Genomic DNA, 144,179 nt, shown 5'->3' on the forward strand with positions numbered 1-144,179 from the left:
TTAATATAATTAATTTTGTAATTATAATTTTTTATAATATTATTTTCTTATGCTTATTTTTTAAATTAATTTTATATTTAAATATATAAATTTTAAAAATTGACTAAATATAAAATATTTAATTATATATAACTAATAATAATATATAACTATTATTTATTCAAATTAAACTCTTACGATTTTAAGTAACTTTAGATTTAACGAGTTTACAACTGAACAACGATTTTACGTAAATTCTCGATTTTGACAATCTTGGTGAGCATATCTTGAGTTAACCCAAACCCCAAGTCAAACCAAAATATTAATTTGGGTAAGTTAATTTGGTTTGGGTTAAGTATACCTAAATTATCCAAATTAATTAAATTTAAGTCTCTCTTATCAATCTAATATAAACTAACCATCTTACAACTCTAATATATTCTCTTAATTTTTACTACGTTAATCTCCACTACAGTCAAATTAAAAATAATTAAAAATTTTAAAAATTATTAATAATATATTTATTAATTATAGTATAACCAAACATAACTAACATTATCATTATTATTCTAAAATTCTTTATGAATTGACTTATTTCTAAAAAATAACAGAGTTTTCAAAACTTTATTTAATATGAATAATTTAAATATTATTTAATTAATCCATATTAATCTCATCTATTATTTCTTCAACTATTTTAGTAATTACAATATCAAAATAATTTAAAAAAAAACAAAATTATGTTAAACAGATAAAAAAAAAAGTGCATACAATAATGTCAAAGACATATTAGACGAAGCGAAAAACAAATTAAGCGAACCGAAAATGTTAAATGTGTCACAAGTGTGTTAAACGGGACAAAACGTGTTAAACATGTCAAAAACGTGTTAAATTTATCAAACATGTCAAAATGTGCCAAAAACGTGTTAAATATATTAAAATGTGTTAAATGTACTAAAACTTGTTAAGCATGCCAAAAATGTGTGAAACGTGTCAAAAACGTAAAAAAAAAACTGTCAAAAACGTGTCAAAACGTGTTAAACATTTTTAAAACGTATTAAAAGTGCCCAAAACGTGTTAACCATATCAAAAACGTGTTAACCGTGCCAAAAACGTGTTAAACATGTTAAAACGTGCCAAAAATGTGTTAAACATGTCAAGAATGTGTTAAAACGAGTTACATACTTATTAAACTAAAAACGTATTAAGCGAATAAAACAGGTCAAAGGAATCAAATATTAATTAAAAGAGTTAAAAACGTGTTGAATAAGTAAAAAACGTATTAAATTAGGTCAAACAGATCTAATAACTGTTAAACGGATTAAATAAAAAACGTATGTTACAAACTAAGGGTTACCACGAATTTAATTTGAGTTGAATATGAGTTGGTTTACTCAATTTGCACACCCCTAGTTCCGATTATAGGGAAACATTGCATTGGAGAACTCCGATAGACCCAATTCTTTCGATCCGTCCTCGTCTTTTACGCCTGCATCTTTCATAAGCCGATATCTATAACAAATGCATTTCAACAATTTTCCCTTTGTTTCTATAACCAAAAAAAATTATATATGGTTAAAATTTTGAGTATTGGGATTTTTTTCTTCAATTTTAGAAATGATTTAAAAATTAAACAAAAATTCTTTTAAATTTCTAGTAATTCTTTAATTTTTAGATTTATACAATTAATTTACTGTATTTTAACCATTCTAATGTTCTTATCAATTTTGAATGACTTCAAAGTTCAATTATCATTTTAATTCTTTTTGTATTTTTTTAAGAGAAAATAACATTAATTAACAAAAGTTTTATAGATTTTTTTTAAAAAAAAATAGATCTGAAGATAATTTTTCTATTATAATTTATAAATTAGTCTTAAGAAATTTACAAAACTAGTCTTCAATCTAAATTTAAAGTCATTGAAATAATTTTCTAGGAGTTGTTATTATTATTATTATAAACTTAAATAAAACATAATATTGTTTTGTAAAAATTAAACAACCTTTATTCCTCTCATGAGCATCCAAACATCATGTTATAAAAAAAGGCCCACATAAGTTTCTTCTTAAAGTTCTTTGCAAAATCAAACCAAATCAGTACAAATATTAATGTAAGCGAAACACGACGAAAACCACTTTTCTAAGCAGCCAAACTTTTAGAGGCGATTTCAAACACATTCTCCGATAGACCATTGGCCGACATGATCATCTCTAACTGTCCCTGTCAATTACAAAAAATAAAAGATTTTAGATTTTCGTCCATTCAAATCAAACGACCATTCGATTAGTTATTATATTAGTTATTATTACCTTAGCATGTTTTTGACGGTTTTCATCATAACGCTTCCATCTGGAGAAAGCTGACACCATTCTAGAGGCAACCTATGGAGGACAGACAGTTAAGAAGATGTTTCATTATTAGAAAAGGTCATATAAAGAGAATATAAGAAATTGATTTCAGTTTTTTGTTTTTAGGGTTCATACCTGTGGATTCAATTTATCCAACTGCACGACAACTTCTCCCAAGAACTTGTATCCTGAACCATCCTTAGCGTGTAGGTTAACCGGAGAACCACAAAATCCACCAATAAGTGAGTAAACCTGCACCAACAAAGTTAACCAGACAAGCGATTGATCGTATTAGAAATACTAAGAAGGACAATGGAGTATATAATCGGTGGCAGTCTTTCGTGAGATTCTGTACCTTGTTTGGATTGCAAAGATCAAATGCCGGATGGTTTAGAAGATTGCGTACATTCTCAACATTATTGGGAATGTCCGACATTGCTTGGAGAGCAAACCATTTGTTCACAACCTGCAAGTGGAAAAACAAAAACTAGTGATATGATTTCTCTCTTTTTAAAACATTTGACAGTTTGAGCCTTCATAACCGAACCATTTTAAAAAAAAAAGTGCCAACTTTTTTGGATCCGAGGAGTCCAAAAGTGATAGATGCCATCTAGATCCATACTTTTGTTTGATGTGGGGTTATTTGAAAAAAATCTAGGTTATGAAATCAAAATCTGGTTTAATGAAAAAATGGGTATTTTGGGATTTTTGGTTAAATTACAAAAATATCCTTTTGTATTTAAAAATTAATATCAAACATTGGACAGAAATGGTGGTTTCCAAATGGATTTGTTTTTAGAAAAACAATCAGCAACAACCAAACAAAATGAAGTATATCGAACCAAGTTGAGAGAATCCAAACCAACTCCAATTTATCCTCGCCTTCAAGCATTCTCAATAGCCACTTTCGAGGCGTAATGTTTTTTTTTCTTTCCTATATATCCATTTGATAAAATTATTCGAAAAAGAAGCACTCACCAAGTAGTCATGCTGCCATTTGTTATAGAAATCGGCTAAAACTTCATCGCGTACTTTCCCAGGCTTTTGGGCAATTGTGGCAAGAGCCGCAAATTGCTCAGTCATATTTGTGGCAGTTTTGTATTCATGCAGAGCGAGATCAATCATATCCGAATCATCCAGAGATGCCAAGTAGCCTGCCCAGATTTATATAAAAAAATAAAAGCAATAAGCCTCTGTTTATGAGGATTACAACATAATTTACAAAAGAAAAAACAATTGTCAAAAAAACCAACCGAGGGCGACATTCTTAAGAGCGCGCCTTGCCAGATTGGCATGGTTAAATTCATACGCATCAGAACTTCTATTGTTTGTTACCTGTAATGAAACATCGATTTAGGAGGGAAAAACAAACAATCACACAACAAATAATAATAAGGCTAGAAGTTCATCCATTCATGAACTTCCATCAAAAGCTCTTTTACTATTTATACTTTTAAAAATGACTCAAATAATTCTTGGTTAAGTTCATTAAATCTTCCCTACACATTTATGCCGCTTCTTAATCTTAATTCTTTGTCAAATAAAAAATTTCTTACTGTTTTGAGCAACTCGTCTTTCAACTCTGCTGCAAGGTGCTTCTTAATGAAAGCCCGAACAGCGTGTACAGCATCGGGATCTGCAACTTCCATCATGTCCATGATTTCACCTTCTCCAGGAAGAGTGATGGCCCTTGAAATAAATTCCTGAAAAATACCAGAATATTATCAAATTGTCCTGAAAAATACCAGAATATTATCAAATTGACAAATTCTGCCCATTCCTTTGACTTTTTTTTAGCAACAATTTTTAGTGAATTACTCACTTACCCTTCCGCCAACTAACCCACACTAGCGGATTCATTGTTATTTTTTATTGGGTAGGGGAAAAATGGGAAACAAAATACATATTATGCTGTTTTTATACAAAAATCATCTGAGTGCCAAATAGAATGGAGTAAGTTGCTCTTGCTTTTCCATGCCTTTGATTGTTTTTTTAGTGGATTACCTATTTACCCCTCTGCAGACTATCCCACAATTGCTGGTTCGTTGTTATTAATTTAATGGACAAGGACAAAATGGGAAACAAAATACATATTATGCTGTTTTCCAACAAAAATCATCTATGGATGCCCAAATAGAGTGAGGAGAAAGATGTTATTTCTTTAAACACAACAAAACATGTAAATCTACTTATTAGCACACCTTGTCCAAGCTGGGGTCGGATAGTATACATTTGATTCCATGGACGAACTCTGGATTCAGAACTAATGGTTTATTTTGTTGGAAATCGGCCACTAATTGTAGCATCAACTTCCTTGCCAACACCTGTCCAGCCTCCCATCTGATGAACAAAGTAGTTAGTAGTATTATTATGTATTTCTTTAAGTTGCACAATGTGATCAAGAAGTGATAGTTTGATATACATACCGGTTGAATTCATCTGAATCGTGAGCAAGAAGGAATAGGAGGTCACTATCAGTGAGATCAGACTCCAATCTGATAGGAGCACTGAAACCCCGTAACAGAGAAGGAATTGGTCGTTCTGAAATATTGGAGAACACAAACTCTTCTTCTTTCTGATCACCAACAAAAAATACGGTAAGTTAATCTCAATCAATGAATTACCAAGACAAAGAAAGCACCAGACAACTGATTTCCTATATTTTCAAGCAAATAATGAAAATTAATTATTTAATGTGAATCGAGAAGATTTGGAAACATCATTTCATCCCGTTTTCTCATTAGGATGTGGATTCGGATGAGATTCCATTGGAATGGAGTGTATCTAAACTTTAGTCCAGCCCAGACCCAGATACGCCTAAAAAAGGTGTACTACGTTGAGTGTTCAAAATTTTTGACTAACGGTAGAAATTTCATGGTAATCATCATAGGGTTGGATCGTCACGATTTCAAATTTATCCCAGGCAGCAAACCTTTTATACCAAAACATTTGTGTGCCTGTATTCATACATTCATTAGCTGCTTCTCATACAGATTCGGACACAGATCCACATTTAGATACACAAGTGTTTCCAAATGAGGATTATTAAACAAGGCATCACAATAAACTTTTCTATCTAATATTTTCCTTGACCGTTTAATTTTGTTCTTTTATTTTTTATTTCGAAAAACAATGGTTTTAATCCTTGGAGGAAGCTAACACTTCCAACAAGGCGTTCTAAGTGAACAGATGGTCTTATAAATTGAGAAAAAAAGTGTGAATTACTAGATATGAGATATCCCACCAAATAGGTTCAAATTCATCTTGAAGAAAACAAAGGTAGTGATTATAGATTGATAGATAATTGAAACAAACCTTTGTTACTCTGAGTATTGTAGTATAAACAGACTGATTATCACTCGCAATAGATTCCAACTTCCCATCATGGTAGATCGAAGACAAAGAAATATCCTTTCCATTTGAGCCCAAAAGCCCTACAGAAACGGGAATGAACATGGGTTCCTTGGTAAGCTGGCCAGGCGTTGGTGGCACCTCTTGGCTGTAGGGCAAATTACAATTAGAATCGGTTCTGAACCGAGAGTTTGAATAGTCAAACATCAAATATCATCAATCAATACAATACCTGAACTTCAGAGAATAGGTCTGATTCTCTGCATTGTAGGATGAAGAAACCTTTACTGTGGGGGTTCCCGCTTGAGAGTACCTGATAAAAACAAAATCATCTAAAAGTTAGGGACCATTTTGTACTTTTGTTTGATTGCTATCCCCATGGATAATGGAAAATTCTACATAAGTTATGTTTTCCAAAAATCACATTGATCTAGAAAATAATGCGGAACGGAATCTGGATCGTCATGAATTTATACCAAATGAAGCAAAAGTAACACTAGAACCTGGATTTGATCTAGAAAACAATCTTCGACTTTATACCAAATGAAGCAAAAAATGACACTATAACCTGGATTCAATCTAGAAAACAATCTTACACCAAACAGAAAAAAAAAAAAAAGAAGAAGAAGTAACTTTAGCTTTGGCGATTGTGACAAAATACAAGTTTCCAAAGACTTACTAGACATCAAAAAATGAAGCAACTTAACTAAAAGTGAGCAAAATCACTAAAACACAAAAAGGCCAAAGTAACTAGATTCGGGAATTTACTCCCTACACAAGACCAAATCAATCCAATTTTCCCCTTCTAATAATAATTATTCCAAAATTTATGTTGTTTCTTTCAAACAAAATCTCAATCACAACAAAAGAACACCTAATACATTTTCTAACATCTTTCGGTACTCAATAATACTATTTATTGGTCTAGCAAGTCAAAATAACCATAAAATAGTAACAAAACATACCAAGATAAGAAATTAGCAAAGTCAACATTATTTGCATCTCGCATGGCGGCAAAGAAATCTTCGCATGTCACAGCTTGCTCATCGTGCCTCTTGAAATATAGATCCATGCCCTGGAATGTGAAAACTATGAGTCGAAATCATTCTATATATCGCAGAATAAGAAATTGAGCCAGTTGTAAACTATTTTCATACTTTTCTGAATCCTTGGCTTCCGAGCAAGGTCTTATACATCCTTACAACTTCGGCACCCTGATATCAAGGAAATAATACACATGAAATTTAGTTTAGTAGCTTTACTATGGCTTGAGGAATGATAAAAATATTTAGCACAAGAAATATCTACCTTTTCATACACCGTTACTGCAAGTTCAAGAGAGCGAATATCCCAATTTATACAAAAGTAGATGAAATCTCAACATGAGCCAAGTCCAAAGACAAATACAGTTCTCAATGCAAAAATGACACATTTGTAAATTACTTGCCTGTGTAGAAGTTGTCCATCTGAAAATCAAAAGGCACATATATAATGATATAGCCACATCTTCAAAGATATTCAGAAATCAACACAAAATAGAATACCGAGAGAGATATCTCAATAGACATTGTCCATACCTTGATATAAGAATTAGGTCGGATAGGGTGAGCCATTGGACCGGCATCCTATCACAGAAAGAGAAAAAGTAAATCTACATTCAGCATAAAGGTCATATTTTAAAGAAACAAAAAAAAAATGGTTTGTAGGGTTTTTGTTATGGAGCGGATATTAGAGTTCTGATAGGATAAAAAACTAAGGACATGTGGCAACAAATTATAGCATTATATAATTATAATAGTAGATAATTATTGTTATTAAGTATTAATACAATGATTTCCTTTTTGCATATTAGACACATCCAAACATAGCCAAAATCTTTTCTAAATTCTATGGAGTTGGTGTCTATTAGATTTCCAACTGCACTAATATCAAGATAAAAAAGATTCTAACTATTTTCATTTTTTATGAGAAGAAGAACCTGCGGGTACTGATAAATTCGGAGCTTTGAAACATCAGCAATCCTCTTTACGGTTCGGCTACCCATATCGGATGAAAATTCCTGTAAAAAATTAGTTAGGCAAAATCCAACAACAATTAAAATAGTGTGTTATAGAAAATATCTATCCTGATGATTTTCATCATCAGAATATTACTTGGACCTGATCACGAAAAACTGTTAGACCTTCCTTCAAACTAAGTTGGAACCAATCGCGACAAGTCACTCTGCAATAGTGATTTAAAGAGTGTTTCAACTTTCAAGTAATAGTAATAAAAAAGTTGACAAGTTCCACAAGCTAAGGCATAAACATAATGAATTGCGTATATCATCAAGAAATGTCATCACTGCAATTTTTGTTTTTACTAAATCAAACGAGAATGATAACCATCTTCACCAACCTGTTTCCAGTCCAGTTGTGAAAATACTGCAAGATACAAGAAAATAAAATCCGAGTTGAGTTACAATTATCACACAATGAAAAGAATAATCTCGTTTATGTTAAGAGCATAATATACCTCATGACCAATAACTCCCAAAATTGCAGCATAGTCTGCATCTGAGGCAGTTTCCGGAGAGGCTAAGACAAGCTTGGAATTGAATATCTGTAAGATCAATGAAAACAAAAATAAAATTAAAAAAATGGTAAATTAGAGGCAAACAAAAGACAGTTTCATGAGGCATACATTCAAACTCTTGTTTTCCATGGCTCCCCTGATCATGGACAACAAAAAGAACAACTGCTAATTAAAAGACAAGGCGAAAGAAAACCATTAAAGGGTTCGAAACATAAAAAATTAGACGCACTTACATGTTAAAATCAGGAACAGCCACAATGTTAAAGAGGTCCAAGTCATACTCAAGACCAAAAACCTATTAAAGCATATTTTAAGGATTATAATCATGACTTATATCAAAATTAATAAAATGGATCAGTGGCCCTAGGAAAATAAATAAATAAAATCTGCATAAATGAAAGAATACCCACATCTTCATCCCATTTCATTGCTGCCTTAAGAGAATACATGGCATGTGCAGTTTTTGGTATATCTTGAGCAGGGGTCCATATTTTAAGGTCGACTTTACGACCTGATTGAGTAATGAAATGATCGTCTCTGCTCTCTAATTGACCTGCAACTAGTGCAAATAAATAGCAAGGCTTCTTGAAAGGATCTTCCCAAAGAGCATAATGCCTTCCACCCTGCCCCAAAGAGAGTCATTTGTTAAAAAAATCATTGATCTGAAAATATCTACGGTATGATGTTTGTAAAAATTACAATGATCTAAAAATAATATAAGATTAAAAACATAATCAAGAAAAAAATCTCTATACCAAATGAAGCAAAAGAATTACAATATAATTTGGAACATGATCTAAATTAATTTGCATACCAAATGAAGCAACAAAAATACACTATAATTTGGATGATGATACAAAAAATAAAATGATTGTAACCCAGAAAAATATTATACCATAAGGAAAAATGTCATATACCACACAAAAATAATAATTGAGAAAATAATCTCTATACCAGATGAACCAAAAAAATATATTAAACTTAGATCATCATCTAAAATTAATTTGTATACCAACTGAAGCAACAAAATCAAACTATAATCTCAATGATGATCCAAAAAATAAGATAATCATGAACAGGGGAAAATTTTATAGCAAAAGGAAAAAACTCAAACCAACTGGAAAAAAAAATCATTTTCAATTTTAACTTTAGCAATTTTCAGATTGTAACTGTGACAAAGATGGTGATGAAACTAGTTTCTAAATAGTCTCCACATATATATATATATATATATATATATTGCAGAAGAGAAATTCACCTCGATTTCTCCTTGCTCAATGAGATTTCCGTTTGATAACAGCACTGGGTATAATGACTTGTCAGCTTCAATGCGACAAGTGTATTTTGCCATAATATCGGGACGATCCTGTCAGATGATTAAGCACTTGGATATTATTCAATGCATATTTCAGTTTGCAAATATTAAACACCCAAAACAGTGGATAATGATGAATAAACCTGATAGAATGTGATCTTCCGGAATCCCTCTGCTTCACATTGTGTACAGAAATTACCAGACGATTTGTAAAGGCCCTATAAAAAGGATTGTCTCATGATAAGGACTCTGAAGACAATAATACAAAAATAAAAAATAAAAGGTAATCACACTTTACCTCTAGAGATGTATTCTTTTGAGGACAAATATCATTGACAATTTCCAAAGTAAAATTGTCACTTGGTGGGGAAAGAATTTTGAGATGACGCGAATCCAAATGATAATCATCACCCTCCTGAATGAAAAAAAAAAAGCATATTGAAAAAATCAAAAACACTCACGAGTTTGGAAGAAAAATCAATAAAACGAATCATTTGTAAAGCAGTTACCTTGAGCAATTCACCATTCACTTTAACTGAAACTAGCTCCATGTCTTTACCATCCAAGACTAGTGGAGATGAAGAACCTGTTTAAATTAACAAAAAAAAGATGTTGATCCTCGTAAAATCATTTCATCATGAAAAGCTGATTTGAGAAACAATTATCAAATCATCAACCAGTTTTTCCATCAAATCACTAACCCAAATATCAAAATTACTTTATAAAGTTTTAACATTTCAATACTAAAGATATTTTGGTCATTTGAAATAGTCTACTTTTTCATCAAACAATATTCATTTTCAAACTTTTATTAACAAAACCCAAGATCAAACAAGCCACTTGTTTTTTCAATAATAAAATATATACACTCTTTTCCTTGTTTTGTTTGTATTGAAATATGTCGCCTTTGGGAAGGCGACATGTAACAATTTGTGAGAAATTTATTAATTCAAGCTTTAATATTTAAAAAATAAATAAATAAATAAAGGTTGATGCAATAACCCAAATTACTTTTTTCGAAACCCAAGATCAAACAACCTATTTTTTTCTCTCAATAAACAAATCTTTTTTTCACACATTGAAAATTAAATATTACAAAAGAGAAAAAATAAAAAGGTTGATGTGATACCATCTCTAGGATTAACAGCAATTTTGGAGTGTACAACAGTTTTCTCTTCACCCAGTGTGAATTTCAGATCAACCTGCATTTTCAAATATATAGAAATTGAACAATAACGACATAAAAATAACTAACCTTCAATAAGTTTTGCAATTACAAGGAATTACCGTATCAAAATAGTAATCGGGCAATTGATAATCTTTCAAGAAAATCTCTTTCGGTGCATCCATTGCAGACTCGTCGGCTTGTTTCGATACGGACTCTGTAGCAACTGAGCAAATTAACCTCCTATTCAACCGGTTGGCCCTCTAAAATCATTCAAATCATATATAATCATCAATGATAGTAGAAAAAAATGCAGAAACTTTAAATTTCCAACTAATATCAACTCACAGATAATGAAGGATAACAATACCGCTGAGTTCTCCTAAACACAGTCTGTCATGAAAGAAAACACAAAATGAACAGACAAAATCCAAATTAAACCTTAAATACAAGTAAATTTCAAGAGAGACGACATCAAACCTCTGAAGTAAGACAATGTCTATATCTGGAGAAGTTCTTAGCAGATTGTCTAAAGGAACCGGATCGAAAAGTAGCCTGAATCTACAGTAAGACAAACAAAAAAAATCAGAGATTTAAGATTGAGGCTGACAATGTAAGCTCATTCTTAGAACAAAACATAACCACCCCATTTTCCAGATTCACATTTTACATCTCTATAGCTCAATCTTAGAAAGAAGAAAGGATGTGGTAATCACAGGAGAAAAGGAGATCAAACCCAACAAACAAGTCTTCTGCAATCCCAAAACCTTGGACGGAAGAATCAATCGAGCCATCATCCAAAAGATATCGGTCAAGCACTAAAATTAAGCACAAAGTTTCAAAAGGACTGAAATTTGACTAGAATGTGAAAACCCAGATGGTCAAAACTGAAAAAAGAAGGGTTTTACTCTCTAATAGCAATGGATCAGAGTAACCCACAAAGAGATAACACATTTCACTGGGGTATGTGTTGTAAAATGTATGGATAATGGTCCAAATTCAAATTAGGGCTGAGATTAATCATAGATAAATCAAAAATGAAATTGAAAAAAAAAAACAAAAATAGGCATTTTAATCGATAAAGGATGAAGCCTTCTTCATCCCTTTTGGTTTACCTACCTCGGAAGATCACTCAAAGAGAGAAGAGATGTGAGACAGTAGCGAAAACCTAAGCTGGAACAAAAGGTTTTGAGCCCAGAACAAGATATTTATACAATCATCAAGTGATGGGCATGAAGATAAAATTATTGTTTTAATTTTAATTTAAAAATATTAAAATGTGTGATCATTATTATAGGTTGGGTTAGTTTATTTTTCTCTCTTTTATTTTTAATATATTTTACTTTATAATTAAAAATATTTTAGTTATTTAATTTAAATAATTTATTTTCAAAACAAAAGAAGATCAAACACTACTAGAAGTTTTATTTTTTAGGAAAAGGATAATAATAATAATAATATATCTTGATCTTTTAATTGGTATTTTGTTTTTTTGCTAAGTTTTGATTGGGATATTAGATGATAAATGAAATCTAATTGTAGAGGCCATAAGGACTTGTTTGGAAGTACTCCAACAGTCAAATGCAATATAAATGTCATTTTCCTCTTATTTTGACCATTTGCATATATATATATATATATGTAAGAATAGAGTTTTATTGGAAAGATAAAAAAAATCAGATTTAATTTATCTTAAAAAAAATTGAAGTGTTAATGCAATGTTTGTGAAACTCGTATAATTAGATCTAAATTAATCGAATATCTTTGTGGTTAAATAAAGCAGATATATTGATGTAGAATTTCTATTATTATTTTTTTCTTCATTATTTTTTATTTATAAATGCAAGATAACATTTTACTTTAATGTTTGTCTTGGGATCTGTTTTATTTATTTTAAATTTTATCTTTACTTATATAATTATTTTACTTTTTTTATTATTTACTTACATTATCATTGTAATCTTAAAGTTTTATGGTTGTCATCACCACTCGGATTATGGCGATTTCATAGTAAAATCGTTACAAGACAACATACCTGCAGAACTCGATCAAACACAGACAATAGCGTTGTTTTAATTCCAACAAGACGATAAGAATATGATGTGTCGAGGATTCTAGAGGAATGAATAAGTGTGTAAAATGAAGGTAGAATCGAACCATAAGTAAAAGAATATAATTTTCATGTAAAAGTTAGATTATTTTAATTAAATGATAAAAATATTGTTTTTTTTAATAATTTAAATCATAAAGTAAGAATAATTATTATGTGAAATAAGTTATTGATGAAGTAATAATTTCTTTTAAATTAAATATAATAATTAAATATACATTTGGACTAATAATTTGTCAAAATCTTTGTCACAACTCACAATAATTTTTTCATTCAAAATTGTTAAAATTAAAATTAAAGATATTCTTTTTATTATAATCAAATTCTTTTTTGGTCATGAACAAATAAATTATATATCATAGTTAAATTTATAATGTAATATTTTAATTGATACAGAAAAAATGTTCTCAAATTATATTTCTTTCATTATAACGTTTCTAAGACATTGAATAATTTTTTTAATTAGGATATTTGAAATTTTTTTCAATCCAATATCAAACAAGCGGAAAGACTCGAAGTTATTCACTACAAAATAAATAAATATATTCACTACATTTGCATTGGGATTATAAAGGTTATAGATAAGGGATATGGATATTTGTAAATTATTATAAAATAACTTGTTTTGATCTAGAGTTATTTGGTTATTTTAAAATAATTTATTATCATATAATATATTTTTTCATTTAAAATATATAAATAGTTTGACTTTATTTTAAAATTATGTATAAAAATATTAATAATTGAAATGAAATATTTATTAATCAAACAATATTTTGAATGTATAATTATATATTTGTTCAAATAACACAACATTAAACAAGTTTCTATTTTTATTTGGTGTTCTTTAGTAAATAGTTAAAATAATGAGTTAATTTTTTAAAATGGTAGATTTTATAATTTAAAAGAGCCCAATCAGTCTAAAACTATATATTTTATTTGAAAAAAATATATATTTTAAGTTCTATAAACATATATTATTGAATTAGTGGATACAATACAGAATTTTCATGAATATTTTGTTAAGCTATTTTTCCAAGTAGTATTGCCCATTTATCTAATGAGACTCGAATTTTGAGCGTTTTTATTATATATAGGATTCGAATTTTGATTTGAGTAACATAAGGATCGACTTATCAAAGTTTTGATAATTTGAAGTTTTTTAGTAACGTCCGTTTATTTAATATGATGTGACATTTTTTATACAAATTGTATGACATCTGAAAAAAAAAATAATAATATAATTTTTCTCTTAGTCTCCTTTCTTTTCGTCTCTTCTTTATGTCTGTGTGTCTTCTCAAAATTTCTTCATTTCTTTATTACTCTATTCAATCAAATCAGATCTATATATGAATCTTCCGTAGAATATCACGTCGAATATCACGACTAACCATTCTAACCATTCTGACAACGAACCGAAGGTGAGTATTCTCCACTCATCTCCCTCTTTTGATTTAGAGTTTGATTCAGAATAATGAAGATAATGCATATTTTAGGTTTTGAAATGGATGTACTATGTTGAGTGTTGAATTTATTCTATTTTATTTCTTAAACCCTTATCTCATATGAATCCCGGGTTTCTCTCATATGGATCCCACTGATACATTCTAACTTAATTTAGGTTTTATAGTTTTACTCATCTAAGTAATACATTCAATTGCCTAATTTCTTATTGCTTGATTTTTGATACTCAACAAACAAATATGATAACATAGTTAGAAACTTGGAGAATCCTCTTTTGAGTTCATGCATTTGAAATCAGCAAAATCAAAATGTCAATGAATACTAAATATGTGTGCTTGTCATGTATCTGATATGTTAAATTATTTTTACTCCATATGTAGGATAATGTTCAGAAAGTTTTCATGACTTTGATCCTCATTGTTCAACACATTTTGGCTTCTAATGTTGATTATTGATTCGATTAAGTTCATTATATGTAATACATTCCGATGATTCAATTGTTTGACTATAGTTGTTTTCATTTAATTCATCATTGACAACTCACATATCTAAATATATATATATATATATAATGATACTTAAAGTCAGGGGCGAAACCAGATGAAAAATTACCTGGGGCTGACTCCAACTTGCATCTCAAATTTAACTTTTTATGCTCCGCTTTTTTTTCAATAAAATTTTGACGATTATGCCCTCTCAATGCACACGCTTGCAAAGTAAGTCACCGAGTGCTTTCAATAGTTGTTGTAAGCCGTAATCTGTTATTTTGTTTTTCATCTAAAGACTGCGCATTCAGTACTTTGTCAATATGACAAGGATATTCATTAGATTATCAAGATATATTCAACTGCCCTATTATGTGGTGAAATATTACATCATATATGCATAACAAAAGAGCATCTATCCCCATCATTAACTCGCTTTCAATATTTGAATTCATCTATTGTAAATGTATGTTTTTGGGATTGCTTATGTTCAAACAAGAAACATGAAAAACAAAAAGCAACATCTTTCAAAGGAGAGTATTCTAACCAAGTAAATATTTAAACCAATGACTTTGGAACCGTCGATTTTGATTTCCAAATTTGGTCGGCGGGTACTTATCCTTAATAGGTTGATATGACTCATCTTGATATAAGCTCGTCTAATTTCATCCCTTTGATTAAAAGAATATTTCCATATCGGAATACGTAATGCTGAATCAAGTTTAAGAGAACTTACATCAACATCAATTGTAGGAGATTTGTTAGGTTTTGAGTAGGGATATCAAATTCTTTATTTAAATACCGAATCAAACCAATGTAACTATTTTAACTTGTTTATTAATATTAATTTATATTTTTTTATAAATTTTTGAAATAGTTTAAAAATTAAGAAATATAAAACACTATTATTATTTTAACTAGTATGTATCACGTGCATTTGCACGAGTAATGATATAAAAAACCGTAAAAAAAATATTACGGTAAAATTTTTATGGGCGGGTCAACCCACAATCCGACTCAAATATTCATTTACTCTCACATATATCCAAATTAATCACAACTCTCGACCCGACAATCCAGACACTTTAAAAATTAAGCATCATTATATATATATATAGATTAGTTAGTTAAAAAGTTGAACTTATATTGTTAAAATGTCACGCGTTTATCAAATTTTGGGTTAAATTTAAAATATAAAGTGTTATTAGCCTAGTTGGTTAAAAGGTTGTATTTGTTTTGTTAGGTTGCAAGTTCGAACCATACATATAACATTTTTATTTTTATTTTTAACCGTTTTAAGTTTATGGGCGGGTCAACCCACAATCCGACCCAAATATCTATTTACTCTCACATATATATCCAAATTAACCACAGCTCTCGACACGGCAATCCGGACACTTTAAAAATTAAGCATCATTTTATATATATATATATATATATATATATATATATATATATATATATATATATATATTTATTTATATTTTACCCTTATAAATAATTTGTATTATTAATTATATTGAAATAAATAAAAATAATGTATAATTATTATATAAATATAATTTTAAAATAAATAATATTATTATATGATTTACATTATTTTATATATAATTTTTTATACTTTATTTATATATTAAAGTGAGGCCAGGGTTTGATCACCTCATTTTCACAATTTGATTACATAGCCAACTGGACTAAGAGCCACATGTTAAACACATGTATAAAATGTTTTATTTTAAGATTTTAATTTAGCACTCTAGCCCATACATGGCTCCGGTCATGCTTAAAGTCAACATGCACCACATTAATCCACATTATCATAAGGTATAATCCACGTCATCAAGTAATTTATCTCTACTCTCTCTTTTTAATTAAATTTTAAAGACTATAAATATATTTTATATTATATTATTTTTCTTTCCTAATTATTTTCTCCCTCATTAACTATATATATTCTCACTAATCATAAAATATATATATTTTTTATTAATAATTTATATATATATATATATATAATATATATATATATATATATATATTAAATGTAGTTACCTTATATATATATATATTATATTATTTTTCATCATTAATTTTATATAAATACATTTCATATTTTATTATACATCATTTTCTCTCCTAATATATATATATATATTTATATAAAATATTTTCTTTATTAGCATAAATGATTTTTTAATTAATATAAAAATAAATTAATTGGTAATAAATATTAAATACAAAATATATATACATACACAAAATAATAAAATTATTTCAACAATCTTAATCTTAAGTAGTCTAGCGATTAAAGTGTTCACATTCATGCTTAAGACCATGGTTCGAATCCCAAACCATGCAAATTTAGATTTTCATGAATGCATTGTTGACTATAATATATAATGACGTAATTTTTAAACAAAGGATACGAGTCATCTGAAAGTGTGAGGTTGGAATTAGTAGTTGATTTGACGAGCATTTGAAAGTATGAGGTCACGAAAATGGAGGTCGGATGGTGGGTGGTTTGTCGGAATTAGTTGTTGGTTTGGTGAACATTTAAAAGTGTGAGGTCACGAGATGGAGGTCGGGTGGTGGGTGGTTTGTCGATTGTGAGGTCGAAATTAGTGGTTGATTTGACGATCATTTAAAAGTGTAAGGTCGCAAGATGAAGGTTGGGTGGTGTTGGTTTGTCGAGTGTGAGGTCGAAATTAGTTGTTGGTTTGTCGAGTGTGAGGTCGAAATTAGTTGTTGGTTTGGCGAGCATTTGAAAGTGTGAGGTCGGAATTAGTGATTGGTTTGTCGAGCATTATAAAGTGTGAGGTCACGAGATGGAGGTCAGGTGGGTGGTGGGTGGTTTGTCGAGTGTGAGGTCGGAATTAAGATTAGTGGTTGAGTTTGACGAGAGATGAGAGATTTATCAATAATTGAGAGGTCAACTAAGATTGGTGGTAGTTCCCCGAGGGAATAAAAAAGACATATGAAAAAATGTGAGTCATAAGATGATGGTCAATTGAGGGGTTAAGTGGGGCGACGAAGGGATAAAATATATGTTAATATTAATTTTAGGAAAAAAGCTCACTTGAACGTATGTACTTGTACAACTGGCTCACTTAAACGTATGTACTAATAAAAGATCATTGTTTTTTAAACATAAGTACTATAAAAAATTGGCTCATTTAGCCTCTTTTAGTAACCATAATTACTTTTATTTTTTTAATTTATATATTTATTAATTAAATATTAATATATTTTTTCTCTCCTTCTTTTACATTAATTAAACTAGATAATTTACTTTATTATTAAATTTTTTATTATTTTTATATTAGTTTCTCTTTTATATTTCATCTTTAAGTTTAAATTTCTCATAATTCTTAAATTCTCAATTTTTAAAAAATTTTAGCAACTTATTTATGAATTTTATATTTTACTGTAATATTTTTTTTTTTTGAAGAATTTCTTTCTTATTTAATTTAATATGAACAAAAATGAAATTAATAATTTTTTATTTAAATTTTATTCATGACTTATAATAATAGTAAAGTGCATTGTTTTGTCTAATATTTGATTATTACTCTTTTGGTGTATGATAAATGAGTTGTTATTATTATCTAAATATTACTTTATTTATTTTTGTGTTGAATGATTTTTATTATTGAAAGTGTAAGTCATTGTTATATTTGGGATCAAACAATTTTAAAACAATTAATAATTAATGTTAATAGAAGAAAAAATATAAAGTTAAAATAATTAATTATGAATGCTCACATATATAAAATAAAATTAAAATAATTAATAATAAATACTCATATAAAAATAATAAAAGATTTATGAAAAATATAAAAATAAAGGGTTCATTTATTAATGAAAAAGAAAGAGAAAGAAAATATATTAATATTTAATTAATAAATATATAAATTAAAAAATAAAAATTAACTATGATTTAGTAAAAGAGGCTAAATAAGTCAATTTTTTTATAGTACGTATGTTTAAATGAATTTTTATTAGTACATTTCAGAGCTAATTGTAGAAATATATGTCTAAGTGAGCTTTTCTCCTTAAGTTTAAGATTAAATTAATTTTTTATAAATTAAAGTCAATTTAAAATTAATTAGATTTAAATAATATTTATTTTATTTAAAATATTTGTAGATAAATAATATTTTAAATATATTATTATCAGTGTAAATGCACGAATAAATGGTGTGCACAGTAAAAATAAAAAAAAGAAAGAAAAAAAAAAGAAAGAAAGAGCTGAATCAACCTATTGTGTTATCCATAAATAAATTATAAGTTTTAGTAAGGCTGAATATTCAGAATATCAGTTAATTATGATATAAAAATCTAATTATCATGTTTTATATATAGAAGTAGACTTCATATTCTCAAAGCTGAATTATAATCGGACATGATTTCAAAACAACCTAAAAAAATTCAGATCATAATTGGCTGATATTCTGACAATTCAACTTTACTAAAAAAAAAAAGAATTAACTTATTTATAGACAATACATTATGATGATTCAACTTTAATATTATTTTTATTATATACACCATTTATTCACCTACTAATGCATATATGTGAGTTAACCTTGATCCCATTGATAATGAGTATGGCCCATATAATTCGATTGGGATAGTTGCTTAACCATTCCACTCAATTTCCAAATCATATAGTTTAACTTATGCATTAGATGAAAACAACTATAGTCAAACAACTGAATCATTTGAATGTATTACATATAGAGAATTTAATCGGAACCAATAATCGACATTAGAAGTCGGGATTAAACTATTTAAACTATTTACCAAAATGTGCTGGACAACGAGGATTAAAGTCATGAAAAGTTCGGAACATTATCCTATATATGGAGTAAAAACAATTTCACATATCAGAATACATGAGAAGCACACATATCTAGTATTCATTGACATTTTGACTTTGTTGATTTCAAATGCATGAACTCAAAAGAGGATTCTCCATGCTTTTAAATATGCCATCATACTTGTTTGTTAAGTATCACACATCAAGCAGTAAGAAATTAGGTAATTGAATGCATTACTTAGATGGGTAAAACTATAAAACCTAGATGAAGTTAGAATGTATAAATTTGATCCATATGAGATAAGAGTTGAAAAAATAAAATAGAATAAATGCAACACTCAATATAGCACATCCATTTCAAATGTTCTTTTATAAATTATACTAGAAGAATCTTTTCCCCTAAAATAATGTTGAGAATAAAATCTCATTCGAGTCTGAAAAGGGCATAATGATTTTTACTCAAACAAATCTGTAAAACATAAAATACAGATCGGTCGCTGTAAACCTAAAATACACATTGTCTTCTCTATTCCTAAATCAAACCCAAATCGAGCGAGGAAGACGATTGAAGAATACTTAAATTTGTTGTCGGAATGATTAATCGTGATATTCGGCGAAAGATTCACATAGATCTAATTTGATTGAATAGATTACTGAAAAAGATGAAGAAATTTTGAGAGAAACTCACGGACATAGAGGAAAGGAGACTAAAAGAAGAATTTTTTTTTTCTCTTTTTGCCGAACGTCATATAATTTGTATAAAAAAATGTCATGTTTATAATTTGTATAAATAGATATAACACCAAAACTTTAATAGTTCAAGCTCGTTCAAATCAAAGTTCGAGCCTCATATAATAAAAACGTTCAAAGTTCGAGTCACATTAGGTAATTGAGTCATTAAGCATATTAAACATCTATCTTTTATCTTTTCAAATTGAGAGAATAATTGAATTAAATTAATTTAAAAAACTCTTTATAATATATTTTTTAATATAAATATGATCTCTCATAAATCATAATCATCGTAACCATGATCATCACTTCAACGTAATCGGCTGACCCTAGGGAAAAAGTCAGTTATGCGTCCGACTAAGGCCACCCCTATTATAGTATTCCTAAGAAAAACACAATGAAACAAGATTTGAACTCCCCACATTCATGTCATCTATTTCAATGTAAGGGTTCTAATAGCTGGCCATAAGGAAAGACAAAGCTAGGGTCCACCTTCCTTAAGGACACAATAAAAAAAAAGAAAAAAAGTGCATAATAAATTTTGAACCTAGACTCATCTTGTATGTATTAACATTAAATTTAGTAATTATACTAAATTATTTTTATTAGTTATTATAAAAAACTATTTTATTTAATAAATTTAACATATAATATAATTGTAAATTAAAAGTAATAATATATATATATATATATGGCCTACAACCCAAATCTGCCTTCTAAATGTATAAAGATTTGCCTTCTAAATGTATAAAAAACTATTATATTTAATAAATTTAACATAAAATATAATTGTAAATAAAAAGTAATAATATATATATATATATATATATATATATATATATATATAATTATTGAGGCTTAATTTTGAAAGTGTCCGGCCGAGAGCTATGGTTAATTTGGATATATATGTGAGAGTAAATGAATATTTGGGTCAAATTGTGGATTGACCCGCCCATAAACTTAAAACGGTTAAAAATAAAATTAAAAATGCTATAGGTATGGTTCAAACTCACAACCTAACCTAACAAGTACAACTTTTTAACCAACTAGGCTAATAACATTTTATATTTTAAATTCAACACCAAATTTAATGAACGCGGAACGTTGTAACAATATAAGTTCAACTTTTTAACTAACTAATCTATATATATATAATGCTTAATTTTGAAAGTGTCCGAATTGTCGGGTCGAGAGTTGTGGTTAATTTGGATATATATGTGAGAGTAAATGGATATTTGGGTCGGATTGTGGGTTGACCCGCCCATAAACTTAAAACAGTTAAAAATAAAATTAAAAATGTTATAGGTATGGTTCAAACTCGCAACCTAACAAAAACAAGTACAACTCTTTAACCAACTAGGCTAATAACATTTTATATTTTAAATTTAACACCAAATTTATAAACGCGGAACGTTTTAACAATATATTTTACTAGTTAAATATAATCATCCTTATCTATTCAAATAAAAGGGAATAAGTTAAATCAAACTAGTCAAAAGTATTAGATTTTTTTGTTGACTTTTCTTAGAACTTGTAATTGCTGAATCAAACTAGTCAAAAAGTATATTTAGATATTTTTGTGGACTTTTCTTCTTAAAACTTGTAAATTGTAAGTACAAAAGCTCCATTCTTCTCCGTTGAGTCTTCTTAATAAAATAATGTGGATTTTGGGAAGAAAGGGTCCATCTGGATTCTCTGCTCGATCCACGGCTGAAGAAGTCACCAAAGGAATTGAAGGATCTGGTCTTACTGCCATTGTTACAGGTTTATTATTATTTATTATCACGTGTCTCTTCCTGATCATCACTTCAGTTACTGTATTTTTAATATAAAGTTAGGAATCTAGCTGCAATTGCCAAATGACTTTTAAAAATCTATGTTCGATTACCACTAAGAACGCTTTAAATTGAAATTGGGATCAGGGTATCATCTTAAACTTCGCTTCAACTATTTTAATGAGTTAGATTTTGTTTTTAAGTTTGTTCTGATATTCTTTTTACTGTATCTAGTTTTGAATGAGAAAATCGCTTATAAGTATTTCTATTAGACTAATTTAGATGAGATAATATTTTGAAATATAACTTAATTACACTTTTGTGTTAAAATCTTAAAGAAGAAGTGTAAACTGAAATTGTATTAATGAAAGTTGTTATTCAAACATTACATGTCTCTCTTATATAGGAATTCAATATTAACTAATTAATCAAACTAACTAATCAGTTACTAACTAATTAACGATTTAATTACTATTTTTACAATTTGTTCTTCCTTGTCTTAATTACTATTTTTACAATTTGTTCTTCCTTGTCTTAATTACTATTTTTACAATTTGTTCTTCCTTGTCATATGGGCAAAACATGTTTACTTTCTCATCTATCTGCCTTGTGTAAAGTAACATATACTATATTTGACCACTTAACTAATGCATAATATTTTGTCTTTTTTTTTTTGGGTAAGTCAACAAGATAAAGTTACTTATCGAAAAGATAATGTGAGACTCATAACTCAGTGGTAAAGCGAAGAAACTCATGGATTCGAGTCTTCGTATGGAATGGAAGACAATTTACAAAAAAAAAAAAAAATGACTGCTAGGCCATGACCATCTAAGGTCATTCTTGGTGTGACTTCAAAATATGGAGATAAGAAAAATGTGGTCTTTCAAAGTTACACAATATTCATTATTGGATGCATCTATTTGGGTTTCATATTGTTGTAACTTAACACATTTGAAACTATCTGGAATTCATATTCATATGAGAAACCACCAATAAATTTCTTAATGTGTATAACTAAGTTGTGTTTTCAAACGACTGTGAAGGGGCGACAAGTGGAATAGGTGCAGAGACAGCACGCGTACTTGCTTTGCATGGAGTTCATGTTGTCATGGCAGTTAGGAATTTGGATAGTGGTGGGAAAGTAAAAGAAGAGATACTGAAAAATATACCAAATGCTAAAGTTGATGTTATGGAATTGGATCTCAGTTCTTTGGCATCTGTAAGGAAATTCGCTAACGAATACAAATCCTCGGGTCTGCCTCTAAATATTCTCATGTAATGTTATGAGTTCAGTTTATGATTCCTTTCTTTTGTTACTTTTTTGTTTTGTTTTGCTAAAAGGTTATTTATGTTCTTTGTCTGAAGTAACAATGCAGGTGTAATGTCTCCTTCTTTCAAGCTGTCACAGGATAAAATTGAACTGTTGTTTGCTACCAATCATCTAGGTGATTCGATCTTTATCCTTAACTGTTTTTCATTGTATAAAACAAATGTTCCTTCTCGAGCGAGTATTGGCATTGTCTTACATTCAGCTAGAGTAGTAAATGAGAAACACTTTCTGAATTTGGATCAAGATGAGAATTTGTCAATATGACTTAAGTTCTGTTTCAAACATGTTCTCATCGAGATCTAATACTTTACAGAAAAATGTGTTTTCAAATAAATTTATTCACAATTCCCATATAGATCCTGATTCACAAAAGTGTTTCCAAATAGGCACATTTTGGGTATGGGATTGAGTCTGGAAGAGAATATGTCCATAAATTTTCTTGGAAACATTTTTTTGTCAAATATTTTATCTGAATGTTGATTTAAATGAGATAATATTCTAAAATATAACTTAAACAGACATATATTCATAAATTTATTGATGTTTTCTTGTCAAAACTCAGATTCAGCTCCAAAAAGTGTTTCAAATGGTCATCTATTGAAATTGTTCATTACTTGCCTAAAAGTTCACTTCTTTATATCAGGTCATTTCTTATTAACAAACCATTTGCTAGAGATAATGAAAACGACAGCATTTGAGAGTAAAATTGAAGGAAGGATTGTTAATGTTTCGTCAATGGCCCATCAATTTATGTACAAAGAAGGAATTCCCTTCGATAAAATAAACGAAGAGTCAAGGTAACAGATGTTATATTAAGATTATTTGATTTTTAACCCAAATATGAAATAACTCTACATTAAACAATCTATGTAAACATGTTAATCTTCTATTCATGTTTTTTTCGTCGTTTTTATGTTCACAGTTACAATAGCAAATATGCTTATGGACTATCTAAGCTTGCCAACATCTTACATACAAATGAACTAACAAGGCGGTTTAATGTAATGAAAACTTAACTATGTTTGATAAATATATTATCAAATTTGATCTATTTTGACTCATTATGTTGTTTCTTTATTGTTTACTAACCAGGAAGAAGGTGTGGAGATAACTGCTAATTCTCTTAATCCTGGGCCAATTGCTACCAACCTTTTTCGTCATTACAACATTATTGATGGTAAATCTTACGCCACCCAAATATTAACAAATTTAACAACGTTTAAATTAAAAAAAGTCCCCACGACCCATTTAGAAACACTTTTTTACAAAATTTGTACCTTAATCTAATCAAACATGTATTTGATTTTTATGGGTTCATGTAACTATTGCAGGATTGGTTAGCACGGTTGGTAAATATGTAATCAAGAATGTTTCTCAGGTTTGTTAATACTAACTTTTTTGATTGTCCACTGAAAAATGTGAGGCTTTTTTTTATTGATTCGGTTAAGTTGGTTTTGAAGGGGGCTGCTACGACATGTTATGTGGCGTTGCATCCTCAAATGAAAGGGGTAAGTGGAAACTATTTCTCTGATAGTAACATATCGAAAAGGAGTTCTTTGGCGAAAGATGAAGAATTGGCAAAGAAATTGTGGGAATTCAGTATGAATTTGACAGAAACTTAAATGTGGCTTCTTTTTTGGTTTTGATGAATAATGAATGTATGTGCATTTGTCATTGTACTCATTTTAACTTTGTGCCAATATAAATATGAAATAAATGAACAGAACCCATTATCGGGTCTTCAGTAGATTCGAAGATTAATTTGACATCGGGTATTTATTGCACAAGAGGTCATGCATATATGTTCTAAAACGAAAGAAGAAAAAACAAATTGCATTTGTCCTAAGATTGAATATGAAAAAAATGTATTACAAATTTGATTGAGATTTCTTCGTTAAGTTCTTACCAAAATAAGTCTCGGAAAAATGGACCAATATGATCATACAATACAAAGACTTGTGCAACTCATTGACAAATATATTTCATATGGTGATATTGCAGGTATAAAAAATTGAAGAAATTGCCTAAAATTCACAAACCACATGTTTGCAGACGATGCCCTAGCCGAAAGAGGGTTATCGATTCAAGAATTTTGGCGTATTGAAATTCATGAATGTTCTGAATCGATACTGCCACGCATCAAGTCATTTTTTAAACCTCGATAAGTTATGTATCACTTTTAGCTGCAACACACAATTATCAATTCAACAAAATCTTTCTAAGTTAATTAACATAACTCTTAGTCCAAATGCAAGGATTTACATTGCTATACTTAAATAAAAAAGAAGACGTGTTAAAAGGTTGAGTTGAAAGTTAAACTTCTTTATCCAAGAGGCAAATCATTTCTCATTAAAAGCATCCTTCAATAATCACCAAATTACCTTATGAATATCTTTTAAATTATTAAGTATAAACAAGGTCATTAACTCGAGTAATCATACCTCAAAGTCATGTTAACGAATTGTATGCACCTAATACTTGAGAAAGAAGATGAAATTGTGTTGGAATTGTTTTATCTTCTATCAACGTTTGATCACGATATTGTGTGAATTTTAACTATTCTTCTCAGAAGGTAAAAAAGAAGAGAACACAATGTTGTGGCCAATTTTGAATAATGGGACTTTTCAGGAACCCAAAACAACCAAAATTTTCAAAATTAAAATATGATAAAATTTTGTGGAATATTAAAAATTCATAAAAAAATATTAGGTAGACTTTTCAAAAATATTCTCAAAAATCTTTAAAACATAATTTCTCTAAAAATATTGTAAAACTTAATAAAAAAATAAATCATTTTAAAGATTTTTAATCTGTAAGACCAACTATGAACCTAAGATTTATTAAAAGAAAAGTAATTATGAAACTCAATAATAAATAAAAAAAGTTGCGAAGAAAGTAGCAACAAAATACCATCTATAAAATATTTATTATTTTGAAAAGACTTTATAGAACTAAATCTAAATTTTAACCAAAAAATTCTTAAAAATAACTTTTGTGTGTAAGTCTCATTCAGATGTTAAAAAAATGAAAAATATTTTGAAACATAATTTAACTAAATACATATTCATAAATTTGTAACTTTTTCTCTTTCAAAATCAATTCCCACAAAAAAAAATGTAATTATTTTTTAATAAAAAAATATCATTTTTATTGAAATCGAGAGAAACACAAGAAACGTTCCTAAATATTTTGCAGAAAACAAGAGAGGTTTCGAATGAACACATCTCTAAAGTTTATTAAAAAAACCAACACAAACCCTACCATATTTTTGCAAAAAAGTTTCCCTTATCATTACAACAAAGTAGAATCTTTATTCAAAAACTTCCATAACAAAAGATATTAATGTATACCAGGCATAAACACTAGATTATCAAAGAGTTAGAATTATTTCATCTATATCCAAATAAAAGAAACAAAGTCATCAAAGATTCCATTAAGAAAAAAAAACTACAAATACATAGATATTTATTTCATTTTAGAGCCTAATAAACAAAGGATGATATAAAATACAAGATCTAACACAACAATACAGACAGTAATAATATTTGATAAAAGGTTTATGCAGAATTCAAATTATAACATCTCTAATACCTTTATTTTCCATATACACTGCATCAGCAAGACAAACTTTTTTTCAATTGGTAGGATTCGGATTGAAGTTTAGCGATTCCTGCCAGATTAACTCCCTGATGTCCTCCTCTGTAAATGTCGATTGTTCGAAATCAAAATGGAAAAGTCCAGGGAAGACCGGTTCATCGTTGATATCGTGGAGAGATGACAGGTAAGGATGACAGATTGCTTCTTCAACTGTGTAAAAACAACAGTGCAAAACATGACTAAGCATTTTCGCGAAAGAAACAATAGCCAAAGGTGACATATAACTTGAATACCATACCTGTAATACGTTTGTTTGGATCGAAAATCAGCATCTTCTCCATCAGATCAATAGCCAAAGGTGACATATTTGGAAATCTGGCGGAGAATTGTTGCTTCGGATACTTTGGAAGCAGTTTAAAGTACTTCCTCGCGTTATCAGCACGGAGGAAAGCAAGATCGGCATCGTCGGGTGAACCCAATAGCTGTTTCCAACAAATGAATCAGAAATGAAAACATTCTACTGTTTTTGAAATATTGGGAAAAAACTCGTATACAAATTTCCCATTTCAGCTTTTCATTCCAGTTTAGATACAAATGTTGATACCATGTTGTGCCATTAGAGATTAGGTCATCTTAGTTTCATGTATCTTTCGAAACTATTTCCCCGTTTATTTATCAATGTGAAATTTGTCAGTTTGCAAAACATTCTCGTACTTCTTTCCCTCGAGTTCATTATGCTGTTTTTAAACCTTTGCAATGTTAGTGTCAAAACTCACAACAATTATCGGTGGTGGTTTGTTTCATTTAACATGTCTTTGTGGAAGAAAATCCGAGGTTGAAACGATTTTCCAACAATTCTATATAATGATCCAAACTCAATTTCAAACTTCTATACAAGTCATTAAAACCGATAATGCTAAAGAGTTTTTTGTCCAAAGCTAGAACAATTCTTTATTTTTAGAGGAATTCTACATCTAAATTCATGTGTTGACACTCCCGCAACAAAATGGAGTTGCCAAAAACATGAATCAACATCTTCTTAAAGTAACTAGATCACTCCTTTTTGCTTCTAAGCGAAAAACAAGAATCAACATCTTCTTAAAGTAACTAGAACACTCCTATTTGCTTCTCATGTTCCAAAAATTTTTGAGGGAAGGCCTACTCTATTGCTACTTATCTCATCAACCATATGTCTTCTCAGGTTCTAAAATTCCAAAGTCCAATTTAAGCCTTACTTCAATCCTTTCCACTACAAAAATCATATAACATAATCTACCTCCTAAAGTATTCGGTTGTTCATCATTTGTTCACATTCACGCTCATAATCGTAGAAAACTAGCCATTTTTGAAATGCCTGAAAATATTTTGGCTACGCACCATCTCAAAAAGGTTACAGGTGTTATTCTCTCAATACTAAAAGATTTTACACCACAATGGATGAAAGGTTTTTGGAGAATAAATGCTATTATCTAGCTTCCGATATTCAGGGGGAGAAATCATTTGTATACCATAATTCATTTGATAATTCAAATTTAATTGAACCTCCAATAGCATATTTTTATTCCACGGTCGAATATTCTGTTCACTGCCGCTCCATATATGCTGTCCAATGCTGCTGATCCATTGTCTTCCAGATCAACTGCAACAGCCCAGATTCCTAATGTCTTCCAGCCCAACTGCAATTTCATTTGGGCCAGTATCTGCAACAAATCCTTTTCTCATTTCAACTTCTGCTCCACCTCTCAACTACTTCCATTACAACATCATCTTCTCCATTATAAAATCATCCACTTCTCTGTACATACTCAAGGCAAAGGAAAAGAGGCTGAGCACACTCATCACCACAACATCAATCATCGGAACTGAGTTCAAGTCCAAGAGATCATTTAGACACATGTATGTGACTTGAACATGATAATTATTTATCTACTTACGACAATCTTGATGTGCCTATTGCCTCAAGGAAAATAACAGGAACTTGTACAAAGCACCTGATCGGTAATTATGTCTCATACCAAAGGTTGTCTTCAAACTATCGAGCTTGCATTGCTAATCATGACAACACTAAGATTCCTAAAGATGTTAATGAGGCTCTCAAAAATATCCTCATTCGAAAGGGACAGTTTTGGAGGAAGTAGATGCTCTTCAAAAGAATGGAAAGTGGTTAATTTGTGACTTGCCCACATGATAAGAAATCCATGCAAGTGTATATTTAAAGTAAAGCACAAGGCGGATGGCTCAGTTGAAAGGTTCAAAACACGCCTTGTTGCAAAAAGGCTATATATGATATTGATTATCATGAGACCTTTGCTCCAGTGATTAAGTTGAACACTATCATAATATTATATGCATTAGCTGCAAATGATGATTGGCCGTTGTACAGATGTGAAGAATGTCTTCCTGAATGGTGACTTAGAAGAAATGTCCATGGAAATCCCTCCTGGCCTAAGAAATGACCTCAAGGAAACAAGGTGCGCAAACTTCACAAAAGTCATTGTACGGACTCGAACAATTCCCTCGTGCATGGTTGGATAAGTTTGTGAGATTTGTCATTAATAAACAAGTCAATCAGACTATGTTTATTAAAACTTTAAGGGAATCAAAGAAATACATTCTCATTGTAAATGTTGATGATATCCTTCTCACAAGAGATGATGATGAAGAACTTGCCATATTGAAGAAAGTTTTGGCAAGAGAATTTGACACAAAAGATCTTGGACATCCCATGTTCTTTCTCAGCATGTAACTGGCTAGATCAACAAGAGGTATATTTATGAAAACGCAAGATATTCTTGATTTATTGAAAGAAAATGAGTTGTTTGGTTGCAAACTAAGTGACACACCTATAACCCCTACAACAAAATAAAATCGGGGAAATATGATGTATTGATGTTCTAGTTGATAAGGGAAGATATTAAAGACTGGTAGGTCGCCTTATATATCTATCTCACACGACCTGACATAGGGTTTCTCATGAGTGTAGTAAGTTAGTTTATGAATTATCTCACTCAAGCTCACATGGATGTTGTTTACAGAATCCTAAGATACATTAAAAGGTACGCCAGGAAAAGGGCTAATGCTTTTGAAGAATCAAGACCATGATATTCAGATGGAGATTGGGCTGGAGACATTACCGATAGAAGATCCACATCAGCCTATTGTACGTTTGTTTGGGGAAACTTGGTTACTTGGAGAAGCAATTGGTTGTCTCTAGAAGTAGTGTTGAAGCAATAACTAATAGCCCTCACCCTCGAATTATGTGAAGGAATATTGATTCACAGAATACTAAAGGAACTCGAAACATGTGACAACAAAGTCATCAAGCTTCGTTGTGATAATCTATCTGCCATTAGTATCTCAAAGAATCCAGTCCATCATGATAGAACTGAACTTATCGAGATAGACAAACACTTTATCTCAGAGAAAATTGACACCAGGATTGTTGACATTTCTCACATACTATTCCGATTACAAGTTGCTGATATCCTCATCAAAGCACTTCCAAAGAGTATTTAAAGACATGTGCAACAAGTTAAGGATGTACAATTTGTACCACCTAATTTGAGGGGGACTGTAGAAATTACCAATATATAGTAGTGGACGTAATGGGTTATGGTTATGTCTTTAGTAAACCACACTTGATTTAATTTTAGTTATTCTTTGGTGTATAAGTTACTGTATGTATTTTATTTATTTAATACAGAAAAAATCAGTCAGTTAAGATTGTTCCCATCTCTCACTCTCAAATGCTCACAAGAAGTTTAAAAAAAGAGAAAATTGAAATGTGCAACATAAATAGCAATACCTCAGTTATAAGCTTCAGCTGATGAACATAGTCTTTGCCAGGAAACAAAGGTTCTCTGTTAAGAATTTCACCAAGAATGCAACCAACAGACCAAACGTCAATTGCACCAGTATAATCTGAACAATTAAGCAGCAACTCTGGTGCCCTGTACCATCGAGTGACTACATATTCCGTCATGAAATCTGTCTCTGAAGTTATTCTTGCCAATCCAAAATCCCCTATCTTAAGGTCACAATTTGCATTTAGGAACAAATTGCTTGGCTTCAGATCACGGTGCAAAACATTTGCTGAATGCACGTATCTCAGTCCTCGTAATAGCTGGTAGATGAAGTACTACAAATGTTTCCAACAAAAAAGAAAGAAAAATAAGTCATTATATATATAACCAATTTCACCAAATGGTTCCAATCGGTTTGTTTCAGTTTCACTGGATAGCTCATGACAATTAACCCTCTTGTGGGAGTCGGTCATGAGCAGGTTCCATGTAAAGGGGTTTTTTGCATCTCCGATTATTTATTTCTTTTACTGCTTTCATTCATTGATTTATACCATTAGATCTTAAATAAAATAAAATAAACTGTTTTCCTTTTCAATGAAATGAACTTTGTTTATAAAACCGAACTATTCATCAATGGTCAAAGTAATGGTGTTATGATATCTTGGCGAACCTGACAATGGTCATCAGTCAATGGTTGATCAGATCGAATTATCTGATGAAGATCAGTGTCCAACAATTCATAAACCATGTAAACATCTTTAAAATTCTCCTTGTTTGGTGGTCGTATTATGTCCTTGATAGCAACCACCTGCCATATCAAAAAAAAACTTCAACTTCAATCTCATGCTTTCAATGAGAAATTGATAATTAGACTATAAAGTCTCTTGCCACTAAACTATGTTTCAAAATGTTTCTAAAACTCTATTCATATCCATGGAAATACTAATAAAGAAGATCAATGAAAAATATAACATGAATTGAGATCTTACATTCTCGTGATCCATATGACAAAGGAGCTTGATTTCTCTTAGGGTTCTCTTAGCATCAATTACATTGTCAAATGCATTACCAACCTTCTTGATCGCAATCTCCTCTTTTGTCTCGGAATTCACAGCAGCACTGTAATCAAAAGTAATCTTAAAATTAAAAGTAAACAATTCTAATAGAGAAGATCTGTAAATCAATTGCACTAACTTTATAAAAGAAAATGGAAATAACTTTAAGAATCGAGATTTTAAGTAGCTTTATTCACATAAAAGATGAATCATAACTTTCAACTCATAACTTTGAACTCACGATTAAATTTTCTAAAAAGAGAGATTATTAACAAAGTGTAGAAGAAGATAAAAGACTGTATAGCTGACCAGACAAGACCATAGGCGCCTCTTCCAACAGGACGAAGTGGAGGAACGTATTTACGGGAAACCTCAAACATGTTTCCGAAGACATTGTAGCGAACATATTGACCTCCATGTGTTAGTACGCCTTTCATATTACCAACATCTCTTGAAGAAGAAGTCTGCTCCATAGCCATCTCTCCTCTCTCTCTCTCTCTCTCTCTGAAGCTTGCTAACTTGCACGCGGGGTTCTCTGAAATTCAGAGAAATGCGAATATGCAAAGTAGGTATTAGAAAAGAGTAATATATATATATATATGATAATGAAAGTGGACTTTTTTATTTTAAATTAATTGAATAAAAAAATGTAAATACATTTGTATAGGTTAATATTACATTTTGATTCCATTTCTTTTTTATAATGACAATGTTTCATTTTCATCTATCCTCAAATAAAAATAAAAATAAAAATAAAAATGGTGATGTTTCACTTTTGTGTATAAATGTTTTATAAGTAAGATAAACATGACACTGCATTGGAGAGAGAATGAGAGATGATGTGTTGCAATTTAATTGGGTGAAAAAATAATAAATTTTATTTATCTTCTCTCCTTACACTTTATCTTTTTTAAGGAGAAATTTGGAAATGACCCTTATAACAGGGGTAATGAGCGGGTGACCCGTTCATAATTTTAAATGCGCTGGTGACCACTTCATATTTTTTGACGAAATTGTCTCTGTCGTGAGACGCAACCGGATTTCTTGTGAAAAGTCCACAATTACGAGACGCAACTGGCGTTCGCGAGACGCAACGACAATCGCGATACGCAAATTTTTTTAAAAATAAAATAAGATTTGTGTCTCGCGAATGTGGACTTTTCGCAGGGCATCTGGTTGCGTCTCGCGATAGGGACAATTTCGTCAAAAAAAAAATATGAAATCGTCACCCGCGCATTTAAAATTATTCGCTGGTCATAAGTTCATTTTAGTCCCAAAGGGTCATCTGGTCAAATATCCTTTTTAAGTTGGGGTGACACGTCATTCTATGGCTACTTAAAAAATATAATAGGTGTAAGAAGGAGAGAAAAAAATGAAAAATTTGTTATTTTTCAACTAGTTGTTTTATTTTCCAAATTCACCATCCTTTCTCTTATGATATATATTTTTATATTATATATTAATACTTTTTAAATATTTTTTATTAAAAAAAATTTCATAATTCAAATTAAAAAAAAAAATCCGAACAAGGAGCTTGTTTTGAGTTTTTTAAATAATTTAAAAAACATTAACTGTTAGTAATTTTAAGGAGTTTATTTTATTTATATAAAAAAGGTGTATTGATATATGATAAAAAAAAAATAGTTTTTGAGTATTTTATTGTTTTAGTTAATGATTGAGTGATATAATTTATAAAATGCAGATAAAATGATATTTGAATAGAGTTGTTTTTTTTTAAATCCATCTGAAAACAAGGCCTTCATTGTTTAGAAATATACTTATTTGGTATAAAATTTATATTTTGGATTATGGCCCAAATTATTATCCATATTTTTTTACTTAACTTAATATAAAAATAGATTTTAGAATATCATAAATTTAGACCAACATGACACAATCTAACTTTTTTAGATGCAGACAAAATAAATGCATGCCAAACGGCCTAGAAAAAATAGCTCAATTGAAAATGGTAATTATTATATTTGTGTTTATGCATTTAAAGAAATTATTTATGAATATTACAAATTCATTTGTAAAATAAATCAAATTTAAAAAATATATAAAAAAAAAATTATAAGTGGATTTCAATCTAAAATGAAAGGGCAATAACATAAAATACATAAAATACCATTATTGAAAAATATGGCACAATAACTACTCTCATCTCTCTTAATAATTAGATGTGATATTTTTTTTTCTGAATAATTTGATTTGATATAATTGAGTATAGCTGTATAAAACATAGTACTTCAATTTTATAATTACAAAAATCTTTTAATAAGTGATTAATATTTAAACGACTTCATGTAGGATTTTTTTTATATTATTTGGATTCTTTGAATAAACTTCTATTTGATGTAAATATATAGAAATTTTGATTATTTAGATAAAATGATAAAATATATATGTTTTAATACTTTAAAATGTTATAAATTTTTTAATATAATTAATATCTTATCTAATTTCATTGATAAAATTAATAATGGGACACGATGATGGGTTATTTGAATAAAATTAAATTAATAGCATTGTATAATTATAAAGTGCAAGACTAATAATAACAAGATGTTTTCGGATTATTTTAAAAAAAAGTCATTAATGAGTTATTTGGTTATTATTTTTTTATAATTATTATTTAATGAAAATTGATTTATTTAAGTTTTTTTATGATCAAATGATAACTTTTTTTAATATTTAAAATATTATAAATCTTAGGATATTATTGACATTGATTATGCCAGTGTATAGTTATGCTAATATTTAAAGTGGTCTATTGAATTGAGTGCAAACTGATTTAAATATAATATAATAATTTTATTTTTCAATTAGTTTGAACTTCATATTAAAATGTTATCTATGACATGATAAGACTTTAAATCACATAAATGGGAACCAAGCTTCAATGATTTAGGCTAATATAAAAACTTATCACTTATATAAAAATTGACAAAAATAAATTAGAAAATTATTTATTGATTGCCCCATTTATGTATTTATATGTTTTTTTTTTCTAAAGGTCCTTGAAGTTCAGGTATTTTTTTCTGAAAGTTTTAATTTCAAAGTCAATTCCTTGAATTATATTTATAGGACATGTCCATTTCATTGAACTCATTCAGAATTTCAGTCAATTCCTTCCTTGTTCAATTTTGTTGTTTTATCCAAATTAGATTTTATCACTTTAAGTTTGAAAAAGTTAATTTTTTTTTTAAAATATGTCATTCTAATATTAATTTATATGATATGATATAATATAATATTATTGAATATGAATTATATATATATATTAACAAATTTAATAACCATTCTATTTAAATTCAGCTACAATTTTATGTGTTTTCAAAACAAACCAAATAAATGGAAAAAAATGTTAATGTTATACAACTATATTGATATAAAATTAATTTATTTTATAGCTTGAATTGAGTTTGAAATAGATGATAAAAATTAACAAATTAATAAATATATATCAAATTAAGTTATATTTTAAAATATAATCTTATCTAGTTATTTTTTATAATATAATGTTATCTAAATAAACATTTAAAAAAATTATCAATATTTTCTCATCAAAATCTGACTGAACTTAAAAAAGGGCTCAATGTATATTTGATAAATAATTTTTATTAATATTATTATTATCTATTTATTTTTGAATTTAAGAAGCTAAACATGATCTTATAATCTTCAATTTCAACTTAAAGCATTTTAAATAAAATTGAATTCGTGACTTTCTTATCAATATATTTTAATTCACCAAATCTATTATAAAATTTCAAATATACTTTCAATAATATAATAATGAAATTAAAATTTCAGCTACTTAGCACTTACAAACTTAAGTCTTGATTAAATAATTTATAAAAATTGTTAACAAATAAAATTTGATATGGAATTATTAATTCAATAACAGTAGGGCCAAAAACAATTAATTACCAACTGCCAACCTATAACCATTAACCATTTTAATGGGAAATTTTATAGTTGGTCACATTCATTCTCAATAATTTTTATTTTCTTGTCCTTTAATATTCAAACACAAATAATAGAGAAAAATTGAAATATAAAATACTCTTTCTCAAAAAAATGGAATCACCCATTAACAACATGAATATATGATGTTTGAGATAAAGTCTACAAAAATCATTTAAAGATATTATTGTTTTTTAATATATGAGAATCAATCAAGACTCAATGGCCAACCTTTGAATAACCTAAATAAAATATTCCATTCATAAGGGTTGATACAAACAAATTTAGTTGACAAAGTAAATAATGAATAAATAATTTCTTACAGTTAAGAGTGTATTTGTTAACTTTAAAAAAATAAATAAAGTTAATCTTGACAAAAATATGTAGTTAATGATGTGTCTCATTTTAAATGGATTGGAAATTTGGGAGAGATATTTTTATATTTTCAATTCAATAAAAATTTTATATATCATTCCCTATACATTCTTGTGAAGATTTTGTTAACCATGATTTAATTTATAAGATTATAATGGGTAATTAGAATTAGAATTTCAACCAAATTCAAATAATGTGATTTTATAATTTTTAAATCTATTTTTTTAGTTCAAAAATATAATTATAATATTTGTTTTTTATATGTTTTTCAAATATAAGATAAATATCTTATTATTTTATCATTTGTTAACGTGTTTAATCGATAATAAACATGTGATTTTATAATTCTCAAATATATTTTTTTAATTCAGAAATGTAATTATAATATTTTTTTTAAACAAAATATCTTATTATTTTATTATTTACATTATTGTTAACGTGTTTAATTAATAATATTTATTTTTAAATTAAAAAAATTAAAATATCAAAATATATATATTTTTTAATTTAGTAAGTTAACCTTTTGAACCAATGTTTTTTTTTTAATTTAGAAAGTTAACCTATCAATATCAATAAGATATCATATTTTATTAAATTTAAAAAGTTAACCTATCGAACTAATATTTTGTTTTTAATTTAAAAAATTAAAATGTTGAACCTATATTTTTTTTATATATTTTTTTATTAATGAGAATCGAACTCTTTACCAAACAGTTGACACTAGATTTATCATAGTTGTATGTGAAATAAATATTTTAATAATATTTATTTAAATTGTTTTTAATTTATTGTTTTCAAATATATAATTTTGAATTAAATTAGAGTCCATGAATTCACATGATGATCTTTATTGTTGATAGAGAAAAACAAGTTTAACATTTTAGTCAGGAAGACCCACTTTAAAAAAACAAACTAACATGACAAATCAAAATCATGACCTCGTTTGCATTTAAAACGTTTTTAAAATGAAATCGAACCCATAACCTGATTTTGTATACTTATTTATGAATAAAGTTCAACCATATTTTTTTTAGTATAAAGAACAATGTGATTAACTATTTAACCTTGACCATTTCAATTTTTTTTATCTTTAGTTTCCTTGCCAACATAAAAAATATATATACTCAGATCTATTATAAAAGCCTCTCACAACTAGTAAATAAAAAACAAATATTGATCTTCTCCCATTTTCTAACATAAATTATTTTAATGACTTAATCTAATATACACTTGTCTATTTATGTGTTATGGGCTCCTATTAAATGTATTCAACCGTTTCTCACACACTAGATATTAGACATAGAATTCATTATATTTTTTTAATAAAATAAAATAATTTGTTTATTAATGTAACTTCAAAAGTAAATAAAATTGAGTAATGACAGAGGTGAGAATTAAGAATATTGTTGTTGGAAATGACGTGATAACACGTGGTTAAAAATGGTAATAAAATTTCTCTCTCGTATTAGATTTAAGTTTAATCACGTGTTGTAATATTTTAATATCATCTATGACACCAAATTCATTTATATATTTTTATTTTATTTAGAGAAATAAACGATGCTCCTTAAAGATTCTCCAAAATCAAACGAGATGAGATTGGTAATAAGAATAAATCTCCAAAATAAAACAGGACGAAGATGATAAATGCAATCTCTATTCCGAATCGTTCCATTGTCATCCATAATCACTCATACTATTTATATTTTGACAAAAATCTAATTATTGTGACAAATTTTGGCAGTGTTATCAGGTATATTGTGAACATTCCTAAATAAAGATCAAACTTAAAAAATTAAAATATTATTTTATTTAAATTCATATTTTAATGAGATATTAAAATTTTTTATTTCAAAAGTCACCTACTGCTCCAACTAACGACCGAACGAGGAAGACTTCCTCTCTACGCAAGCAACAAGTGACAAACAATGACCCCGCAAAGAATTTAGGGTTTTATTTCGATTTTTTTTTTTAAATCTTTTTAAATGATCAATTTATAACATTTTATTGTAAAGTTTAATCTTTTGAGTCCTAATTAACAAAAAAAAATATATAATAGTGCTACAAATAATTATTTAAAAAGGCTAAAACAAACGGAAATAAAATCTTAAAATTTTCAAAGTAGGAAGGGGAAGGGGAAGGGAGGAAAGAAATTATAAATAAAAAAATGTTAAAACTCTTGAAATTTAATCAAAATAAAATTATGATTTTTTATTTTAAATTTAGGAAATAGCACAAAATGATTTTTGTTTACTCAATTTAATTTAAAATGAAACTATTAGCCTTTGATTTTTATGTCGTATCTTATTTAATTATAAGATTAATTGTAGTTATTTTAACTAAAATTATGAATCACAAAATTAGAAAAAAACTTGTCAAATAAACTGTAATTATGTTTCGTATGAGTTAGTTCGGTTTTGAATGATTTAAACAATTAAAAAAATTAAACATCATTCCACTCTATTATAAAATTAATCAATTCATTTACTAAAATATTAAAATATTTTATATTTTTAATTATTATTTTATATTTTATTTATATATATTAATATTTTTTAAGTTTTTTTAATTAAAATAAATAAATTTACACCTTGTTAAAATTATTAATTATTATTTTTTCATTCTCTATACTATTTCAATAACCCAACTGAAGAAGGCCTTATTTTATATATATATATATAAATATGATTTCCCATTCTATTTTTTCTACAAAATTAATCAACAAATATTGTGTCTTTTAAATGCATACAATTTTTTTACAAAATAACAGTTTTACAATACAAATACACGAAAATAAAATAAATCCCATAAATTTTCAATGACACACATGGAATAAATTAGTGAAAAGTAATAATAATAATAATAATAATACAAAATTTTCTATCATTTTAATTTTCTTAGAAAAAATAAATCCAAAATTTGTTTATATTTTCTAAATGAGATATATGTAAACAAAAAATACACAAAATATATGAGAATATAAATAAAACAAATCTCATATATAATATTTTTACTAAAATATTTTATATTTATTTAATAGTATAGGGACCAAAATAAACATTTCAAAATAAAAAATCAAAAAAATCTTCATCCCAAGTGTGTTCTTCCGGTTACTCATGTCGTGTATTGTTCTTCATCATTTCCCCATTAATCTTTCTCAATCAAACTCTAATCCAGACCAGAAGAAGCTATTCATCAATCCAAAATCAAACGTGAGAATCAAAGACTGTACATTTCAACCTCATGAAGAATTGTTCACTAATGTTCTCAATTCCCTGTCTCTCTCCACTAAAAGAAGAGATTCAAACCTCGGTTCTTCCCTCCATGCTCAAATATCCAAGCTGGGTATCACCACTGACGTTCTCATCAGCAATTCCCTTCTTTCCATGTACGCAAAATGTAATCTTACACAAGATGCCCACAAAGTGTTCAATGAAATGCCGCTGAGAACTGTTGCATCATGGACCTCATTAATATGGGCTTATTGCCAAGAAGAAAGAGAACATGATGCAATATCCTTGTTCAAGAAAATGTTGGAGAATCTCCAACCTAATGAACATACATTGGCTGTTCTTACACAAGCTTGTGCAAAAATGGGCAGCTTTGAACTAACTCGGGTTATTCATTGTTATGCAGTTAAATTTGGATTAACATCAGATGGGTTTTTGATGAATTGTTTGATAGATGCTTATGCTAAATCAGGATCAACAGAATCTGCAGAGATGGTGTTAGATATGTTAAGTAACAGAGATGTTGTTGCCTGGACTTCAGCTATATCAGGACATGTTTGGAATGGAAGAGCTGATAAAGCTATTAATTTGTTCTTTAGAATGCAAGAAGATGATGTTCAACCGAATGAGGTAACAATACTAAGTGTTCTTCATGCTTGTTCTTGTATTAACCAGACTTGTTTATTTCAATACATACATGGATTAGTGGTGAAATCAACTGAATGGTTTAGGAATTCGCTTGTGATGAATTCTCTTGTTGAGATGTATTTAGTCAATGGTTTTTTCCATGAAGGTGTGAAAATCTTCTGTAGTTTCTGTTTCATGTCATTTAATGGTGAAAGTAACTTCCTCTGTATAGAAACCATGGCTAAACTGATCCAAGGTTGTAGTTTGAAGCTTGGAGAAGGAATTCATGGGTATTTGGTGAAAAATGGTTTTTTACCTTGTAATGTTATAGAGAATTCTCTTTTAGTAATGTATAGTCGAAATGATCGATACGATTCTGTTAATCTTCTTTTTGGTATTATGAGATTCAAAGATACTGTCACTTGGAACACGATGATTTCATGTCTAGTAAAGAATAAACAACCAGAAAACGCGTTAAAGCTTCTGACCCAAATTAGCTCACCCGATTTTGTTACTATGATTTCGTCTCTCCAAGCCTGTTCAAGCTTAGCGAGTTTGCAGTTGGGTGAGATCATTCACGGGTATATTATAAGAACCGGGATGATAAACGATATAATTCTTCAGAATTCATTGATTGACATGTACGCTAAATCGGGTAACTTATGTTTATCGGAGAGGATATTCATTGAGATGAATTCAAAGGATGTTGGGTCATGGAATTCAATGATCATGTCGTATGGGATCAATAGCGATGGGATTTCAGCCCTCAGCATTTTCAAACATCTCATGAAAACTCATCAACCGAATGACATCACGTTCGTTAACATTCTCGCTGCTTGTGGCCACAACGGATTGATAACTGAAGGTCTAGAGATTTTCGATAGAATGGAGATCGAGCCGAGAATGGAGCATTATGCTTGTATGGTTGATCTTTTGGGTCGGGCTGGGAAAGTGGAAGAAGCTGAAGCGTTTATAGCCAAAATGACAATGTCTCCTGGAGGGGATGTTTGGGGAGCTTTATTAGGTGCTTGTTTGTTGTTCAATAATGTTGAGGTTGCGGAGAGGGCAGTTAGACACCTTGGTGTGATGGAACCAAACAGGAATTATTGGAAAGTTTCCATGGCTAATATATATGCAAGAAATGGAAGGTGGGAAGATGCTGCAAAGATGAGAAATGAAGTGAAGAAGAAGAATGATGGTGTAGAAGGGCATGGAAGAAAGGAAGAAGGATGGAGTTGTTTGGAGATAAGAGGAGAAATGGTTAGGTTTGTGACTGCTGATTTGAATCATCAACAAATCCATGAAATTTATAGGGTCTTGAATGGAATTCACTCACATATTCGCGAAGCTTATTGTAAAGAGTTTTTGATTTGATTCTCGCTAAAAGAATCTGAATTGAAGTTGGTGTCATGAATATTGTGATGTTCTAATTATTAAAATCAAATGTAAATGATTTGTTAATTCGAATTCATAATTTATCATTTCTATCAATGAAATCATAATGTAACATTCTACTTAGCAACAAATCTAAAACAATATCTTATACATCAATAGAATGAATGTGTTCGAAAAGTTTTCTTAAAAAACCATCAAATAACCCAAGATCAAATTATAACTCTATATGGGAAGATCATCTTCTTAGCTCTCTTTCTTTTCTTTTTAAAGCAAGTATTACATCATTAGTTGAACTTTCTAGAAGCTTGTTTATTGAATTTTTATCCAAAAACTCAATATTGTTTTGTCATTTCATTTAATCTATTACATTAATCATATCATAAAGATAATTGAATATGTTATGAAAGTATGGAGCATAAGGAATTGCTAGTTGACATCACATGATACTTTACTAGCTGTTAATATACATAGTTCTCTTTTTAAGGATGGATGCAGACAGGATCACATGGGGGTTATCTTTGAAAAATGTTAGGTTTGTTCATCAAAATAGTCCACTTTGGATTAAGTCTAGTTATCATTTTTTGTTAGCCATATTTAGACATTGATTTGTGTTCAACTCATTTGAATATTGATCTTATTTTAGATTCATATAAAGTATACATATTCTATTTGAGATATGCTTAGCATTAGCACATGAAATTGAAGTGTGTAATTTGTGTTTTTTGTCATTAACTTGTTATGAGAAGTAATTACGAAACATAATAGGTTGGTTTGAAAATACTTTTGGGCGATGAATTGGAGTTGAATCTCTATCTAATGGTGAAATCGAAAAATAATTTTTGAATACATTTGGAATGTAATAGTGTATTTGGATGATAAATATGTTTGGAAATAATTTTTTAATTTTGTTGTGTCACTTCTATTTATTTGTTATCAATGGTCCTTTTATATTTGTATACAAATTTATTTAAAGAAACAATGTTTGTTTATTTCAAAATTAATCATTCATGTCTTAATAGTTTTTCTAACAAAATAATATATTAAAAAAACAATTAAGTAGGTAAAACTTGAAAGGAACACAAAATGAAGACATTTTATTAGCTATTTTTGTTTTACCAATAATATTGAATGAAGGAAGCAAGACATTGTACGTACCCTTAGCCTCCTATACCATGATTGCTAAACAAGGTTATAAATAATAACAAATTATTGGTTTACAAAGATGGAGCATGAGACGGTGGAGCGGCGTCGCATAGAAACTTGGGAAGAAACGTGAGAATATTGATAGAAGGTGCGCCTTTGGGGTAGCATGTCGGGTTGAAATCAGCAATAGCCTTGCAGCATCTTGAGTTGAGGGTCGTTCGGTTGAATATGTCGTAGAAGATATCCAATCCACGAGTATTTAATTTGAAAATTGCTCTAAGGCATTAAGGTGAGATTCTAGGTGTACGCGGCGCATTAGGGTTGGGTGGTCCAAAAGGAAATGGTAATTGGGCATATCCGATTTTGGTTGAAAGTGAAATCACGGTAAAGATTATTGACTACGTAAAAAACTTTTGAAACCATTGTTACCAAATTATCAATAGAGTGAAAATGAAAGAGATAATTAGTTTTAGATTTTTAAAATTTGATGCGGAAAACAATAGCTAGGTTGGATGTTTTTTTATAGTAGAAATTGAGATGTGAATTAAAATAGAAAAATTATAAGCATTTATTAATAATACTATTATTTGATTATTCAGAATTATGAAAATTTAAGTTAACTTTATTTGGAAAGAAAAAAATTATTATAAGACTTTATATATCCTCAAACTAATTTTAAGCATTTATTAATAATATTATTATTTGATTATTCAGGATTATGAAAATTTAAGTAAAAACTTTAATTGGAAAGAAAAATTATTATAAAGTTTATATATCCTTAAACTAATTCTAAACATTTAATAATATTATTATTATTTGATTATTCTGGTTTATGAAAATTTAAGTAAAAACTTTATAATTTGGAAAGAAAAAAAATTATTATAAAAGTTTATATATCCTTAAACTAATTTTAAGCATTTATTAATAATATTATTACCTTGATTATTCTGGATTATGAAAATTTAAGTAAAAACTTTATTTGGAAAGAAAAAATTATTATAAAAGTTTATATATCCTTAAACTAATTTTAAACATTTATTAATAATATTATTATTTGATTATTCTGGTTTATGAAAATTTAAGTAAAAACTTTATAATTTGGAAAGAAAAAAAATTATTATAAAAGTTTATATATCCTTAAACTAATTTTAAGCATTTATTAATAATATTATTACCTTGATTATTCTGGATTATGAAAATTTAAGTAAAAACTTTATTTGGAAAGAAAAAAATTATTATAAAAGTTTATATATCCTTAAACTAATTCTAAACATTTATTAATAATATTATTATTTGATTATTCTGGTTTATGAAAATTTAAGTAAAAACTTTATAATTTGGAAAGAAAAAAAATTATTATAAAAGTTTATATATCCTTACACTAATTTTAATTTTAACCTATATTATTTTTGTTTGTCAATTTCTTAAACTTCTATTTTCTTAAATAACTAATTTGTAATATATTGATCAGAGCTGAAATTAAAAGAGAAATTTAATATTATCTTTATGAATTTGAAGGTTATTTTATAATTGAAGTTGAATAACAAATTATTCAAAAGGACTATAAACATTTAATAATAATAATAATAATAATAATAATTATTATTATTATTATTATTATTTAATTACTCTAGATTATATCATTTTTTAATTAATATATGGATAATTTTTAAAATAAATAAATTTAATTTTTGTGGATCATGAAGATTAAAGTAAAAAATCCAAAAGGATTACAAACATGCATTAATAATTATTGTTAATTAATTACTTTGAATTATTAAAATTAGAGTCAAAACTTGTTTTTGGAAAGTGAATAACTTCTAAAAAAATTAATGTAATAACTTATATATCCTTAAACCAATTTAAATTTAAACTATAACCTATTTTTCATATTTGATCTCTTAAATTCGATTCCTTTTTTACTGCATTTGATAAAAAAAAAAAAAATACAGATTAGTGTGTCAAAATTTCAACAAAATAATTTGTGAAAATAACTTTTTTCTCTGGTAATAATGTTACAAATAATTTAAAATGTAAAGTGTATGTGATTAAATTTGTCCACTAATTAAACCAATAATGATATATTACATAAAAGAGTAGGTAAATAAATAGATAATATTAAAATATTATATTTTAAATATTATTAGTTTTGGAATAAAATATAATAATATTATTAAATTGGAAATAATATATTAATTCATAAATAATAATATATTTATAAGTTATTATATTATTTTCAGTTTAATAATATTTTTATATTTTATTCCAAAATTAATAATATTATTATTATTATTTTAAATATATAATGTTTTAATATTATCTATTTATTTACATAACTCTTTTGTGTAATAAATCATTGTTGGTTTAATTAGTGGACAAATTTAATAACATATACTTTACCTTCTAAATATTTGTGACATTATTACTAATTCATAAAATAAAAAATATTTTCACAAACTATTTTGTTATTTTTTTAATCTAATGCAGTAAATAACAAGAATCATGTTTAAAAGATCAAATATGAAAAATAGATTAAAGTTTAAATTTAAATTAGTTTAAGGAAATATTTACTCACTTTCCAAAAACAAGTTAATTTTCACTTTAATTTTCATAATCCAAAGTAATTATTTAACAATAAATGTCTGTAATCCTTTGAATTTTTTACCTTAATCTTCATAATCCTCAGTAATTAAATTTATTTCCATTTTAAACAATATTCATATAATCTAGAGTAATTCAATAATAATACTAATTATTATTAAATGTTTATACAAAAATGTATAGAAGCTTAAGAAAATAATTTAAAAAATAGATTAAAATTAAAATTAGTTTTAGGATATATTATCTTTTATAAGATTTGGTTAGAAGTTACTCACTTTCCAAATAAAACTAAACTTACTTTAATTTTCATAATCCGCAATAATCAAATAATAATATTATTAATAATGTTTATAATCTTTCATTGATTCACACCTTAATTTCTACTATAAAAAAACCTTCAACCCTATTCTTTTGCACATCAAACTTAGAAAACTAAAATTCATTTTAACTTTCTCGATAACAATGGTTTCAAAATTTTGTTTAGTTGTCTTAATAATCTTTAGCGTGATTTCACTCTCAGCCAAACTCGGGTTTGCCCAATTACCATTCCCTTTTGGACCACCCAACCCTAACGCGCCGCCTACACCTAGAATCTCAATTCAATGTCTCGGAGCAATTTTCAAATTAAATACTTGCGGATTAGATATCTTCTACAACATATTCAACCGAACACCCCTCAACGCAAAATGTTGCAAGACTATTGCTGATTTCAACTCTGCATGCTACCCTAAAGGCGTACCTTATATCAATATTTTCACATTTCTTCCCAAATATTTATGCAATGCCGCACCATCTCCTACTCCATCTTTGTAAACAAACCAATGATTTGTTAAACTTTATTTGTTATGGTTTATAACATTGTTTAGCAATTATGATATTGGAGGCTAAGGGGTATACTGCCTTTTGCTTCCTTCATTCAATATTATTGGTAAAACCAAAATAACTAATAAAATATCTTACTTTTGTTTTTCTTTCATGTTTTACTTGCTTGAATTTTATTTTAATATATTATTTGTTAGAAAAATATTAAGACATGAATGATTAATTTTAAAATGAACAAACCATATTTCTTTAAATAAATTGGAAAAAAGATGAAATGTTGTATAAAAATATAAAAGGGCCATTGATAACAAATAAATAGAAGTGACCAAATTATATTGTCACAACAAAATCAGAAAACTTTAAAATCTTTTATTTCTTTGATATAGCTTTATTGCTGAGAAGAATTTGACCCAATTCAATTATATTATTGACATTTTTTTAAAAAATAATTGATTATTTTAATCTTTATTTTTGCTAGTGTTAGAATAAAATGTATAATGTCACTTTTCTCCCTTAGTTAGGTACTATTACGAGTAATTTGACTATTTTTCAGTTTCTTTATGTATAACATTAATAAATTTTGTATCAATATGAAAAATTGTGTAATACGATTATCACATTATAAATGGGCAGTGTATTTTTATGATTTATAGACCAATATTCGGAAATTTGTTATTGAATTTGAAACTATATTTGTTTTTTTCACAGTAATATATTTGTTGTTTACATTATGCGATCCTCCTCATAGTTTGCATTAGATTTTCGAGATTTGCTAAATAAAGAATATTGTGTTATTTTTTTCAATAATTAAAATAATTTTCATATCATTTATGGTTACCTTTAATCTCCTAGATTTGATTTTTAAAATACATTTTATTGTTATTATTATATTTTTTTTATATTAATCATAATTAAAAAAAAATTTCATATTTGTTATATTGGTTACATATTATAATAATTAATTAAAAATTAATAAATTATTATTTTATAATTTGTATCATAATATAAAAAATTAATAAAAATTACTTAAAAGTGATTTAAAAACTACCATTTTATATCCATCAAAATCACTTTTAAAAATTGTTAGAATCATTTAGATATAACTTTTTAAAATAAAAAATAAAATTTATTTCTCACTATAAATACAAAAATGTAATAAATAAACCGTTAAATTTCTTGCAAAATAATTCGTGTCTCTTTCTATCAGATCTCCATTTGAACAAATCGATCAAAGATCTTGTTCTTCTTTCATGATCTAATCTTATTTGTAAATGTAATTCTCATTTCAGTTAATTTGATTCTCAGATTATGAAATTCGATTACTTTCGTTGATTCGTTCTACTTTCTGCAGTTCTCTTTCTAGGTTTATCTGAGTTCGTTGTTTCATGGTCTCATTCGAAATGGACGACCGTAAAAGTAAGTGCATTTCGTTTATGTGTGTTGAGAGGAATTTAGGGTTTTGTTTTGTTTTCATTGATTTATGAATTGGAAACATCTTTAGTGAATAACTGAGACTGTTGAAAGAGGATCTGATTCAAAATCTGCTGTAATGAAACAGAGATTGGAATAGGATTGACTGCATTCGGTGTAATGTTTTCAACTTTGGGTATAATATGCTTATTTGACAAAGGCTTACTCGCTATAGGAAATGTAAGTTTCATTTTTTTGAAAACTCTGTTATTGTAGTTCAAGTTTGTAATAAGTGATTGACATTGTTATGTTTTGGTGATGCTGAATCAGATCCTATTCTTATCAGGGGTGGCTTTAACCATTGGATTCAAGTCTTCTTTGCAGTTTTTCTTAAGACCGGCTAATTACAAGGTTTGTTAACTTATTTCTATTTGATGTATTGAAAAATCAGAATTTGATAGATTAAGCAGAAAAAGATAGCAAGAATAAACTTAACCTAGGTGACTGAAAAACGACAAATGTAACATCAATGATCAAACCATTCTCTCAATTTCTCAAATAGCAGGGGTAATTGGGATTATGTAGGAGTAGATTATGAGTGTTTAGTCAATATACATACTTCATTCTTTGCACAAAAGCCAATTGGTATGATTGTTCGTCTATTTTCTTCAGCTTCTACTGTATAAATTGCAAAATGTGTACTATTGGAGTTGAAAGAAAGAATCAAAGGTTTTATACTTCATGCGTTTGCTTCTATTCGAAAAAGGGGATTTTGTACGGGTTGAGAATTTGTTTGATCTTATTGGCATTTAGCCTTCTTTTTCTTATTCTGTTCTTTTGTTTTTGTTTCTCTTCTCCCTCCTATCTATAATTCATGAAACGCATATTGTGTTTTCCTTTTAATGAAAAGTTGATCTTTTTCACACAAAAATAAATTTGCAACTTGTTAGAATCGGTTTTCTTATTTGTTCTGTAATTTATCAAACACTTTTGGCATTTTTTTGGCTCAAGGTCTCGTACACAATTGCAGCAGAAGAGTATTTTCTGATGCTTGAGTAGAAACTCTTACCTTTGTTTTCCACACTCTATGCCATCTCAGGATCATCATACATTTCATAATTCTCTTCAATAAAGACAAAAAAGAATGGACAATTAAATAGGAGATGTTCAATATTTTCCTTTCACTACATAATGACACAATCTATAACAAAAAACGTTAAATTTTCCCTACTATCAATCTTTATAGGCAGCTTGTCTATGTTTCATTGTTTTCTGATGTTATTTTCCTTTGATTCACTCATTTCTCCGTGATGATAATTACAGGGCACACTTTCCTTTGGTTTGGGTTTCTTTTTAGTTGTCATAGGTTGGCCAGTATTTGGTATGATTCTAGAAGCATATGGCTTCATTGTGCTCTTCAGGTTCGTCAAATGTTTGTTATCTTGTATTGTATTTTGTCACTATTTTAGGAAGCTGCTAATGGTGTATCATCTTTTACAGTGGTTTCTGGCCAACATTGTCTGTGTTTCTGCACAAGATCCCAATTCTTGGATGGTTATTCCAGCAACCATTTATTAGATCGGTATGTCTTCTCGATGTTATCCACAATTATGTCCTAGGCATTGTTTGATCTTCGATAATCTTGTTTCAATAGTTAGGAAATGCATGAACAAACCAATCTCTCAGATTTTTGTTTTTTAGATTCATATCCAAATACAAAAACATATTCAAAAAGTGTTTCACCCCATTTGGAAGCACTTTTTTCCTTTGTATCTGAATCCAAAATCATTTGAAAAGTCCCATTTGATGTTAATTTATAATGATTCATTTCCAAATTTCAAAACAAAATAAAAGTCCTGAATCTGTCTTAACAAGATATAGTTTCCAAATGTTTTTCTTGATATTGTCTTATTTTCTAGGTAATAGATCGGTATAGAGGAAAACGAGTCCCTGTATAACTTTTAGACACAAAAGAGGGAAAGCCGACTTGATTAAACCTTCGGGCCATCACACATTGCAGCTCAGAAGAACATTGTGATCGATCATGGCCTATTTTTGGTGTTTCTTTCATCTGTTCTACTTCTTCTGAAGAAAGAACAAGCATTTTGAATGACATTCATCCTATGATGACCTTATTTGTCAGATTTCATATGGATACAAATATGTTTGGAAATTGAACTTAATCTGACACAAGATACATAAATTGTTGTTTCTTAATGGGTCTAAACTTACTAGGAAACAGGTATACAAATTTATTAGTTCATTTTTTTACATCTGAAACCAAATCTACAAAGCATGTATAGAAACAATTTTTTTTTTTTTTTATATGAGTATATTATCGGAGTGGTTAGCATAATCTCACGTGTCACAACTACCCCTTTAAATTAGAGTGTTAGAACCTTGCCTATGATTTAGTAAAAAAAATCTCATGCTACTTGGGATCATATTAATTATATGAGAAAATAAATATTAGGGTTTCACTCTTTTAATTATGTTCTTTATTAATATTTGATTAGGAGATATAAATTTTAATTTTGCAACTTTTTATACACTTTTGAGAATAAAAAATGTGGCCAAAGGGTTAATCACACTCTTAATCATTTAACAAGGCGTATAATTTGTTGCCTAACGAGTTCGAACCCAGTACCTCTTAAGCAGGTCGGGGATATCTATCTCTTGTTGCTACTAGGCTAGAAGAAGGGATTAAAAATGTGATTACAAGGGGTTAAATAAATAGCATGTAAACACACTTAACCATTTAATCACAAACCCGAACCCATGACCTCGTTTTTGAGTGTGTGAATTTTTAGTTGCTCTTAATCATTTAATCAGACGCATAATTTGTCGCCTAACGAGTTTGAACCCAATACCTCTTAAAGAGGTCGGAGATATCCATCTCTTGTTGCTATTAGGTTAGAAGAAAGGATTAAAAATGTGACCACAAAGGGTTAAATAAATAGCATGTAAACACACCTAATCATTTAATCACAAACCCAAATCCATGACCTCATTTTTTAGTGTGTGAATTTTTAGTTGCTCCTAATAATAATTCATCTTATATAACATTTTTAATTATTAAAATATTAAATATTGAGAATATTTTAATAATTTATCTAAAAAATTTAAATATAACAAATTTTATTATCCATTTTGTTTAGAAATTGTGATATTTTTAAACAAAAATAAACTAGTTATTTATTTTAAGATTTTGGGAGAGCAAGTGATGAGTTTTGAACACGTATATAAATTAATTAGATAATTGAGATTAAAGATACTACTTAATATAGATAAATAACATTACAAATTAACCAACACATGCATAACTTTTATTAAATAAAGGATTTTCATCATGTCCTTATGAAATAACAAACGAAAATAACAAACTTGCATAATATAGAGATTTAAAAATACCATTAAATAAACAACAATAAAGTACAAAACATTCCCTTACCAAGTCCTTTGTTTATTTTGGGGTTCCAAGTTCCTTGGTCTTCCTGAACAACTTGTGTTCGATATGCTGAGAAAACGTGCGAGGTGGGTAATTCGCAGGTTCGGTCTCAGACACGGTCTCGGGTAGTGGCTTCAATATGATCTTCTCCTTCGGTGGCTCGCAAAATACCGCCCAAGATATCCTCACTTTTTCTTTGTTCACAACTCCTCTATGAAGTATACTTTTGTACTTCCCATTGCTCAAGATTTCTACGGTATCACCAATATGCATGATTATGGAATTCGGGACACATTTGGCAGTCACCCATTTATCCTCGTAGAAGAGTTGGAGACCCGGGACCATATTGTGGAGGATGAATGTTAGAGCCGACACGTCGGTGTGGGGTTCCACACCTAAGGCTAGCTCGGGTTGAGGACAAATTGGGTAATAGTTGATTTTCATTTGCAAGTGAAGTTCCTCCATTCCTCCTACTTCTTTTTCCAACCTTTCTTCTTCTAGTCCTAACCCCCATGATAATGCCGATAATATCCTTGACGTAAGGAGACGAAGTTCCTTTGAATATTCGCTTGTCGCGGGGCTATAAAACATCGCATACAATTAATGTTAATTACAATTAGTTATAATAAGCAACTTAATTATTTCTCCTCAAAATAGTTGCCCTAGATAAAGAAAGTGTTGGTTACATTTAAAACTAAGTATAATATTAGTATATATGTTTTATAAGCATTTAATATATTTTAGATCAAGCATGAATTGACTCAATAGTATAAAATGGAGATTTGTGTGTGTCTAAAAAAAGATGACATTAAAAAGACAATGATTTGATTTGTTATAAACCTTTTTTTTTTTATTAAAAAAAATCATATTTATTGTTCTTATAAAAAAATAGCAATAATTAGCAAACATATGAATTATGATTAAAAAATATACATAAAATTAAGCAAAAGATTAATACATATTTAGAAAACAAACCATAATCTGGGTTATTATCCAAAAAAATAGTTTTAATCACAATTAATTATAATAAGCAACTTAATTATTTCTTCTGAAAATAACTGCCCTACATCAAGAGAAATGGTTGATTGCATTTAAAACTAAGTTTAATATTAATATATATGTTTTTTTTATCCACATACAAGCATTTAATTTTAGATCAAATGAATTATTGACTCAAAAGTATTAAATGAAGACTTTTTCCTTGTGGTTGAAAAAAATATTATAGATTAAAGATACAATTATTTGATTTGTATTATATAAGAAAATAGCAATAATTTAGCAAACACATGAATTATGATAATAAAAAATAATTACATAAAATTAAGCAAAAAGTTAATACATATTTAGAAAATAATTTGTACACAAATAAAGTAACAAAAAAGCATACCATAATTTGGGTTATTATCAAAAACAAATAATGTAGATCATTATTATATATACCAAACATTAAAATGAAAAAAATCACTATTATTTTAACTTTGACAATTTTACCCTAAAATTTTATGATAAAAAATAAAAGTTTCAAATAAGTTCAATAAGTAATAGAACTTACATATAATCAGTAGGGTTCTTTGGCCAAATAGACATGTCACGTTTCTCTTCGGGGAAAATAAGGTGAAAGAAATAATCTTCCCATTCGAGTTGGCCACTAACATTATTTGCCAATTTACTTCCATACCCTTGAATATTCCCGGAATCATAATCATTAGCATACTTTTCCTTTTCCTCCACGGAAAGTTTAAAGAATTCATCTCCGGAAACCCTAACCCTATTCATCAACTCCTCGGATATTCCATGGTTCACGAGGTGCATGACACCCCACTCGGTCGCCGCCTTCTTTAATGCCTCCCGACTCCTCCTCTGAACTTCAGGATCAGAGGAGGAGATGTCGGAGACATCAATAGTTGGTAGTTGTGGACCACCTTCTTTTTTCTCCTCCTCGAATACATCTCCCATGTTGGTTAACTCTTCCTTAGGACGAATGTACTCTTTTGGAATCGATTGGATTCCACTTCCGGCTAAGATCTCCACTCTTGAGGATGTCACAACTGTTGGAGCCATCTTGTTTGTGATTTTTCTTGTGAATGAACTAGCTAATATGATTGAACTTATTTAACTATGGTGATGATCTTGAGGGTCTTTATAAGGGTGAGGGTTTTCTTTAAGAAAATAGAGTGGTAGGCACGTGACCATGAAGAACAATTAATGTACCAGCCACTAAAGAGGAAAGGGAAGTTAGGGTTGAATGGTGGGTGGCTAAGTATCACATTACACCACCAAATCTAACAGTCAAAGATCTTGACTATTGTGGGAATTGTGTAATTTGTTTGATTTTGTGACTAATCAAATTATTTGAATGAATTTTATTTGAGTTTTTTCAATGATATTAGGTTGATTGGTTGCAGTTTTTTTTATTATATTTTTTTTTGTTTAATGTTTGAAGCTAGCAGATCCTACTGGCCATAGTTATGATTTTCAGACGAATTATTCGATATTTAAGTTATCTTAATGAGTTAAATATTAAAAAACAAATAACTACCAATAATTCAAAAAAAAGTTAGATATAAAAAAAATTAGTTTGTATTTTAGGGTGACTCCAAATATTTGTAAGAATACACGACAAATTAGAAAACGCGAACAAATTATAATTAAATCAGAAAAATCTCAACCAAATCTATTAAAAGTTAGTAAAATGCAAATTTATTGGGTTTTGTCAATCATAGTATTATATGTTTGGTTAAAGATTTGTTTCTCTATATTACTTTATAATTGTATTGCAATTTTAAAGCCACCTACTTTTTATTTTTATTTTTGGTAGAAAACATAGATAGTTACTTAAATATGCACGTGATAGCGAACCCATGTTTAGGTTTGAATCATCATCTAGCTACGTCCTCATCAAATTAGGTAAATGAATGAAATCAACAAAAAGAAAATAAGATATCATTTGGAAGTATTTTTTTTTTTTTTGAAAATGAAGATGTTTTTTAATTAGTTCCAAATGCTTTAAAGTTAGAGGCAAAATTGAATAAAATAACCACAAATTATAACAATATTTATAGTAAGTTACAAATAAAAAATCCAGATCAATCATAAAAAAATATTGAAATCGAAGAGCATCCTTAGTAAATTTAATAGAAGATAAATACCCGATTAAAAGATATTTTGGATAACCGTTTTAATATTAGCAAAAATGTGTCAATATTGATATCACCCAATGTTCAAATGATTTTATTTAAAAAAATGATAACACACCGTGGTAGCTTAAGTGACAAAAGTTGTACTCAATGGATCGTTAAAATGAGAGTTATAATTATCGGGTATTGTTAATTTTTTTTTTAAGATTATATATAATTTTAGAATTTAATGATTATTTTTAATATAAAAACTTAAAAGAGTATTAATATATAATAATAAAATAAAAAATAATAATTTTAAATAAAATATATTTTAATATTTTGTTTAATGAATTGAATGATATAATAGAAGAAATGAGGAGGGATAATTTCTTAAACTAGTATGTAAGCCCGTACATTTGCACGAGTAATGATATGAAAAAACCAAGGAAAAATATTACGTTAAAAATGTGACTTTATAATTTAATTCAATATTTTTTTGTCTAGTTATTAAAAAATATAATAAAACTTACTTTTATTTACTCGTTTTATTTAAAATTATTTTGTTACTTTTTTTAAGCCTACCCAAAATCATATAAATTAAAAGCATTTATGAGGTGGAAAGAAAAATAATTTTGATAAAATAATTTTTCAAACATTAAATTTTGAATCAAATTACCAATCAAATATAAAATTTTACTAGTGTATAATATTACTTATTATTATATACTTATTTGAAAAAAATAAGAATATTAAAAAAATTATTTAACTAAATCATTTAAGTTTTTATATCTATAATAATTTTGATTATTTAGTAATCAAATTCGAGGATGCATTCTTAAACATTCTTGGGAATGATCCTAAGCCTTAAATCACCCTCCAATCTCCATGGAGGAACCTTTAAGCCGACATTCTCTCTATGAACGAACCCTTAAGTTTTTTCACCAATGTTTGCATTACTCAAGCCAACATTTCCTTCATAGACGAACTCTTAAAATTTTTTCACCAATGTTTGCGTTACTAAAGCCAATATTCTCGCTTTAGTTTCAACTACCAAGGTTTGCGCACTCACATATAATAATTACTTCTTTTGGAGGGTTTCAACTATTAATGTTCGCGCAATCACATATAATATTCGAACCCTAGTCTCGAAATGAAATGTTAATACTTTAACCGCTAGACCACCTACGATTGTTGAAATAATTTTATAATTTTATATATATATTTTATAAGTTAAATTTTAAATAACTATATAAATTATGTAAAATTTTTATACACAATAAAATATAATAAAATAATTATATCTATTATACTAATATTAAATACAAATCTTTCTATTAATAATGATATAACATTATATATAATAAAAATATTAAATTTATTATCCTAATTTTCTCAATATATTATATAAATATATTAATAAAAATAATTTTATTTTTTATTTTTTTCCTCTTTTGAGTCAATTCATTTGATCTAAAATTAAATGGTTATATGTGGATAAAATATATATATATATATATATATATATATATATATATATATATATATAATGTATATATATAATTCTAAATAAAAATATGTTTCACCTAATTATTTTTAATATATAATATTTATTTATATCAATTTTTTAATAACTAAATTTCTTTTTAAAAAATATTAAATACTTTTTTTTTTTTATATATATATATATATATATATATATATATATATATATATATATATATATATATATATATATATTCTATTGTGGTGTCTTATTCACTTTAAGAATCATATTAATTATATTATATATATATATAACAAAACCTAACTCTTAATATATAAAATATATGATGGAAGAGACACAAATAAATATTTATATATATCATTTTTTTTTACTAAAATTATTCTATCAATCATTTCAATTTCATTTGAATAATATTTTTAAATATTTGATAGATTGTTAATATTATATACACATGATAAAAATATATAAATGTATATTCATAATTATAAAGAACAAAAATGTAGGAAGATTAATATTATGAATATTTATATAGTTTATATAATGTCTTAATTTGAATTAAAAATATATTAAATTTATAAAATATTATTATATTTGTTCTTTCTTAAATAAATAAAATTCAAGAAGACTATAATTTAATAACTTCAATTTATTTTATATATTTTTTAAGTGATTAATGTTTTCTTGAGCCATATTCCATTCTAATCAAATATAACTCCTACTTAATTTTTCATTTTCATACTCAAATTATTCAATTTATTAATTAAAATATAAAATATCTTTTATTTAAAAAAAATATATTATTATTATATATTAATATGTTTAATTTTTTTTTAAAAAAAATATATTTTTTAAAATCACCACCATAATTTTAAAATAATAAATCAATTATTTTTAAAAAACCAGAGAACCTTACAAAAATGAATAGGTCCCACAATCATAATTTTTAAATAATCACAAATTATTTAAAAAAAAAACGAATACCCTTTAGAAAGATGGATCGGTCCTTTAATAGAGATTTACCATATGTAAAGATATTTGAACTTTGAGATGATTAGGGTATATTTCAAAATGATGTCAATTGATAGGTATATTTGAACCTTTTTTTTTTTTTTTTTTTTTTTTTTTTAACCTCTCATCTTTATTGATACATTATTGGCCCTAGAAAAGTATTGATAATAGAGCACCATGCACCATAAAAAAATAAAAATATTGTGACTTTCAAATTATCTTGTTCCCATTTTTTAATGTTATCTTTTCAAAATAGTTTTGAATCATATAATATTGACTTATATTATAAATTTATTTTTTAACTCTTTTGTTTTAAAGTAATATCGACTTATCGGGATTATAATAAACGATTTTATTTTAAATATTATTTGTATTTTCTTAAACAAATTGAAATATATATAATATTACAGTGTTAAAATTATTATAAAACAAATTGGTTTTATTTTATTTCATGTAATTTATTTTTGTAAATATAACTTATAAGAGCTAGTTTGATGTTTTTTTAAAACTCTCTATATATTGTATCAATATAATTTTAATTATCAAATAAATTAAATCATCAATTAAAATATATTTATTTTATTTTTATTAATTTTAAATAAAAAATATAATAATTTATTCTAAACAAATCTCAAATAATCCATTTTTTTTTTAACCAGGTGAAAAGATTGTTTTGAAGAAGAGGTGTGTTATAATTAGATAAAAGTGTTAATATTAAGATAGACCATTTATAAGAATCAGCTTAATAGACTAAAATATCATGTTTTAGATTTCAAATAGAATTGCTTTGAGTGAAAAAAAAAAAAAAAAAAAAAAGTGAAAAATAGAGAAAAATACAAGTGTTAATTTAATATCAAATATTGACTTATTTAGAATTAATTAATAATGAAGTAAAGATTACTTAAATTAAACATTAAAATATTCAAGTTTTTGTGGTAGGTGGAAGAACACATGTTACCAGTAATACAATAGGGAGTAGCTGAAGTCTCTAGAGAACCTGAATGTTTGATGAGAAAATATGCTTATTTGAATATTAAATTGTTTTCTACTTTTAATATCATTTTTTATATATAAAAAAAGTGCTTAACCAAATATTTTTGCCAAAAATTCAAAAAAAAAAAAAGTGAAATAACATATTAATAAATTGTTTTCACCATGTTTTACATCTACAAATCCCGTTTACATCTACAAATCTTGTTTATCTATAGAATAATAATTATTATGAATGTTTTTTTTTTTTTTGTAACCATTTTATATATATAATATTTTTGAGGACTTTATTATGATTTTGAGGTTAGGAGTATCTAAACGAAATATTTTATTTTTGTATTACTAAGGTATATTTTAAATTAGTGAGAAATTTTAAATTTTATAGTATAAATTAAAAAAAAACTTAATTTAGTTAATTAAATATGATGTTGATGTGGATTATGATCTTAGTGGGTAGCTTTCTTTATTTCGAGGTTAGGAGTATCCTATAATATATGATATTGAACATCATAAAATAGGAGAATAATCAATGAATATGTTATGATCTTACGATTAAGGGTGTTTATCAGCTCGGTTTTTCGAGTTTTTCGAGGTTCTCGGTTCGGTTTATTCGAATTTTTATTTTTTTAGTCAATTCGAAAATCGGTCGAAAGTTCCTCGGTCGGAGTTCGGAGATCCTTGGTCGAGGTGCAAAAACTACCAGTTCTAGGTTAGCCTAGGGTTAACTTCATCGGTCCTAAGTTTGTGATTTCTTAGTCGGGTACGAGACTCTTCGGTCCCAAGTTCAAATTCTCGGTCGGATGTCAAAATCCTTAGTTAGAACTCTTGGTCCTAGTCAAAATTTCATAGTCGGACCTGTCAGTTATGGTCAAAATTTCACGGTCAGACCTCTCGGTCCTGACCAAAGATCCTCGGTCCTTGTTGGACATTTCGGTCCTCAAGAACATCAAAACTGTAGGTTTGATTAAGGCTTGAATCCTTTGATCCAAGGGCTTGGGTAGATTCACAAAGCTCCCATGATCATTATGAACATTATCCTAAGGTATCATTCAACCTGGATGATGTTCGATTTCATCAAAATAGTTTTTAGATTAAAAATCGGGTTTTTAGTTTTTAGGCTTTAATGAAGTGTAAGGAGCTTGCCAATAGCTTCCTTATGCTTCATATGATTGATTGGAACCAAAATAAAAACATTGGTTGTTCGTTTTGATAAATTCAAGAATTTGAAATTTTCATTTTTATGAAAGTTTTGATTTTAATCAAACATGATCCAAATAAGTTCCCAACATCATTAGAAACATGTTGTAAAGTTTTTTAGGCTACTATTCTTGAGCAACAACTCAAGAACAGAAAATATGATTTTTAATTTTTCTAAATTCAAGTTTGGGGGTTTTGTTTTTGATCTGTTTTAGCTTCAACAGAAAGTTTGCAAATTATCCTAGAATAGTTTTTCAATCACAAAATTCAACAACTAGACAATAAACAAACATATAAAAACTGAAATATAAAAAATTCAATTTCAAACTGGAAGATTGAATTAGAGGGTGATTGAAAGTTTATAAAAATGAAAAAACACTCCTTAGACCTTAGAGAATCTTTTGGGATGCTTAGGTCCAAACTTTAAGGCCTTGCATAGAATTTAAAAAATCTAGAAAGCTTGAGTTTTAATGGAAGATTTCTTGACTTTTTCGATTGAGGGCTTGAGAGGTTATCTTTTGCCTTCGAATTGATCTAGAGACTATTTATAGCCTTCTGAAGTCCGTTTGTGAAGCAAGTGAATCGAATTTAGTCAAAAATTATCAATGGAGTTTTGACTATTCTTGATCCAACTTGCCTGATCAAGCCATGATGAAGCCTATGATCATTTTAGCTTTCGAATCAACTGATATGGTGGACTATCGGTGAAGTTTCGTCTTTAACAAATCAAAGATGAGATTCATCCTTATCATGTTCGTCGTCGCGAGGAAAAAGACAAACAAGGCGTGAAACGAGTCATTTTGGGCGTAAACTCGAATGTGAGACGCTTCGTAAGCGTTCCGTCCACGACTGGGCGTTCTGTTGTGTTTCAGCTAATTGCGCTGAAGCACGCGTTAACTGTGCTTGGCGGAGCCGCGCTCCTTTCGTTACAGCGAGTGACGCGGGCAGCTCTTGGACGTTGGATAAAAATTCAGCGTCTATCTAATGGTTGTGGTTTCGGCTGCATCATCCTTCTGGATTTCGGCTACACCCGATTACAAATTTATTATTATTTTTATTTAAACCAAAAGGGTTTATTTGAAATTGAATTTTCTTTTACCCTTTTGACTTTGTTTTTAAATCTTTTTAAATATGCAAAATATTTAAAATAAATATAACATTTATTTTTTCAATTTATTTAATTAATTTATCATTATTATTTTTTTATATATTTTTTCAGTTTACTAAATAATTTATTTGGAATAAAATGAATACAACATATATCCTAAATTATTTATTTTAATTCCTTTTATTTTTTTCTAAAGTTATTTTGAGACAAAATGGATACAACATTTATCTCAAATTATTTTATTATTTTCTTTGAACATTATTTTTAATTAATTTAAAATTTAATTACTATAATAGTTAATCTAATTAATTGTTTGATTAGGTTTTGAATTTGGTTTTAATTAATTTGATTTTATTTATTCAAAAATAATCAAAATAATTATTTTTAAATTTGGCATATAAATTTTGAGTACTTAAGATTATATATAATATTAATATTATTATTAAGTCAACTTTAGAATAATTAATTTAATTTTTTCAATTAAGTAGAACCAGCATGAAACCCACAACCATAGTCATTGGTTTCATTTAAAACCTTTTCGGTGGGAATCGAATCTATAACCTTTTGATGTGTCAATTATTTTCATCATACCACTCTGATGGGTTAGAATAATGAATTTAATAGTTTTAAATTTAAATAAATATTTCATTTATCTATATAAAATAAAAAACTTTTTTATAATATGTATATATTTTTGCAGTTAACATCATTTTTTTATTAATTTCCCATTTCCATTAATTTGTTAAAAGATCATTAGAAGTCAAATTCAAAAGATTATGTTAGGTCTTGTACAATAAAAAAAGATGGTAAAGAATTACCACAAAATCTAATATGTAATGAAAGCAATATATAATAAGAAAATTATAAAAGAATTATAAAAAAAGGTATATAAGGCAATTTCTCGTCATGATCAGCACATTAGTACGTTTTACACATAAAATAAGTTCAATAATGTCTTTTTATCCAACCTATATATTTAACAGTGCTGATCCAATATGTTTGAAGGCCTTGTGCGAGATATCAAATGCGACCCTAAGTACTCCAAAAAAAGAAAAACATCAAAACTACAAACATAATATCATAAATAAATATCTACGCATACCAACAATTAAGATCACAACAACAAAAGGATAAAAAAAATCAAGGCAAATTTTATGGTAAAGCTTATTGAATTTACTTCAATAACAAATACTCTTGTTACATTGTCTTCAAAAGGAATGACCAAAAGTCTGAAATCTATTACAAAGACACGACATGCAATACAATTCTATTAGAATTTTACCAATTTGAATCAGTCAATGCAATACTATTTTCTGAAAATTGATCTTCTTGCACTCTTAGATGCGAAATCATCAATTAACCTATCATAGTCAAGCTTTTCCAAGAAATCACGTTCAATAGAAATCAAAGCCAAAGCATTTAGTCTTTCTTGTGACATGGTCGAACGCAAGTAAGATTTCAATATTTTTAGCTTTGAAAAACTTCTTTCAGCTGATGCTACTGTCACTGGAACTGTTAACATAATTCTATATGCAAGACAACTAGTAGGATAACAATTAGCTCTTTTCAAGAAATTTAGGATTGCACTAGTTGAATCAAGCTCATTTGGTAAATGTTTTTGTAATAGTTCCAATTCATTTAATAAATCCTCACCGTTAATGTTAGAAGTGTGACCATTTTCCATCTTCTTCTCAAGGTTGTTGCAGCTTCTTTTTAGGTTAACAGAATCCAAGGACTTTAGCTTCTCTACCGTAAATAAGAACCCAAATGTCTCCTCATATTGCTCAAACTTTTTCTCCAATGAACCGATTGCTTCATCAATTATGTATAAAAAGTAGCCTTGCCCTCTGACATCATCAATATCAAGACTAATATGGTGTAACACATTCTTTAATTCTTCAAACAACCCTTGACCTGTTGTATCATTCACAACTAAAAATTGCAAAAAATATTCTTGTACCTTTATTGGAACCGTGGAGACATCAACACACCTTATTATCAATGTAATTTGTTCTTTCTTACTTATGTCAGGAGTACAATTGAGTATTACTGAAAAATACTTGGCTTCTTTTATTCTTTTCAGGATTGTACCTTTGATTTTAGCAGCTATCAAGAGTATCAACTCGTTTTGAATTTTGTGACTGAGATAATGAAACTGAATTTCATGATTTTGTTTTCTTCGTAAATGCTCCTTCAAGGTCGAATCCCATTCAACAACCATTTCAAATAAAGCCATAAAATTTCCATTGCTTTCATCATAAATCTTCTCATTAGTTCCACGAAACGCCAAGCTTTGTTTAGCTAAATATTTCACGACTGTAAACAAATCTTTGTAGTACCTTTCGCCAATATTCAGTCTCTAATTTGATTTGATCCTACAAAACTTTATCTATTACTTGATTAGTTTTTAGTCGTTCACGTAACTCAACCCAAATCAAGTATAAAGTTATATGGTCTAAACTTCGTTCATGTTGCATCAAACTGTGAGAAAGGTGCCCCCAATCCCTTATTCCATCATGTGCTAACTGAGAAAATTATCGTTAGGTCTTGAAGACTTTACAGTAGAAACAGAATACTCTGTCAAGATCCTTATAATACACAAGCCAATCTCGATGATGCTTCTGCCCATTTGATAAGTGCATATTATAGAATTCAGATGTGAAACGCATGTTATTTGATCCATTTTTCGGACCTTTCCCTGTCAACACATCTCTTAGAGGATCTTTTTTCACCAATAAATCCCTCAATTTAGGAGCAAGATTATCCCAATTTTTAGGATCAAAGATGTTGGGAATATCATCATTCCTTTCCAAACTAGGCTCCATAGTTTCTTCTACATTAACATCAATATCTACTTCAAAAAGTTCCTCTATTTGATTCTCTATATTTTCTTCTAGGCCAATATCAACATCTTCCTCAGAAGGTGTTTGAGTCTCCATTGATTGCTCCACATTTTCTTCTACACCAACATTAATGTCTACATCTACCCCTATATCCCCTGAACATTGTGTTTCGTTCCCTTTATTGAAAACAAATTTATCCATAGCTCCTGATTGACTTTGAATAAATTTGTCTCGTCCTTTATTCTTTTGCGTTTGGAACCACCCGATTCATGCTTTCTTATAGTTATAGGAGTCATTCTAACATTTCAAATTTCATCACATTAATAAACATAGTTGACAAATGACAATGACAATAAAATAAATTGTGATAGAAGAATAATGAATTGATTTTTAAAATTGCAATGATTAAATCTAAAATCCAAAAAGTAGAGATTACCAACAATTGAGGAGATGAGACGATGGTCGAACGTCGGAGTTTGGAGAGAGGACGGGGTTGAACTTTGGAGATAACCTTCGGCTGGTCACAATTCACAAATTGGGTGCTTGCCGCTTTAGTGTGTGGTGTTGGAGTGGATGGGTTTAGCTAGCCGGCCCTAGGGTTGAACCTCATTTTTTTAATATATATCATATATGTATTTAATTTTTTTTATATATAGGTATATAATTTTTTTTGTTGGCCTTACATTTTTTGTGGCCCTGTGCAAGTGCACATCTTGCACAGCCAATGAATCGGCCCTGATATTTAACATAACCAAAAAACAATGTATTGTAACTTTAAGCCATAAAAAATATATTGAAGGATGGATGCATTTTATGTTATATCTTGTAAGATTATAGTGAATTTTCAAAATGAATTTTCTAAAGAAATAACATTAAAATAGGTAGAGAATTTGAATTTTGCATCACATGAAAATGAGGACCATCAAATGACTCAAAAAAAAAAAAAAGACATGTACAAAACATCACATATGAGTCAACATACAATAAGTTAGCTAACCGTCCAAAAAAAAACAACTTTTTTAAAAAAGTCAGCAAAAGCATTAAAGATAATTAAAACACTTAATAGGACAAAAACATTTTAATTGTCCATAGATTACTATATATATGCTAAGAATTTAGCTGCCCCTTAAGTGAAATGTCTAGACCTCATCAAAGTATGTTGATGACACGTACAAATAATTTAGTTTCTAAATATTCAAATTGTAAAAAGATCCTTCTAATTGGGTCAATTTCAGACTCTTCATTTAAATTTTAGAGTTACTTATTGTTAAAATTTACAAAAACAATGTTTTTATCTTAATAATTTTAAAGGTCGCTATCTTATTATTTACGCGACATTTATAAAAAAAATCAAAAAAAAATCAGTATCACTAATAAATCATCGAATTTCAGCGAACTAAATATTTTATGTACCGAATTTTAAAAAATCAGTATTCAAAATTCAAAATTCGCTGAAATTTGGTAATTAAATTAGTGACATGATATTTTCATTTTTTTTACAAATAATACGTAAATAATAATTTAACGAAAATCTCATTTTTAATAACTTAAATTGTAAAGTTTGAAAAAAGAAATTTCGAAAGTTCAGTTGGCCCATAATAAAATTCACAATTCAAAATTTAACTATTTTAAATCTAAGAGAAATTATTATTAAAGATAATATATCTATTAAATTTTATGTTTAAAGTTTTAGAACTAAACTCAATTTATTTGATGCTATTATAATTATAATTAGTCTTTAAGATTTTTGATTCAAATGGTTCTGGTTAAAAATGTTTTTTTTATTAGATGGAACCGTAAATGATCATGGATGGGGTCAACAATATATTTATTTATCCTTTATAAACAAATGATCGTCAATAATATATATACATAAAACTATGTCTTATATTTGGTTACTTTAAAAAGATGGAATTGAAACGGTAATTCTATTATGTTTTTAAAAAAATGGATATTGATTTTAATTCAAGATCTATGTTTGTAAATTTATGCTGGTAAAATATTTTTTTTTTACGGTTTCTCTTATTTTTATATTTATATGTATTTTTTTCTCTCACAATAAAATACAGTAATTAATTTAATTTTACTTATATCATTTTATACCTTAATGAAAAAAAATGATTTTCAGTTAACTTACTACTATCTTAGCAAAGAAAAAAATATCTTCATTATATCATTTTATATAAGTTGTATAATGGGTAAATTCTTAAATAATTTTAAAATGCTAAGAAATTAATATTAATATTATGTAGTCAATATTTAAACTTTTTAATAAATCATAAATAATATATTAAAATAAAAAATAAAACACTTTCATTCCACATTTTATTTATTTTGATAAAATAATTTATTTTTTCACATATTTTTTTTGAATGTAACTCTCATCTCGTGACCTTACACTTTCACTTTGGTCAATCAAATATTTGATTTATATTTTTTAACATTTAGCATTGTGACCTCACACTTTGGTCTCACACTGTTGTAAGTTATTGTAAGTTATGGGCAGATCAATTCACAATCCGACTCAAGTATCTATTTACTCTCACCTATATATCTAAATTAATCATAACTCTCGATCTAACAATCTGGACACTTTTAAAATTAAGTATCATTATATATATATATATATATATATATATTTATATATATATATATATTTATATATATATATATATTTATATATATATATATATTTATATATATATATATATATTTATATTTATATATATATATTTATACTAACAGTTTAGTAGAATTTTCAAAAATTTTTGAAAATTTTATATTTTTATGTTTCATAAATTTTGTAAATAATTTAAATAAATTTAGTATTAATTTAAATCAACTCTAATAATTTTAAAATTAATATTCAACTTCTTAAATTGTAAATATTGATAACTAGATATTATATTTTTACCAAAATTAAATAAATAAATTTAGGTTAAATAGGTTGTATAAAAAATGATAACATCAAATAAATACTTATAGATAGTCATGCACATTTCATCTGTCCAAAACATGTTTTTAATTTGGAGTTCTTCATCAAAATCAAACAAGTAGAAAAAGTTAATTAGAGTTCATGCTCTGCATTCTTAAGAAATAATTATTAAGTGATTCAGTATCTCCACTCCCTAACATTAACTTTCGAGTTTCTGTAATGAAATTTCTACATGTTCTCTCATCAAAAGACATGTTATGATATCCTCTAGTTTCCACTACAAACGATTGAAAACTTTTGGACAAAGTTATTCAAGCTTCATCGTTTAATTTCAATCTCCTCTTTGCATGTGTGTCCAATACTTTATAGGATCTAATATGTTGTGTCTTCCCAGAGCATAATGCATGGTTATGCTCAAAACATACGTTTTTTATCACAAATTTTCCTTCATTCTGAATAACATCATTACTTTTAACTTTATAGTTTGTCTTAGTTGTAGATCTAAGTTGTAAAACATTTTTGGACATCGACGCTTTCATACCGATTTTGGCACAAGCAATGGTGAAGTATTGTTGCTTACCATTTTCACCATTTTTGATCCCTACTTTGCAAATGTCGAATTCAGTTGATTGAGCATATAATGAATAGAATTCACGAAGTTCTTCCTCGAAGGAAAAGATCATTCCAACATTGTAAATTTTGCTGTGAAAAGGTCATTCTAAATTAGCCCTTGATTAGATAACTTTTAACTTATAATGCTTCGAGAAGAACATGGCCTTGTAAAAATATTGCCATGTTCTTTTACAAAAAATGAAATTATTTTGAAAAAATTAAATAAAAAGTTAAAAGAACGTGATGTTGTTAGGCGTTGAACATGGAGTTGTAAGGCACTAAACATTAAAATGGTTTGAAAAAAAAATTAAGTTTCTTTAACTAAAAAAAAACGTTGAACATGAAATTCATAGACGTTGAACATGAAATTGGTTTGAAAAAAAAAATCAAGTTTTTTTAAACTGAAAAGTTAAAAAGAACATGGTATTGTAATAACATAATCATGTTCTTTAAATACATATTAATTTAACTATCACCAATATCAACAACATCACTTCATGTTATCAGACCCTATATGGAGCTCTTGGTGGAGATGGTGTATTTTGATGTTAATTTAACTTCTCAAACATGAAATTCTTTAGAAAATATACAGTTTTTTAAATGAAATAAAATACAATAATATGGCATTATTCTTGTTTTTATAAGATCATATTAAAACATGACCTTGTTCGGTACCTTTTGAGTTAAACGGATGATTTGTTCAATGATTCATCTTCACTGACGTTGTCTCTATTATATTCATTAATATTAAAGTTGAAGAAGTTAGACGTTATCTATTAATAAAAAGTCTTTTGTATAACTAAAGCTGAAAAATCTACTATTACGACAAAATTTTTTTTTGTAGTGTTTGAGTTCACACAATGAATATATCTATGGTTTGGGTTTGGAGATATTTTTGCCGGATAGAGTTAAGAGAGAAAGATGAAACGACAGAAACGTGCGAGAAATGAATTTAATTTTTTTTTCCATTTTTTTCTCTCTTACACATGTGGCAGACCATTCGTGATCTGGTTTCGTTGCCTATATCATTTAACTATATATTTTTTTTAAGTTAACATCACTTTTATTAATCTTCCATTTCCTTTAATTTGTTAAAAGATCATTAGAAGTCAAATTCAAAAGATTTTGTTAAGTCTTTTAGGCCTTCTACAATAAAATAAAAATTGTAAATATTGGATTACCACAAATCTATAGTAATTAAAACAATATATATAATAAGAAATTTATAACGAAAAGTATTAAAAAAAAAGTATATGAAGGCAATTTCTGGTCATGACAATCCTCTTACCTATTGTAACTTCTAGCCATAAAAAATATTGAAGGATGAATGCATTTTATGTTATATCTTTCACGATTATAGTGAGTTTTCAATATGATTTTTCTAAATAAATATCATTAAAATAGGTAGAAAAATTGAATTCTGCGTCATTCACATAAAAATGAGGACCATCAAATGACTCACAAAAAGAATAAAGAGACTAAAAAGCTAGCTAAAAGTCTAAAAAAACTACAATTTGTAAGATGAAAATAACTACCGTGTTATAGAAGTCACAAAGGCATTAAAGATAATTAAAACACTTAATAGGACAATTGTCCATAGATTACTATATATGCTAAGAATTTATATGCCCTTAAGTGAAATGTCTAATAGGTTACACCTCATCTAACTATCTCGATGACATACAAATAATTTAGTTTAGTTTTTAAATAGTCGAATAGTCAAATTAGGAGGGATGACAATGAGACGGTTCGGGGGAATGTATTTATCATTCCCGCCCCGTTTTTATTTTGGAGATTTTTTTAATACCATTCCCGCCCCGTTCGGTTTTGTTTGGTTTCGAGGAATCACCGCGAGACACCGTTAATAAAATATTTTAAAAAAATAAACAAAATTATAAAATAATATTATTTAAACGAATTTTTTAATATAATATGTATGGTAATATATTGAAATTTTATATTATTATAAATAAATAAACTTACAACTCTTATAAAATATAATGAAGAAATAAATATATTGATGATTTTATAAATTTAATTATGATTTATAGTGTTTGGAGCATAATCGGGGTAAGATCGGGGCGGGGGAACATAAATACCATCCCCGTCCCACCCCCTTTGGTTTTGGGGAAAACCCGTCTCAAACGGGGTAATTCGGTTCGATTTTTGCGGAGCGGTTTCAAATTGTTATCCTTAAGTCAAACTGAGATTTTTTATTTGGTCGATTGAGATTTCATAAATAAATAAAATAAAACTCTCAATTCGCTGAATTCGATAATTAAATTAGTGAAATGTCTCCTTTTATTTATTTATAAATGACAGAGATATAATAAATTAACGACGTTCAAAATTTTATGACAAAACCTCGTTTTTGTATAATTTTAATAATAAATAACCTTAGATTGTAAAATTTGAAAGAAGATGTCCGGAATTTAATTAATTCGCAATAAGAGCCTCAAATTAAATCTATAATGAATTACTTATTAATTTTTTTTAAAAAATTTCAGAATTAAACTCAATTTATTTGACGGTCTTATAATTATAATTTGTCATACAATTTTCTATTCAAAAGGTCTTATAATTATAATTTGTCATACAATTTTCTATTCAAAGGGTAAGGTTAAAGAATTATTTTTTCTTAGTTTGATACGTAGATAATCATGAATGTGGCAAAGATAATATTTGTATCACGTTGAAAACAAATAAATGTAATGACCAATATATTTATTTATTTGTTATGTTTTAAAAAAAATTAAATTTATTTATTAATAATATGATTTTTTTTAATATATATTAAACTATATAAAAAATAATTTTTTCAATATATTATACGAAATGATTCCTGAACTCAAACAATACAAGTAATTGCCATTAATACATTATAACAAGGTTTATTCATAAAATAAAAAACTTTGGAAATCTTATTATCTCTAAAAATAAATTAATTAAGGTTTAATTACTTGATTTATTTAAACTAATACCTTAAATATTTAAAATATATTTTCTGTACATTTATGGTAAGGAATTTAAATTCCATCTCATTTATGTTTATGTTTGAATTTTGATTGTTTTCATTTTGACAAAAGCTCCACGCCCTTATTTAATTTGATCGTTTTTATATTATTTACTTAAAAAACAAATTTTGGTCAAATTTATATTTATATTTATTTTTGTAAAACTTAACAAAGAAGAAAAATATAAGAAGATATATTCATTTTTTTTTCTGTAAATCATTTTTAAAAGTGATTACGACAAAAACAAGAACATTAAAAAAAAAAAATAAAAATTGTCAGTTCTTCTTGACGCTGAAACAAACACATCTCTGCTTCCTTGTATACGGTCTTGTAGATTTCCAACGTCTTTCTGATCTCTCTCCCAATCTCTCTCTAAATCTCTCTGTGGATTCCATTCACTATCAAACTATTGTCAACGTTTCAATCAACTTCCAGCTGCTGTTAATGGCGTCTGAGGAGGATCAAAGAGATGTGTTTCCCAAGGAAATGATGTACAGAACTAAGGTTATCAAGTTCCTTGGACGTACTACTCCGATCATTCTTCAAAACGAAAACGGACCTTGTCCTCTTCTCGCTATTTGTAATGGCTCTTTTTCTTTCACTCCGCTTTTCTAGGGCTTTTCGTGTATTCCTTGTCTATTAATCATGAATTCATCTTATATTATCGATTCGAATCAATGAATTAGTGAAATATTTAAGTTATGGTTTTTATTATTTCATATAGGTAATGTTTTGTTGCTAAAGAACAACTTAACATTGAGTCCTGATGTTGCTGAAGTATCACAGGAGAAGTTACTTTCTCTAGTTGCTGAACGTTTAATTGATTCAAACAGTAATGTTAATGTAAGACTTGTTTGGTTTGTTCTTTCTATCTTGTTCCCTTATGTGATTGTATCTTCTGCATTTATTTAATTACCGACTGTATGATTGATATTTTAAAGTTGTGTTGTAGAATAAAGACATGGGGTTTCTTGAAAATCAACAGCAAAATATTGCTGATGCTATTGATCTACTTCCTTTACTGGCAACTGGAATCGATGTAAATACAAAATTCAGAAGGTGTGGTGTAATAACTTGTTTTTAGTCTTTTTGCTTCTTCTCTGTTGGTAAATTGGATTATTATAACACCTATTTGATCTTGTTCTCTGCAGGATAGATGATTTTGAGTTTACACGTGAGTGCACGATATTTGATCTGTTGGATATTCCACTATATCATGGATGGATAGTTGATCCACAGGTTTGTGAATGTTCCTTCCTCTTTGAATCAGTATGTAAATGATACACTTTTATGGAAAACAATTGTGTTCCATGCTCGTACTTATCTACTTTCCCAGTTTATGATTTTAGTTGTAGACTTTGGAATATTCATGTAATATATCTATATTCAGTTCCCTTGAGTTATAGAGTTCCTATTGCATGTGTTTGTGTTCTATTTTTCTCATGTTTTCTTCCTCCTATACAGAAGATAATTGATTAATCCTCTATCTAGTTTGTGTAATGGTGTTATGCTTTCTAGGTTTTTATTTTTATTTTCAAGGATGAGCTCTTTTTGATACCTTGGATCAATTTGATATAGCTGGAGATCAGGGCCTTGTTTGATGGAGCATTATTTGGATTTATCCTTATCCCATCATCAATCAAAATCCTTCAAATCATCCACCAACATACCAAATTACCCCATTCAAAGAATGTCTTAGCAATTTAATCCAAATAATATACTCTATGATTAAACATGTTTTTCCCCAAAAAAATCTACATCGAACAAGCTCTAGGGTTTTCTTACAATGATTGGCTCAGCTGTCTAGTTCAAATTGAATAAAATGTCAACCTTCCTGTTCTAGGAATTTCCCCTCATTTTTCTTGCATTAATTTACACTGCCTTCTCTTGAACAACCTTTGGTATTTAATTAGCATTGTGACATGTAATTGTGCTGACTGCTGAATCACGCGTATCAAAAAGTTGTGGTTGCCTCTTTGGTGGAATTATCTTCAGTTTGCTTGACAGAATAGAATGTAATCCTGTAGAATTGTTATCTTGGAAAAACATAGCCGACAGGTTAAATACTAAAGAAATTGTTTCCTTAAATTGAAGAAAAAAAAAATCAATGAATAATCTGCAATTGATGGTTTGATCGTTTACCTTATAGTTGAGATGGCTTAAGCATATTGGATGTTTTCATATCAATTTCTTACATTGTGCTTAGATGAAGTTAAAGAGATTGGCAGATTGCTGATTTAACAATTGTATCAATTTTACTTTATATCATTAATATGACTAACCCATTTATTATAAGGTGTATATGATGCTTTTACATTTTTATGTGTAGAATAGCTACCAAATATTCTAATCAAAGCTAATAATATCTTAAGGTCCTTGGAACTTTTTTTACTCTTAAAATGTTTGAAGGCCAATATTCACTTGAAGGTCTATTATGCTTATGATTATTTATGGTACTATTATAGCATCTATTTTCATTGTAGCATAAATTACAAATGTTTTGCTAAAATACTGTTATCAAACACATTTTTATGGCTCTCTTGGTTAATTGAAGTGGTTAAGTCAATTCAAGTTGATATGTGTCTGAGACAAGCAAAAACAAAAGGAGAAGGAACCTAGAGTGGCGAAACAGCAATGGTAAACCATAAAAAGAAAAGCTGCCTGAAAAAGAAGATAGCTGGTCAAATGATCAGAGTGCATTTAGCTATTTATAATTTTCACCTTTCTTATTATCATTGTATTTTCAGTTCCATCCTGATCCATTTTAGAAAAGATGCCCAGTTCTTACACATTTTTCTTAGGCCTTGTTTGATGTGGGTTATTGGAGACTAACTCCAAAAAACCCAATATTCAATCCACAATATGATACGTGAGATAGGGTTAGTAACCCTAGGACGCGATGGTGTGACAGTAGTTAAATAAACAGCTGTGGTAGTTATTAGCAGCTGGATTAGTTAAATAACTGAGGAATAAAAGTTGTCACAAGAAGCTAGTGGCAGTTGGGGGCTGTAAACTGCGACACTATCACTAAAAAATAACCTTTTTGTGACAGCATTTATTAAAAAATAGATAAGCTTAACGCAAAATCGGAAAAAGAAATAATAGTAACTTGGTCCCGAGCATCTACCATTATACCCACGATGATTGGGCATACTATTGCTATCCATAATGGAAAAAGAGCATTTACCTATTAATATAACTGATTGTATTGTAGGCCATAAATTGTGAGAATTTTCTCCTTTTAATTTGAGGACACGCAAAAGGCGATAATAAATCTCTTCTTTAAAATTAATAAAAAATATAGATATAATCTATTATTCCAGAACTTACATCAAGCAAGGGTATTTAGAAATAACCACTTGGTTATTCAAATAACCCTAGAAACAAGGCCTTATTCTTATCCTTAGAAAGAAATCCGGGTGTCTTGGCTCTTCTGTTTGAGTCATTTAGTTCCTCATGTAGTGAAGTTTGTTTGATATCTTCTGCCCATCTATGCTTAAGATCATCTGTATATAATATTTTTAGATGACTCTATTCTGGTTCAAAGTAGCCACATCCTTCAGTATCTTATGGGTTATACTGGATATAATTGATATTTTTCCATCTCCTTGTGCATCCCAGGATATCGATACTGCAAATGCAATTGGGTCGAAGTCCTATAATACTCTAATGGAGGAGCTTGTCTCCCTCGAGACACGAAAGCAAGAGCATGAAAACAGTTATGAAGGCGATTCAGTTGATTTTGCCGCTGCAACAGCTGCAACTCTTGGAGTTCCTTCACCATCCCTTTCTAGAGGCATATCTTTTGATGATTCTCCTCAGTGTGCCCCTGATTGCCACACAACAAAAGGTGATATGGATGAAAAACCAGAGAAATTGGGAGTCTTGAAACTATCAGAGGGTGAATTGCAGGTTCCTTCAGATGATATTAAAGATTTAGCCAATGGCTTTAATGGAAGTGTATGTTTGGACACGTCTGACACTTCTGTTCTAACAGAAGAACTGGGACTTGTTGATAATGAAAACAAAGAGTCTCAAATAACAGGAGATCACAATGCATTCAGCAATTCCAATGATCAGGTCATTAGTCAAGAAACAACTTGTGGAGAACCCGTTTCTACCAAAACTGACCAGGAAAACAGCATTTCAGTATCTTCTTCTGAGAAAACAGTTACATGTGAAGAATCCAAAGATATAGTTGTGACAGACAGGATTAACAATTTGGTTCAGAGAGAGAATATGGAATCTGCTGGTGAATTCCCATCTACCTCTGATATAGAAGACCCTGCATCTAAAGATGAACAGCATATACTCGAATCATATAGAGATGGACATATTATTTCAAATGGCCAAAACAAACTTGAAGCAACCGAGTTATCTACACCTGTAGCATATGCTGATTTAGATTCATTGGGCGATAAAAGTCAACATATTGAACTACCTAACGTTGTTGCTTCTAGCGTTGATAATAGCGAGCCTATATATGAAGGAGAGGAACGAATGGACTCCGCAGTGACAATTCATCAAGATCGAGAACCTATCTATGAAGGCGAGGTGGTTCTTGCAGAACAAGTTGAGAAAAGTACAGGAGATGATGATGATAATAAGGGAAGTTCGATGAATAAAATTACTACTAAACAAGGTCAGAGTCATTCTATTTAATGATTATGTAGTTGGGAATTATATAGATTGCTAATTTTGTTTTCCCTACAGGAGATCTGATAAGGAATTTTCTTGACAGCAATGCCAGTCAGTTAACAATATTTGGGTATGCAAGTACTTGCTTTTGTGAAGTTCAATCAACTTTTGTTCCATATTAGGTACTGAATCTAGTTTTCTTAATTTTTTTTCTTCTATGTTATTCTCTAGCCTATTTTTTCTACAAGAGGGACTGAAACAACGAGAACTCAGCGTATTTTTCCGCAATAATCACTTCAACACAATGTTCAAGGTTGGTTTTAAGTTATTATCTATTATTGTATGTTGGGTGGTTACTTGAAGAGAACTGCAATATTGTCCCCATGTTGAAACATTAAAAATTTATGTTTTTGTATCTGGATCTGATCTAGATGAGAAACAACAACAAAAAATTAATTTGTCTCTGACTAAGTTTTCAAATATCCCGATATAGAAACATAAGTTATAAGTGTTTCTAACCTTGAAAGTTCTCGTGTGGTTGTTTAACCATGTCTTCTTTTTTCCTTTTCCCAATTTGCAGTTTGATGGCCAACTTTACATTTTGGCGACTGACCAGGGATATATAAATCAGCCTGATCTGGTCTGGGAAAAGCTAAATGAGGTAAGATTTTTTCATCTTCTATCTAATAGTTCATGTGATAGCGAAACTTTATCCTTCATCTCCCTTTGGGCAATTTAGGAATTTCTGAAATATTGGGTATGTAGCAGCTCTAGATAATCAAAACTCCAACATGACACTGAACTGGGAAAGCCTTTCTGATGCATGAGAAAATATTAGGGTAAGAAATATTGAAGAAGATGAGAAAAATAGAGTTCAGTTCCCTTCATCTCAACCGTCCATTTGTATTACTTCTTGGCCCTTGGATCTCGGTTGGCTTAGGGTCACTATTTATAGTACCAACTAACAATATTAACCCTAACACATATATCCTGAGTGAACTCTGTTCAAGTATTAGAGTAGATCTTGTAGAGTGAACCTTTTGGTGAATTATTGCAAAAGAAAAAAGAATAGTCTGGTAACTTCTGTTTCATGGGGTTTATTTTGCATCGGAATTCTTCAGGTCAATGGGAATACAGTCTTCATGACAGGTGATTTCAAAGAATTCAGAATTGAAGATCGTACTGGCAGTATATGGGATGAACAAAATGCAGTGACCAATACAACTGTGCGTTGTCCTTCTTTCAGCTTTTTTTTTTTATTTTTTTTGTTCTGTTTAAGGAACTAATTAAGTTATTGTGCGCTTCAGGACTATCTTGCCAGCATTGACACGTCGGCGCAAGATAATTCAAGTTTCAAGTAATGGATTTCTAAATCTGTGGACTCTTTTGTGGTTTATTGTATTATTATAAATAGATTTGTTATATTTGGTATGAAAATTTTAAATGATGCAGTAATTTGTCCTTTTCCTTGACTGCTTGATAGTAAATGGGGATTATGGTCCGTATTAGTTATTTCTATATTGCAAATAACTGCTATTTCTAGGTGAATTTATTGATGAATGCTTCCGGTATCTTCAAAATTTAGAATCCCCACGATATTGTCTCTTTTGTTATAGAGGAACCCCCATCTGATTTGCTTTCCACATGCGGAAGGGGACTCCATTGTCTTTTTCACAATATATTGAGTCTATTTGGAAACTGATATTTTATCTGGAAAATAAAGATCCTTTTTTTTTCCTGTTTGGTATAAGATTGATTTGTGGTGGTCAATATCCAGATTATATTGTGATATTTTTTCTTGATTGGTATGGATAATTTTTTCTTGGTCATGATCCTTATTATTTTCTTAATCTGCAGCTCCGATCTGCAGTTGGCAATAGCTCTTCAACAGCAAGAGTTTGAGCAGCAACAGCAACCGCGAAACGTGCAGCAACCACAACAAACTGTTAGTACCAACAGTTCAAGGTTGATTACAGGACCACAGGTCAGATTCATTTCATTTTGCTTGTATCTCTGTGAATCTGCCTTTGAGAATCTGTTTCAAAATTACATCAAAGAGGTTATAAAATATAGGATAAAAGTTCATCATTTTGTTTCCTCAACTTGCATCAAAAACACGATTTGCTTGTTTTGCAACTTTTAAAAACGGCTCAAATTACTTTTCATCGTCAATTTTTTGTTAACTCATTTGAATTTTTTAAATGGTCTAGACATTATCTTTTATGCTCCTTAATCTCAATTGTTTTTCTTTTTAAAATGCATATCCATAACCAAAAAGTAATTTGAGCAATTTCTATAAGTTCAGGAAACAAAATGAACTTTTTTAGTATATAAGATGTGATATTATTCTTTTGTCCAAATCCATAGGCTTGATGTTCTTATAAAAAACTTAATTAGAAAATTATTATCAACACCAAGCTTGTGCCAACCTTAGAAATACAACAACCAGATAAGAAACATAGGAAAAACACCCGAACTCCAATATTAAGGAAAAAAGCACGTGACAAACTTACATTTGCGTGCCTTTTTCTCAAAACCTCATCGAAGATGCAATTGTTTCTTTCCATCCAAACGTTCTTATTACACGACCAATCTCTTTCTTCCTTTGTCACTCCAATTGAAAGCTGTCCATCCGCCAATGAATTTCTTACAAAAGGGTAAATTCTTGAACTCGATTTCCCACTAAAAATACATTGATTGAAATGGAGTTATCAATGTAAGATGTTGGGCTAACCTCCTCCAAAGAAGCCAATACATGTGAGTCTTCTCCATCGCAAATTTCCAAATCCATACACATTGAACCGTCATGAAACACTACCAAAACCGATCATTTTCCCCTTAAATGCAAGTGAATCAATGATCAGGTTCAATTTTCACTAGAATGCATTTTTAATAGGGGTCATGTTAACCTACTCCAGAGAATAAATCTTAGTGGAAAAAATAAAATAAAATGATAGAACCATGTTTTTCCCTATGCATTTCCACAATAGTTGCAATAGGGACAACCTTATCTTAGTATATAGTAAAGGGAGACGGCTTTATAATTGAACTTCAATTTTATTATAATGCAGGTTCCGAGAAGCAGTGCGAGGAATCCACAGGTGGTGCCTACAAGGCCAGAACCGAAACAAACGAAGGAGAAGTGTTCGATTATGTAATAATAATTTAGTAGTATTTGACATAGTTAACAGTTGGGGTGGAAGAATACTAACAACAATTTATTATTATGTATTTCTTCTCCTTTTTATTGTAATGTGTTGTGATTTTTCTCTCTTATGTACAGCTTTTGGTAATTTAAATTTTATGGACCAATTTGTTGACCCCTTATTATGCATCATTTATTTAAGTATATTTGATTTTATGTGATATAATAAAACTCAGTAAACTAAAAAGTTTAATGACAAATCTTGATTGCCATCAGTAAAGGAAAGCTAACCTAATCTCTATTTTGATGAGACTTAATTTTTTTTATTTTTTATAAATCAACCTTTTATTGAAATTGATAGTGGAATAAAAAAAAACATTTTTAAACCATTTTGCAGGAAAAAGAAGGTGAAGAAAAATTAAAAATACAAAAATTAAATTTCAATAATCTCGAGATAGTTTCGTTCCTTCTTCTTAATTGATCCGAAAGTTTGAAGAAAAATAATACTATCAAATCCTTAAACTCCTTTGAAAATTTCTCTTATTTTGTTCTTCTGGAAACAGATGTATCATGTATGAATGATTGATAATGTTTCGAAGAATAGATCATATATATGAAACTTAATTTTTTAAAACAAAAGGATGGCATAAAAGGAGCAAAACTAAAAAAAAAAAAAAGAAGTAAATTTTGAAATAAAAATCAACTTTTAGATTTATCATTTAGAAAGTCTAAGATTCCCCTGCTAATAGTATTAGGAACCAGATCTCAACTTAAGATGAGCATACTTGCTTGGAAATTGCTTGAGTTCAAAATTAGCGATGGGGAAGTAACTTGGTTTTGGCAATTAGTGATTTGAAAAGTATTATTTTGAAGACAGATTTTTATAGTTAGATTAAATCAAATCTTTTGTATAAATCAATGCAATTAAAGAGAAAAAGAACATCAATTCAAATCTTCGATATTGCTAATTAAACCACTAATTATGTTATTTGATCGGGGATGAGCCAGCATACTCGAATAGGTATTCGGGTACCAAATCAATTAATGCAAAAACAGCCCACCGGTAAATATGCAAAATTGATTGATTTTATAGAGCATAAGAGAAGTAAGAAGAATAGTGGAGAAGATAGACTTGAAAGCAATGAAATTGGTTTATGAATTGGAAAAGTTGAGAAAAAAATGTTCATTTATTAAAAAAAAGGGTGTGTGATTTACTTAGAGACCAATGTATTGAGATTCTTTAGTGAAAAGTTGTGTAGTCATAAAATGTGGTCCCAAGAAATCAATTTATCTTATAATTGACATTTCAAAAAAGATTAATAACAAATGATAATGTCAAATATTTTTTTTTGTATTGGTATCATGTGGTATGTAATTGTTCATTCTCTTATTCTATTTGGCAAAGTGTGAGCAAGTGCATGATGACTCTTAACAATTCCAAAAGTCATTTTAAGTACTTTTAGAGTTTCGGTTCGATGTAGTGTGAGGTCGTGTTAGCTTTTTATAAAAAAAAAAAAAAAAATTTCAAATATTTTGAAAAGTTAAAAGAAGTATTATAATATTTGAAGTGATGTCAATCTTATTAGAACATGACCTTTATTAGTAAAAGAAAGGTCCTAATACATTTCATAATTGGTTCCTTTTGCAAAGGTGAAGCATTGAGAATATTGAACATGTGAAAAGATAAATTTTATGTATATTATTTAGTGCTTTTTCTTTCAAGTATAGTTTTTTCCTTTAATTTTTATTCTTTTAGAAACTATTTTAAGTTCAATTGGATGAGACCTAATTATCCAGCCCTTCAAAACCCTAATCTCTGATTTAACAAGTATTTTATCATAATATCATTTACAATCACAAATAAAAGCAAAAGAGAAAAACAAAAATTGATTACTTTTCAAATATCTAAACAGATATTTTAAATATTCAACTTCAAGTTTATGCCAATGTAAATCCATTATATTCAGATAAAGTTGACAAAAACCTATACCCAAACAGACACTTAAAGAACCTAATATCCTCCAAATCCCAAATAAGAACAAAAAAAAAGACACACAAAAGAAACATATTATGTTTCCTTAACCTAATTTCAGAGTTTGCATATATAAAAAAAAGCTATGCCTCTCTCCACCACCTCTTGATTCCTAATACCTATGAAAAAGGATTTAACAGAAGCAAAATCTCAAAAAAAAAAAAAAATCAATGCTTCAACCTTTCTTCAATCTCCTTAGGGTAAATTGCAACAGAATCTATACAAAGCCCGCCTTTTGTATGTGTACAATCGATTTGAGTCATCGAGAATCTGATCTTTGTCTTTTCACTAGAACCGTCGATAACAAAATCACCCACGTGATGGTGAATCCATTTTCCGGTTTCTCCAAAGAATACATGTGAAATGGCTTCCTGACCTGCAGATGTTGATAATTTGAATTGAACAGGTTTTATGTCCCACCCGTGAACATGTTGATCGTTGCATATCTTTCGACCAAATCTCTTCGAGCTATATCCCAATTGAAGTCGAAAGAATAGACTGTAGGTTCCGGGTGGGAATGGGAAGTCCACTTCTCCGTCTACTTCTAGCCACCATGTTTGTTGAAGGTAAGCAATTTTCCCAAACCTATAATTGAAAGGCAAACAAACAAACACATTTGATCATAAGAGATTGTCTTTTTTCTTCTTTTGTTGTTTATCAAGGTCTTTGGATCTGGACTAATCTCTTGGAGGAGACAAACACAACAACCCATAGTTCATGACTCTCACTTAATCCACAGATGATTTGAATAAGAATCAAACACGAGACCTCAGAGTAGTAAACCCTTAGTCATAATAGAAGTAGCATCTAATTGATGTGGGAGGTAACCCTTAGACACGAAACCAAGGTTTATTCCTAATTCAATTAGGGCATTCTTAGTGTGAATCGTACATGACGAGAGTTTGTTTTTCAACTTGTACTATGAATATCAAGATGAAAAACACATTCCGAAAAAAACCCGGTCTAAGAAAAATGTTATCCATGTTGGGTATATGAGAGTTTTTTTTCTTCTTAAAACCAAGGTTGCGAGCACGACAATTACTTCAATCAAGACATTCTTAATGAGAATCAAATCCGCGAGAGATTGTTTTAACTTGAACTATGAACTATGAACGGCAAGATGAAAAACATATTTCAAAAAACCCCGTCTAAAATAAAGGTTATCCTCGTGTTGGGTATATAATAAGAGGTTGTTTTAACTTGTACTAGGAATATCAAGATGAAAACACACTTGTTTCAAAGGGTATGGCGTGTAAACATGATAATCAACCATAAACAATATTCTAAATGATCATAAACACATAGAAAATGGTTTGAATTCACTATTCCTAATTCACCTAATGATCATGAAATTGTCTCTTATAACTCATTAATTGAAGTCCCCAATATTCCAAGATTGAGAATATGCATATTAAACACAACATCTAGTCAAGCAAAACATCAAACAGGTTGAAGGCAAGAAATCCAGGTGATTGAATCAACAAAATACAATATCAAAAAGGAACAAGGAATGAAAATCTAACCTAGATTCATCAGTTGATATCCGATTCCAATATCTCCGATCACCTATTCCAGTCATTGACAACCCATCTGAAGAAATTGATAAACAAGTCTTTCCAGTGACTTTATCCAGCCAAACTTTCTACACTCAAAATTAAACACCCGGCAATCAATTTGAGATAACAATAACAAAAACTACGAATCAAAATCAGGTCAAAATTACCTTCGTTCCATCATCAATATCATTCTTCCGACAAAGCAATGAATAGATATCTCTCATACACAACCCTAACGGAGGATTATCAAAAACCCTATCGATAAGTAATTCATAATTAACAGGCAATTTCGATTCCCAAACGAAATCAGCAGATGAAGCACCGTAGAAAGCTCGATTTAGAGTTGCGAGTCGACATATATCTGGCGGATCAAGATGCGATAACACCGCTGCTACGCAACCCTCCGGTAAATCTCCGATACCCATTTGTGTAATCGAGGTGGTTGGAATGGTTTTTCGCGTTGGGAGAAAGGAAAATACAGAACCCATCAAATGGCATCAATAAAAAAGGCGAAATGATTCAAGAAATCGTCAATTGATTTGAAAGAGAGAAAAGGGTAGATAGAAAGAGAGAGAGAGAGAGAGAATGAAGAACTCCAATATTAATAGCTGTATTTTGTATAGGGAAAAGCTTTCACATTTGCATGCCTGTTTTCTGGTTTTTCTTGAAGCACACGGTCATGGACTAGAGAGAGAAAGAGAAAGACGACGAAGAAGAAGATGATGATGGATGAATGGATAGAGAGAGACACAATAAATAATAAAATAATTGGGATTATAAAATATTTAGATATTAAATATTACTTAATTCTTTTTACTATTTAAGTTTTAAGGATATAAAAAAGGGAATTTGGGAGAGAGTTCGATATGTGATCAAGTTAAAAATGAAAAAGTATGAAAAAAGATAAAGATAAATCTTTTCAGTTAATCAGATTGTTTCGTAACTAGGTGATTATTTTCAATCTGATATAAAAATTAATTTTCGCAATTATGTGATCATTTTCACTTTGATGTAAAACTTAGTTCACGAAACTAGGTGATTATTTTTACTCCGGTGAATTTTCGAAACTAGGTGATCGTTTTCAATCCGATGTAAAACTTAGTTCTCGAAATTAGGTGATCATTTACACTCTAATGTAAAACATAGTTCTCGAAATTTAGGTGATTGTTTTCACAATATGTAAACCTAGTCCTTAAAATTAGACCATTATTTTTACACCATTTTTGTAAAATTTAGTTTTTGAAACTATATGATTGTTTTTACTTCAATTTAGTGCAAAAAAAACTATAAGACTTCCTCTCTCATTTTTTATTTCAAATTTTGTATCCCGTCATTTCTCTTTTTTTTTATTGGATAAGACTTATTTAAATAATTTTTTAAATGTTTTTTTATTAATTAAATTAAATAATTTATCAATTAAAATGTTAAAATAGGTTTGACAAATAAAATTTAGGGATCTTGTTCAAATTATTTCAAATTCAATTCATTCCTTATCTACATCTATTTTATATTTATAAATAAATAAATATTATTATTAATTTAACTATCAAATTTTCATAAAATTTTAGGTTTTGACTACCAATTATTTAAAATTAGATAATCATAATTCTATAGTTAAAATATTGACATAGATAGTTAAAGATTAAAATTTAGTTTGGTATAATTAAAAATAAAGAGACTCAAATTATAAGGATTGAAAGTGAAGTTTCACCCTAATTTGATAATTTAACATATTAAAATGTGTTTTTTAAGTTATTTTTTATTAAATATTATTTTTTTGGAAGCTTAAAAAAATAAATAATTAAGATATTTTTTTTGTTTAATATTTAAATTTTATAAAATAAAATAGAAATAATTTAATATTTTGATCATGAAAATAATTTTATTTAAATTAATCTATTTAATTAACTGTATATCAAACCAATGTTAGGAAAAGAAATTAGAATTAATGAGTTAATTTAAAAATAATTTGGATTTTAATTTAATTTTAGATACGAATTCAAAAGAAATTTTATATTTATAAGGAAGCAAGAAAATCAAATTATAATCTAAATTCTTATATAGTAAATAATATAATCATAATTCAGAAATCCAACTAGATATTTATTTTTACGTGTCTACAGTGATATTATGATAAAATCATGCTAAATTTATTTTAAATTAGTCCTTTTAATAAAATTGGAAATTTAATATTAATACAATTTTAATTCAAATCTTTGTATTTAATATATTCAAAGTTGGGTTCTAATGTGATTTTTGGAATTTAAGTTATTATATAAATAATAATTATATTCTAAATTAGGGTAGTTGAAATAGAGTCTAAGTATTTATGAGTATAGAGTGGTTAACTTTTTTTAAATAAATTATTATTTAAAAAAATATAAAATATATAAATTGTTTTTTAAATTAATTATATGCAGCAGACTATAAACATATCCTTATTTTATTACATTTTTGTTTTTGACCATTTCTAACTAAACTCCGGTCAACATTGAAAATAGAAATTAATTATCTTATAATAAATTTATATAACTATTTGTTTGGTTGATTTATTTTGATTAATTCAAATAATGTAACATTTCATCAATTCTTAAAACAAAAACAATATAGAAAAAAATCAATATATTAATTAAAATACAAAATATTTGATTACTCTTAATACCATTTAAAAATACATACTAAAATATTCTGATATTTGATCCAAATAATTTATTTATAATCAAACAAGATTATTTTCAAACTAAAATATTCTGATATTTGATCCAAATAATTTATTTATAATCAAACAAGATTATTTTCAAATAATTCCTTAATAAGTATTATAAACAAGTGTGGACAAATTAATCGAATAATAAATTTAACCATTAAACCCAAACTATTTTTAATCTAATACATGTGCATCACTCTTATAATTCCTAACCAAATAATTATGCCTCTAAACAGTTGATAACATTATATTTAATTGTTTTAAATGCTTGAAAAATAAAATGTTATAATAAATTAGATTTTTTATGTATAAATTTGAAAAATGTTAATAAATTTAATGTTTATTTTTTAGAAAAAAAATATATAAGTATTTGAATTAACCAAACCTAACCATATGGATATAGGGTAAATTATGATTTTAATAGATATTGAATTTAGTATAACCGAATTATTTTTTTAAATACATATTTTGTTAAAAAAAACTCGAACAAAACATACCCAATTAACTACTAATACTGCTAATATAAAACACATATATCTTTGTTTATTAAAAATATATATAATTGAATTACTCTCAATGAATTTTACATTAATGATCATAATTTATTTTTTTAAGGTAAAAAATAACACAAATTCAACAACCATTGAGATTTCAAAAGTCAAACAATTGTTTTAAGAATTAAAAATATTTCCATGACAAGATATAATACATATGAAACATTAATATATCAAAATTAACTAAAAGTGTTGTTGGGTCAACTTCACATTATTAATACATGCATTGCATATAAGTGAGTATGAACCTTTGAATGAATCAAATAAATAAATAAAATTATTTTACATTAGTAAAATTTATTAATAACATTTTAAGTTATAGTAAGAAATTATAACTTTGGAAATCGAATTAACTTCCTATATTAAAACGAATAAAATGTATCTTCACTTTTCAAATTCTATTAAGAACCATATATATAATTTTAATACCAGTCATAACAATTAGGTCTCTATCAAAGAAAGTAAAAAAAATCATTATTTTTATGTGCAACAATCCAAATAATTAAGATTCATCTTGCTATTTTTGAAAAAAACATTTCAAGATGCAAGAGAAAAGGGATTTTTTCAATGATTTAATCAATCATTAATCATGCTCTAATAGTTATTTATTCATTACTTTATTCAAAATCAATTTTAAATTTAATTCAGCTTGTAATTTCAAATAATACATGAATGCTTAGTAAGTTTTTACATTAATAAATAAAATTAAAAAAACCTTCAACATTTAGCGAATAATCTAGAGCAAAAAAATGATAAGATGAAATAATTAATCATATAAAATGCACTTAAAGTTGAATACTATATATCTCAAACTTATTTAAGCGTTTAATTAATAGTATCAATCAAACTAAACCTAAATCTAAAGATATTATACTTATGATATATTGTTTGGAATGTTTTGCTGAAAATATTATTTATGCAGAATTTTATTTGAATATAAAATTAAATTATAAATTGGATGGAGATAATTTAATCTTTTTAATGTTAGTATTATTATTTTTATCTATTGAGTAATGTTTTTATTATATTTTTTAATATCATAATTTATTTATGTGTTTAAACAATTTTTATTATTTTAAATATATAAATCTTTTTCAAAAATATTATTATTATATAAAAATATTAACACTTGAAAAGGAAAACGAATATAAATAATAAAAAAAAATATGGCATAAACCAACAAATTTACTAAATTTTAAAATAATAATTCTAGAAAGACAGCTATGCGGTGTATTCAGCAAAAACGTGTCAACCGTTTTCTGAATGGTCAGAATCTATTTTAATGATGTCTCTCTCATTCATTTATTTATTTAATTAATTGATTTATTCCTGATTCCTTGCCCATCATAAAAAAATATCTAAAAATTCATGTTTGATATTATTATCTCATAATTACAATGTTTTCTTTTTGTTAAAGACAGAAAAAATAGGTTATAATGGTTAAAAATATCAACAGGGTACAGTTTACATATGAATCTTCTTTTATAATTATATTTTAAAAGCAGATTTTAACATCAATTTATATCATTATTATAAATTAAATGAAAGAAAAAACAATTATATTTGAAGAACATACACATCAACATCACTAAAAAAATATCTATTTCTTAAGGAGTAAGACCCATCCACCAACATAACTATACATACACCTTTTCTTTGGTACTTTTCTTCTTTGAATGTATCAAGTTGAATTATTCTAGAGAAAAATTAAATTATCAAGTTTGATTATTTTGACCATCCACTTTCTTCCCATAAACGTATAAATATTATTGTTAATAATATTGATATATTTAAGAAAAACAGTTCAACCTTCAATGTTAAATATTAAAGAAATAACTTTTTATTTGTTTAAAAATACAATATAATATAAATAATAATAGTTTAAGTCTAATATCACATCAATATACTCTAAATACATTTTAATTAATTATTTAAAAAATAGAGAAATGATTGAGAGATAAAATTTAGACGAGTGAATATGAGGATAAGATCTTCTTTACGGGGTGATCCCTCTTTCCTTCACAGGGAGGGAACAAAACATTCATTTTAAAAATCCTCACCTGAGTGAATGACGTGCGCAATCTGATTGACAAATAAAATAAAAAGAGATTATATTTTTTATCTTTTCTCACACTTTTTTCATTTTTCCAGCTAACAACAACTTGATACCACATCATTCACTCTCCAATTTCCTAAACTATAACTCTTTTGAAAATTAATAATGAAAACAAAATATTTATCAACCAGCAATATAAAAAATTAATGTTAAAAAGTTTGAAGACATTGAAACAAATCATTAAGTTCATAATTGTATTAGAAAAGAATAAAATGATTTTTTTTTGTTTGAAAAGTGAGTAGGAAACTTACAAACAGGTATGGTCCAAAATTAGGTCACTTTGAAAACCTTGTTTTTTAATATAGTTTTCTTTTTATTTATGGAACACTCCCTTTTAATTATAATTCTTTTTAACTTAAATTAGGTTAAATTAAATAAGATTGTAAGTTCTCAAACTATGATGTATACTGTCAGTATTTTTGTTATTAAAAAATCACATTACAATAGTATTAATATACTATAATATTAAAGATGAAATATTATTACAAAATGTTTACCATTTTATTGAATAAGTGAATATTGTGTAATTATATATGGAAGGAGTCTCAAAGTAATTATCTCAATTCTAAGTAACAAAACAAAATTCATGTGAAATCTATCATATTTTTATTATTTGTTATTTGTACACATCCATGGTCCATAATCTTTTTCAAAGTTTACCCAAAAAAAATATTTCTTCAAAGTTAGGGAGCTTAGAGTGATTTCATAAAGATGTGGCCCAATTTGGAAACATCTAGAATCCGGAGTTAAATTTGTGTTTGGGCCAAAAAAATAAAATAAAAATTATTTAGATAAAATAGTATTCTTAAATATATTTTAATTATGTATAAATTATTTTTCTATTCAAACTCAATATTTCCAAATAAACATGCACTAATTAGAAAATGTGTCATAGCTTCATATTATGTTCTTAATGTTCATATTAAGTGTACTAGAGCTCTCCATATTATGTTCATGTTAAGTGTTTATTTGATCATCTCAATATACATAATTTTGACAGCGACAAGATTGTCACTTTAGGATTTAGCATCTTTTAAATCCATGTGTTCACGTATTTTAAAAAGTGTGTGAACGAAAGCCCTAAACCTAAATCTTGATTGCTACTTTGAGCTATCTTGGATTGTTTTTTGCTTTTAAGGATTGATTACCCAAACAAAATACAATATTAGTTGGCCAAACTAAACACTTTAATTTCCAAGTCTTCATTTAATATAACAAACCATCTACTTATAGTACTTTTTAGATATATGCCACAAGATTTTGTGAATTGTGTGGTTGTTGTTGGTAGGGTTGTTCATTTAATGTAATTAATGTTATGATGTTTGTATGAGATGTGTACATCATTCATGACATTAGTTGTGTTGTATATTTTTATTGGACATACTTGGAACATTTTTTTGTAGTGAATATGAATTTGAACTAAAAAAAATATTAACAAATTTATTAATATATATATATGGCTCAATTGTTATTTGGGGTCGAACTTGGATCGTTTTTATTAAATGAAACTCAAACTTTAATTTGTGTAATGTGAGACTTGAGCTATCAAAATTTTAATAATTCGAGGTTTTTTCCAAAATGAACAAAATATGCGTCTTCTTATTATAACTTATCATTTTTGATTTCCGACTAATTTGACACGTCTGTAAATGAATGATATTTTTTATATAAATTTTTGGAAATTATTATTTTTAAATGAAGTATATTTTTTAGATATATGCATCCTAATTTGTTGAAAGTTAGTTTGAGTGACTAAAAAATGTATGATCTAATCATGTTTTGAGAAAATTCAAATAGAAATAGATTTGGTATTATTTTACATAACTTCAAATACATATTTTTTGTGTCCCATTAATTTGGATGTATTATTATTTTAAATTGAGTAGTCTTTTGAGATATGTGTGTTTTAAACTATTGAAAGCAGTTTGAATGATGTAAAAGTTGTATAATGTGGGAATAGTTGAAAAATCGAAAAAATAGATAATTGTTATTTTTTTACAAATGTCGTAAATTAGTTAATAAAAAGAAAATATTACGTTAAAGTAAGAAGACGGACGAGTTAGTTCGTTTGAGAAAAGCCTCCAATAGTTAAAATTGTGATAATTTGAGTTTCATATGACACAATTCAAAATTCGAGCCTCAATGGGTGAAAACGACTCAAGTTCGAGTCTCATATGACAATTGAACCATATATATTTTCTTATATTTTATAATATTATCTCATCTATATTAACTTTTGAATGAGATTCTTAAAAAAATTGTTTACAAGATAATTTATCGATTTTTTCGTTCAAATGATGAGATAGCTCTTCAATGTTCAAATGAAACTTATGAAATTTATATTTTACCAAGTTTACATTAGGAATGGTTGGTAGGCTTTGATGATAAGGGATATTAGAGAAATGAAACTGTGTGGTGGATGATATTCTTTAGAGTTTTCCAATAAATATCACAATTTTAGTAGGCTTGGTGTTTAACAAAAGTGATATTTTTTTTGGGGGGGGGGGGGGGGGGGGGAAATAACAAAAGTGATATTTATACTTCTATAAAAAGGGAAAATAGACAAGTCTATAACCATTGTGAGGTTGAAATGCAAAATCTCTATTCAACGATCTTATTAGTAGATGTGAAAGGTGGGAAAGAATCAAGCCTGCCCTGAAAGTGACCATGAGAGCTTAACCTAGCCAATTTGCTTTTTCATATTACTATAATTTTTAGATTCTTCAAAATCCTTTTTCCACATGTTTTTTCTCATTGTCACTTTTGAAGGATTTTGAAGAATCTCAAAAAACCATAGACTCCTGCAAACATGTAACCGCAACTTATCTTTTTCTCAAATGTTATTTTGCACGACATCAAACACACTCATCCTCTCCAACAATTGGTTCAAATTTCTACACTTTTGTCACTTAAATAGTCTTGCATTCACTTTTAATTCTTCAACTTATGACAAGAGTAATAAGAGACCAAAATAAGTACAAGTTCAATTTTAACTTCTTAAGTTAAGTAAGGATCGTGTTAACTTCATAAAAAAAACTTATGACTTTTGTAAACCCACCAAGGTAAAAAAGAATAACTCAAATGACAAGAGTCGGTACTTAAGAAACCAAAGATGATCACGGGTTCAATTTCAACTTGAAACATCTTAAGTTAAGTATGATCGTAAAAAAAAGAAGGGATCGTGTTAACTTTCGAAAATAGTATTGGTCGAGTACAAAATAAAGGAACTAGACTTTGATAATGTTATAATGAAAAGAACACATCACTCAAAAATAAAACAAACCCTTCCATTCCAACTATTATTTGTGGAAAAAATTGGAAAAAAGCCAATCCACACCCTCAAAAAGAAAAAAACCACATTAGAATAATACAAGAAGGGGGTGTTTTATATCCACCCAAAACAAAACAAAGCAGAAAACTAAAAAGTGATAACTGCCATGATTTTTTTTTTTTCAAGCCTTGAAACACAAAGCAATACTAGAATCAGCAACCTCAAACCCATCATGATGGAAGAAAATTCTGATTTTTTTTTAGAAAGAAACCACTTTCCCCATTGCGGAGCGGAACACAAGGAGCTTGTTGTTCAAGCTATGAATACAACTATGACAACAATGAGAATCACAATGCCAATTATTACCATCAGTAAACAGGCCTGCATTGACAAATACACAATCAAGGAGTTAGTTAGAAGACCAGCTTATTTCTCTAAACCAAAACAGCCCAAAATAACAAATATGAATTTTAAGGTAAAGATTAGCCGAACAGAAGAGATCATAATCATGCATTTATGGCATCCCAACTTTCAGAAAGGAAAAAAAAAAATCATTACCAAAGATGAGTTTGATCTTTGAGTCTTTGCTGCTTTAGCAAGTTGAGATTTTGCTTGAGCAGATGCTGCGTTGGATGTGTCAATGTGGGAGCCAATATCATCTGTAAGATATCATGCAATTAATGAAATGAACCAGAAGAAAGTGTTTTTCAGTAGATAAAGAAAAAAGTAGCATATTTTGTTCTAACCAATCATAACTCCTTGATCATGAACCAGCACTGCTAGATCTTTAAAAATCTCATTCACTTCACCAATTTGTTGTTGGATTTCATGTATGCCTTGGTCTCTTTCTTCAACTATAGCCTCATTGAAGGCAATTTCATTATCCAGCAACAAAACCTCTTGTCTGCAATATAAATCATAATAATAACCGAGCAAAGTTCATTTCAGAAAGATGGAAGGAGAAATCGAGAGAGCTTGACTTAAGATAGAGGACCGATGTGATTTGATGTGCATGGTTTGTGGTCGAAAAAGAAATTATGGAGCTTATGCACATCTAATTGTTAAACTGGAATAAATTTTCATGTTAATTGAATTGCTAATAAGTGTTGTTCACTTAATCGCTCATTTAGAAACACTTTTTATTTTTTTGTTTCTGCATCCAAATACAAAACAAGTTATGACATCATTTGTCAAAGTTAATCCAAGAACAACAGATAAATGGAACATCAAAAAAAGAAAGTTTTCCACTTACAGGACAAATATTAGCAAATCATTTATTTACTTTATGCGGTAATCATCGCAAATACCTAATTATGACATTATCATCCAGGATACTGTCAAGGAGAGATCATTATAAGGCACCACAAAAGAAAATGTTTATAATGAATATATAGTGCAGAAGAAGAATTTTTACAATCTTGCATTTGTTCATGTTTCACACAAACTACCAGACATTTCACTAAATATCAAGCAGAAACTAATGGAAGTAGAATCGCAGCTAAGTTCACCTTACCTTCTCGATTCAACAAGAAGAGCACGCTGCTCAGGGGCCTTATCCGCACTTACATCACTTTCACTTGCAGTGTAGCTTCAAAAATTGTGAATGGGTAATTATTAGTAAATAAGATCAATTAACAAAAGATAGATCACCTAAAGATTTGAATCAGAGCTGCATAGATTAATACCTTGAAGGATTAGCTGCTTGAGGGACGAAAGGAGTATATGACGTCTCCCTTTCAGCTGCAAGCCGCTGAGCCTTTTGGAACTCTTGCAGAACAGCTTGAAAATCTTTTGCAAGCTTAGCATCTGTAATTTTTTTGCTGGCCTGCAGCATAAGATAAGAAATCCAGGTCACCAGAAGAGGGAATCATATGCAACATATTTAGGCCTTGTTTTTATTTGAGATTAATCTCAAATAATCTATTGTCCAATCAACAATCTACTCATCAAATCATCAACCAAACTACCAAAATACTTTTATAATGTAAAATATTTATATCCCTATTCTTTATGGAAAGCTTGGATTGGAATATGTAAAGATGTTAGACTCAATAAGAAATGGTACCATATTCCTATTATCTTTTAAACTTTTAGTGGATAATTTTGATTGAACGCAACAGGAAAACATTCACTAATAAGTCCAGTCCTTCGATATTGGCAGAAAGCAAAAGCAGAACACCTCGTACGTATTGTAGACTTGATGATCGAGGAAGGAACTGAGACCAAAATAGCATTGCTCCTACCAATAACACATGTTCTTAGTTTTAGAATATTTTAGCTTATTTTTCTTTTATCCTTCATTAGGTAGTTTGCGAGTTTTTTTATTTGTTAAGTTCATTTTTTATCGTTCATAGATAAAATTGCTCTAACGGGTTTTTCACTCAAAAATATTTATACTCACAAGTCTTTTTATCCATATAACCTAATTCTCAAGCTTATTTGAAAATAACCACTTGGGTATTCAAATAACCCTAGATCAAACAAGTCCCAAATGTCTAGAAAAATTATGGAAAACCCATTTAGATTTTTCACTTCCCAAAACAAAATTGAGTGCCAACATTGCATTAGACTACATCAAATGAAAGTCACCTTGGAGAAGGTAGAGAAATATATACTTACACTAACATTACTGTGATGATCCGTTTCATTAGCTTGCTTAAGCTTAGCTGAAGTATCCTTTACCAATTGACCAATATGTAGTCTTGTCTTGCGTCTGTCATTCAAAACATGAATTGAAAAAAACATTAAGAGTTTGAAATCTGTAAATGAAATCCCCAATTGGGCATTGTTTTAGGAGTTTGATTAGATTTACAAAGGGGGGAGTATGATTTTCAACCAAACAAACAAACACCCAGATGCTATTTTGATCTGATATCGAAAACCCATAATGAAGATCAAACATTTCAGAATGATGGACACTCACAGTTTATCTCGAAGCTCAGGAGTATCCTTAGGTGTACCAAGCGTATTAACAAGCCTTTGAAACGTGGAAACGGCTGTATTAATCTGGAAAATACCTGAACCAACAGCCTGTGTAGGATCCTGCTTCGAATTAATAAGATCACGTCTTGAATTCAGCGGTCGACCCGCTTCAAGATCCTGAAAACTCATCTCTCACACAAACTTAACCCTTTGAAAATTGAAACTGAATGAAACCCTAGTGGTCTGAGATTGATCCAATGAAGAAAGTGAGAAAGCGAAAAGGTATGTCCATTCATCAATGGTGACAGATCGGAAGAGAGAGAAAGAAGAGAGAGAGAGGGCGCGAATGATTTCCACACAGTTGCAGACGACGGGGCCATTCATGACTGCACGTTTAATGTCGTCAAATAGAATTGCGCCACGTGGATGATGAAATGTTGATTAATTTTTAGGGTTGTAAGTTTTCATTTGGACATATGTTTTTATTTCATTCAATTTTAGTTTTCTTTATGACCTGGTTATTATATAATAGAAAATAATATTAGTTTTTAAAAAAAGTATTATTATTGTATAAGTTGATAAATACTTTTGTTTAAATATATATATATATATACTAATACTTCTATTTATATTAATGTATTTAATCTAATTTATAGTAAAATTGATAAAAAAAAAAAATTCAGCTTTTCTATGTTGGGTATTTTAGATTTTTAAAAATAATAAATATAAACTTTTTTTTTTCTTTTGATAATTCATTTTACACAAATCAAAAATAATTTAGTCTGGTATAAAAACTTTAATTAAATAATATTTATTTATTTAAATTATAAAAATCTTATAAAACTCAACATCAATTTAGGCTAAATGCTAAATCAAGAAATTTTTTGTTATTTAATATCAAAATAAAAAATTTAGTATTAATTGATATCAAAATCAAAAAATTTAGTGTGGAGCTTGTTTGGCTGTTTTTTTTATTAAATCAAACATTATTATTATATTTTTATCATTTACATAACTTAATTCATTAATCAAATCAATAATTGAAAACAAATAAAATTTATTTTATCACTATATATTAATATATTTTGATAATAAAAAATACTCTTACTACAAAATTAACATTATTACACATTTTTTAAATAATTCCGAATTTATTGCAATAAATTCTAACCGACCTTTTAAAAAAAATATCTCAAAGAAAGTTAGGTAGCCCTAGCTAACTGTCTAGTTTGCTCACTCCACTCCATGCATGCTTTTTATATTATTCATTTAAAAATTATTCATTGAAGAAACATTTTTAACAATTTGTAATTAGAAATTTATTATGCAAAGATATATGATTAACCTATATTTTGTTGATTTATTCATAAAGGTAAAATACTAAAATATACTTGCTGGCATGTTTGGAATTGTTAGACAATTATGAAAAGTGAGTCACAAAAAAACATGCTTTTTAAAAAGATCACAAAAGATGTGACAGATTACAACATGGTAGTTAATGGGTTTCTAATTACATAATTCAAACTGTTTTTGATTCATTTAAATGTTTCCTTCTATATTTATATGACACAAAATGAAATAGGCCACCTACCCTACCCTCATATCTAATAACTGCCCCCATATATTTAAAAATGTTGAATAAATCTATCTTAATTATACTATCCTTCGCCGGTCCCAAGTATGTATGGGGACACTATCAGAAAGATAAAATTAAAATATGTGTTCTTATTTATTTAGGATTTGTTTAACTTATTATATATATATATATTAATGAAAATATGAATATTTATAACAAATTAAATATGAGTAATCTAATTTTATTGGTTAAATCACTTAAATGTTATAATAATTTTAAATAGGTCACGAGTTTAAACTTAAGAAGTCAACAAGGGAGGGGTCATATGCGACGACTCCGTTACTTGTCTCACCTTAAGGCAGACTTTAGGGTGAGACGAGCTAAGTAGTCTAATACTTCCACTCCCCAGCCCCTTCCCTTGAGAAAATAAAAAATACTTTAGAGAAGATTTTGATTTTTTGTTACCTTAAAATTAATGATTATATATTTTCAATATAATATAGTTAAACAAAAAGTAGGATTTTTTTTCTAAAAAGTTTTCCCCAAACTTTGGCCCTAACTACCTAACCCTACCATAATTGCCCCCATATATTTAAAAATGTTGAATTAATTTAGCTTAATTATACTAACCTAACCCTACCCTACCCTGATATCTAATAACTTCTCCCCATATATTTAAAAATGTTAAATAAAAATCTAGCTTAATTACTAATATAACCTAAAAAAATTAAAACTTTTAAGTTTGATTTTAAAAATTGTTCTCATTTTTCTGATGTAAAGGAGTAATGACGAGGTCATGCTAACAAGTTCAGAAATAAATTGAGATTATAAAAAAATATAATTCTAAATATTTGTTTATAATAGATTATGTTTCATAAGCTTGTTTGTTTGAGTATTTTGTTAACAATGATATGTTTGTTAGAAAAGTAAAAATCCCAAAAATGCTTATTTGAGATAGCAGAAAAAAAAAGGTTATATATGCCCAGCTAATCAGTCACAAGATGTTAATAAAGTATTCTATTTTATCTCCCATCTACTTTTTCTCATTTATTTTTATATAATTCATTCAAATTTATAGTTTAATCACATTCTAATACATGGAGGATCTATGTTAGGGCTAGGTTAGGGCGCTCAAGTATACTGAAAGCTCACCTGAAAAAAATAATAATTTTTTTTTGGTATGAAAATGTGATATTACTTCTAATTTCTTAAAAAAATCAATTTAATTCACTTTTTACTTCTCTAATTAAAAAAAAAAATAATTAAAAAAAAAAGAAGACAAATTTATGTTTATATACTCGTTTTATCCATAATTTTCCTGTTATATTTTAAGTTCACTTCAAAAAAATTAACTCACCCCAACTCAAATTTCTGGATCCGTGCATATCTCAAACTTAATATATCGATTTTTTAAATAAAACTTCAAGTAATGTCACGACGATAAATTGTGCAAATTTTGTAAGGAGAGACTACAATTTTGTTTAAGGTTCTAAGATGCTACAACCAAATGATTCATCCTAAACTAATAGGATAAAGTCTTATTGTCTCAATCCACATTTACCATCATCCACTAATGAACCCAACCAAATGATTCATCATAAACTAATAGGGGATAAAATATCATTCTCTCAATCTACACTTACCAACGTCCACTAATGACCCAACATAACCCAATCCACTAAATATAAGCCAATTCATAACTAGGACTGCAAATGAGTAAAGACGAGATCGATTTACTCTCTGTTGGTTCGGCTCGAATTCGAATTGGAACGAGTTTGTACATTTGAACTCAAACTCGACTCAACCATTTATCTACGAGCTCGAAAAATTGAATTAAAATTAAAATTTTAAGCTCGAGCCAAAATCAAAAACAAACGTGGAACTCTTTTCTGATTTATAGAAGGGAAGGGAGGCAGTTGGAGACGAGCAGAGTAAGTGTGATGATCGGAATAGATGAATTAATAGAGTATCATTTAAAAAAAATGGTTATAGATAAAAAAATGGTTGCAAAAGAAATTAGAGCCGATTGATATGAAAGAATGATTATGACATTTGTTTTAAGTTTATGTTTATATGTTTGACATTAGAATGTTTAAAAATAAATAAAAATAATACATTATATATTGTTTGACTGGAAACACTTGTTTATGTGATTGTTCAGTTATTATTTTTGCATTAAGGGATACTTATCTTCGAATATCGCCACAAAATAAGTCGGTTCGAACTCAATCAAAACAAGCTTATGTCGAATTTTGACCGAAACATTCAAGTAAGCCTCAAAACAAGCTCATGTCGAATTTTGACCGAAACATTCAGTAGGTCTGCATCTAAATTCAATTATTTGTTCGATTTCAATGATGAATTACAAGAACAAATAATCAAACTTATATTTTTCATCATCATTTTCCCATTTCAGCACTTTTAGTTCATCTCTTAGTTGGAAAAACCAATAAAAAACATTGATTGACAGAGTAGAGAAGAAAATCAACATTCCCAATTTGCAACAGCATCAAAAAGATACATTTGATCATATGATATGAATATACTCAAAATTCAGTTTTACCTATCTATTCACTAGAATCAAAACAATATAAAATTGATTCATAAACCAGAAAAAGTTCAGATTAACCTGATCAATTCAATTCAAATCCATGAATTATCAAACGCAGCCAAATTAATCGCATTACAGAACTCCTTAAAGTTAATCTGACCATCACCATCTGTATCAGCTTCCTTAATCATTCCAGTTAATTCATCCCCTGTAAGTGCATGACCTAATCTAGCCATAGAATGCGCTAATTCAACAGCAGTTATAAATCCATTTCCATCACGATCAAATACCTTGAATAACTTCTGAAGTTGATCATCCGTATACGGCGATTTCGCCGGAAGAAGCTCAGGCGCAACAAGAGCTACGAATTCTGAAAACTCGATTAAGCCGTTGCTGTTTGTATCTGCTCTTTGAATAAGGAATTCGATCTGATCGGAGTTTGGATTTAACCCTAGGGATCGTAAGAGCGAACCTAGTTCAATTTGTGTGAGACTTCCGTCGTTGTCATGATCGAAGGATCGGAAGATCTCTCGTAACTCCGATAACTGCTCGTCGTCGAATTTCATTGTCTGATTGCTGTTCATCTCGCCGGCGATCACTTTCTCTCTCTAGTTTTTTTTTCTTTCTCTCACTACTGGATTTTGAACAAACTGTTGAAGAAGAAGAAACAGAGTAATTTATATGGTAATTTCTCACTTGTTTGATTTTTAAGCTTATTAATCACTTTATTATTTTATTAAATTATTAATTAAATTATTATATACTTTTAATTATATTATTTAAAATATCAAGATCAAATGTTAAGAGTCTTATTTAATAAATTAAATATTTTTTTATTAAAAATATTTTAAATTAAAGTAAATTGTCATTATTTAGATTTAGGTTAACTTTTTTTAAATATTAAATGGCCCACCATTAAAAAAAATATTTTAACTTAAAGTGGGATTATTATATATAAAATTGTGTTAAATTTCTCTAAACAAACTTTTATAACAAATTATTTTTTATTTTTTAGTTAATATTAATATATATATAATACTGTTGTTAATTTATATATATATATATATATATATATATATAAAATGAATATTTAGATTTGATGTTTGGTTTATATCGTTTATAAATTTAAAATGGTTAAAAATGAAATAAAAATGATATATATGTTTCAAAGTTGCAATATAACCAAACAAATCAAACACTTTAACCAACTAAACTAATAAAATTTTATAATTTAAATTTAATATCAAATTTAATAAACCGGGACATTTTAACAATATAAGTTATATTTTTTAAATATATATATAATGATGCTTAATTTTCAAAATGTCCGAATTGCGGGATCGAGAGTTATGATTAATTTGGATATATATGTGAGAGTAAATGGATAATTGAATTTGTTGATTGAAATAATTATTTTGTATAAGGAATTTGATTATTTGAAATAAATGATTTATTAAAAAAAATGTAACGAAAACGTTACTAAAAATTTATTAACGTTTGATTTGTTTCGGTTTAATAAAGTAAAAATTAATATTTAAGTCATCTTTTCTTAAATACAGTCAACAAAAGACTATCTCTCTCTAGAAATCTTAAGAGAGAAGCTTAGACCAATAAAGCGATTGATGCAAAATTTGCGCTAAGCGACGACCAATACTCGGTTTTTGGGACCCCTATTACGGTTTGACTGATTTGAAAATATTTTTTTTTTCAAATAAGATCATATATATATATAAGAATAATTCAAAGTTGATAAAAAAAATAAAAATAAATGTATCAAAATTCTTAAATACAAACAAGTAATATAGGGTAAACTATTTGGTTCAGTCGATTTTTTTCATCGAAAAATTCATTATAACAGTTGGTGTCAGTTTTTAAAAATTTACATTCGTTGGTTAATGTCACTAGGTTTAGTCGGTTATAAAATCGGTTCGATCAGTTTACTTGTTTAATTGTTGAAAAAATAATAAATAAATAAAAATATAAAATATACTAAAATATAAAATAAATAGAATAATAAATTTATAATATAATAAACTAAAAGAATAAAAAACCAATTAAAAACATTTAAGTTAAATAAATTAATTTGACCTTAATCAAAATTAAACAACCTTCATCTTTAACACACTAGGCTAGAAAGATATATACTTAAAAAATATATATATATATAAATGGCCAACCGAACCAATTATGATCGGTACATAGAATTATAAACCGATCAAAACTCGGTTCGATCGGTTTATAATTATTTCGGTAGATTTTTTAAAGATTCGATTAAATTTTTCTTTTTTTCGATTTTTCTTATACCTCTAGAATGTATAATTTAAAAAAATTAACAAGATTCTTTAATTTCTATGATGGTTTAATAAGCATGAAAATAAAATTAAATTGTGAACGTAATTTCAATTATTAAGTTGTATATATATTTAAGGTTAACAATTGAAATTATAATTTTAATATTTTTAAATTAATTTTTTTTATAATTATCAGTTTTACTCTTTTTAATTTAAATTATAACTTTAAATATTTATTATTTTTTTTATTTTATTATTTATAATCAATTTATTTTAATTTAATTAGTTAACATTTATATATATATATATAAAGTTAACATGTCTATATATATTTGTTTGAATGTAAGAAGATACATATATATTTTTTATTTAGTAAGGTAATATGTATAAATCTAGACCAGAGTTATTGACATTAATTATATCTTAATAAATTGTGTCAAATAAACATCTTAATAATATAAATAATATATATTTAAATTTTTTTATTATATTTTGTTTCAAATATATGAATTATACTTAAATAAACTTTATAATTTTTCCAAACATATAAATAAATATTAATAAATTATTATGGAATTTTCTATGTAAAAAAAAAATACCATTTTATTATTTTCCCTCCACTGTGTTTATCAATTTTTTTCTATTAAATTCAATTGTCAATAATTAGCTTTGTCAACAATATTGTTTGAATTATTCAAACATAATTTTTTTTTCGTTTTTCAGTTCATTTCCGACCAAATTTTCCACTATAATAAACTCCTTAAGTGTAATTGTTTTCTTAAGTGTGTGATGTTAGTAATTTTATTTTGTAACAAATACATAAAAATATTATCACAATAAAACTAAATGAAAATATAAGAAAATACAATAATTTATTAAAAAAAATACAATGAAGAAACTCTTCTTAATTGTTACGAGCCTTGTGACGATCATAGTTCCCTTAAAACGTACAGTTTTACCGTCTCACATTTGTGCTGTAAATTTTTCGTTGGTGTCTGCTTTCCGGAGTACAACGAAACTTGTAACGGTTTAACACAGAAATAAACATTACAACAATGAACTTGAAAAAATTACTTGAATCCAATCACTGGGTTTCACACAGAAATAGTCGAGTCAAGAAATTCGAAGAACACCCACAAAAATAATGAAGAATTTTTGGAATTTTAGAGTGAGAAATGATAAAATATTGGTTAAAAAAAACAAAGTGAATGGATATATAGCTAAAAATTAAACATTTAAATCATTCAATAATTTTTTAATCCAATGACCACTAATTCATTCATCAAGTTAGTTTGTTTGCCTCTTCATTACATTGAATTTCATATTTATTTGGATTAAATTTCACTTTAATTCACATTTGAATTTGGTGTGAATTTTATTTCATTTATTTATCTAAATTATCTTTTCCATTTAATTAATAGAATTAATTTAATTTCAACAACCCCACATTAATAGAAATTGAAATATTAAAAGATTAATTAAGTGAAAAGTTCAACAATTAAATCCTACATATGATAGGTATATGTAACATGTTAAACATTCCCTTATAAAAATATTTATAACTTTATTAACCGATTAATAAACTCAATGTTCTTGACCTATTCTAGCATTTGTATAAACGGTTACACGTTTTCATATAGAATTTATATTGATACATGTTAGTTCTCATGATTGTGTTTGTTTTGGCCAATAACACTCGTCTAGTTTAGTGAGAGGGTCTAGAATTGAGCCGTATAATTCTTTCGAAGCAACTCCACTTCTCTCTCACATAAGTGATATTTTTGTTCATAAAGAATCATTAAAAGCCTGTGTGCCAACTTATTATTTTATCGTAGGATTTTTTACCAAATGTAAATACATATTCACTTGTTGACTTAGAGTCTTTCATATCTGAAATCAAGTAGCATCAGTGTATCCTTCGATAACTACATGATGTCTCGTGTAGTATAGACTATAATCATGAGTATCTCTCAATTATTTAAATGACTTTTTAATGTTTATTACTTGAATTACTTGTGTATCTACTCAGTTTGCTTATTGTATATATAAGCTATGTTTGGTCTTGTATAACTCCTTAAGTACATTACACTCTCAATTATTCGAGAATATTCTAATTGAAAAATATTATTTTCACGATTTTGAGATAGATGTTGACTTGTATCTATTAGAGTCTTAGCTGATGTAGAATCATCCTTGTTAAATTTTTCAAAGATCTTATCTACATAATGTGATTGACTTAGAACTATCCATTCCGCTGTTATAATTACTTTGATTCTAAGAATCACGTCATCCATCCCATATTTTTCATGTTAAAATTTTGAATTTAACATATCTTTAATGAATTTAACTATTTTATCATTACTTACAATGATAAGTATGTCATCTACATAAAGACATAAAATAATGTAACCGTTTTTTGTGTCTTTAATATAAATGTATTTGTCACATTCATTGATCTTGAATCCACTTGAGAACATAGAATAATTAAATTTATCATGCCATTATTTTGGAGCTTATATCATACAAAGACTTAACAAATTTACAAACTTTATTTTTTTTCCCTTAAGAAGAAAACCCTTGAGGTTGATCTATGTAGATTTCTTATTCAAGTCTCCATTTAAGAAAGTTATTTTAACGTCTATTTGATTAACTTCTAAATCAAGAATCAATCGAATATAAGTTATTTCGTAACCGTGAATATTTATCAAAATAATTAAGACATTCTCATTGGCGATATACTTTTACCACTAGTCTTGCCTTATATTTATCAATTGATCCATCAACTTTCATTTTCCGTTTGAAAATCTATCGGCAACCTAATGGTTTATTTCCCAGAGGTAGATCCACTAGTTCCCACGTATGGTTTTGCAAAATAAATTTTATCTCATTATTAATTGGCAATTTCCATTGAGGCCCTTTAGACGAGGTAATTGTCTCATCATACGTTTGAGGTTCATTTTCTATCATGAAAGTAATAAAATATGGACTAAATGATTTTTTTGTTCAAACTCGTTTACTTCGTCTAAATTCAACATCAACTTCATTTTCCTTTTTTTGTTCATCTAGTCAAGAAATCTTTTAGAGAACGCATTTCTTCATTAGACTTATATGGAAGAACTGTTAGAAATTAAAGTAATAATAATAATTAATGTGTCTATTTGTTGTTCAAGAGTCTCTTGAATTGTTCAAGTCTCTTGGTCTTATCTCTAGTAAATGAGACTCTTCATGTCTCTTAGTTTAATGTCTAAGTTATGTTTTACTTTATATAAGTTTTGTAATCGTGTTATTATTTTAACAAGTTCAATAGACATAATTTTATTTCAAGTTTGTTTCATTCTCTAAAGTTTTTATTCGCTTTTTAATAAGTTTTTTCACGGTTCAATTATCGAAATCCTGTTTGTGATTACATGGTATTAGAGCTTTGGTTGCATTCGTGAAGAAGGTATCATAGTTATTCAATATGGAAAGTGGTGGTCGTGTAGCTAGACTCGGTTTGGAGTTGTTAAACCAATCAAACTACCGGATATGGAAGACCTGTATGGAATCGTACCTGGTCGGGGAAGACTTGTGGGATATCGTCGTAGACGACGATGATGTATCTCCTGAGGATGTTGCTGAAAATGCAAAAGCATCGAAGAAGTGGAAGAAACTAAACGCAAAGGCAAAATTTGTGTTGAAGAGGTCAATCTCCCACAATATGTTTGAGCACATCATCGGTTGTGGATCTGCTCGTGAGATCTGGGAAACGCTTCTCGTCTTTTTAACAAGAAGAACGAGGCTCGTCTCTAGATACTTGAAAACAAATCAGATCTGTCTCAGAGTTCTTTCTTAAGGTAAAGAATATATGCTCAAAATTTTTTTTATTAAACCTAGATGAGAAAATTTTAGAGACTCGAACTAAGAGGCATATTGTTTAAGGGCTTCGACCCAAGTATACACCATTCGTCACCTCGATTCAAGGTTGGGCTGAACAACCTTCACTCGAGGAATTTGAAAATATTTTGTCATCTAAAGAGTTGTTGGTCGCACAAATGTATGGAACGAGTATAAAGGAGGAGTCGAACAGTGTGTTGTTTGTGAAGAAATTGAGCTGGAAAAAGGGAAAGTCAAAGAAGGAAGAAACATGCCATGATTCTTCAAATATTCCCAAGAAGCCCCTTAAGTGTTTCAGGTGTGGCAAGACTAGACACTTCAAGAAATTTTTTGAGTAAATTTGGATGGAAATTTCTCTAATTCAAATCTCGAAGAAAAGTCTTACCAACGTGTTGAGGAGGACTAGGACAAGGCTTTTCATGTCGATGTAATGACTTTGAAGGAAAAACAAACAGAGTCGTCTCATGGTAAACAATAGATCAATCAAAGGTGGATCATCTATTTAGGGTGCAGACATCACGTTACTATAGATGATTAGGTGTTCTCTTCGAGTCGAGTTCATAATGAGGGCGATGACATTGTCACGGTAGAAAACTCGGTTTATGAAGTAAAAGAGGAAAGATCAGTTGTCATTGATAATGACAAAGGAAAATTTATTACTCTATAGAATGTCTATCATGCTCTAGGAATCCATAAGAATCTCTTCTCAGTAGCAAATGTTGTAAATGCCAGAAATCTTGTGTTGTTTGGTCCACATGATGTGAAGTTTTTAAGGAACGTGAAAGAAATAAAGGCGGATATGGTTCACACTAGAACTCGGGTAAATGGTCTTTTTGTCCTTTCAACATCAAATTCGTACATAGAAAATGTGAACGACAAAAGCACATCATTTATATGGCATGCAAGGCTTGACCATGTCAATATGACTAAGCTCAGTGTTATGTCTCGAAAGAAACTTGTTGAAGGTTTACCTGAAGATCTGAGAATTGAGGAGGGCAGTGTGTGTGAAGGATGTCAATATGGGAAGGCTCATCGACTTCCATTCGACAACTCTATATCGAGAAGTAAGGGTCCTTTGGATCGAGTTCATAGTGACTTGATGGGACCAACTCGAACTACCTCATACTCAGGAAGTAAATATATATTGTTGTTTGTGGATGATTTTCCCGGTTCACCTGGGTGTATTTCGTGAAAGAGAAGTCTGAAGTGTTCTCTAAATTTTCCGAGTTTAAGGAGACTATAGAAGGAGAACAAGAAAAGAAAATTCAGTTTGGAGTTGTTAAATCAGTCAAACTACTGGATATGAAAAACCTGTATGAAATCATACCTGGTCGGGGAAGATTTATGGGACATCGTCGTAGCTCATGAGGATGTTGCTGAAAATGTGGAAGCATCAAAGAAGCGGAAGAGACTAAACACGAAGGAAGAATTTGTGTTGAAGAGGTCAATCTCCCACAATCTCTTCTCGTGGGATCTAGGAAACGCTTGATCATCTTTTCAACAAGAAGAATGAGGATCGTCTCCAGATGCTTGAAAACGAGTTGGCAGCCGCAAAGCAAATCAAATCTATCTCGGAGTTCTTTCTTAGGTAAAGAACATATGCTCAAAAATTTATTTATTGAACCTAGATGAGAAAATCTCAAAGGCTCGAACAAAGAGGTATATTGTTCGAGGACTTCGACCTGAGTATACACCATTCATCACCTCGATCAAGGTTTGGCTCAACAACCTTCACTCGAGTAGTTTGAAAATCTCTTGTCATCTCAAAGTCGTTGGCCGCACAAATGGATGGAACGAGTATAAAGGAGGAGTCGAACATTGTGTTGTTCGTGAAGAAATCGAGCTAGGAAAAGAGAAATTCAAAGAAGGAAGAAACATGCCAGGATTCTTCAAATATTCTTAAAAAGCCCCTTAAGTGTTTCAAGTGCGGAAAGACTGGACACTTCTAGAAAAATTATCGAGAAAATTTGGATGGAAATTTCGCTAGTTCAAATATCAGAGAAAAGTCTAACCAGCGTGTTGAGGAGTACTGGGATAAGGCTTTTCATGTCGATGTGACGACTTTAAAATAAAAGCAAACAGAGGCTTCTCATGGTAAATAGGAGATCGATCAAAGATGGATCGTCGATTTAGGGTGCAGACATCAAGTTATTGGAGATGATTATGTGTTCTCGTCGAGTCGAGTTTATAATGGTGGTGGTGGAATTATCACGACAGATAACTCGGTTCACGAAGTTAAAAAGGAAGGATCGGTTGTCATTGATAGCGACAAAGGAGAATCTATTACTCTAAAGAATGTCTAACACGTTTCAGGAATCCAAAAGAATCTCTTCTTAGTAGCAAATGTTGTAAACGTCGAATATTTTGTGTTGTTCGGTTCTCATAATATGAAGTTTTTAAGGAACGTGAAAGAAATCAAGGTGGATGTGGTTCACACTTGAACTCGGGTAAATGATCTCTTTGTCCTTTCGGCATCAAATTTGTACATCGGAAATGTGAACGACAAAAGCACCTCCTTTCTATGGCATGGAAGGCTTGGTTGGGCATGTCAATATGACTAAGCTCAGTGTTATGTCTCGAAAGAAACTTGTTGAAGGTCTACCTAAAGATCTGAGAGTTAAGAGGGTAGGATGTCAATATGGGAAGGCTCATCGACTTCCATTCGACAACTCTATATCGAGAAGTAAGGGTCATTTGGATCGATTTCATAGTGACTTAATGGGACCAACTCAGAGTGCCTCATACTCGGGAAGTAAATATATGTTGTTGTTTGTGGATAATTTCTCTAGGTTCACTTGGGTATACTTCGTGAAAGAGAAATCCGAAGAGTTCTCAAAATTTATTGAGTTTAGGAGACGGTAGAAGGAGAACAAGATAGGAAAATTCGAGTATTACGGACAGACAATGGTGGAGAATTTTGCTGAAAAGAGTTTGAATTGTTTTGTAAGCAAAATGGCATAAAAAAAGAACTCTCTTGTCATGAGACCCCACAACATAATGGGATAGCCAAAAAGAAGATTTGACACCTTACAGAGACTTGTAAGTCGTGGATGCATATGAAGAATATACTAAAGCAGTTATTGGACAGAAGGCATGAGTTGTGTTGCCCATGTTATCAATCGAGTTCTGCTTAACCCAAATGACTTCAAATCTCCATTCGATATACTTTTTAGTTTTAAGCCAAGTGTTAAGCATTTTCGAGTTTTTGGATCTACTTGTTATGTCCATATTCTAGACTCGAGAATGAGAAAATTGGATGCAAAAGTAGTCAAATGCATGTTCGTCGGCTATGACCAGAGAAGGAATGAGTGGTGGTGTATGGATCCATCAACCCATAAATGCACTATGTCGAGAGATATTGTTTTCGACGAAATTTCATTGTACTATATGAAGGATATTGAAGAAACTGTTCAGACTAATCTTCTCATACCCACGTCTACGGGAAACTCCTGTAGTAGTGATAATAGTGACAGGGGGAGCCATAACTTAGCTCAAGATACTTCAGTCGATGAAGGAGTGGAAAGTGAAAAGTTACCAGGAAGTCTACATCAGGAAGAATATAGTCAACAACAAAATGGAGAATCTCGACCAAAAGTAAACATTGTAGGCCCTGTCGATTCAGGGATGATAATTTTATAACAACCTTCTATTGTTTATTGGAAAACGCAATAGACAACGAGGAACCCACTTCTTATAATGAAGAAAAGAATGTCAAGGAATGGGTGGTAACAATGAATGAGGAAATGCATGCTCTCAAGAATAATGAGACATGGGACGTCGTTCTGAAGTCTCCTGATACTCAAGCAGTCACATGTAAGTGGGTGTATTTAATCAAGTGAAAGTCTGATGGAAGCATAGATCGATACAGAGCTAGATTGGTCGCTCGAGGATTCTCGTAAAAGTATGGAGAAGATTACGAGGAGACATTCAACCCAGTTGCGAAGATTACGTCGATTCACACTATGTTGGCCTTAGCAACAAGTTTTCGATGGAAATTGTGGAAATTGAACGTCAATAGTGCATTTCTCTATGGATAACTTGATCGCCTAATATATATGGAGCAACCACCTGGATTTGAGAAGAAGGATGGTCACTAGTTAGTTAGTAGACTTAAGAATGCACTATATGAATTAAAGCAAGTCTCGCGTGCTTGCCATGGAAAGAATGCAGAATGTCTTTAATTTTGTGGGTACAAAGCTTCAGAATCCGACTCAAGTCTATTTATAAAGAAGCATCAAGGGCGGATGGTGGTGGTACTTCTATATGAGGATGACATAATTTTGACGGATAGTAACTATGATGAGATTGCTCGGCTACAAGATGAGATCTCGCTTCGCTTTGAAATGAAGAAGCTTGGTGAACTTGGAACTTTCCTTGGTCTACCAATTGAAAATTTCGAGAAATGTTTGTTTGTATCGCAAATCAACTACGCAAAGAAGTTGATAGATAAATTTGGTATGACAGATGAAAAAAAGAGTTATACTCCTCTCAACGTAAATCCCAGACTCAGTCGAGATGAAGGAACATGTCTACCAGATATTCGTTTGTATCGTGCTCTTGTGGGAAGTCTGATTTATTTGACTATAAAAAGGCCTGACATTGTTTATGCAGCTGGAGTGGTGAGTTGTTACATGCAGGATCCAAGGAAACCACACTTCGAGGAAGTGAAGAAAATTCTGAAGTATATTAATACCTCACTAGATATTGGTCTACTCTACGAAAAAGATGCAAAATTTGTCTTGCAAGGATTTGCGGATACTGACTTTGCTGGAGATCGAGACGACCATAAGTCCACATCTGGTTTGTTTTTCTTTGTGGAAACACTAGCATATCTTGGAGTAGATGGAAATAAGGATCGGTATCCTTGTCTACAACATAAGCATAATACAAAGCATTAGCTCACGCAGCACGGGAGTGCATATGGCTTCGTAGAATCTATGAGAATTTTCATGTCAAGTTTGATCAGACGATTTCTATCCATGGAGATAATTTGAGTGTTATTAAATTGACTTCAAATCCTGTGTTTCATGCGAGGACAAAACACATTGAATTGGAGCATCACTTTATTCGTGAAAAAGTACTAGTGGGAATCATTGAGATGGTTGTTGTAAGAAGTGAAGACAATGATGTTGATATCTTCACAAAAGCACTTCCTAAAGGTCCTTTTGAGGGTTTACGATCAAAGTTAGAACTAGTTCATCGGACATCACTTTAAGGGGGAGTGTTATAAATTAAAATAATAATAATAATAATTAATGTGCCATAACTCATATGGACTTTCATCTAGTTTATTTCGTGCAATCTTATTTAAAATATAATTAGTCATCAAAATAACTTCTCCTCGTATGTTTTATGGTAGACTAGAACTTAATAGAAGTGAATTCATCATTTCTTTTAATGTTCTATTTTTCCTCTCAATCGTACCATTTTGTTGAGGAGAATAAATTATTGTCGTCTTATAGGTTATATCACGCTGAGCACATAACTAGGAAAAATTTGATTCATATTCACAACCTCTATCACTTCTTAACATCTTAATCTTTTTACAAAATTCATTTTCAACCTCATTTTTATAAAGAGTGAATTTCTCTGTGGTTTTATCTATACTTTTAAAAATATTTTGTGTTATCATCAATAAAAGTAATGAAGTATTTGCATGAACCACGTGTTGATATTTCTTTTAAATCACACATGTATGTATGAATTAAATCAAGTGGTCTATTATTTCTTTCAACGTTTTGAAAGGATGATTTCGTCAATTCTGCTTCAACGCAAATTTTACATTTATGTTTCCTATTTATTTCGAATTTAGGTATATGATACAAGGGTAAGGGACATTAGGGTTAAATATAGTGGCTGAAATAAAGTGACAATTATAAATAGAATATTTAGTTATATAAAAATATAAATAGAACAGTTAGTTGTGAAGAGTGAGATATGAATGATTTTGTTGAATTCTTTTGTTAGAATTTCTCTCTTCTTCACCCTATGAGTTAGGGTTCTATCTCCCTACATTAATTCTTCATTCCTCATCTCAATATAATTCTTCATTCGTTTTATGTTCAATATTTATACCTAATTCTAGTTAAGGTAAATAGTTTAGTTTTATTAATTGATGCATTAAATCAATATAACCTAGTCTACCATGCCATAAAATGGAAGACTCCAACAATTAAATAGAAAATTTATTCTCTTCATGAATATTTAGCTTAATTGACATTACATTGAGCTTAAAGAGTCCATCAATAGCATAATATTTACTTACAAACATTTCACGTTTGGATTAAGTAATTTTATCCGACTCAATCACAATTCTAAAATCTTGCTTACTTAAAAGAGAATCGGATATCAAATTTTTTTGGATCTCCAAAACATGCAAAAACATTAGTCAAAGTTAAGTATTTTTTTGAAAACAACCTTAACATCACTTTTCCTTCACCTTGCATGTCGGAAGTAGTGGAATTCCCCATGAACAACTTTTCACCATTCTTCACTTCTTCGAGGCTTGCAAATATTTCTTTATTAGAGAAAACATGGCTTGTAGCTCTTGTGTTAACCCATAATTCTCGTGGATTAGAATTTAGACCCCCCCCCCCAAGTTAACCTCAGATATCACTGCATACAAATCCATGTCCGACAATCATTGAGTTAAGTTAGTCTCTCGAACTCTCATTGGCTTTTTGCAATCGGAAGATCTATAGACCATGTTATTGCAATTGAAACACTTTTCCGTGAACTTCTTTAAAATTCTACCTCTAAGATGAAGGTTTCGTTGTTTGACAAAAGAATTGTGTTTCTTCTTGTCTTTACCATGTTCCACCACATTTTTTTAGTCACATGTTGACTAAAATATTTATTTGAACCACTTTTATTTTCATCTTCAATGCGTAGACGAATCACTAATTCTTCTATGTTTATCTCTCATTTTGCTTGTGCTTAAGGTAATTTTTAAAATCGTTCCAAGACAGTGACAATTTCTCAATAATAGTTGTCACTTGGAAAGTTTCTCTCAAATTTATTTACTCAATATTAGTTTCGTGCAAAATAACTTAGATCTCTTGAACGTGTTTAATGATGGGTCTTTAATCTACTATTTTGTAGTCCAAAAATTAACCAATCATAAACTCTTTTTCACATGAATCTTCGAATTTTTATTTACGTTCAAGAGTTTGTCATCGTTCTTTGCCCGTATTCTTTTCACTATACACATTGTACAATGAATCGAAAACTCATTCAATACGTTATTTTTACATAAGAAATTTGAATGGTTACAAGCATCAATTGATGAAGTTGTTTGCACATCAACTTTCGGATGCACCTTTGCATCCGATGATGAAGCCACATTTGGCTGATCAATCATAAAAGTGGGAGAATCATTTGCGAGGAATCGTGTGAGACTCAAAGTCGTGAGGTAGAAAAATATTTTATGCTATAATCTCTTAAAGTTCGAGACATCAAACTTTTCCAGTTTATCTAGATGGTTAATTAGCAGGAACATGCATCTTCATGTTGGAAGTGGGTGTTTCGATAACTTTTTTTAAAAATAACCAAAAATGTGTAAAAATCTGAGATAAGTAATATTAAATTGTTTTAAGATGGTTGGTAATCTTATCTCGTAACAAATACACAAAAATATTATCACAATATAATTAAATGATAATAAAGAAATGTAATAGTTTATTAAAGAAAATACAACGAAGTAACTCTTCTTAATTGTTCTGAAACCAATGATGATCAAAGTTCCTTTAAAATAGTTTCACCGTCTCCTATTTGTGTTGAAAATTTTCCGTTGGTGGCTTCTTTTCAGAGTACAACGGAACTTGTAATGTTTTACCACAAAATAATTACTACAACAACGAAATTGACAAAATTACATTAATATAATCATCGAGTTTCACATAGAAATAGTCGAGTCAAGAAAATCGAATAACATTCACAAAGAACACTCACATTTAATAAGACTTTTGGAATGATAAAGTGATAAATAATAAGATGGTGTTGAAATGAAATAGAATGAAGGGATATATGTAGCGGTAAATTAAACCTTAAAATCATTCATCAATTTCTTTAATCTAATGGTTATTAATTCATCCATAATAGTTAACCTTACTTATCTCTTAATAAATTGACATTTCTTCTTAATTAGGAAAATTTAGGAGAATGCACCTATATAAGTTTAATTGCTAGTATTTATTATCAATAATAATTTATAGCATAAGTATTTTGTACTTACAATGACATTTAATAATATTTGTGAATGGACTCATTCAATGCATTAGTGTTAACAAAATTATATTTATTTTAAATTTCACCTAAATTCACATTTGAATAATTTAAATTTCATTTAGATTAAATTTCATCATAAATTTATATTTGAATTTGGTGTGAATTTTATTTTATTTATTTTCTCAAATTATTATTTTTATTTAATTAATAAAATTAGTTTAATATGAACGTATGAATTCAGGGTAATCTTGAGTTAAGTTTTGATTGCTATTTTGGTTGAATATCATAAAAATCCGATATGTTAATCTTTAACCTTAGCACATATTCATCATTTCTTCAAACTTTCTTAAAGGCTAACAATTTGTTATGAATGATTTCACTTAAAAAAAGAATGATCAATTAAGATTTTGAATAACCATGAATCTAATCAATTTATCAATCAAAAAAGAACTTAAATTAAACAAACTCTCATAGAACTCAAGTTCTAAATATATTAGGTAATATATTAGCACTTAAAGTTACCTTATTGAGTTAAAATTCATTAATGAAATTATCAATAAAATACACTATATTTTCGTTACATAGAAAATTATTATATATTTATATCAGATATGTATATATACCCAAAGAGAAATGATTTGGAGAAGGAATAAGAGAGGGAATGACGTGCAATATGTGCCACAATATGATTTGTTGAAAAAATAAAATAATTTCTCTTTCCTCCCACTTTTCACTTTTTTCAACCAATGAGGTGATGTCAAGTCATTTCCTCTTTCATTCCCTCCCTCAAATTCCCTCACCCTATCACTCCTCATACTCAAATATGTTCAAATAATTTATATTTTAATCAATTATATATTAAACTAAACTATTACAACTATCTAAATAACCTAAAACCAAACAAGACCTAATCAATTCCCTAAAAATAGGGTGAATTGAGGGAAGTGAGTGTGGATAATTTTGGTGACCCTTTTTTTAATGACAATTATACCCTTGCGTAACGCAACTCCAATTACGTGACGCAACCGAATCTTTTTTTTCCGTCTCGCGGTTGCGTGACGTAACTGGGACATTTTCGTTCAAAAAATTTCATAATTAAAATTTTTTGAAAAATAAAAAATTGCGTCACGCAACCTGAAGATGCGTGACGCAATAGGGACATTTTCGTCAAAAAAAAAGGAGTCACCAGCGCTATTTAATTTATTCACTCTCACTAAAAGCAATTCAACTTGTTTTTAGGGTCATTTGCTCAAATTTCCCCTTAGGTTAGTTTTAATTTTCTTAAGGTAAACGAAATATGAAATTAAGAGATAAGTTTCAAGCTTTTGATGAATTCATTTACTTCCTAGGAAATTTTCTCATTATCTAGAAAAGATCAAAATGAAAAATTTGACCAATGAAAACAATATGTAATGGAAACCTAATCACAAAAATCTAAAACTAAAAATTTTAAACTAGATAAAAACCATCAAAAGGGTCAACAAAGAATAAAATTTGAAGCTTCTTAGAAGAATTTGGTCCTAAAGAAAGAATGTAGTTACAATTAAGACACCGATGACATTCATTACACTAATTCTTCATTCATAGTACCTAAAACCAAACATCTTCTTTGATAAATAATATAGTGGTGTGAAAACACTATTTGGTTTAACATAACACAAGTGAAATACATAAAAATCAACAAGAAAAGTGGAATACATAGAAATAGTTGTCATGTCACCAATTCAATGACAACTGGTCAGATAACATTATACAAACTTACCATACCCAAGTTTATTAATCCTCAGTGTAAAACTATCATGTTGGTAAAACAATAATAAAAAACACTACCAAGTTTAAGAAGATAGCCATTCTCTACACTCTCTTTTCTTAATCTAAAGACACTCTAAATGCCCCTGCTCTAACAAATCATTTTAGAGCGGGCCAACAGTCAGACAGACATGTGTTCAACCACAAATAACCGCTGGATTTAGACTGCTTGCTTGTTCGATCACTAATATCAGACAGGCTAATCCCGATAATTAAAAAAAATAAAAGTTGTTTTCTGGATCTTGCATTAGATAAGAGATTTACTATAATTAATCTGTCAGCTTAATGAGCAATTACCCTTCCATTATTCTCTTTGGCTTGTCTCCTTTGCTTCATCTCCTCCATCATTTTGATCATTTCTACTCGGTCTCACGTCATCTTGTCCTGTTGCCTCTCCAAGCCTTTCCTGCAATATGATCTTAGTTTTGTCAATAGTTTGATCATGCAATTACCGCAATTTAAGCAATTCAGTTGAGTCATTTTTTCGCACAAAAAAATATCATCTCAACCATTAGCATCGGTTGAACATCAGTTCTGTTTAGGCAGTTTGTCTGTTCTAATAGTTAAATATTTGACATACCTTGTTAAATTATCAAACATACAAAAAAATAACAAGTTACTTTTTGGTTTATTAACATCAACTCAGTCTTATAAGCAATATTAACCAACAAGCCCCTTAATATATAACAAAATGTTATTTATTCAAAACTTCCATCACCGATATCAAATATAATGAAACAGTACATTATGTCTATGAAAACCATGTTAAAAGATATATCGGAAGTTCACATTACAATGAAAAGGCCATCAGATAATATGTCACCACATGATGATTCACAATGAGAGATCAAAACATTTGCTCAAGGACATACAACATATCATTTGGACTATTTGCACGAATAACAAATAATTTAGTTACATAAAATTATCTTAAAACTATGAGCATATTATGTACCATATTTGTGGCCTCCTATTTGAGGCATGAGATTTTTTATTTTATTTAAAAAAAAAAATTCAAGCCAATACTTTTATAACATGGAATTATGACAGCTAATTATAATAGAAGATCACTCTTCTCATGGAAAAGTATTTGGAAGAAGAATTATTACTCCTGGCCAACAAGGATCAGAATGGATACTCCAATCATTATCTAAAAAAACATATCGAAGAAAATTGAAATATAACTGTTGTATTGAGATTATAATGTCACCTTTAGAGAAGCATTCTGGGCAAGAAGCTGATCATATTCACTTCTAAGATGATTCAATTCAGATCTAAGTGATGCATTTTCTTCTTTTAAAGCATCAGCGCGCTGGGCCAGTTCATCACATTCTGCCTGAATCACATACAAGAAAACAAATAATGGGCTTATTTTCAACAAATCTCTATTCAGGAATTAAAAGTCACAAATAATCAAAATTATCTTATAGTAGTTAAATTCAAATTAAAGTATTCACTTTCCTCAACTCCATACTCAACTTTAGATATCCTCAGTCAAAGAATGATGAGAAAAAAAATGCTCAGAAACACAGTTCAAGGTTACCTGCTTTCGCAGCCTGGATCGACGGGCAGATTCCCTATTTGACTGTTTTCTTTTCTGCCTTTTGAGCTCTCTTTCATCCTGACAAAAGATAAAAATAAGCGGAGAAATGAAGTAAGTTTGGCACATAAGAAATCAGACTGTCAAAAGGGTGGGGACCTAAATCATATTCTGCAAGTCAATAAAAATAAATACAGAAAGAAAATGTAGGGGTTTACAAGAAATAGACTAACAAAACCAATTCAGCATGGCTTGATGTCTGAATTGTTCAATGAATAATGTTCAGTTACAAGTTCCAAGCTTGGTATACACATCGTTTGTATTAATACAAACTTTAACCTTTCAGAAAAAAAATTAATAGACTATTAGTTCTACAGTTTTGCTACCCATGTTTCAGAGAAATCTCGGTATTACAATTCATAACTGCTCAAACAAATTTTCACCAAACAGTTTCTTTTCTTGTCACAATGATGCTATCTATATATATATATGTATTCAATTTTAATTTTTCTGGGAAAGCATAATGATGCTAAATATTTGCTATCCATGCTTTACACCAAATATGGTTCTTACAAATATAGCCCTTATTGAATAAAATCATGTGCTTAGCTTGATGGTAGACAGATGCCAACTAGTCTATTGAACTTCTATTAAAGTTTCTAAAATGGGAAAAACAGTTTATATGCTTTGCCTTGGTGTTATTGTTTATAGTAAAAGATGTAGGATACACTTCAAATGCACAAAGAGATAGTAATTCATATTAAGACACTTAAAATATTATCTAACAGATCTTGTAAGGTAATAATACAATGTATATATCCAACACCACTATGAAGACATTACACAACACAAAACTAGCTCTCATAAATTAGGGAAGTAAAAGAATTGAACTTGGTAAGGCTGAACGAAAATTCAGAATCTAAAGCACTTTCTGCACAAAGGACAACCATTTCAAGCAGATATCTAAGAAGCTTATTTTATTTTTTATTTTTGGGGGGAAATAATCTGATTATTTGGAAGAAAAACACTTTGATTGATGAAAAAATGGATTATTTGGGTTAATAACTAAAATATCTTTAATATTTAATATTTTTGAAATGTCATAATCCATTTTTAGACAACAGAAAATTAGGTCTCATAAATTATGGAAGTAAAGAATGATAGGCACTTTCTGCTCATCATATAACCATTTTAAGACAGGAATATCTAAGAGCTTATTTGATGTAGGCTCTTTTCTTTTAAATAATCTGATTATTAAGAAGAAGAAAAACCTTAGTTGATGAATAAAAATGGATTATTTGAGTTAAATGACTAAAATATCTTTTATATTTTATATTTTAAAATGTTATAAAAATTAAGTAAAGATATTTTAGTATTTTAGTTGATGCTTTGATTGATGAAAGGATAAGGGGTTACTTGGACACTCTTCATCAAACAAGGCCTAAATCTGACAATTGAAGAACCATACAAACCAACACAAGAGCAGACAAAACAACATAAATAATAGGTAAATGCAGTTTTTTTTCTTTTGGATAGAAGCAAAAACCTGCAGCCAAAGTTGTGGTCCAGCACCAACCGGAGCACCCGGTGCCTTCCCAGGAAGAGTCGAAGGACTAGCAGAACTCCAGTAATCCATACCAATGTTTAAATTTGTAGTTGGGCCATGAAGACTACCTGGAGCCCCTGAAGCCGGCATTTGCATAATCCCCATAGTTTGATTCACCATTGTAAGAGGCACCTTTGATCCACCATTCTGAAGACCATGCATTGCACCACCATTTTGAGATGCTTCAGCTATAACATGACACCATCAAAACCCTTAAGTGGAATATTCCATAATTGCCACATAGTGATTTGATTTTTTTGATGTAACACTTAAAAACCAGACCTTCAGAAGATTCGTGCTTACCTCCTGACTTTGACGGAGAGTCCTGCAGGAAATATGACCATCCAAAGAAGCAGCATGAGAAAGGGATTATAGGGTTCAAGCTTCAAGACTGTAAACAGATAAAAATGGGGATATGGACATGAAAATGCTACAGTTTTACAACAAAGCATTCCTCACAAGATGAACAAATATGATGTACCTTGCAGGAAAATGATTTATTGCAAGTTTAAAAGAATTGGGAGAATCCCATGGACTCTTTTGCTTTAATTATTGAATGTTCTAATTAATTTGGCAGGATCTAAGAGATTCTCTATAATGTTCACTGTATACTCTGGTTCTTGATGAGCTTAGAGAGGATTGCAGTGCTTGGAAGCATTCCAAAGGTGGAATTTTCGGTCAAGACCTATAACTCTTGAATTTGACATGTGAATGATCCATGGTCAGAAATTTTAGTTTCATTCAGAAGCTCCAATAAAAAGGAAAATCTGAGTCTAATGTGCTACACTTAATTAGGAGTCTACAGTTGAAAATTTAACAAGAAGGGGTTTCTCTAAGGGCAGCTATTGTGCACACCTTATCTTAAAGGTAACAAAAAGTAATTTGCAACCACTCTTAGATGCCCAAATTATGTGTCATCTTGTCCTACGAATTCTAATGGATGATTCCTTGACATATCAAAAGATACAAATACACAGGAAAGTATTGTTGTTTAAATAAGATCAAAAGAAGCATGTCACTTTACTTCTTTTTGTTTACATTGGTGTAAGTGAAGTTGCTCATGGCGGAACTATCTCTGTTTTGCAAATTGGGAACTACAAGTCTAGATCAATATGTGCATGCTACTGAAATCTAGGATTTTGCTGTATGTTTCTCTTAACCTGGTTGGGCCTAAGTTTACTTTTGTGTTTTTTATCCCTTCACTTGTATATCTTTACCTTTCTAAAGAAACAGAAAACACTCAATCAGTTAGAATCACACTACATGTTTGGCTAAAAAAAGGTAACCTGTCAACAAAATAGCACTCATTTTACATATTTAATATTTTATAACTTTTCATGCTATATACTCCAGTTACAGTTTTGAACAAAGAGGCAATCTGAAAAGAAAACACCTACATCTTGTGAGTTTGTATCACTGCCTTCACTTGAACCACCTTCACTCCCACTCTCAGCACTGCACATATCAAAAGAAGCTTTAGTCTCCAGATCAGCTTACTCTTAGTAAGGAAATGTTCATAAAATTATGAAGGTAAAACATGATGCAAATATCAGCAATCTTGCACACATTAAAAAATATTCCTTGGTCAGAAAGACAGCTTACTCTTGATAACTACCCTAATGATAAAAAAGGGAAGCATGATAAAGACTTCAGATAAATGGAAATATAAATTATGCTGATTAAAAAGGATAACCTCTCTCAATAAAACTTATAGACTTGAAAAGACACATAAAGCTAGTCTACTTAGTCACCCATTTGTACTTTAGCTCTTCATGTATAGAACATTATCCTAACTGGAAAGATATGTATAAAGGCATCAACATACAAGGGAAAATTTTCTCCTTCAATTTCCAAATGTGCAATCTTGGCTTAATTTAAACAACTATTGACTTTATTTCTGCAATCTTTTCCATATAAACAGATATTCCTACTATCACCAAATGCTTAAGGGTTCCAAATTATGATGAAAAGAATGTGAGCCTAATGAATAATACAAAAACCTGCAAAGCAGATTGAATGCTGTGACATGTTCCATCTGCAATTGAAAATAATACATGTTCAATCTAAAAGAGGTGTCTACAAGCAGGCAGATCAACAAGGTAAATACAACTTACCTTTTGGAATAGACTCCATTTACTGATGGTCCTGATGCTTTACCAGACTCATTGTTTTTGCCCGTAATCATACTCAAACTGCCTAAACTTCCCTTCGATCTTTTAATCGGAAGTTTTTCCTTCCCATCCGGTAACTTTCCATCTGCTTCTATGCTGCCAGTGCCAGGTGTGTTACCCTAATTGTATTTTAATGGTCATATGTCAACCGAAAAAATGAGAGTTATCTATCAGCAAGACAAGCAATAATGTGCAGATCAGTTTACTCACAGAAGCTTCAACCATTCCATTAGTTGAAGGCATGGGAAATGGACTGAAAGGATAAGATCCCTGTTTAAGTTGAAAACACGGAGTACAAAGTTAAAAGGGTTGAAGGAAAAGAACGGATAGTTTATTCACCAAAATGCCATCAGCAAGAGATTACCGCAGGTATAGATGGATGTGCATATATACCACTGTGGGGATACATAGCCACATATGGGGGTGTAGGTGTACCATAAGGTGGCATAATGGGCTGCACGTGACCAAAAATAAAATTTCAACAAGAGCCTGATAGAACAAATACGTATAGCTATTGTGACAAAAAAGAAATTTGCAGAACTAAGAAACTTGATATAATAAGTGGCCAACATTAGCCAGAGATGTAAAGGAAGCACAAGGCCTATTTTGATGTGATTTAAATCCAAATAATCTCATCATTAATCACTTCTTCCATCAAATCATCAACTAAAATAACCTTACTTTATTCTTTATAACATTTTAATTAAGTACTAGATATATTTTGGTCATTTAAACAAAATAATCACTTTATCGTCAAACAGATTTTATTTTCAAAAAAAGAATAGTTTATTGCAAAAAAAACAGATGAAACAAGCTCTAAGTTTTCTATGATAGGAAAAGAGGGGCCCAACATGATACATGGGCTCCTCCGGTCCCTTTTGAGCTCTAGATTTCATTTTATAGGATCTTTGTTGTTGATACTTTTTGAGTCTTGATTATTAATGAAATGATTTCATCCTTTCAGAAAACAAGCCCCAAGTTTTTCATGTATTAGAATAGTAATATTAAATGAAGAATCTCTTTAAAGCATAGAACCATTGCTAGATGGTCTAGAAGGTACAAGCATACATAAGAAATGCAATCTCATATTCTCATTTCTTCTAATTCTTAATTCAGGGGATAATACCAGGAAAGGAATCATTCATCAGATTGGTCAAAACATAAAGAAGACATATCAGAATCATTCATCAGATTTGTCGCACAATGGGCAATAAACTAAACTAGTTAAATGTGCAGACATTTTAGATTAGAGAAACCTACATCATTTTTATGGAAACAGACATAAAAACTCTGCAAAGTCTTTTAAATTCAGGATTTTGACAAATATGGAAATTTTGTGATCCGTTGAACCTTCAAAGTAGAATCTGAAGCAAGTTTTGAATAATTAATCAGGCTAAACATTTTTCAATGTCTCTGAGGTAGCATGTCAAAATCATACAAGAAATCTAGGTTTGCATAAGAGAAATCCACACCATGAGCAAATAAAGACATGTAAGTAAAATGAAAAACCATTCTAACCCAAAATGAAAAAGAAAAAAGATCACCTGAACTCCCCACATGTAAGGATGAGCTTGAGGACTTGATGCTAAGAACCCATGAGGAGGCATATGAGCGTATGGCTGTTGCAAAAGAGAAGGTTAAAAGATCAATCTAAAAGCTCAAAACTTTACCGAAAAACAAAACAGACACAAAGGCTTCGACTTTAGGACCTGAAAACCAGACCAGTCCGCAGTAACTGTGCCTGTGGCAGCTGGTGACTGTTCCTAAAAAGATCCAAAAACAAAATCATGGATTTTAATACCTTCTATAATAAGGTCACTGAAATTACAAAGAAAAAAACCTGCGAAGTGGGTATTTGTGTCTCTTTCCCATCCTTCCCCTCTTTTGGTGGCTTATCTATCTCCCTACTTCCCATAATTCAATAGCACCAGTAACTCAAAAGCTACTTAAATCATACTACAACCAAGAACCTTCCAACTGCAGTAACGGTTTTGTCACATTTCCAATGTATGTTTCTCTTCATACAGAAAGCAAAAGCTACATAGACAATTCACGAGAAATAAATGTGTACAAATCGCTAGCATCACTTTCGAAATCAACAAAAACCCAATAAATAACATCTAGAAATCACATAAAACTTGCCCATTTTGGAAGAAAAACAGTTTTATGACAAAATTTCCAAAAACAATCTACATACCACAACAGAAAGGGGGGGATTTTAGACCAAATCCAAAAAAACCCACGCTAGTGAGTCAAGTCGGCGCCTTTAATAAATTGATGAACAAGGTCGGAGTTCTCAATCAATCGAGCAAGGAATCCTAGGTTAGGATATAGGATTCAACGATTTGAACCGGTAAAGACAAGAAATTTGAAGAGGGAATCATAGATTTGGAAACAGAAGGTTAGGGTTCTTTCCAAAAATTGGAAGAGATCGTTGTTAGGGCAAGGCGCAACACTGTTGCGGAGGATCAGCAGCATGCAGGAGAGGAACTCAATCTGCTCCGCTACGAGATCTCTTTCCCTGGATTTTCAGCCGATGGATGGATTTTGATGATTGAATGGCTCAGATTTGTTTCATGTATAATTAAAGTCAATGGTTATATTTACATAATAAAAATAATAATAATAATGATTATTAGATTTATTACATAATAATAGATGGTATATTTTAGTTTATTATAATTTCAAGATATTTTGTATTTATAGAATGAGACTAGCTTAAGAAAAATATGAGCAAGAATATACATCTTACAAGAGAATTATTAACTCATAGACTGAATCCAATGATTTTTACAAATGAATCTCAAAAATCATAACAATAATAACATTATAAATTATACACATTAAATAATTACGATAATTAAAAAATTTAAATAAAAAATAACCAAATTCATTAAAAAAAATGACCTGGATGGTTACCCAAAAATCTAGGTTGATCGTATCAATCTACTCAATTAAAAATTTTAAACAATCTTAACCTTAACTTAGGCATCCCAACGAACCTTCACTCATATTCAAGATATCATCACCCTAACAATACAAAAGTATGTGAGTTAACGATCTAGACATAAATATAAAACAATTTATATACTCTATTTTGTTATTATCTTTTACTCTAAAAAGTTGGGTTGCTCATTTATGATAACAATAACTTATTCTTACTCTCTTATACATTAAAATTTTAATTTGATAATATAATTTCATTAAAATTCTAATTGAGTCTCGTTTACTTTATATTAGAAGTTCCCAACATGAATACATTTGTTTAAATATTGAATTATACTATTATAATAAACCATTTGATACCCTCTTTAATGATAACAAATAACAATTAAATATGTTATCTCTAACAATAATTTTAATAAGTTGAACTTATGATAAGAATGAATGCATACAATTTTTTCGTTAAATTTTTTTATTTTGACTATATTTGAAATGTATTGTGAATATTTTGAAGAAACTTTATGTAAGAGGAGTTTAAAGTAAGGAAATAATAATTATATCAAATGTAAAAGATTTTAATGGTTAAACACCCAAATTTGACTTGAACATATTTGAACTAATACAAACATAAAGGCCTCGTTAGATTAGCGTTTAAACGCTGTGTTTGGGCGTTTGCATAATAAGTTGCTACAATAATTTTGCGTAATAAGCTCACACAAAAATTATAATTAAGCACATTTTTACGTTTTAACTCAATTTTTCTTTCTACTCCCTCATCAATGCATAAGCTTCTAATTTTAACGTTTTTTCTTTAATCATTTTTAAATATTTTTTTATTCATTATCTTTCCTCTATTTCATTCATTTTAATTATTTTATTAATTCTCTCCCGTCAATTTTTAAATTGTCAATTTAAAATGAAAAGATATATAATAATAAATTACTTTTTTCTTTATTTAATGAATCATCTAAATATTTCTTGAAAATTTTAGAAATAGAAACGGAGACAATGATTTTCAAATGAAAGAAAGAGTAGAGGGTGAATTTTAAAATATTATTAAATATCTTTGTATATATCTATATATTTTTTATATCATATTTATATTAAATATATTTAAAATTATATATTTATAAAAATTAGTATAGTTTATTTTCTAATATACTATCTTTAAATTTAAATCATTTATTAATATTTAATATTAAATTATATATATATATATATATAACATTATATATATAATATTAATTATTAAATAATATTATAAATATAAAAACTAAATAAAATTAACTAATAAGCTGAATAAACCTACTTTGGGGTGGGTCGATACGGTATACATTAATGTTTTATCCATACCTTATACCTTACATAAATTTTCGGTATGCAAAAAATGAATATTTTTACCTTACCTTGATTTCGGTATACCTTGATTTCGATATACCTTAATTTTGATATACAAAAAATTCATACCTTTGTCTTACCTTGATTTCGATATACCTTGATTTGGGTACGGTATCGGTATTATACCTTTAATAAGTAAAAAACATATTAACTTAAAAAAAATAATCTCGTTAGTAAGATAGAGATTGCATATATTGAATAATATTTCAATATAATTATATTTTGATATTATTTATCTATAATTAAATTAGCATCAAATCTATTTAAATGTTTCTTCAAAAGTATTATTTATATTTATATATATTTTAACCTATAAATATTATTTCGGTATATCTCGATATACCAAAATTTTAAAAATCTTAAACCTTTACCTTACCAATAATTTCGGTATCGGTATCATACCTTACCTTTTTTTCGGTATATCTTAAAAATCGATATTTTCGATATATTGCGGTACGGTATCTTTGATATACCTTTAATATCGGTAATTTTTTTCATCCATAAATCTACTCAAACTCAACGATTAAATAAATTAATATCATTATAAAATATACCTTTAAATAAGTTGACGTGAAGAAGATTAAATCAAACTAACCCAAAGATAAATGGATAAGTGAACGTATTCTTTATTGGCTAAAATGATTGCATATGAAATAGCCAATTACAGATGATAAAGTATAAGATTATAAGTTATAACTAATAGTTCAAGAATTAAAATTTAATAAAGTGTTTATTTAAAATTTATCAAATATCTCAATTAACTAGAGTATTTGACTAATAGAAAATCTTCAAAATAAAATAAAGTTGAACTAGTGTGTAAAAGGATGGAAAATTACATATATTTATATTAAGGTATGATAAACCCAACATATATTTATCATTTATTTCTCTTCTTTTGCATTTATTTCTCTTCTCCGACTGCATTTATTTCTTTTCTCCGGCAGCATTACTTCTCCATGGTATCCTTTTTAAGGATCTTTATTATTTTTTTTAATAAATCTAGGGTTTAGATTTTATAGATCTAGGGTTTAGATTTTACAGATCTAGGGTTTACATTTTACAGATGTATTTATGGATTTAAACTGTTTGAATTTTCAGGAAACCGAAGCACCGAACTTGAACAACCCAGTAGATGAAGAACTTAACCTGAACAGATCCACCCATGTTGAACCCGAAAGGTACCCTGAACAGATCTAGTGGTTTTGGGACAAGAAATGGTCATTCCTTGTCCCGAAATGGTTGGTTTCAAGACAAGAAAGGGTCATTCCTTGTCCCAAAATGGTTGGTTTCGGGACAAGAAATGGTCCTTCCTTGTCCCGAAATGGTTTGTTTCGGGACAAGAAAGGACTCACCCTTGTCCCGAAATGGTTGGTTTCAGGACAAGAAAGAGTCATTCCTTGTCCCGAAATGTGTGGTATCTTGTAAAAAAAATGTTGTGTTTGGGTCAAAAAATTATGTGTTTCGGGACCCGAAATGAGTCGTTTCGGGACAAGAAAGGGTCATTTCTTGTCCCTAAACCAACCATTTCGGGACAAAAATTGTTGTGTTTCGGGACCCCCGAAAGGTGGTTTCAAGACCCGAAATGAGTGGTTTATGGACTTTTTTCTTACGGTTTCACTTAATTTTTGCAGTCACATTCCTAGTGTTGGAATGACATTTTCCTCCGAAGAACAACTTCTTGAATTCTACACATCATATACCCACTTAACGGGATTCAGCATTACCAAATTAGGGAGCAAAAATGTAGGTGGTAAGAGGAAATACTTCAGCGTTGGTTGTGCCAAGAGTTTTATGAAAGAATCGAAGGCAAAAAATAAGTTTCATCAGCCTAGACCAATAACGAAGACAGATTGTAAAACAAAGATTAATGTTGTTGTTCGAAATGAAGGGGAATATGTGATAACAAGTATTTCTCTTGAGCACAACCATACATTAAGCCCTAAGAGAATACGTCATGTTAGATCCTACAAAGTGATTGACGGAAATGTAAAAAGAAGATTGGATACAAACGATGAAGCTGGAATAACTGTGGCCAAAACATTTCAATCACTTGTAGTTGAAGCTAAAGGGTATGAAAACATGTCTTTCGATGAAAGGACATGTAGAAATTACGTTACAGAAGCACGACGGTTGAGGTTAGGGAGTGGGGATGCTGAAGCACTCACTAATTATTTCTTAAAAATACAAACCAGGAACTCAAACTTCTTCTACCTTATTGATTTGGACGAGGAATCCCGAATTAAAAACGTGTTTTGGGCAGATGTTAGGTGCATGGCTGCCTTTGAAGATTTTCATGATGTTATCTCTTTCGATACAACCTATTTGACAAATCGCTATGACATGCCTTTCGCTCCGTTTGTTGGTGTTAATCATCATGGTTAATCCATTTTGCTTGGATGTGGATTATTGTCAAGTGAGGATTCAAATTCTTTCACTTGGTTATTTAGAACTTGGTTGGAATGTATGCATGATAGACCTCCAAATGCCATAATCACAGACCAATGTCGATCCATGGCGATTGCAATTGAGAAGGTATTTCCTAAAACTCATCATCGATTTTGTTTGTGGCATATAATGAAGAAACTTCCTATAAAACTTGGAAGCCATACTGAATACCATCTAATAAAGAAGAGGCTGAAAAACATAGTATACAATTCCATAAATAATCAACAATGTGAAGAGGATTGGAATAGACTAATTGAAGATTATCAGTTGGAAAATAATGTTTGGTTAAAATCTTTGTATTTGGAAAGATCTAAATGGATACTTGTTTATGTCAAAGGACAATTTTGGGCCGGCATGTCAACATCTCAACGGAGTGAAAGTATGAACGCCTTCTTTGATGACTACGTGCAGTCCAAAACATCCCTCAAACAATTCGTCGAGCAATATGATAGGGCTCTGTTGAGAAATATCGAGAGAGAAAAGAAATTGGATTTCCAATCGTTTAATTCTTTGATACCAACTGTAAGTGGATTTGCCTTTGAAAGACAATACCAAACCTTCTACACTCTAAATATATTTAGATTGGTTCAAGAAGAAGTTAGAGGTTTGATGTTGTGCGACATCTCAGTCATTGAAGAGGAAGGGTTAGTTAGTATATTTAGAGTTGAGGAAATCATTTTGGGGGTTAATGGAGAACATGTAAGAGATGTTTCTTACAAAGTACATTACAAAGAAAATGATTGCAATGTGAAATGTCAATGTCGATTGTTTGAGTTCAGAGGTATTTTGTGTAGGCATATCATGACTGTGTTGAAAAAATGAGGGTGAATGAGGTACCAATGTATTATATAATGGACCGGTGGCGTAAAGATATTAAACGTGGGTATCAAAATATCACCAGCATTTATGATTCAGATATGTCTGTTGAAGAAAAAAAACGTCACAATAGTCTAACTCGATTGATGCAAGAGGTTCAACAAGTTGGAGTAAAATCTGAAGTCAGTTGTTCTTTTTGGATGAACGGAATAAAAGGCTTGATGAAACAGTTTATGTCACTTAATCATGGAAGCACTAAAGCATCTAAAGACCAAAGCACAGAAGCATCTCCATCTCCCGCTACATCCATTTTGATACACTCTCCTAACAAAGTTAGAAGTCGAGGACGATCACCAACAAAGAGGAAACAATCTTTAATTGAAAAAATCCCCAAGACTTCGAGATCAAAAAAGAAGGGAAATACGGCCACAACATCTACAGTTTTGGATTCAACACAACAACAACAACAGCAATGGAATGATCCACTTTCAACTCAATTATCCTTCACATCACTTTTGTCCTCTCAAGTATATGTCGAAGATAATGCGTGTGGGGATAACATTCAACGAAGATAGTATTTATTTGATCATGTTGTTGTCACTTTGAATAATTTTACATTTTTATCATATCTTTAACGAAGATAGTACTTATTTGATCATGTTGTTGTCACTTATTTTTGTCCCGAAATAACATTTCGGGTCCCGAAACCACCCATTTCAAGTCCCGAAACAACATTTCGGGACCCGAAAAATGTTGGTTTATACTTTATACTTACTTTAAATTTATGATCATGTTTTTTAACTCATATTATACTTGGTTTTCTTGGTTTATACTTTATACTTACTTTAAATTTATTATAATTGAAGACTAGAAAATAATTGAAGACAAAAATGTACTAAATTAATTAAAGGTCGCTCTTTAGATACAACTTATACGTTTCAGGACAATCTTCTTTTAAAATTTCCAGAAACTTATTTAAGACGTTCTTCAGATTTTGGTTCAAACTTGAACGGATGATCATTGCGGCGTATTTGACTCGCAAAGTTTCAATCATTCCCTTTGCCTAAAAAAAATGATAATTCAGCGGTTATTTATTAAAGATTTGTTAAACAAATAAAATGTGAAAATATGTAACTTACATTTTTTTTGCTTATAGCACATTCCCAATTTGCATCGCCAATGTAAGTATGAATATGTCTCATGCAGTATATTGCGCAATCCGTTTTATTTGAACTGTCTTGCCAATGTAAATTCAAAACATTGACCGGGAATTGGGCAATTTGGGTTGAGATCTCTTGGTCGATAGTATTAAAGTACTCCACAACGTTTTCTACCTGTTTTACAAAAGAAGTTAATAAACATAAACACTTTAACATACATTATGTGTAAAAAAACACTTCAACAATACTAGTTTCCGAATTGTGACATATTTATGTTCCCATTCTATATCTGGGTCCAGTGGGAGGTTGTCGAGGACTTCAATTACTTTCTTCGCAATATTGATGACAACAACATAATAATGACTTTCGTATAAAAATGGGAAAAATATCTGTAAAAATATCACCAAGATTCAGATGACATATATGAGCAAGAATAAGTATTTAATATAAGCATATTGGACTTACCAGATTAGCAGTTTTCATGTCTTCGGGTGTTATTTTGAAAATTCTCATTTCTTCAATCATTTTGTCAATAAAAAGGTCTTTCGTTCTCCAAAAGCCCTGCAAATTAAATTAACATGACAATAAGACAATTGGTTTATACAACAATGAAAGATATAGAGACTTACCGTAAGGACAGTTGAAAAAACGATTTTCTCTTCGGAGGATAATTGGCAGTGCATTGTGATCATGTTTGCCCACACATCAATAATACCACTTTCAACATGGCATCTATTTTTCATGGATTGAAATTGCTCTATGTTGATATTGGTATGCTCGGATACATACACTACTTCCTTCCTGAAACCACATAAAGAAGAAATGAAGTTAAAAAAATACCCATTTCGGGACAAGAAACACCCATTTCGGGACAAAAAACATCCCTTTTGGGAAAAGAAACACCCCTTTCGGGACAAGAAACACCCCTTTCGGGACAAGAAACCACACATTTCGAGACAAGAAACACCATTTCGGGTCCTGAAAGCACCCATTTCGGGTCTCGAAAGCACCAATTTCAGATCCCGAAAGCACACTTTCAGGTCCATAAACCACACTTTCAACATAGTATAACCAACATCAACTAAGAAAGATTGATTTACCTCGCATTCTCATCAACTTTATTTTCAAAAATGAATCCCAAAACGACTTCATCCCAGTAATCTATCTTGACAAAATCGAAGAAAACTTGATTTCTTTGCTTGTTCTTGATCAAATATTGACATTGAAGGCGTGGTGGAATTTTCATGACTTCGAGGGGATATTTCCTAGGTTTTTTTACCAATTTTCTTCCTTTCAACACCGCTAGAGGAATTTCTTGACCACCCTCTTTTTGTACCACCAAATCATGTCCAACTTCATGAATTTGGGCAGACTCGAAGTTCTTCGGCTTGTCCTGCGTCATATATGGAGATTTAAGGTGTGCTGGAACTTTCATTTGTCGCACGGGATTTTTCCTTCTTTTTCTTGGAGCCACCTCTTTTCCATCGTTCTCAATGTGACACCCCTCATCATTTTGAGCAGCAGCCTCCTTGTCACCGGCCTCATCAAGACCCAGCTCCTTGTCAGCGGCCTCATCAAGACCCACCTCCTTGTCAGCGGCCTCATCAAGACCCTCCTCATTTTGAGCAGCAGTCTCATCTTTGTCACACCGCTCTTCAGATGGTGTTTGATCCTTGAAGTATTTATGCATGGCATCCCTGAAAAGTTTATTCTTGTCCATTGCTCTGTAAATGATGTGCATGGCGTTGTCATACAATGGCGTTACATCCCAGCCTGAACTTAAAGATTCCATTTTTCTCATGGCTTTTTCAAGCATCACTGTACATTTCGTAACGCACACCAAATTCTCTGTAAAAGTTATTCTATCAAAGTCCGGAGCTGGTGACCTCTTCCGAGGTGGTGACCTATTCCTAGGTTTTGCTGCTGCTGCCGCCGCCTTTGGGGTCTTAGACACCCCATCATTCATATCATCCTCCTCGTTCTCCCCCTCCTCGTTCTCTCCGAAATCATTATCCTCGTTGTTGCTCTCCTCCCACATCCCCGGTAGTGGAATGCGTCCCAGAACGCTTTCACGTCTGAATCCTCCATTATCAAACTCTGTATCCAGCCTAAACTTCAACGTTGTGTCATTCCAACATGACAGTATAGGAAATCGTCGCTCACTAACTCCTCCCAGTTCAGGGTTGCTCACCCTATACACGTAGCATAGCTGAAAACATACATATGTTAAAACTAAATATTTTTGAAAACATGAAAATGAATTATTGATAACTTACGATAAAGAACGTATGTGGTCCTTGGAAATGTCGTTTTTCATTCTCCTTCACTTTTGCGCATGATTGAACTAATCCTTCAAGTACAAATTTGCACCAATTGAACTTCTTGATATTGTCAACATCTGAAATAGATTTCAAAATTCTATACCTGCAAATGAAAAAAAACATTTTTGAGGATTATTTAACAATACATATTTGTTGTCATGCAATTGAAAATAATAGAAATGAGATATACCTGGATAGGTTACCTAGGTGATCACACCAGAGAAAGCAACTGACAACAAATAATACGAAGTCTATCTTGAAATTGTTGTCAGCAACTTTGTTCTCAATGATTTTGATCGGCATAACAGTCGCTAAAGGAGCGCCATTATCAGGGTTACCCCATCGAGTCCTAAATGACTTCAACTTGTCATCAGTCTCGTTATTCTGATATTCTACAATGTCCAGCTCCCCTCTGGGGAGACCCAATACCATATGAACGTCCTCTTCTTCGATTTTCACTTCCTCGCCATTCTCTAGGGTGAATAAACATTTATTGCAGTCAAATTGTCTGACTAGATAACGAGAGATCTCTCCGTGGCATTTTGAAAGCGATAATGAAAGTAGATCGCCAAAGCCTATTGACTTCACAACATCTTTTTGTTCCTTAGAAAACATTTGAAGAAGATTGAAAAGGCCACTAGACGATGTCCTAGTTAAAAACAAGTTGTGGGGGGCTGCTTTGGGAGCTGTTGCTCTGGGGGATTTGGGAACTGCTTTGAAGCGGCTTTGGGAGCTGGTTCGGGAGTTGATTCTTGGACATTCCTTTTACGTTTATTTGCCCTACAAAAACAAAAGATAAACATTTAAAAACCCATGAAGCAAATAATCACATAAATGAAGCAATTCGGGTCCCGAAACCATCCCTATCGGGTCCCGAAACACCCTTTCGGGTCCTGAAACCATCTATTTCGGGTTCCGAAACCATCCATTCCGGGTCCTGAAACACCCTTTCGGGTCCCAAAACTATCCATTTCGGGACACTACATTCAGCCAAACATAATATTATAGCACTTTCTGGTCTCGAAACCATTCATTTCGGGTCCCGAAACCATCCATTTTGGGTCCCGAAACCACACTTTCGGGACCCTAAATTCAGCCAAACATGAAGTTATCCAACTTTCGGGTCTAGAAACCTATCATTCGGGTCCAAAAACCACACTTTCGGAACCCTAAATTCAGCCAAACATGAAGTTATCCAATTTTCGGGTCCCGAAACATATCATTTCGGGTCCCGAAACCACATTTTCTGGACCATAAATTCAGCCAAACATGTTATAATCCTACTTTCGGGACCCATAACACCCTATTTCGGGTTCCGAAACCTATCATTTCGGGTCTCGAAATCACACTTTCAGGACCCTAAATTCAGCCAAACATAATATAATAGCACTTTCAGGTCCCGAGATCACACTTTCAGGACCCTAAATTCAGCAAATACACAATAATTTTAGTTTTCGGGACCCATAATTCAACCAAACACAATTAAATCATATTTTCGGGTCACGAAAACTTTGTTTCGAGGACCATAATGCAACAAATACACAATAATCATAGTTTTCCTTAACCCTAACCGCAAAACCCTAATCCTAACCGCAAAACCCTAACCCTACGATTCTAAAAGAGAATATGTCTTATTTACCTTGTCCTTGGAGATCTAGGAGATCTTGGAGTCTTGCATGGAGATTTACCTGGACCACCAGCCTGAAAAGAAAATATTACGAAATGAACATGAAGGCGGACGATTCTGAAACTAAAATATTAAAGAATGAGAAGTGTCTTACCATTTTCGATCGAAAGAAGAAAGTAGAAGTCGGGATGCCGGAGAGAAAATCGCCAGAGAAGGCGCCGGTTCGTTCGCCGGAAGTGATAAATGAAAAGAAGAAAGAGAGGGAAGAAGAAAGAAGGGAAATGGAAACTGAAACGTTTTAATTTTTTTTATTTTTTTTTTCTCTCCTAACTGGCAAAGCCACGTAGGATTCGTGGCTTTGCTTTCGCTAACCCTTCGTTGAGAATATCATTTCTCATTTATATTATATAGAAAATAGCATACCATAAAATATCGACGAGTCACAGTATACCCTAAAAATTGTAAGGTATAGTACCCATACTAAAAACTATTGATACAATAAAAATATGAGATTTTCAAAATTTCGATATATACGAAAATAATATTTATAAATAAATAAATAAATAATGACTAATAAAATTATAATAATTAAGTTTGAATTTATATTTAAAAAATTATATTCACACAATTATTATAATTTTTTACACCATCATCGATTAGTCAACTAATCTTAGTAAATTGATTTATTTATCGAAATAGATTTAAGGTTCAACTCTTAATTTATTTATTTTATCAATCTAATCTTAACAAAAATATTTTATTCTTTAAAATTTTTTAATGTTAATTCAATTATAGAGACTTAATTTTTAAAAATCAAAATAAAATATAATTCGGTATAAATAATATAATACTAAAATTTTAGTATATCATCAATATTCTATATGATTGTGTTCCGAGTTAATCTGTAATTGAGGTTAATAGTTTTTTATCTCAAAGACCAAGACTAAATCTATTATTCAAAGGGCAACGAAAGAGTTAGGAGAACAAGAAGTCAAGAGTTATAGAAAAAAAAGACGAAACAAGGATGAGAAGAGAATATTCCTAATATGTCTAACAGTCCGAGGATTGAAGACGACAAGGAGAATAAAAAATACAGTAAGCTAAACTTTTCACAATCTTATTTATATTTGTAATTGAGGGTGAGTTCAGTTTATATATGAGCCAAATCCACAAAAATATTCAATTATAACTGCTCAAAGAGAGAAAAATGATTTAACCAAATGTGGTTTGCAAATAACAGAAATTGAAACAGATAGATAATCAACCATAACTGTCCAGGATTGTAGCATTATCTGCCCTCTTCAAATATTTGCCGTCCTCGACGAAGAGACCGTGGCCTAGTCTGCCTCCAAACCATGTCCAACCTCCAATTTCTAAAAGACTATTTTTCCTTGCTGTAACTATTTAATGCGTTCTGAGTTATTTTTAGTAGGGCAGTAAGGGGTCAGGCTATGAAATCATAATTTTTGATAAACCTTTCATAACATCCTTTCAATTGTTTTATTGATTGTGGAACTGGCCATGTCCTTATTACCTCCAACTTTTTCGGGTCAATAGTCACTCCATTTTCATTCAATATATGGCCCATGTAGAAAATTTGTCTACACTCTAAGCTACATTTCCTTTTTGTTAAGGAATAACCTTTGTTGCTAAGACTTAGTGTAGATATAAGAAGAACTCATTCCAGCTCAAACTATACACTAGGATGTCATCGAAAATCCAGTACAAGTCCTTCTAGATCAGCACCACAAGGGCAACAAAAAAGTCTTGGCTTCTAATTACTCCCATGATCAGAATATCATTTACTAATTGCTCAATTTTTGTCTTTTGTAGGGCAGAGTACCAGTATGAGCACAAACACACAATTTTTGTGTCTTCTTTTAGTGGGATTCGATGATGTTTTAACCTGACTGATGGTAGGTCTTCAGGTTGTTGGAATAAAGTGTTGAAGTCTTCGAGTAGTCGTTTGAGATCCTCAAAAATCTCTTCTAATGTTATTGTGATAAGTGAAACAAATTGGCCTTCATGCTTAATTCTTATTTGCACCATGGCAGCAACACTGTATTTCTTTAATGACTTCTCTAGTTGGTAGTCTTGTATTAGGTTGATCTGTGAATGAGGTATACCTTGCAAAATAATGATTCTCCCTTGCTTTTCAAAAGAGAGAGTTAGTTTTTCAAAATTTCAGGATGAAGGGCCTAAAGTAATCAATCACTCGATGCCATCACAATATCGTACCCTACCATGGTAAATACATCATATATGTTTGATAATCATTTCTCTCTATTGACCATTTTAGGTCTTGGCAATTGATGGAGCATAATATGTTAGAGTCATCTGTCACTCGAATCGATAACACCTGGGTGGGCAAGGTATTGTTATTTATTTTCTTCATAATCCTACTATTTATGAAGTTATGAGTGTTGCATGTATCAATCAGGCTCGCCACCAGCAAGTTATCGATCTTGTCAAGGATTTAGAGTGTCTGAAAATTATTAGAACTGATCAATGCATGTAAGACAATGGCAGACTCTTACACTACATCAGGCTGCACAGGAAAAGAATTATCAAGAACAGGCTTTGTGGTGACTTTATGGAAACCTGGTAAATCTTCTTGGTCATTAGTTGAGACCATGAACAATTTTGATTTGCACATGTGGTTGGGTTCCCACTTTTTATTGCAAGTGTAATAGAGACATTTTTTCATATTTCATCCATTACAATAGGGTCTATTTGCTTCATGTGGTCATGGTTTATGCTAGAAGAAGACGCACATCAGAGATTTGACTTGAGATCGGTGGTTCGGTTGGTTCTTGGCTAGACCGTGTTAACATTGGATGCTCTGTTAAACAACGGTGGTTTAGCGCTATACAAATGCCCAATGCTCAATAAGGTCTTGAATGTCACTTCTTGGAACTTGGTCATCGACATGACTTTCATTTAAGGATCTAAAAAACCGCAGTCTGATAACATTTGCGATTTCCTTCCTCAATCCGAACATGTAGCAATCTATAACATACTCCCTAAACATACTATGCAATTTTTGGGAAATTGACATTTTTCAGAGATTGTATTCTTGGACAAAATTGACCTGTTTTAGATGCATCAGTTGTCTCATGAGAGTATCATGTATGGAAGGACCGAACTGCAACAAGAGGTCTCTCTTGAACACGTCCCACGTCATGGATGCTCTAATCTTACGTTTCTGAATAATGACCTATACCACATTCTGACATCACCAATAAAATGGATGGAAGCGATGTCAAGTTTAGTTGCATTAGTAGTCCTGTCCACCCTAAAAAACTGCTAAACAAATATTAGCTAACCCTCCACATCTGTTCCATTGAGTTGAGGGAAATCAACATTGGTGAGCCGAGTTGGAGAACATACCAGGTGTTGATGGAAGAGCCTATCGAGGGGAGGGCCATGGTGAGCAACATCAACAAAAGCCCTAGGACGGGGCCATTCGATTAAAGCATCAATCTTAGCTTGTTTTCGTATTTGTATCATCGAGTTAAATTTGCAATAGAGGTTAAAGTTTTGATCTCAAGGAACAAATCTTAAATTGCTAATGTTTAGCATACAAACTTTTTTTTATATATATATATAAAATGAGTACCCACCTGGAATGTCAAATGTGATTTCTAAGGCTTCTAAAATTGTAAAATAAAACTAAAGTTATTATTTAATTTCTTTTGATAATTGTCCTATTTATGAGGGGAATTGTCCAAGATCACTTAATTATTTGATAATTGTTCTACATAACTAGGGTTTTACTTCTCTCCTAGGGTTTTACTTTTCATCATTTTAGGGGTTTTGTAAAGTGGAGAGAAAAGCAGAAGAAGAAGACATGGCGACTGGTAATGTGTTTGGGAAGTTATTCGGGCCTCTAATGGCTGCCGCTAAGAGTTCCGCTTCACAGACGGCTGTCGCTAAGAGTTCGTCTTCTGAGACGGCTGTTTCCGCCACGAAAACTGCTCCCCGTCTGGTTGGTATCCTGAAGCCGGTGAAGGTATCTCCTGCCCTCGCTAACTTCCTCGGCGTTACTGAGGCCTCTCGAACTGATGCTGTACGTAAGATTTGGCAGCACATCAAACAGAACAATCTACAGGTTTCCATTTCTCTTATCTTATTTACAGTTTTTTTTTTCTTTTTCTGTTCTATCATTTCATTTCTTCGTTTAAGCGTAAACTGAACCTGAACCTTAACTTAATCTGTATTGTAAACATTAGCAATTTGCAACATGGTAAAGGGACAAATTTCCCTTTTTTATGGAAAAATGAAAAACGTTGGACCAATCATCTGAATATTTGAGAAATCATCTGAATAGAAAGAAAGTCTGTTCTTCAGTCGTGTACCACTTTCTTTTATTATCTTACAAGCCTAGAACACAAAAAACAAACATCTTTAAACTAAATAGCACTAGGGTTGTAAACTAGCCGGGCCAAAGCTGACCATTTTCAGGCTCGAGCACGGCTCGATTAGCATATATTCGGGCTAGAGCTCGATTCGAGTTATCAGACTCGAGCTTGACTTGTATGTATGTATTTATTTGGGCGCACTCGTGCGGGGCTTGATCTTGACTCGTTAAGAGCTCGTTTACAACATACTTCAATCTTTTGGGTTATTAAATATTAATTTATTAATAAATATTATTATATTAATTAATTTTAAACAGGGTTTTAAACGAGCCTCTAAAGGAACATGTTCGTCATCCCATTAACGAGCTCTAAACAAATATGTTTGTTCGTGAGCTGACGAGCCGAATATCTAAACGCTCTAGCTTGGCTCGTTTAAAATTTTAAACTTTTAAACAATTTTGAGCTTAGCTAGTTAAGACTAATGAACGAGCTCCAACGAGATTCGAATAGCTCGCTCTGTTCATTTATGATCCAAATGAACAAAAACAAGCTAATGTATGCCTTAAGTGGTCAAAGTAAAAGAAAATCCTAGCCATAACAAAGAAGTTGAATGTATTCGATGTCAAAATGGCTGAGTCAATTGCAGATTCTCCATTTGGTCAAGTAGAGACATCTTCAACTGCTGCCATTGAATTAATTTAGTCTGTTAATTTTTCTTTTCCATTGATGAATCTTAAACTTACAATTGTTGTCTATTTATTTGACTTTTTACTGATCTGTAGTCCTTTGTAAGGATTTAGGATTGAGTTTATCTTGGGGAAACTGCAAGAATTTGTATAAATGGCATTCCTCTATAGCTGTTTAGACCTTATAGGAGATAGAAATGAGGAATGATTTATCTCGGGGTTGATATTTGACCTCTTTATCTTCTGTTTAATTTAATTTCTTTGTTTACTTAAGCTTTATGTTCTTCATTTTACTTGAGCTCATTTGGAAACCTTTCTGGAGCTAGTTCAAATCCAAACTGAATTCCTGATCTAGTTCCAGAAAATGTTAAGTGTTTGGCCCGAAAACACACAAGGCCTATAGATTAATGGTATTGGTTATATTTTCCAAGTTTTCCTAAATGTGGATCATTACGATTGTATTGCAGAATCCAGAAAACAAGAAGGAGATATTTTGTGATGAGAAGTTGAAGACAATATTTGAGGAGAAAGACAAAGTGGGGTTTCTCGAGATTGCTAAATTGTTGAAACAACATTTTGTAAAATCTTAGATCGGCCGATATTGATTTCCTAACTTTTGATCTTATCTTATAATTCTGATGGTAAGTTTCATGTTCATACAAACCTCTCATTGCACAATTATTGAGAATGCAGAGAATCTTGTTTCTTTTTCTCCCTTTTGTACAATGAACTTCCTTATGTCTTATGTTTTGACCTTTGTGCTTTATGTTATGTCTTTTTTGAAAAAGTTAAGTTTGTATTGAGTTGAGATGTCTATAATTGTTATTTCATTCTATAAAACTTTGGTTTAATTATTTCTTATTTAACTATCTATAAGGCAGGAACTACCAACTGAATTGAGAGGGATAATATCATACAAGTTTCTGATATTTTGATATTTTCTTATGGTTATTTGAGGTTCGAATATAAATGACTAAAATTGTGATAGTTCTAGCATAATTTGGTAAAAACGACATAAGTTCAAATTTCAAATAACAATTGGCCATTTTTGTATTGTTGTTGTTCGTTGAGTAATAATGTTCCTATCATTTTGTTTTTTTAAGAAATCCTTGCCCTATCTATTCCCACTTCTTTTAAAGTTATTTGAAATGTTTTGTACCAATTGAAATTTAGCTCTAATATGAGTAAAATAAAAATTATCATAAGGATTTCTTCATGAATATATTTTATTAATAGGTTTTTTTAAAAAAAATTAGTATCAAATAACATTTTTTAAATACACTTTTGTTGTTTTGTTGGAAAAATATAACAATGTTTACTAGAAATGTTTTTACACTTTGAATTGAGGATTAGAGATTAAAATTAAAGATAAACTAGAATAAAAAATAAGAAAAGTCAAAATCAAAATCAAAATTGTTAAAGGATTAACTTATCATCAAGAAGTTAATGAAAACTTTATTATATTTTGTTACACTATTTATTCTTCTCAATACAAGCCATATCAAAAGTAGAGCACAATAATTTTTGTACAAATATCAGCAAAGTGCATCATCATCAAATTTCTATCGGTTAGATTTGATTGATAAATAGGTCCCGGTGGCGCACTGAAATTATCTTCACAATCTTCAGCTTCTTGGCGAAAACTATCAATTTCAATCTTGGCGTAATCATAAGATTTTGAACGAAGTTTATCAACGACCAAAGCAATGTCAGCAATTGCTACCTTATAACCGTGTGTGCATCCCATGTATAATAGTTTCTTATAGCCATTGGTTGTCTCCTTCATAAGATCATTGATCTTAATTAAGGTCTTAGAAGCGTAACTAGTCGATGCTTTTAGTATAAGAATTATAAGTTCTTGAACATCAGCATTTGCACTTGTTGGGTCCGATCTTAGAATAGAAATGCAAACATCGGGATAGTCTGTCTTCTTGCAAACATCGTTGATCAAATCGGCATTAGAAAGATTATTGAAGGTAAATAAGAGTGATAGTGTAAGGATTGATATCAAATAAATTGAACTTGATGCCTTCATGCTTCGAGTAGACCAGAAATAAACAATGCAACTACATATTTAATTCTTTGGTAACATTTAAATATATAATTAGAAAATTGGTATTATAATAAATAGTAATATTGTGTCTATCCACTAAATAAAAAGAAATTTCAACAAAGTAGGAAAAAAATCTTTTAAAAAAAGGAAAGAAAAAGCAATAATATCCATAAAATTTCTTAGATTTTTTTTCTAATTTTTGTTGATCAAATTGATTAAAAAGGAAAGAAATCCTATTCTTGAATTTACATGAAAAGTTAGTTTTAATTCAACTTAAAAGGGAAATTCTTTTGCTTTCTCAATTTTAAAAATTTGCTCAAATTATTATTTTATGTACCCTCCTCCCCATTCTTTTAAAAAAGTATAAAAAAATAGTTATCAAATTTAGAGGTAGGTACACTTTTAACCTAATATAAATTGACTATTTTTTTTTTTAATAAAATGATATTAAATTGAAATTTAAAAAAAAAAACTAAATAAACTAGATAACTCTTATCAATTTATAATACACAATTTTATATTTCTTAAATTTAACTTAAAATATATAAATTCAAATTATTATTTTTTTCTTTTTAAAGTAATATACACTTATTTTAACCCACTATTTAGTCATGAACCAATACCTTTATTTTCAAAGTATTTTTATATAATTTTTTTTATATGATTGATGTTTAATAATTAATTCGATACTTATTAAAAATTGAATTAATTATTATAAATATCATATAAATAAAATAAAATTAATATCACATTTTAAATATGAATAAAAACATTAAATAAAAGATGAGTGATAAGGTGAGTGAATTTGAGTGAGAGAATGTATCACGGTTGAAAAAATGATAAAAGATGAGGAAAGAGAAAATTTTTATTATTTTTTGGGCTAATCAAATTACACCACATCATTCACTTCCTCGTTCATTTTTTCAAATTCTCTTTCTTAATCATTTCTCCAAATAAAATAAACAAACCAATAAAACTATATTGTTATTTATTCACGTGGGCCAAGCCCAGCACTTAGAAGTTCACTATTCAAACTAAAGCAAAGAAGAAGTCAGGAATTAATATGGAAAGAAGTAAAACATTCAGGGCCTCCGCAGAAAGAAAAATATAGGAAAGAAAAATAATGAAACGGTGTCAATTTGATACCGTTTCTTTTCTAAATGAATTAACCCCAAATCATTCAAACCTATCGCCAAGTGTATTACATGAAAATTTTCAAATAAGGACAAATCAAGCTTAGACTTTGAATATTTTGGTTATTTAAGGATGTTGTAAAAAATAAAAATCTTATTTGAAGAAAAAAAACAAAAAGATTATTTGAGTTTTTATTTGTTAAATTACTTTAATGTCCTTTTACATTTAAAAATTAATTTTTTTAATAATAAAATAAAAATATTTTAATATTTAAGTTGATGGGATTAGAACGGTCAGACGGGCCAACCAATGGTGGTCGGGGAGGGCTTACACACCGAAATCCATCGTTTGACGGGTCGGCGACGGGCCGACCCACCATACCAGCGGGCTGACAATCCCCAACCCAAGGTGAGTTGCGGGTTAGGAGGGTCAGCTAGCGGGTTGTCTCACTACAAATAAAAATAAATAAAAATCATTAATAGTTTTAGAAAACAAGAGTTCAAAAATAATGATCAAATAGTCACAATACACACCGAACAAGAGTATTGTCTATCATTACACATTAATTAACCAAATAATTCAACAAAATAACTAAAATTTGAAAAATTCATAAAATAGAAATTTCAGTAAACTCAATATTATTTAAATATCATCAATCGAGATATAATCAATGTCAAATCCTTCTCCTTCATCGTCTTTCTCTTCAATGTCTGCATCAACATCCTCTAGAATATTTGATCCTTGTTGGACAAATGAATCTGTTATTTAACAGAATATTAAGTTTCAGACTTTCCGTGTGAAACTTCTGAAACTGAAATCAAGTTTGAATCTACGAACTTTAAAGGCGAGAATGAAGAGAAGAAAGACAGAACAAATAAGTAGCTGACGGCCAATGGGTGAAGTATTGAGTATTTACTGATGCAGTCTGGAACCAAGCTTGAATCCACGAACCCTTGAAGGCGAGAACGAAGAGAAGAAAAACAGAACAAATAAGTAGCCGATGACCGATGGGCGAAGTATTGAGTATCGACTAATGTAGTGCTGCCTGTGAGAGAAAAAAACTAGGGCTATGCGACATATGTCTATAATGCTACAAATCAGATTTTTTTTGCCAACTCGCGGGTCAACCCAAATCCGACCTGCCTAGGCCCACGACCCGAGCGGGCTGGCCCGTGTAGGCCCACTTTCAAATAAGCTGTTAATATTTTAACTCAACCCGTCTAAATTATTTGACGGGGCAGACCAACCCAAATTGACGGCTCTAGATGGGATGAGTGATTTGATGATTATAACTATAGTGATATGAAAATTGTATCTATCTAATAAATAAAAATGAAATTTCAACAATTTAAAAAAGAAAAGGTAAAAAGAATAATGTTTTTGAATAAAAAACAATAAATATTCATGAGTATACAACATTTACTTCAATTTTTAGATTTTTTTCTAATTTTTGTTGATCAAAATGATAAAAGAAAAAAAATTCTGAATTTGCATAAAAAAGTTGGTTTTATTTCACCAACTTGAAAGTGAACTTTTCTACTTTCTCAATTTTAAAAAATAGTTTAATTTTAAAAATTTTTATTTTGGTGAGAAGGCTGATTGTTACAACTATTTCAGAGTGTGACTAATTCCCGCAATATATAATTAGACTTGTCGTTTCACGAACTTATCCCACACTCATCACCTAATGCCACCGTACTAGAAGAGGAGATAACTCAAATTAATACTCAATGAATTCTAAAAATAATAATGAAAAATAGTGCGCTCCTAAAGTTCAAAATTAGGATAATTGTATACATTAACCTAATATTAACCAACTAAACTAGATAACTTTATCGATATACAAAACTTTATGTTTATTAAATTTAACTTAAAATATATTTTGAAGGTTGTATACACTTATTTTAACCCTACAATTTATAATTTTCTTGAGTTACATGCTTGATTCCAGTTTAACCTCTGACCTCATGACATTAAAATAATTAAATACAGTCCAGAATAAGAATAAGGCATTAATTTAGGAAGGCAGAATAACAATTTATTTGATAATATCAAATATTAGGCCCTATAAAGAAAGAAGCAATTTAAAGAATCCTTAACAAAATTAGTGACTAGAGAGAGTCTCTCAATCAAAGTAAGGCAAGTCAATTCTTTCTGAGAAAATGTTTTGTTTTACACTATATTTTTTCCAAAGTGCATTCTTAAACCAATTGAACTTATCAAGATATTCGTTTCTAAATTAATATGAAAGTTTCCAACCAACAATTTTATTTTAAAAAAAAATTATATACCAGTTTTTTTTTTGCACAAGATTGACCGAACATATGCTTCCTTAATTGAAAATAAAGTTGAAAAATTCCTCTCAAGACAAATTAAAATTTTTGCTCGCAGTAGAATTTAAATAATTAACAAATAAATATACCACATATAAAAGGAATTTGTATGTATTTTTAACATAAATTAATATATTATAATATTTTAAATAATTTTAAATATTTAGAGTAGGTAAAAAAAATATATATATAAAAATCCATTTTAAACCAGATAATATACCTATTACCCTTTAATACAAATAAAATAAAATTAACATGGCATTTTAAATATTAATGAAAACATAAAATAAAATTTGGACTAATTCTTATTTATTTAAAGTGGGCTAATCCTAGCCCAACCCTTGGAATTTCACTGCTCAAAGAAGAAGTCAGGGTTTAATTTGGAAAGAAGTAAAAAATGAAGGGGCCTCTGCTGAAAGAATGATGAAACGGTGTCGTTTTAATACCGTTTCTTTTCTGAAACAATTAACCCCAAATCAATCAAACCAACCTATCGCCGTTATCTTCCCAAAGAGAGAAATGGAGAATGAGGAAGAAGACCAATCACGCCGTTTGGACTTTAACGGAGTTCAAAACGGTAACTTGATGACTTTAAGGGTCATGGAGAGTACCCTAGAGCGGTTGAGATTTGCAAATCTATTGTATTAGTTTGTTGGATGGTTTATGGTTTTATTTGAAAATGATTCTTCTAATAACTTATTTTTCTGATTTTAAACCTTTGAATGAATAATGTATTTCTCACTTAAGCCAAGTTGAATTTAAAAATCACTTAATTTATTATATCTTTAGATAATAAATTAGACTATGCAATTTAATTTATATCTACTTGTTTGGCAGAAAGAAACGTAACAGTATTTACAAAAATTCGGGTCATGATATTATTATTGACGACAATTATCTTATCCGTACATGGAGGTGTATTCTCACAAACAAATAAAATTGGGTCATTAGTTGGAGTTAGAGACTTAGAGTATCTTCCTGAAATCACAAACATTTTAAATTTTAAAGCATTTTAGATTGTTAAAATTTAAAATTTATATTCTTGTATTTTCTTTATACATGTTAAACCATTCATTTGTATTGCGTTTATTTTCAGTTTAAATCAAGATAAAATGTTATTTTGCTTTATCAAAACTTATGCTTTCTCTTTTTAGTTTTTTTTAAATAAATGACTGTTGAGTTGTTTTTAAAAAATAATTAAATTAAACTATGTAAATAATAATAAGTTGAGATATTTATTTAGACCAATTTTGGAAGATGTTTGAAGAGTTTTTGTTTGTTTGTTTTGCATGTTGATATTTGCTTGAAATAACTGATGAATTAAGTTGGAGAATTAATCGCCTATCTTAATTTAATACGTTATATTATTATTTTAATTCCTTAACGATGAGTTTATGCTTTTATTTTCATATTTCATAGGTTTTTTCTCATATTATGTTTGTATCAGTGTGTTTAACTAATTTTATCCATTTTGATTATACATTAATTATTTAAAATAAAATTAAAATATTTTTGAAACAATATATAATTTTAAGATATATTACATGAAAAATTTCAAATAAGGACAAATTGAATATTAAATGTATAATTAGTTAGAAGTGTATAGGAAATTGTGCTCGAGTCTTTGTTCCAGATGTTATTCATGAATTTGATTTTCTTTTTAATATATATATATATATATATATATATATATATTTTTTTTTTTTTTTTAAATCTTTTTAAAGAAATTAATACGATTTCAGGTGTGGTGAGATCTCTCACTTTTGGAAGTTTTTCCAAGAAATCAAATTTTAAATTTTAAATTTTTAACTTCTATTATATTGTTTTGTTTAATTCTTTGTTTATCTCTTTCATACTTTAAATTTTTCTTAAAATTTGTCAATCATTTTTTTTAAGAACATGATGTACATTTTATAATGTATGTCACAAACTTAATTACCTTTTATACAACATGAACAATTTTTCAAATAAAAAGAAAAAAGAAAATTTGGTTAATTGTTTTTCTTAACAAATTGATAATTAGAGTTAAACCAAAGGGGAGCAGTTTAATGGATTTGAAGCCCTTGTTATTTGGTTTAAAAAAAAAAATTGAGTTTCAACAAGTTTTTTGGGTTTGTTTTTTGTGCATCATTTGTGGTTATCATTTGTGATATTGTTTTGTTTGATTGCAACTTGATTAAAGGATTTGAAGCTTCTTTACACTAAATTTGCAATTGATATAATCTAAATGATGATGATTTATTGGTATTAGAACCTTCAATAAAGGATTAGTTTAGTTATACACAATTGTCATTACCAATCTCAAGCAATGTTTCTCGATTTATCTAGTAGAGAATGCAGTCTTCTACTAACGGTAAGACCTAACTAGAGCGGTGCATCGTGCATAAACGTTCGTATTCGACTCGGGCAATTCGTGTTAGACTTTTAATCGTCTCGTGTTGTGTCATGTCTCAATCTTATCTGTGCCGTATCGTGTTTTGACCTACTCAAAATATTATGATTCACAGACTCTTTCGTGTCGTATTATTCGTGTCGTGCTAACTCGTGTTTAATTTTGTATTTCGTGTTATTCCGACTAAATTTTGTCATCGTGTTAGTACAATCGTGTCTTGACACCCTAATGTTAATTATTTATTTATATATATTAAATTATATTGTTAGTAAAAATTATAAAATATGATTATTAATTTAGTTTAATTTAAAAATTTTAAATTAATTTAATAAGTTAAATATATTAAATTTATTTAAAAAGTTATTTAGTAGGTAAAATGTGTAAATATAAAATTTAACATATAGTTTCATAAATAATAATTTGAATTTTCATAAATAATAATTTGAATGTCAATTATTTAAAATTTATTTTAAAACATACAAATAATTATTCAAATAAAATTAGTTAAATTTGTTGTTATAAAGTTATTAGTTTATTTAAAAATATATATATTAAGTAAGTTAAATACGATAAATGTGAAATTTTATATTTTTTAAAATATTGAATTTATACTTAATTATTTAATTAGGTATATGATATTTATTATTATATATAATTAAAAGTAGTGTAGATTT

The 144,179-nt window shown here is 29.3% G+C and overlaps 14 protein-coding genes across 18 annotated transcripts; 6 read left to right on the plus strand and 8 right to left on the minus strand.

Moving 5' to 3' along the window:
• Positions 1-1,995: 1,995 nt before the first annotated feature.
• LOC124927982 (puromycin-sensitive aminopeptidase) lies at positions 1,996-11,921 on the minus strand. 2 transcript variants are annotated; one of them, XM_047468496.1, is made up of 33 exons: positions 11,852-11,873; positions 11,449-11,550; positions 11,213-11,293; positions 11,081-11,125; positions 10,855-10,995; positions 10,697-10,769; positions 10,077-10,153; positions 9,866-9,982; positions 9,711-9,785; positions 9,511-9,618; positions 8,663-8,875; positions 8,486-8,547; positions 8,361-8,388; positions 8,193-8,279; positions 8,076-8,101; positions 7,838-7,901; positions 7,657-7,737; positions 7,256-7,303; positions 7,126-7,144; positions 6,987-7,003; positions 6,836-6,892; positions 6,644-6,753; positions 5,911-5,991; positions 5,643-5,826; positions 4,754-4,902; positions 4,529-4,667; positions 3,884-4,030; positions 3,581-3,662; positions 3,306-3,481; positions 2,683-2,793; positions 2,463-2,579; positions 2,289-2,360; positions 1,996-2,199 (listed from the first exon to the last, which is right to left on the minus strand). In XM_047468496.1, exons 2-33 carry the CDS (start codon positions 11,527-11,529, stop codon positions 2,119-2,121), a joined length of 2,949 nt encoding a protein of 982 aa, XP_047324452.1. In that variant the 5' UTR covers positions 11,530-11,550; positions 11,852-11,873; the 3' UTR covers positions 1,996-2,118. The 2 variants fall into 2 exon arrangements, with proteins under 2 accessions (XP_047324452.1, XP_047324453.1); XM_047468497.1 differs by lacking the exon at positions 11,449-11,550 and having other exon boundaries at positions 11,852-11,921.
• A 10,049-nt stretch (positions 11,922-21,970) lies between these two features.
• LOC124925484 (short-chain dehydrogenase TIC 32, chloroplastic-like) lies at positions 21,971-25,194 on the plus strand. The gene is made up of 8 exons (XM_047465495.1): positions 21,971-22,106; positions 23,161-23,392; positions 23,483-23,562; positions 24,091-24,244; positions 24,370-24,448; positions 24,540-24,624; positions 24,779-24,825; positions 24,908-25,194. The coding sequence occupies exons 1-8, from the start codon at positions 22,001-22,003 to the stop codon at positions 25,067-25,069; spliced, it is 945 nt and encodes a 314-aa protein (XP_047321451.1). The 5' UTR covers positions 21,971-22,000; the 3' UTR covers positions 25,070-25,194.
• Positions 25,195-26,852: 1,658 nt separating this feature from the next.
• Positions 26,853-32,454, minus strand: LOC124925483 (mitogen-activated protein kinase homolog MMK2-like). Its single transcript, XM_047465492.1, has 6 exons — positions 32,212-32,454; positions 31,837-31,966; positions 31,518-31,655; positions 30,850-31,182; positions 27,343-27,526; positions 26,853-27,254 (listed from the first exon to the last, which is right to left on the minus strand). The coding sequence occupies exons 1-6, from the start codon at positions 32,379-32,381 to the stop codon at positions 27,082-27,084; spliced, it is 1,128 nt and encodes a 375-aa protein (XP_047321448.1). The 5' UTR covers positions 32,382-32,454; the 3' UTR covers positions 26,853-27,081.
• A 6,908-nt stretch (positions 32,455-39,362) lies between these two features.
• On the plus strand, positions 39,363-41,477 carry LOC124924241 (pentatricopeptide repeat-containing protein At3g57430, chloroplastic-like). Its single transcript, XM_047464301.1, has one exon. It carries the CDS (start codon positions 39,363-39,365, stop codon positions 41,475-41,477), a length of 2,115 nt encoding a protein of 704 aa, XP_047320257.1.
• A 5,762-nt stretch (positions 41,478-47,239) lies between these two features.
• On the plus strand, positions 47,240-49,691 carry LOC124927589 (vesicle transport protein GOT1-like). The gene is made up of 7 exons (XM_047468034.1): positions 47,240-47,337; positions 47,416-47,480; positions 47,623-47,714; positions 47,805-47,885; positions 48,798-48,895; positions 48,975-49,056; positions 49,394-49,691. Exons 2-7 carry the CDS (start codon positions 47,450-47,452, stop codon positions 49,430-49,432), a joined length of 423 nt encoding a protein of 140 aa, XP_047323990.1. The 5' UTR covers positions 47,240-47,337; positions 47,416-47,449; the 3' UTR covers positions 49,433-49,691.
• A 1,087-nt stretch (positions 49,692-50,778) lies between these two features.
• Positions 50,779-53,017, minus strand: LOC124926649 (anthocyanin synthase-like). Its single transcript, XM_047466919.1, has 2 exons — positions 52,475-53,017; positions 50,779-51,502 (listed from the first exon to the last, which is right to left on the minus strand). The coding sequence occupies exons 1-2, from the start codon at positions 52,981-52,983 to the stop codon at positions 50,938-50,940; spliced, it is 1,074 nt and encodes a 357-aa protein (XP_047322875.1). The 5' UTR covers positions 52,984-53,017; the 3' UTR covers positions 50,779-50,937.
• Positions 53,018-69,559: 16,542 nt separating this feature from the next.
• LOC124926081 (ubiquitin carboxyl-terminal hydrolase MINDY-1-like) lies at positions 69,560-77,239 on the plus strand. Its single transcript, XM_047466247.1, has 12 exons — positions 69,560-69,832; positions 69,977-70,095; positions 70,205-70,311; positions 70,404-70,491; positions 72,874-73,894; positions 73,966-74,020; positions 74,122-74,203; positions 74,471-74,551; positions 75,012-75,116; positions 75,198-75,247; positions 75,748-75,874; positions 76,962-77,239. The coding sequence occupies exons 1-12, from the start codon at positions 69,697-69,699 to the stop codon at positions 77,046-77,048; spliced, it is 2,058 nt and encodes a 685-aa protein (XP_047322203.1). The 5' UTR covers positions 69,560-69,696; the 3' UTR covers positions 77,049-77,239.
• A 1,734-nt stretch (positions 77,240-78,973) lies between these two features.
• On the minus strand, positions 78,974-81,313 carry LOC124925765 (F-box protein PP2-A12-like). The gene is made up of 3 exons (XM_047465850.1): positions 80,791-81,313; positions 80,591-80,709; positions 78,974-79,652 (listed from the first exon to the last, which is right to left on the minus strand). The coding sequence occupies exons 1-3, from the start codon at positions 81,109-81,111 to the stop codon at positions 79,235-79,237; spliced, it is 858 nt and encodes a 285-aa protein (XP_047321806.1). The 5' UTR covers positions 81,112-81,313; the 3' UTR covers positions 78,974-79,234.
• A 7,866-nt stretch (positions 81,314-89,179) lies between these two features.
• LOC124925619 (syntaxin-22-like) lies at positions 89,180-92,529 on the minus strand. The gene is made up of 7 exons (XM_047465672.1): positions 92,195-92,529; positions 91,891-91,984; positions 90,957-91,096; positions 90,785-90,859; positions 90,018-90,175; positions 89,830-89,930; positions 89,180-89,652 (listed from the first exon to the last, which is right to left on the minus strand). Exons 1-7 carry the CDS (start codon positions 92,380-92,382, stop codon positions 89,584-89,586), a joined length of 825 nt encoding a protein of 274 aa, XP_047321628.1. The 5' UTR covers positions 92,383-92,529; the 3' UTR covers positions 89,180-89,583.
• A 3,712-nt stretch (positions 92,530-96,241) lies between these two features.
• On the minus strand, positions 96,242-96,959 carry LOC124926917 (probable calcium-binding protein CML11). Its single transcript, XM_047467245.1, has one exon. It carries the CDS (start codon positions 96,902-96,904, stop codon positions 96,413-96,415), a length of 492 nt encoding a protein of 163 aa, XP_047323201.1. The 5' UTR covers positions 96,905-96,959; the 3' UTR covers positions 96,242-96,412.
• A 9,769-nt stretch (positions 96,960-106,728) lies between these two features.
• LOC124924242 (uncharacterized mitochondrial protein AtMg00810-like) lies at positions 106,729-107,699 on the plus strand. Its single transcript, XM_047464302.1, has 2 exons — positions 106,729-107,342; positions 107,519-107,699. Exons 1-2 carry the CDS (start codon positions 106,729-106,731, stop codon positions 107,697-107,699), a joined length of 795 nt encoding a protein of 264 aa, XP_047320258.1.
• Positions 107,700-112,387: 4,688 nt separating this feature from the next.
• LOC124924106 (bZIP transcription factor 68-like) lies at positions 112,388-120,345 on the minus strand. 4 transcript variants are annotated; one of them, XM_047464172.1, is made up of 13 exons: positions 120,034-120,345; positions 119,677-119,873; positions 119,546-119,599; positions 119,381-119,455; positions 118,201-118,290; positions 118,047-118,106; positions 117,780-117,955; positions 117,063-117,120; positions 115,969-115,990; positions 115,606-115,853; positions 114,063-114,140; positions 113,730-113,855; positions 112,388-112,925 (listed from the first exon to the last, which is right to left on the minus strand). In XM_047464172.1, the coding sequence occupies exons 2-13, from the start codon at positions 119,749-119,751 to the stop codon at positions 112,824-112,826; spliced, it is 1,164 nt and encodes a 387-aa protein (XP_047320128.1). In that variant the 5' UTR covers positions 119,752-119,873; positions 120,034-120,345; the 3' UTR covers positions 112,388-112,823. The 4 variants fall into 4 exon arrangements, with proteins under 4 accessions (XP_047320128.1, XP_047320126.1, XP_047320127.1 ...); XM_047464170.1 differs by having other exon boundaries at positions 115,948-115,990; positions 119,677-119,813; positions 120,034-120,343; XM_047464171.1 differs by having other exon boundaries at positions 115,948-115,990; positions 119,677-119,853; positions 120,034-120,343.
• Positions 120,346-134,314: 13,969 nt separating this feature from the next.
• LOC124927881 (upstream activation factor subunit spp27-like) lies at positions 134,315-136,409 on the plus strand. The gene is made up of 2 exons (XM_047468374.1): positions 134,315-134,657; positions 136,061-136,409. Exons 1-2 carry the CDS (start codon positions 134,397-134,399, stop codon positions 136,181-136,183), a joined length of 384 nt encoding a protein of 127 aa, XP_047324330.1. The 5' UTR covers positions 134,315-134,396; the 3' UTR covers positions 136,184-136,409.
• Positions 136,410-137,094: 685 nt separating this feature from the next.
• Positions 137,095-137,628, minus strand: LOC124924244 (pectinesterase inhibitor-like). Its single transcript, XM_047464303.1, has one exon. It carries the CDS (start codon positions 137,626-137,628, stop codon positions 137,095-137,097), a length of 534 nt encoding a protein of 177 aa, XP_047320259.1.
• Between the last annotated feature and the right edge of the window lie 6,551 nt (positions 137,629-144,179).

Source organism: Impatiens glandulifera, chromosome 2 (assembly GCF_907164915.1).
Source record: "Impatiens glandulifera chromosome 2, dImpGla2.1, whole genome shotgun sequence".
Lineage (NCBI taxonomy): Eukaryota > Viridiplantae > Streptophyta > Magnoliopsida > Ericales > Balsaminaceae > Impatiens > Impatiens glandulifera.

Bases quoted from the DNA above. Each gene is read 5' to 3' on its own strand.
- LOC124926649 (XM_047466919.1), bottom strand. From the start codon at position 52,983: ATGGCTCCAACAGTTGTGACATCCTCAAGAGTGGAGATCTTAGCCGGA. The intron at 51,503-52,474 runs GTAAGTTCTATT...GATGTTTTATAG, and splicing joins AAGAACCCTACTGATTATAT to CCCCGCGACAAGCGAATATT.
- LOC124925484 (XM_047465495.1), top strand. From the start codon at position 22,001: ATGTGGATTTTGGGAAGAAAGGGTCCATCTGGATTCTCTGCTCGATCC. The intron at 23,393-23,482 runs GTAATGTTATGA...CTTTGTCTGAAG, and splicing joins CTGCCTCTAAATATTCTCAT to TAACAATGCAGGTGTAATGT. The intron at 23,563-24,090 runs GTGATTCGATCT...TCTTTATATCAG, and splicing joins GTTTGCTACCAATCATCTAG to GTCATTTCTTATTAACAAAC.
- LOC124927982 (XM_047468496.1), bottom strand. From the start codon at position 11,529: ATGATGGCTCGATTGATTCTTCCGTCCAAGGTTTTGGGATTGCAGAAG. The intron at 4,668-4,753 runs GTATGTATATCA...TTTGTTCATCAG, and splicing joins GATTCAGATGAATTCAACCG to ATGGGAGGCTGGACAGGTGT. The intron at 2,361-2,462 runs GTATGAACCCTA...TGTCCTCCATAG, and splicing joins TGGATAAATTGAATCCACAG to GTTGCCTCTAGAATGGTGTC.
- LOC124925619 (XM_047465672.1), bottom strand. From the start codon at position 92,382: ATGAGTTTTCAGGATCTTGAAGCGGGTCGACCGCTGAATTCAAGACGT. The intron at 90,176-90,784 runs GTAAGGTGAACT...TTTATATTGCAG, and splicing joins CTTCTTGTTGAATCGAGAAG to ACAAGAGGTTTTGTTGCTGG. The intron at 89,931-90,017 runs GTTAGAACAAAA...GATATCTTACAG, and splicing joins TGATCAAGGAGTTATGATTG to ATGATATTGGCTCCCACATT.
- LOC124927881 (XM_047468374.1), top strand. From the start codon at position 134,397: ATGGCGACTGGTAATGTGTTTGGGAAGTTATTCGGGCCTCTAATGGCT. The intron at 134,658-136,060 runs GTTTCCATTTCT...ATTGTATTGCAG, and splicing joins TCAAACAGAACAATCTACAG to AATCCAGAAAACAAGAAGGA.
- LOC124926081 (XM_047466247.1), top strand. From the start codon at position 69,697: ATGGCGTCTGAGGAGGATCAAAGAGATGTGTTTCCCAAGGAAATGATG. The intron at 70,492-72,873 runs GTTTGTGAATGT...TGTGCATCCCAG, and splicing joins GATGGATAGTTGATCCACAG to GATATCGATACTGCAAATGC. The intron at 74,021-74,121 runs GTATGCAAGTAC...GTTATTCTCTAG, and splicing joins AGTCAGTTAACAATATTTGG to CCTATTTTTTCTACAAGAGG.
- LOC124927589 (XM_047468034.1), top strand. From the start codon at position 47,450: ATGGTCTCATTCGAAATGGACGACCGTAAAA. The intron at 47,886-48,797 runs GTTTGTTAACTT...TGATAATTACAG, and splicing joins TAAGACCGGCTAATTACAAG to GGCACACTTTCCTTTGGTTT. The intron at 48,896-48,974 runs GTTCGTCAAATG...CATCTTTTACAG, and splicing joins GGCTTCATTGTGCTCTTCAG to TGGTTTCTGGCCAACATTGT.
- LOC124924244 (XM_047464303.1), bottom strand. From the start codon at position 137,628: ATGAAGGCATCAAGTTCAATTTATTTGATATCAATCCTTACACTATCA.
- LOC124925483 (XM_047465492.1), bottom strand. From the start codon at position 32,381: ATGGCTATGGAGCAGACTTCTTCTTCAAGAGATGTTGGTAATATGAAA. The intron at 31,183-31,517 runs GTTCGCCAAGAT...AAACATTTGTAG, and splicing joins TGACTGATGACCATTGTCAG to TACTTCATCTACCAGCTATT. The intron at 27,255-27,342 runs GTATGGTATTCA...GTTTTTACACAG, and splicing joins TCCAAACAAACGTATTACAG to TTGAAGAAGCAATCTGTCAT.
- LOC124924106 (XM_047464170.1), bottom strand. From the start codon at position 119,751: ATGGGAAGTAGGGAGATAGATAAGCCACCAAAAGAGGGGAAGGATGGG. The intron at 117,121-117,779 runs GTAAGTTGTATT...TGATATGTGCAG, and splicing joins AATGGAGTCTATTCCAAAAG to TGCTGAGAGTGGGAGTGAAG. The intron at 115,854-115,947 runs GTCTGGTTTTTA...GTCATGTTATAG, and splicing joins TAAGCACGAATCTTCTGAAG to CTGAAGCATCTCAAAATGGT.
- LOC124926917 (XM_047467245.1), bottom strand. From the start codon at position 96,904: ATGAACAGCAATCAGACAATGAAATTCGACGACGAGCAGTTATCGGAG.
- LOC124925765 (XM_047465850.1), bottom strand. From the start codon at position 81,111: ATGGGTTCTGTATTTTCCTTTCTCCCAACGCGAAAAACCATTCCAACC. The intron at 80,710-80,790 runs GTAATTTTGACC...TTTTGAGTGTAG, and splicing joins ATATTGATGATGGAACGAAG to AAAGTTTGGCTGGATAAAGT. The intron at 79,653-80,590 runs GTTAGATTTTCA...TTTCAATTATAG, and splicing joins ATATCAACTGATGAATCTAG to GTTTGGGAAAATTGCTTACC.
- LOC124924241 (XM_047464301.1), top strand. From the start codon at position 39,363: ATGTCGTGTATTGTTCTTCATCATTTCCCCATTAATCTTTCTCAATCA.
- LOC124924242 (XM_047464302.1), top strand. From the start codon at position 106,729: ATGGTGGTGGTACTTCTATATGAGGATGACATAATTTTGACGGATAGT. The intron at 107,343-107,518 runs GTATCCTTGTCT...GTTTCATGCGAG, and splicing joins GTAGATGGAAATAAGGATCG to GACAAAACACATTGAATTGG.